Source organism: Protopterus annectens, chromosome 14.part0 (assembly GCF_019279795.1).
Source record: "Protopterus annectens isolate FY-2018-M chromosome 14.part0, PAN1.0, whole genome shotgun sequence".
NCBI lineage: Eukaryota > Metazoa > Chordata > Ceratodontiformes > Protopteridae > Protopterus > Protopterus annectens.
In genome coordinates, this window is record NC_056748.1 from 480,533,948 (window position 1) to 480,678,126 (window position 144,179).

The following is a 144,179-nucleotide window of genomic DNA, read 5'->3' on the forward strand; positions in this document are numbered from 1 at the left end:
TGAGGTAACAGGGAGAGGGGAATTCTGGATAAGAGTTTTAGCTTGAGGGTTTGTAGCTGATGCGAGCTTGGAAGATGGTGGGCTCAGTTCCGAGGTCGGAACTGATACCCATATGTAAGAAATGAATGAGGATTAACAATATCAGATAGACTGTTTGCCTTCTCACCAGAAACAGCAACCACAATGACTAGGCTCCAAATCAGCAGTAGTCAACTCCAAATTACTCACCTCTGTTTGGTCCAAATTCAGATGAAACAAGAGCAAATAACAACAAAATCCAATTAGCCCAGCAGATCCAAACATAAATAGAAATGAGGGTTAGAAAAGTGTGCAGGGGCAGGCAAATGTATACAAACAGCAAAGAGACAAAGAAGGGAGGATGTGCACACAGCAGGATAGAGAGACATGGGATGTGTGGAGACAAACCAAGGACAGAGAGCTGGTGATGGGGATGGTTGGACAACACACAGGCTATACATTTTGACACAGCAAGAATGGGGCATATATGGGTGGGTTATGATGAGGTACAAGCAGCAGCATGCCATCTGCCTCCTTGGCCCTAAGGGATATTACTAGGATCCATCACCACCTGACTGGACAAGCTGGCTGATGGTATGGGTCACTTCCTCCCCTGATGACCCAATGGTAAGGGCTGACCAAGTCAATGAATCCAGTCTAAGAGGCTTTCCATCCAGGCCATACATCTTATGTATTGCTCCCTCCACCATTTTCTCCAGCTATGGCTGGGCCATAACAGGCAGTGGTGCCAGGCTACCTGATGGTGAGGGGCCTGAACCGCTGTCTGGCAAGACATTTCCAGTTTCATCACTCACGTGCTCCACAGCAGCAAAATTGGCAGGGATAGACCATGGTCGGGGTGCCTGCTGAATAAATCTATCATCAGGACCTCCAGTAAGAAGAGACAGTGGGAAGTTTGTCATAAGCAAACCAATCCTGATGGTGGAATGAATGCACTTAAAACACAGATCAACATTTGTGAGTAGAACTAACCATGGCTAGCCTCTGGCTTCTCCAGCCTTTTGCAGTAGGTGATGCAATTACTCTGACTTTCCACTCACACTGAATAAGAATGGGCACATCAGAGAACTGTGACAAATGTAAGGTAAGATGCTAGAACAACAGATACAAAGCACAGTCCATATAGATGCCCCCTTAGCTGTGTCACAGGAAGCAGGCAAGTATGTGACCTCTGTATACATTAACATACTTATGAAATGACGCAGTCAATGTTGAGGAGTGATAGACCAGTGAGTTCCCATATGACAGAGCAATGGATGACACAGAATGAAACTGAAGAGAATGTGCCACAGGAAGATTCTATAGATCTTTCTACAGAATGCCCGCAGAAAATGGAGAACAAAAAGAAGAAAATGAGCTAAGAGAAGAGTTGCTTGATTTAATAGATATAGAGAGACATATTAAGATTAATGAAAGAAATAGACTGCAGAAGGTCAATAAAATCCAAAAAGTTAGAAGTTTGATAAAACAAATGAACACGGTAATTAGGACTGTCCATAGGGATCCACGTGATATAACAGAAGTAAACAGGATATATTACTGTGCAGCTAAATTAATAACAGATAAAATTCTACCCCAAGAACACAGAGTAGTAAGGGAAAGGAAGGAGTAAAACTGAATACCGTCATGAAAGTATCGAATAGAGAAAACTGTAAAGCAATTGAGAAGTGTCACCGTTAGAGGAGCATAGAAGAGGGAATAGCTCAACAAAAATACTCAGAAAGACAGATGTGATAAAAGTAATGAACAATATTATAATGGATCAGGATTTATCATACACTATTCCCAATAATAAGCAAAAATAATCAGCAAAGGCAGAAAAAATTAGAAGATACACAGATAATTATAAAGGAAAAGTACAAAATAAGCACTTTACTGATGAACCAAAAAGTTTTATAGAGAATTGGGAAACAAGGTAAAAGGAATTGAAAGACAACCAAAAATGAAGAAATAGATACATTTTGGAGAAGTATCTATGAAGAACCTGTGGAACATAACAAAGATACTAAATGGACAGAAGAAGTAAAAGAAAGAATAAGAAGTTCAAAGGCACAGGATATGATGAAGTAACGGCCAGATAGACTGAGATAAAGTTAAGAAAAGACTCCAGTTGGAAAACCCCAGGCCCAGATGCAGAACCTAACTTCTGACTAAAATTATTAACATCTTTCCATTAAGATTTAGCCATGAGTAAGAATTATTTATATGCGCACCCTGAGCAGACACTAACTTGGTTAACAACAGGAAAAACGATACTCCTACTTAAGAGTGAACCTGCAAGTTATCCTTAAAATTACAGACCAATAACTTGCCTTCTGACGATGTATAAACTATACACTGGAATCGATGTCGACAGAGTTTATAGTCATTTAGATGAAAATTCAATCATGGCAATAGAACAACAGAGTAATAAAAGAAAGTCATATGGAACAAAGGATAATTTGTTGATAAATAAAATCATAATGGAGAACTGTAAAAAGGGGAAGCATCTAAGTATGGCATGGATTGACTACACAACAGCATTTGATAATATCCCACATTCATTGATAAAAGAGTACAGAAAAATGTATAAGATACACCCTACACTGATCATCTACATTACAGAAACCATGAAACAGTGGTAGACTGCTTTGCAATTAAGCCATGATAAATGACAAATTATTATTCCAGGGATAACAGTTCAAAGGGGAATAATCCAGGGTGACTCCCTGTCACCACTGCTATTCTGTGTTGCCCTTAACCCATTAAGGTGTCTACTTAACAGATTAGGTCATGGCTATAATTTTCCTCCGAGAAAACAACAATGTGTAAAGACTTCTCATATTCTCTTTGTTGATGATTTAAAACTTTATAGCTCATCAGATGAGGAAATGAAAGCAAAACTGCAAGTAGTCAAAACTTTTTCAGATGATATAAGAATGCCATTTGGTCTTGATAAATGTGCAAAAACAACATTTAAAGCAGAAAAACTGCAGCACCAAGAAAACATCAGTTTGAGACAAGAATGTGATATAAAAAAACTTGAGCAAGAGGGAGTGTATAAATATTTGGGAAATGAGAAATGATCAACAATAAAACACAAACAAATGAAAATAAAACTTAGTAAGGAATATTTTAGAAGACTTAAGTTAATCCTGAAAACACCATTGACATCTAGGAACACAACTGAAGCTATAAACCGATTTGCTCTTCCGGTCCTAACTTACAGTTTTGGAGTGATTGACTGGCTCCAAATGTGTTGGATAAATTAGACAGGAACATAATAAGGATGCTTCATGCTCACCAAAAGTTTTATACAAATCAGTGCATACTAAGAGTATATATTTCCTGTTCCAAAGGCGGTATGGGCCTCCTTGAAATTAATTACATGTATAAATCTGCAATCAAGGGACTGTACACATATCTGCTGATCTCACAAGACCCAAAATTAATGAAAGTTTTGAAACATGAAGAGAATAAATCTAAGACGACTTTCCTGGTTAGTCTAGCAGAAGCATATCAGCGTCAAGCGGGAATGGAAATCACACCAAAGGTAAATAAAAATCAGACGGCAACTGAATGTGCCAAAAAACAAAAGAAAGAATATTAGGTGAAGTATCAGATGAGAAGGCAAGAACTGTGTAAAATGCATAAATATAGTTGCAAGTATAGAAAACTTCTGAAAGAACCTTATATTGATCAGGATCAAATGCAGGAATGGTTAAGGAAAGTCAAATTCAAACCAAAATATGAAAGGTGGGCTACGTACACATTGGTTTACAAAGTCCATTGAACATGTAGAAGAATTAGACAAATGTAGGTTTTGTAAAACAGAATTGGAAACAGTTGCACACCTTGTTGCTGGTTGTGACATACTAATCACAGAAGGATTGCATACTGAAAGGCATAATAATGTGGCAAGATTGTTGCATTAGGGATTGTGCAAACATGGTACTGAAGTTGTTGAAAAACATTGGAAACATGAGCCACAAAGCATAATAGAAAATGATGAAGTCCACATCGCATGGGATCACCCATTACCAACAATTCAAAAGAAAGATGCGAGAAAACCAGATATAGTGGTCCATGAAAAGAAGACAAAAGTAGCATTGATCACTGAAATCGCTACACCCAGTAACTACAGTGTCTTATGTACAGTGAGACACAAAGTCATAAAGTATGAGGATGAAACAATACTAATTTCATGAACATTAATCATATTTTGACTAGAAATGGGGTCCATTCCTATCATGGTATTAGAAACCCAAAAGACTTAGAGAAATTAAAAAAGGGAGAAATGGCATAAATCCACATGGGGGGGGGGGGGTTACAGAGACACAAAGTCATAAAGTACCAGGATTTGCAGGCAGAAATGAGGGCAATATGGAAGAAAGATACCGAGACAGTTCCAGTAGTAGTAGGAGCAACGGGTCTTATAAAAAAGAATTTACAATCGTACTTCTTTACAATCGTACTTATATATGTTACTGATACATGTAACTCCATACAAGTTGCAGAAGGAGTCATTACTGGATACATTGCAGGTGCTGTGAAGAGAACTTCTGGCTGACATCAAAGATTGAAACAATACTAATTTCATGAACTTTAATCAATCTTTAACTTAGGAATAGGGCCCATTCCCATCATGGTATTAGAAACCCAAAAGATTTGGAGAAATTAAAAAAAAAGGGAAATGGCATAAGTCCACAGGATGTGCAACAAGCATGTATGTAGGCACTGAGTGACTGTACAACATAATCCAACCCCCATAATAGATCCCTAGAGAAACTTAGAGTAATTCTAGTTGGCATATATCATTAAGTGCCACCACCATCTCCCCCTGGCATTGAAAAATCAACTTAGAAGCCTACACGTTTCTTGGCATGACCTTGACATGCTAGTGCCAGTAGCAAGAACAGTCCCAAATATAAAACTGAGGAAAAGTACAGTGCCATGCACTTGCTGTACTATTTTAGGCAATGCTGTCCAACCTTGACTTCTCATTCATGGAGATCATCAGGCTTCCTGTACCACAGGCCATAATATCAGTGCCTACACTGATTCCCTGTCTTGGTAATGCCCACCTCTGAAGTCAGTACTTAAGCCAGGTCATACCAGCCATTTGATAATTTTAAAAAAGTTATTACAGGGACCAAGTAGATTGTTCTTGAACAGGACATGAAGAAAATAGAGCATAATTTTCTCTCCTGCATGCACCATGCAGCATTCTTTGACAGACACTAGCAGAAACTGTTACATTCTCCTGAATTTGCTCTGAAAATTGTGTCATTTTCTGGAGTAAAAAAATGATGGTATGTGAATCATGCTGACAATGTGATTTCTGAATCAAGGGTAGCACAACATGTGGCTCTGAAGTAGCATGATGTGTGTACTTTTGCAGACCTTAAACATAAGCTCACAGCCATGAGATGTCAGTGGGATGCATAGGGAACAAGATGAGCCTTAAGTCACGGATGCCTGGCAGCAAAATAAAAGCAATTCATAGACATTTATCCAACTCAGCTTAATTTGTCTATGAATTGTGCAAAAAGGTATAAAAGTGAATCATTGTACAAGTGCATCCATGTTTTGTATGCTATCTATCACAGATTTGGGAAGCTATAGTAGATATCTGGGCATCAGTATTGAGAGGAATAGCAGTACTTTCTTGACACAGATCCATAGCTGGCATATCTAGTGCCCTGTTCCAGTCCTTGATGTAGCACCCCACCCTCCTTCAGCTTGCAGTCAGATTCACCCTCATCTCTTCCAATGAAGAGTAAAAAAAAAGTTAACTTTATTAAGCTGATCCCTACATTTGTAATGTTTGGCTTATTAGAGTCCATATACCCCAGCTCTTCTATTAAAGAGCAAAAACCGTAGCAAGTTGATATTGGCTTGTTACAGCTTAACACACATGAAGCTCTGAAGTGCCTTTCTGTACATTTATGCTAGTACAGAAAGAATGCAGGAACTGCTCTTCCCGATCACACCCCCGATCACACCCCCTAATACTTTGTGCCCTTTGCCTCACCCTTGCTGCACTGCCTTGTTGGTAGCTCTGAGGAGGTATGCAGTACTCTGAGAGTGTGTGGTAAGCTATATTTCTATGCGTTCCTAAGGATGTGCATCATAGGACAAGAATTCACATTACAAAAGGAGAGCCATGTGACTATATGCCTGTATGCGTATACTGGCAATAGGATAGCCCATGATATCTGGACAGCTTGTCCATATACATGTCTGCCACTACTTATAGTGAGGGTATGGCCAGTGTAATCTTTATGGCAGCCTATGGCTCTAAGTACTATGTCTAGACATGTGATTTCCCCTGTTGTACTAAGGCAGGGCCTGGTTACTGTCCTTCTCTAAAGTGTCACCCATAGTTGGATCAGAAGTAACAGCCTTACCTTAAAAATGCCTGATGATCCTAACAAAGTGGTTAAGTTTTATGGAGAGTGTGTACCAATTTCAATTTGCAGCATATATTTTCTGTATGTATTCCAACATCTGTACTTACAGGAACCGTATAGCAAACTCCTCTCATAGCTGTTCCTTCCAGTATACTGTGGTACCTAAGTCACTCCTTTGCCTGTAGCTGTCATCCTAATATCCCCAGTAGTGTACTGCCTATAGCTCTGTTGGTTGCATTCACAGGTGTGTCTGGAAAATGAGGTAGATGGCAACATATGGATAATTCTAGCCTTGCTGAAAATCATGCCCTGTTACAGGCACTCACAGCATATTTTCAGTGCCTGTTTGGGAGGGAGATAGTGCTGATCAGCCTCCATGGGATCAGATGTAGCAGACAGTGGTCTGTGACATAAATGCCATGAGGAGGCCACAATCACACACACTACAACAATGTCATAAGCATGTCACTGATATGCTATTCTGTTCCAAAGAAAAGGAAAGCTCCACAGCAGCTGAGAAGTGAACTATGGGAGGTTGAACTAGCAGCAGGATGACAGTCGCAGAGCAGCAGAGGAGTTTTTGATAACCCTGTAAGAGGGACAACAATTCCAGGATCATTACTGGAGAAGAGGACATGAGGAACAACCCATCCCCATGTCTCAATGGATGATGTTAGTACCATGTTTAACAGATTTGTGTTTAGTAGCACTGCATACAGACACTGTAGTTTGACAAAAGTATATTGTGGCTACATTTTGTTATAGGAATATCTATTACCCATCAATGTTAGGATGGCAACAGGGCTAGGTTGGGATTGTATGGTACATCTTATATAGACACTATTACTATGTGTGCTACAGAGATATGGGTATAAAAGAGTAGTCAGGTTCAATCTGATATTTATTTTGTTACATATTCTCAGAGCACAGTACTATTATGCTGACATCTGTAGATGCTGGAGCAGGACAACACTCTGCTGTTAGCACCTGCTCAGGGGCTGATGATGTTGACAAGATATAAATACCTAAGTCACAGTTTAATAACACAGTGGCACTGTCTGTTTCCATCCTGCATGGATATCCTTCCACAGTACGGAGTGAAGTTGTGGCCTTCCTCACAATGAACATGAGGATGTATAGTCTGATTGCTCTCTGTTCCAAGAAGGAGAAGGGATCCCCCATGGGTCTGAGTATTAGTGCTGGTCCCTATTGTAAGTAGATGAGCTCACTACATCTGATGTGGGTATGTCCACCACTGCACAGAGTATCAAGGGTTCATGATGCCATCAGTATCCCAGCTGACTACTGACTTCTGGGTGACCCTTAAGAGGATCAGTAAGCAAATCTGTCAGACGATCCTCCAGGCAAAATCATCTCCAACACACTTCTTCATGGAGCTGCTTGCTGTGGTGTGTGGTATCTGTGAGGATATGGAGACTAAGACACAGTACTGATTAGCTGTATGAGGTCTGTGGTAGTATATACTGATTCCATTCCGATGTATTGGATTGCCTGTGCCATCATCACTATCAACATTGGCATTGTTGCCTAAGGAAAGGGAGGTATACTATCAGATTTGACCACATGTGGGCATCACAGATTATTCAGTCCTCATTTGCATCTATATGTGACATTCTGTTACTCTTCATCATGACTGACAATGGCACCTAGTCTCCATTGACAGTATATGTCACCAGTAGACTCTGTCTGGGTCACAGCCCAACAGTCACACACCATCCCTGCAGGGGGGGGACCTCCAGTCCTAGTGCCACCTGTGCACAGGGTGATGATTGTGATACACTCTAAATGTGCACCCTATGGCATCCAGTACCCCATGGAGGTGGGAAAATATTGTGGAAGTTCAAAAAAAGACAGAGCCAGCACAAATTGTGGTATGACAATTTAATATGCCAAAAGATACAGTAACATGGGTGAGGGAAAAAAATCCCAAAACCCAAACCAAACCGGGTTCGGCTCAGTAGCCTTCTTCAGTGAGAAAGACAAACATAATATAAATAGTAGGACAAAAAAGACCTTTATATATATATATATATATATATATATATATATATATATATATATATATATGGGTGTACTTCATTTGCCCTAATTTCTAATTGACCGACACCCATTTGCCCGACACCAAATGACCAAAAATTCATTTGACCGAAAATTAATTTGACCGACAAGTATTATTGGCAAGTAAATGGGATATGTCGCCTTCCCCACTGTAGTGCGACCTTGGAGTTAGAATATATAGTTGGGGGTGTAAATGGGGGGTGTGGGTGGTGAAGCCCCCCACTTAATTTTATATTATATTGTTTAGTTTTGCTTTAATATTGCCTAGTAAAACACCCCCCTAACTATATATTCTAACTCCAGGGTCGCACTACAGTGGGGAAGGGGGTATATCCCATTTACTTGCCAATAATACTTGTCGGTCAAATGAAGTGTCGATCAAATGAAATGTCAGTCAAATGGGGTCGGGAAAATGGGTGTCTGTCAATCGGAAGTTAGGGCAAATGAAGTAGATCCATATGTATATATATGTATATATATATATATATATATATACAGACAGATGCAAAAAGACCTCCTATTGGTTAATTTAAAGATGCTCATTTAGACCAGGAGGAAAAAGCCCCCCAGAGTGATAATCCATTTACTTTCTTTAACATTTAGAATAGTATGCCAGCCAGATTTATCCCTACAATTCCCCAATATGCAATCAATTATGGTAAATCTAAATGAAGCAGCATTATGTTTACAAGTATGTTTAAAGAGAGCATTGGACTGTCTTTTATTCATTGTATCACTCATATGTTCCCCAATTCTAAGTTTGAGAGGTCTCGAAGTTTGGCCCATGTAAAATGCGGAGCATGGACAAGTAGCCAGATAGACTACCCATCTTCTGCTGCAATTTGCCAAAAAAGTGATAGTAAAGACTGTGGACATATTTTTGCTGGTAAATTCCTTAGTTTTATTCACCCTATAACAATGGGAACAATGTCCACAAGGGACATATCCCAACAATGTGTCCCCAGTGAGTGTCCTTTGGATGGAGGAAGTCTTCCTATGGTCATACCTTTTATAATGACTGAATAGAGAACCCAATGTGCAGCCCCTGTTTAAGGAGAAAGAACATCTATCCCCCAAATGGTTAGACAGTCTTTCTTCTGCCATCAAGATGTTCCAATGTCTATTGATGGTATGCATAATTGATTTGGTATTCCTGCCAAAAGTGGTAAGAAATCTTACCCTAGACTGAGTATCTGGTGGTTGTGCTTGATATTCCAGTAGTTTGGCCCTATCCTGTCTTGAAGCAAATTGACAAGCCCTGCTAATATCCCTTGGTTTATAACCCCTATCCTGAAACCGATGGATCATATCTTGTTTATAATGGTCATACGTTAAAGAACTGGAAAAAATCCTTCTGACCCTTAAAAACTGAGATTTTGAGATGTTCCGGATGATATGTTGAGGGTTGAAGCTGGTAGCATGCAAGAGAGAATTATATTGGGGAAATTTCCTATATACCTTAGTATCGAAGGTATTATCAGAATTTCTACTCACACAAACATCCAAAAAGGTCATTTCAGTCATACTGAAAGTAACCTTGAATTCGATGCCCCATTTATTCTCATTAAGATAGTTAAACTCTTGCAAGAAAATATCATCAGACTTCCACACCAACCAACAATCATTGAGGTATTGCCTCCAAATATCAATCTCATTGATATATAAATTGTGGCAAGCATCATAAATCAACTCCTCCTCCAGGTATACCATGAACAGATTGGCATATATGGGTGCAAAGGAGGCCCCTATGGCTGTTCCTTGTACTTGCCAAAAGCATTGATCTTGAAAATAGAACATGTTTTTTGTTAAAACGTGTTCAGCCAGGCAGACAAGAAAGATCTGTCCAGCCAATATTGTAAGGCTAAATGTGGGATGTTGGTATACAAAGAAGTGACATCCAAGGTACATAAAAGCCAATCCTGTTCTAGCTGCATTACCAAAATGATACCCAAAAATTGGGTAGTGTCCTGGATGTGAGCTCACACAGAAGCCAACAAGCATTTCAGATATAGTGTTAGAAATTCAGAGAGGGGTTCAGTAAGGGAGCCCCTGCCTGCCACTATAGGCCTCCCCAGTGGTTTTTTGGGATCCTTGTGGATCTTAGGTAAAAGATAAAGGTACTGTTGTTTAGGGTCAGGTACCTTAAGTTGGAAAATGTCTGCACTAGTGATAATGCCTTCCTCCTGTGCTTCATCTAGAAAGGTATCAATTTCCATTTTGAACCTCCTAGTAGGATCCAATGGCATCCCATATAGTATCTACCATCTTCTAAATGTTTTGATGCCTCCCCACAATAAGAAACCCAATCTTGTATCACAACCACTCCTCCTTTGACCACAGGTAGGATGACAATATCCCTGTTATTACTTAAACTATTTATGCATTGTTCCTCAACCTTAGATAAATTATTGGGAAAGCTCTTATACTCACGAGGATTAAAGTGTAGATCTTTGAGAACATTAGATTGAAAAATCGATACAATCTGTGACATGGGGGGGGCATAAAAGTGGTTCCACGAAATTTCAAACCTCTCTGTGTATTGGTTGGAGCATTTTCAAAATGTAGCCTTAGATTTAATAAGTGACAACAATCCATCATGTCCTGAGCCAGGGTATGTTCAGGAACAAAACAAAACAGGTACAAAGTTCAGGCCTTAGTTCAAGATCTTTATTTCAGTTTCAGGCAGGGTTACAGAAGAAATATTGTGCACATTCATACAGGTATCTTCCTTTGTGTCATCAATTTGAGGAGCCCCTCCAAATTGCTTGCTACCCTTATGTTTCCTTCCCCCTCTCCTGATCCTGACTCTAAAAGGTGTTGCAAGTTACTTTGCTTGGGGTCTGGTGACACATATGTGTGGTCATCATCAACCTCAGTATTGGATGATGATTCATTCCTGAAGTGAAACTAGAAGGATCTTCATTTCTTTTAAGAATGGATTTAGGTCTTTTCCGTTTAGGAGTAATTTTCTTTTGTCAGAAAACATAAATTTAACATTTGTAGAAATATCAAGAGGTTTACCTTTCTCATAGTCACCTACATCCCTATTAAATTTCTTCATAATTTTTTCTTTAAGTAATTTTTCCAAGTCAAGTAGTTCACTACTAATTTGGTTCAGACAGGATGTATAACAAGATAAGGTCTCAAAAACATTAAGATTCTGATATAGAGTTTCAACTTCCTGAATGCATTGTCAAACCATACGTTCATAGTAGGCTGCTAAGGCATCCACAAAACCCATGTATGCCTGCTGTTGTACCTGTGCCCATTGTTCAGAAAGTAGCTGGTCGACACTATGTATCAAGGGTTGTAACTTAACTCTAAGTCCCCTGGGTGTGATCTGTTTATGTTGGTGGGCTTTAAAAAGCCATAAATGCCAGACATTAGTTCTTAAATTCTTCATATTCTTAGTCAGTTTAAAAAAGGCCACCTTATATTGACTAGCTGCGTCATTCTCTATAAAGTTGTCCCTATTAGTTAAGTTAACCTAACCCATATACCCCCAAATCATCCATATCAGATGAGAAGCCAAATCCATGTCAATGGTATGTATTGACCAACTGACAATCAACAAAAAGATCAGAGTAGAGGGGCGCCAGACCAGCATCTAATGGAGGGAAAGACCAAAAAACCTTTGTTATTGTGAAAGCCATGCATGATGTTAACTCGCTCCTTACATACATGCATACATATATTTCAAGCATGGGTGTTAATGCCCTTCAAGCCTGCCAATATACCAAAACAGTTGTTTCCATAATAAGTGTCCAGGCTGTTCTTAAAAACATCGAAACTAGTATTTGCATTAATGTAATTTGGTTGTCTCTTCCATATATCAGCGTCTCTCTCGGATAACCAATTAGTACACTTCTCATTCCTATAGAATCTTCTACATAGGTTGTCTGATGATTCTCTACTACTTTTTGAAAACCCCAAACATTCCCAGAGGGAGTTGTCTCTAAATACCCTATATACCTGAATAAGATATTTTAGTCCTTCATAATAACTTAAATAACTTAAATTTTCACATCCACAAATTGGCTGATATGATTACAAAAACTCAAAGCTGGATGTAGCCATATACTCAGGTACTTAAGTGAAAAAGATGTCATGTCTTACCATAACGTTCCATCTGTGTTATTGATCTTCGTTCATTCATTACTGATAGGTTATCGGTTACATCCTCGGAACCGAGCTGGCCATATATCAAGCTTGCGTCAGGCAAAAACTCTCGAGCCAAGGTCCTACCCAAAATGTTCTGCTTCCTGTTACCTCAGATTGAGTTTGCAAGTTGACAGACAAAAGTAGAGGTTACCTCTGGTCATAACAGACCTACAATAAAGGAGTATATGAGATCAACTAGGAACCTCCGGAGGGGGACAGAGGGTGGGGAGTAATGAATGAATGAAGATCAACAACACAGATGGACCGTTATGGTAAGACATAACTTCTTTATCTGATGTTGTTAATCTTTGTTCATTCCTTACTGATGGGACAGAGTCCCCAGCTACCTGTATCCCTGGGTGGCCCTCATGGAAGGACATTCCTGAGCACCATAGAGCCAAATGAAGCTCTACCTCTGGAGGCCAAATCCAATTTTTAATGAAGAATAAAAGTATGAGGTTTGCCCCAAGTTGCAGGTGAGCAAATATCATTGCGGGAAGCCTTAGCATAGAAAGCTGCTGAAGTTGCCATAGACCTTGTAGAATGTGCTTTCACTCTGTGAGGCATGGTGACATTGTTCTTGTTGTAGATAAAGTTAATGCAATTTCTCAACCACGAAGCCAATGTAACTTTTGAGACAGGATGACCTAGTCTTGGTCCAGAAAAAAACAGAAATAGTTGGTCAGATTTATGGGTAGATTTTGTTCTGTCCAGATAAAATCGTATTTGCCTATGAACATCCAAGGAGTGCAGGCAATACTCTCCCCTGTTAGAGTGGTTAGGAAAAAAATACTGGAAGGTCAATAGATTTGTTGATAGACTGCTCTGACACCACTTTTGGTAAAAAAGGAAGAATTAGTTCTCAGTGATACCCTATCCTTATGGAAGATAAGATAGGGAGGTTTGATGCATAAGGCTTGAAGTTCTGACAAGCATCTGGCCGATGTGATTGCAATCAGAAACAAAGTTTTCCACAAGAGATATTTTAAATTACATGAAGATGCAGGTTCAAAGGGGGGAGTTGTTAAGGCTTGCAGGACCAAGGCCAAATCCCAAGGTTGTGCTGGTTCTCTAAAGGGAGGTTTTAGGGGAAGAACCCCCTTCAAGAAAGTTTTACAGAGTCTATGTGACATGAGCAAAGAATCCTGAAAACCAATGTGGAAATTCGAAATGGCAGCTAAATGCACACAAATAGTAGAGGTAGACACCCCAGAGTGGAAAAGGAGTGATAAGTAATCCAAAACCACCGAAACTGGGGCTGACAAGGGGTCTAACTGTTTATTTACTGCCCATAGAGAAAACATTTTCCATTTATTGAGATAGATTAGTCTGGTGGACAATTTTGAGATGCAATAAGAATATTGCGCACTGCCTGGCAATCATTGGAAATGGAGAAACCAAGCTGTCAGCTTCAGGGTTGTTAGATTGGGGTGAGTTAGACCCTGCGGATGGGGGATCAATGTTGGGGATGGATTGAGGATCCACAGTTGATCTAGCAGGTGAGGCCAGAGGAAAGGGAACCAGACTTGTCGAGACCAATATGGAGCAATGAGGATCACTTTGCTTTTCAACTGCCGTACTTTCTTCAGAAATTGGGAGATGAGAGGGAGAGGAGGATAAGCATAAAGTAGACCCAAGGGCCAAGCGTGGACTAGACCATCTCTCGGTGACTGTCCCTGACGGGGGATCAAGGCAAAATAGTTGCTGCATTTGAAGTTGGTTTGGGAGGTGAATAGATCACAGCAAGGCTGGCCCCAGCAGTTGAAGATTTTTGCCGCTATCACAGGGTTGTGGGACCACTCATGAGGTTGTAGAATGCACCTGCTCAATTTGTCTGCTATCACGTTGGAGCTCCCGGGAATGTGCATTGCAATTAGAAAGTGGTTGGAAGCTATCGCCCATTGCCATATTCTCAAGGCCTCTTGGCATAATGGATAAGATTTGGTGCCTCTTTGCTTGTTGATGTACCAGACCGCTGACATGTTGTCTAATTAGATCGCAGTAGTCCCTGATGGAAGGATGGAATAAAATGCTTGCAATGCTAGTATCACCACCCTCAGTTCCAGGGCATTGATATGCAAAAGGAACTCTGTCTCCGACCAGGTGTCTTGGACCGAGTTCCCCTGACATAGCCCCCCCACCCCATCAGGGAGTCGTCCATGGTCACTGTGGCTTTCGGCTGATGGGGGCTGAAGGGGTGAGACCATTGTTGGGGATTTCGAGACGTCCACCAGAATAAATCTTGCTTGCATCTCTGAGTTACACTTATCTGAAAGGACAAAGGATATTGTAGAGGGCACCACTGAGTGAGAAGTAACCACTGAAGGAGCCTCATGTGGAATCTGGCTAGAGCAGCAATGGTGATTGAGGCTGCCATTGACTCCAAGAGTTGGAGTATAGATCGAGCAGGAGATTTGTGGTGACAGAGCAGTGGTTGAACCTGTTGCCTTATTCTTTGAAGCCTGTGGTCCGGAAGAGATGCTGTGCAATTTCTTGTGTCCAAAAGTACCCCGATGAATTCCAAAGACTGGGCTGGGGTCATGTTGAACTTCTTCCAGTTTATAGTAATTCCCAGGTGTTGTGCTGTGAGGAGAGTGTAGTGCAGGGTTTCTTCCAGTAGACATTTGGTGGCGGAGGTGAGGAGCCAGTCATCTAGATATGGAAATGCCTGGAATCCTTGAAGTCACAAGTGGGCAATAACCACTGCCATGCATTTGGTGAACACTCTGGGGGCTGTAGGAAGACCAAAGGGCAGTGCTTGAAATTGGTAGTGACTGGCTCCTATACAAGCGGAGGTTTCTTCTTGAGCATTTGTCCATGTTTATGTGGTAATACGCATCTTGAAGATCTACAGAGCACATCCAATCATCTTCTTCCAGAAGAGGAAGGATAAACTGAAACATGACAATCCGGAATTTCTCTGTTTTAACAAATTTGTTCAGTGTGCTGAGATCCAGAATTGATCTCCAGTCCCCTGTCTTTTTTTGGCACTAAAAAAACCTTGAGTAAAAAACGGAGCCTATCTGGTCTGAGGTGACCATTTGGAGGACTCTTTTTGTAGCAAAAATATACCAAGGGGATCCATGGATGTGAAAATCTAAGTTATTATGAAAGACTAAAATATCTGAACTTGTACAGTGTCTCTTACAGATATTTAAGAGGCGATCTTATTCAGGTATATAGGGCATTTAGGGACAGCTACCTCTGGGAATGTTTGGGGTTATCAAAAGGTACTAGAGAATCATCAGATAACCTATGTAGAAGATTCTATAGGAATGATAAGTGTACTAATTGGTTCTCTGACAGAGTAGCTGATGCTTGGAACAGACTACCAAATTACATTAAAACAAGTACTAGTTTAGATATTTTTAAGAACAGCCTGGACATTTATTATGGGAAGAAGTGTTTTGGTATATTGGCAAGCTAGAAGGCCATTAATGCCAATGCTTGAAACATTTGTATGTATGTATGTATCTTATCAAGTGTACATTAATACCTAGTTCTAATTTAACGATCAGTGTTTTGTGTATGACTCTGTCAAATGCTGAAGTTAAATCTATATAAATTAAACCACAGCTCCATTTTTCATTTATAGCTGTTATTATATTGTTATAGAACATCATGTTAAAGGTAGTAATAGATCTATTTTCAACATATGCATGCTAATATATGGTTTCAAGTCCCATTCTATCCAATTCTGACAATAACTTATCCAATATTACCTTTTCCATTATTTTTCCACAACATTAAAGTAGACTTAAGGGCCTATATGACTTTAGGTTTGTCCTACTCCACTTTCCCTTAAAGATAGGTTTAATAAGCACATGTCTCCAATATAGAGGAATCTCTCTATATTTTCTGACTTAGTAAATAATGGATATAATGGTACTGTAAGTTCTTGCTGAAGTGTTCTCAGGTCATTATTACTAATTCTTTCTCCTCCCTGTGCTTTGTTTGGATCCAGTTTGTGCAGTTCTTTTTCAATATAATCTAATTTGATTCCAGTATCTGAGGTTACCAGGATGTCACTAGGACAATTTATCACCACCTTGTGGAGCCAAACTGTTTTGCATAACATTTTGTAAGTATATCTATAATCTGTTGTGTCTGAGAATAAATTTTGAATCTACACACAGTTTATCAGTTTGTATGATTTTACTCCTTCCACATCTTATGTATCTATAAAAAGGTTTCCTATTATGCTCAATGTCTTTATGTAAATGTTCTTCAAATTTTTCTTGATCTTGTCTCACACTATGCTTTTTTTCAGACACCTTTAATGAATTATCACTTGTGACATGGGCAAATTTACATTCATATAAAAGTAATCAAAGTATATTAACATGACAAACATTATACTTCACATATTTATTTATTTTATATTTGTTGACCGGGAGTGTCTGGCTAAGCTATTGCCCTTTTTCACTGGAGGCCCGGGGAGAAAAGCTCCAAAGATATACAATGCAATAAAAATAGCAATACAGATACATTTCAATAAAAATAGCAATAGAGAATTTTGGTAGTTAAAATACATAAGCTACATACATGTATATTGTTGACAGATAAAACAGTACTATAAACAAAAAGGAGAATGTTAAAAAAGTAGAATAAGTTGTATGTTTTGGTTTAAAAAGGGAGTTGGATAAATATAAGGTTCTGTATGCAGAGTAGCAGAATCTTAAAAGGTTACATAAGAATTTCAAGGAGAAGAGTATAGAAGAAGCTTTGGAGGTTGCATAGGAAGCTTAGGATGAAATAGTTAATGGTAAGTTTTAGTAAGTTAGTTTGACTGTACTATAAAAGATAGGTAAATAATCAGGGAGGGTTAGTACAATGGCAGGACCAGTGTTAATTAAAGTGGTCTTTAGTTGCTAGCTTAAATTGTTTGGGGTGAGTCAGGGACCTTATTTCTAGTGGGAGTTTGTTCCATGCAGTAGACGGATGGTAGCTATATAAGTTGCACCCTGTGTTGGATTTGGGTTTATGGATTTTTAATAGGTCTTGGGTTGAGATTTGGAGAAGTCTTGTAAGGGTGTAGGGAGAGATGAGAGAAGATAGACTTGGGCAGAAATCAGGCTGATATAGGATAGAGTGTATGATTTGGAGTTGAGATTGTAGGAACAGGTGAGGTAGTTCAGGCCAGTTCAGGTATTTTCGGAAGAGACAGTGGTGAGATTTATATGTTTGTTGAGATGCAAATCTAGCTGTTTTGTGGTAGGTTGATTCTAATTTGGTTAGTAGGGAGGAGTTCAGATGTGTGAGTATTTGGGAACGATAGGTTAAGCATGGTAGAAGGTAGGCATGGGTAAGAGAAATCCTAGCTTCAGTAGTTAGTAATTTGTTGTTCCTGTGCAGTAGTCCTAGCTTTTGGTGGTTTTTTTTGACGCAGTTGTAATGTGAAGATCGAATTTTAGTTGGTCGACAATGGTAATGCCAAGGAGATTTGTGCTAGTTTCGACTTCTATAGGAGTATTGTTTAGGGACCTTATGGAGAAGGAAAGTTTAATGTGGTTTGCAAATTTAGGTAGAAAGAGTAGTAATTTTGTTTTCTTAGTGTTGAGAATGAGCTGATTATTAGTGAGCCGTGTCTCTCATGAGTTGAAAGATGTCTGGGTATTTGTTAGGAGTTCTAAGGGGGAATTAGCAATAGTTATGACTGTAGAGTCATCTGCGTATTGGACAATGTTAGATTAAGGACAAGAGGAGTAGAGCGAGTTGGTGAAGATAGTAAAGAGTAGGTGTCCAAGAATGGAACCTTGGGGAACACCAGTTCTTACTGAGAGAGGTGTAGATAGTGCAGAGTCCCATCGTACTGACTGCAGCCTATCAAAGAGATAGCTAGTGAACTATGCAACTGTATTGGGGGGAAAAGTGATATATATTGCTATATATCATATAACCTAAGCAATATTACATAAATTATCCAATTCCTGCATTTTTTAAACAAGAAACATCTTTATTAATCCATCACTTACTACATGGGCAATCATACAATTATATAAATGAAAACAAACCATACCGACACAATCCTAGCTGCAAGCATTTTACATCACAAACCATATTGAGACACTACCAGTTGCAAACATTATACATCACTTATAATCTACCCAATCTTTCTCACTCAAACATTACATAGCCCATTTAAGTCCTGCTGCATTTTAGATCTCATTCCTCCCTTGTGTGTATTGTTCCCGCAATTCCCATTTTTCCTATGTAGTTTGCTTCTACCTTTTCTATAGATCTCAGTTCCAGTTGCTTTATCTCCGTTACTATATTCACTACTTCCAGTGTAGTTGGTTTAGATTTTGATTTCCATTTTCTAGTAATTGCTTTTTTTTGGCAGCCACCATTATTAGACACAGCAAGGCCTTACCATGTCTATTCTGATTCTGTATCAATCCTCAGAAAAATAATTTCTCTCATCAAATCAATCTGCCAACCCAACATCTCTGACAGTGCATCCTGCAAAGAATCCCTAAAGTCTGCCAACTCACCACACTCCCAGGAAATTTGTTCCCAGTTACCTTTTTCTTCCCCTTCATACCTCCGACATTTGCTGTCTCCCTGAGGAAAATTTTTCTGGAGTCTACTTGGGGTATAAAAATATCTATGTAAACATTTCCAGGCAAAAATCCTAAATCTCCTAGGATTTTGTTGCATATTTGGGAGACATACATATATCCTCCCATTGTTTCTTTGTGAATTGCTTATCCAGTCTCTCTTCTCAATCCTTTCTAACCTCCTCTGATTGATTCTTATAGTTATCATGCAATATTTTATATGCTCTGCTAATTATTCCTTTTTTAATGGCAGCTTCTATTCTAAATTCTATTAAAAACTCTACCAGTGCTGGTCTTTTATTTAGAATCCCCTACTTCTTTCTCTTTGTCTGTCTCACACTATGCTTAATTTGTTTGTACAGCTTATTTCAGTTTTCAAAGTTATAGTTTGACCTCTCTTCCATTTCTTATATTTTCTGTCTCTCACCTTAATCAGGTATCTTGTTCTTATGGAAATATATTCCCTGATGTTGTATGCCTAGATCCCAATGTTAAACATTTTTTCAATTTTTTGCACTCCTTTGGTCGGATAGTAAACCATATATGCTGCCCCATAGGTAGAAGTATTATGTCAAGGAACTTGAATATTCTTGAGATAGAGGCCCATGAAATACCTATTGTGTCTTCTGTTGGTCTCTGAAATATTCCTGTAGTTAGAGCAGAATGATCTGTACATACTCTGGTCTCTTCAGATATGGGAAGGCTATGAATTAAGATCATCTGTCTGAGTACACATGTCCAACAAATCCTGAATGATGTCATGATCCACTCTAAATACATTGATTATCTCCAAATTATGGTATGTCAGCAACTGATGCCAATGTTTCCTTTGGTGTCGGGCAACACTTTGAGCATACTGGTGAGAAGTGTTGGCACTAATCAGTAAAGTATACTGCTGCAAGACTCTGCTACTACTATTCTCACTGTCTACAGCTCCTACATTTTTGGCATGTTTTGCCCTGTTATCGCCAGGCACACACTGATGTGCATCTCCCCATATTACAACTATATTTGCATATCACTTAGGTCTCATTTCCCTATCCATTTTCATTTGCACATCATTAGACAGTTATTTGCTGACATCTGCTGCAGTGTATTTGTGCTCACATGGGACAATGAATAACTAATATGTTGTGCAATAACAATTCCTCTACATGTATATACTGCATACTATGAAGTTTGTCTGTGAATCCTAGCCAAGAGCTATGAGCAGGACCAGGATATGCTAGTGCATCACAATATTCTAACATTACATTGTTAGTAAATTACTATCACAGCTCCATAGGTTAAATATATCTGTTGCAATGGTTTGTGTCTGAAGCTGGTGTAAGAAAAACATCAAAGGTATCACAGGAAAACAGGGGTGTGTTAAAAGCCAGATGCTTTGCAACTAGAAAAGAGAATCAAAAGAAAACACTCTGCAAGTCATATAACCATAAAATATTCCCAGCAAGGGAATGCTCCAACAGTCCAGCTACCCTGACACTAGTTAAAGTAAAAAGGAAATATAAAAAAGGAAAAAGAAAACTAAGAGAGTTGTTAAAAATGTTAGATTTCGCAAGTGGACATTCAAAACCCTTTCAGTCCAAAATATTTAGTAGTGTATGAGTCTCTCTCAAGTGATTCAGGCTAGGAAAACATATCTATCTATCTATCTATCTATCTATCTATCTATCTATCTATCTATCTAGCTATTTATCTAGCTATCTGTCTATCTATCTATCTATATGTAACTATATTGGTACATATTGGTTCATAGGTACTTACTCTGTGAGGATTTTAGGAAGCCTATTTAGTCCTGCATTCCCATGGTAATTGTTGGGCCTTGTATTTTTCAATATGAACCTTCGAAGACAGGTGGAGCAGGTATATATTGGGTACTTACATGTTTCCTGTATCCGTAATGACCATTGCTGCTAAACCAGGGTTGAATTTACAGTTACACATCCATTCATCCAGGTTATATTTGAATAGAGTAAGAGAAGTACTCTGCTTCATGTGGAGGGGAACCCAGTTCCATAGAAGTGGTGTTTCCTGTGATGCATACCTATCCCAAGAGCATGCTCTGTTAATCTTGTAAAAGTGATTGAGGTCCTTTGAGCAGGTGTTTCTGATATAACTGGACTTTTGAGTGTATAATAGGTCAGACAGAACAGACTATGTTGAAGTTCTATGCACAAGGTAGAGGTTGTCTATCAGTTGTATGATACCCAGAAGATAGACAAGGCTTTGAGTCAGTCTGCAAAGTTTTTATGATTTAGGCCCATGACTGCTTTAGTGTGAAATCTTTGTGGTCAATCCAGCTGTGACTAGTGTTTGGAAAGGTGCATACTGAAAGGGGCATTAAGTGTGTGTGTGTGTGTGTGTGTGTGTGTGTGTGTGTGTGTGTGTGTGTAAATATATATATATATATATATATATATATATATATATATATTATATGGGAGTTCTGCATTTCAGTCAAAATGCTTGTTGGTTGTTAATCGACCGGATTTGGTTGACATATGCAGATGGCTGTCAGGTGTACAAGATCAACAATCCTCAGGGATTGTGTGATCTTAGAGTTAGTATATATAATAAGCAGGGGTGTGGCGCTATTTCCCCCTGTAAAAACAATATTATTTGTATTTTTTTTGTTGGAAAGATTGTATGCTCTGCTGTTCTTTCTCATCACATGCATGGTAGTGTGCCAACTTTTTTTGGTTGATATTTCTGAGGTCGACATATGGGCTACTCATCTAAAGTGAGTAGACCCATATAAATGATTGGATTTGTCTTAACAGAACTAATTATGTGTTCTTAACAAAATGTGAAGATTCACCTCTCAAGATTTGTGTCACTCAGTTCTCAGAGTGAATTCTGTGACATCTATGTCTCAAACACATGACAAGTTTATAAATCTGATCATAATCCTGTTCTACTCTCCTGCAGTGATATCTAGTATAGCTGAAAACAGATAATGCTAGTAGTAATATAATACTCACCATTGCTGTGCTGATGTATTTCAGGTCTTGGTGTTTGCCATACTCCAATGGAAAAAGGTAAGGCTTGAAAAGGAAAAGTTGAGTAAGACTTCATTAGATGGTTGGAAAAGTGCCATGTCATACAACAAACATACAAAAAAATATAATGCCGTGTAAGTTATGAGCTTGGTAGCACATAGCATAATCATACTTTTTTTTAATACCTCTAACTTAATAAGGACTTGTTGCACACATACTTGTGGAAGATTAACATGCCACAGTCTAAACCATTTTTTAGAATTCAGGAAAATATTTTATCAACACAGAGTTTTTTGTAAGCAGGCTCACTAGTACGGTACAGAGCAATGTGGAGGCAACACCTCTTATCTGCGGTGCAAGTTTTCTGGGTTCAGTAGGGTACATGGGTGATGTGAGGACCAGCCAGGAGGAGTAAGGATCATGAATCCCTTGAGTAGAGTGTGTGTGTGTGTGTGTGTGTGTGTGTGTGTGTGTGTGTGTGTGTGTGTGTGTGTGTGTGTGTGTGTGTGTGTTTGTATGTTTGTGTGCTCAGGGGTGCATACCTGAACTAAGTGAAGGCTAGGTGAAGACCAGGGCAGTTCTGTGCTCTCACCTGTAGACACAGCTATAAAAACCTTGATGTACTTCATCTGTTAGACAGATGGGAGCAGGCTTATTTTACATTTTCTAGCGAATTACTTCCTGACTTCATTCTACTCACTGAGCACTGCCATAAACACTGATGTCAATGGCAGCATTTGAGTCCCTATTTTACTATTCAAATTCCTTATCATCTACTTGAATCTGTTGCTCTGTGACACCCATTTTATTTGCAAGTCTGTTCTCTTTAGGGTACATCCTCCCATCTTCCAACTGTGCTTGTAACATATATTTACAATGGTTTAGCAAGTTCCACCTGGCAATTTTCATTATTTTTTCCTGGTAGATACACTTCTTGGAAAAGTTTAAATCTGACAGTCTATCAAAAGCCTTACATTAGGTTTTCTTAATTGTGTATATCACTTCTTTCACATTGATATTAATTGTACCATGCTAATCTTCAGTCTGCATTATTTTCAAATAATACAAATAGCGCCTATCATATATTTCTGTGCCTTATGTGTTTGTGAGTATGTTTGGGTGGTGGTTTGAATGGGCAGACTTCTTACTTTAGTATCAAGATCTCTGACCCACATTCAGTCTGTATCTCAAGTTTGCTTCTCACTTCAGTCATTCACCCATTGAGACATGCTCTTTCATTTTTCTTCTTTCATACATCACAGTTTTTTCCTTAAATGTTTTTCTGCTCCACTTTATCTGACAATAAACCACCATTTACTAGGTTTTAAGGGTAATAAATGCAGAGATAACTGGAGGTTTGAATTGTCATTCTACCTGTGCACATCCTGAGCAGTTCTAATATTTTTATTTGTGACCTTGTAAAGCATTTAAAAGTACTTCCCCTCTCTTTCATGGCTCATTAGCAGGAAAAAAGCTTTGGCTGGAAGATTTCTCTCAGACACCCCGTTTGTATCATATGTTCCTAGACATCTGCATAATTTGCATTCTTTTAATAGAAACATGTTACCCTTATGATCATAGGAAATATACGGCAATTGAGTCTTGTGATCATTTCTGCTTTGCTGGCACCTACCCTCAGAATGAACCTCCTCTCTCGAGGAAGTCCTGGCCAGTGAAGCCAGGGATGAATTTGTGAATATTCATTCAATTGACAACTTCCTGTTTGAAGGAAGGTAATGTATCACTCTGCTTAATTTGCAATGGGACTTTATTACTGAGGTGGGGAAAGTGCTGTGTAATAAACTTATCTCTCCACCTTGATTTATTTATCTGCTAGTGAAGATTTAGACCCCCTATTATGTTATTTGTGGGACTATGTGATTTGTGGAGATACAAATAATCCTGGAATACTGGGTTCCTAATGGCTAGGAAGGTAAGGCATAGATCTCCCTTCCACAGTCTCTAATATGTTAATAGCACTTCCAATCTTTTCTGGTAGCTTACAGTTTTTAACTTAGTAGTTTGGAACCTCAAGGTCTTTTTAGTTGTTTGATATGTCTGATGAGGAACATTCCAAAGGGGACATTGTATTCAATAATTTGCCCAGTCAGTGTTGAATAAAATGGGACAATGACTTCTTTGGATTTTCTGTGTTTATTATGGGAAGGAAGTGCGGGGAGTGCCTTCTGTGTGGAGTCTGCATGTCCTCCCCATGGTTGGGTGGGCATTCGAAAGACATGCGTAAATGGGCGTGCCTTCGTTGAAGGTTGAACGTCGAGCTGGCACCTCGGTGTTCGTCAAAATCTACTGCCAATCATTAGCGGACCAGAGTTCCGCTGTGGCGACCCCTAACCGGGAAAAGCCGAAAGACAACAACAACATTATGGGAAGATGTTGAAAGTAGGAAAGGGAGAAGATGGAATGTGGTATAGACATTTATAATTAGACTGCAAACATAAGTTTCTGTTTTATGAAGTGCATAGTACCTCAAATAAAATATTTCTGTATTATCAAAAATGTCATTAAACTCTTAGCTTTCTTTAAGAAAACATATAGTATATAGTACATATCAGATTATCTTGTAAATGGTACATGACCATAAACTTGTGACATTCAGTTCATCTCCCACATTCTTAAAGTGTACTGCAGCAGTATTATTACTATAGACACAGTCACTCAGCTGTCCTTAAACACCTCACTTGTAATTCACTCCACAAAATGGGGCCTACAATTCCAGCAGAATGGAATTTGATCTTATAGTTTTTGTCAATATTTAAATGACACAACTGCAACACTAAATTATTGGTATTTTGATAGTCTTTTCCTGTACTTTCACTTTGTTTTTCTTTCTTGTCCAATGGCTGGATTTATCCAAGGCACTTAGTTTTTCACAGATAAAGAGACTTATGTGTTTTACTTTGCAGTGCTTTTATGAGGTGAAGAGCCTTTATACATTGTTATTTTGTTTGACTTATATTTATACTTTCCTTATATATCAGCTTTCCAACAGATCATTAAAAGATAAATTCTCATTTTCATTTATTTTCTTCACAAATATTTATATTTTATGAGTCAGTATATTGTGACATTTACATTTTATTTAATACTCAGCCTACCAGAAACATCAGCTTAGTCTGCTGTTCTAGAAAGGAGTTGTACAGTAAAGCTTTCACACTTTCCAAGACTGCAGCATAGTTCCTTAATTTTTGGGTCTAGAGATTTAGATCACATATCCATCTGGTGCCCTATCTTTTCTGAGACTTCCGATTGGAAGCATAAGGCATGATACTGTGAATCCCGATACTTCAAATATTTAAGGGCAATGCTAAGAAAACAAAACAGCATATTCTGAAACTGTTGGTATACTTTTGCATGCCCTGATATGGAACAGCTCTGCCCCCACATCTCTGGTAGTTACATATGCGAACTTCAAGATCAATGTACATTGCAGTAGGGGGAAGCATACTTCTCAAATGTCCAGATTTGGAGGAATACCTGTAATTTGTTCTCAAACTTTTGCTCCATCCATTCTAAAATTGAAAATTATTTTGAGAAAATCTAAGATAATAGTACCAGCATTTATAAAACATCCCATTCCTGGGGTATTTTCCCTAATTATGTTTTTATTTTGGCTATAAATCTGAAGGTATAAATGTAAAGAAGTATAGCCCAAGGGAAGCACTCTGCAAAACTGACATTTTGGAATAAGTGTATATTCCCCATTTGTAGTTAAATTTGCATTGTTCTTAATATCATGAATATGATCCATAGACTTTCAGTGAACTTTCAGTGAACAACCATGCTTTGCATCTGATACCTCTGTCATCTCTACATCAGAAATCCCATTTTCTATCATTTTAGATCTGTTAAACTAAATTATTCCAAAATTCTTTGTAATAATCACTTTTATGGGCATGGATGCTTTGCCATGAAATCTCTGGTCGAACATTCTGCTCATAAATAGACATGTATAGGTCGGCCTTCTCATCCATTTACACAACAGGTGATCTTGGTTTTGGAATCAACCATCTAGAATGGCTTGCTAAGGGGTAGAGATCGAGAGAATGCAGTCCATTATGTCCATTCTTTCAGCTTAATGAAAACAAGAGTACCTGAAGGAGGAATGTCACATTGTCAATTTTATATACACAGAAGTCACACAATAGTGAACTATCAGATTAATGAACTGAAACCCTTCAAAAGTTATTCTGTGCTACATACGGGATGCCAAACAGGAATGAGAGGCTGTTTTAACTGACACTCAAAATTGCAACTATCATACTGAAATTTATGCTTTACGTATATTAAGATTGATACTGTGGTATCCTGACAAACTGCCCTCACTCCAAGGTGTAGCAATCTCACAGTCAACATATATAGGAAGCAGGGTACAAAATGATTTAAAAGTGTTACAGACAGTCTCAGTTTTCACTTTTAGAGTTATGAGTCACCTTTGAGTGATTTAGAGTAATGCCTCACATTTCCATAATGAGGCCCTCCTTTGTAAAGTTTATATCAGAAAGATGAATGCTTATTTACTTTGAATTATTTGTGACATGATATGTACAGTTATTGGACTTGTTAATAATTTTGTTATTGCAATTTAGCAGAAGGGCATACATAATATATGTGACAATTTTACATTCATTTTAATATTAGAAATATTTGGATTATAATTTATTGTTTACAAGATACTGCTACCTAAAGCTAAAGAAATATATATTTCATGACATACTTCAAACAACTTTTATGATACTGAATTTGAAAAAGCACAAGTAAATGATAAGGGCCAACAGCATAATTTAAAAACACAGTTGCATAGCAGACTAGTGTCTGTGCATGTCAAAATGAAGTTTTGACTAAAACCTACCAGTAATCCTTAGCAAGAAAGTTGCATTAATAGAAACCTGAACTGTTAATTAAGAAGAAATCTGTTATAAAGAACCACAATTCCTGATTTAAAATTATAAAGCTTAAATGATATATACAGGCAAATTGTACTGCCTCAAGAGAATAAGTCCATCAAATACATAAAGGGAGTGAAATATCCACTGCAATGGGATGATTCCATTGTGACAAAATAATCTACATAATGGTCAAAGAAGACAAATAAAATTTCCTATTAAAATCGGAACTCAAATGCAGCACTCCAAATCCAGTAGTCAAATGTGATTGGAAAATTTACATTTGTAAGTTAAATACATACTGTAGAAATCACAAAAAAAAATGGCCAGAGTGCAAGCAAAACTCTTATTTAATGAAATACAGTGAATCACTTTTTGTTTGTAAAATAACAAACTTCATCAGACTAAAACCTAAAAAGTGCTTCATTGTATTTCATTAAATAAGAGTTTTGCTTGCACTCTGGCCATTTTTTTTTTACAGTTTGTTTTTTTTTTTGTTTTTGTAAGTAAAAATACATGCTTCTGCCAACTTTGCATGAGTAGATATTTTTCCCCATACATGGAGCCGGGTGCCCATCAATCCATAGTCTTGCTGGCTTTCTTTTTGTAATGCAGGACCATATTCAAAATTTTCAGGAAAAAAGACAGGCCCTGTAACATTTTTTTCTCTGACTAATTCTGTTCCTGCAAAATAGCATCGTCATCATCTTCTTTCAGCTGTTTCCGTTAGGGGTCGCCACAGCAGATCAACTGTTTCCATTTCTTCCTGTACTCTGCATCTTGCTCTGTCACACCAACCACCTGCATGTCCTCTCTCACCACATCCATAAACCTTATCTTAGGCCTTCCTTTTTTCCTGTTACCTGGTACCTTCATCTTTAGCATCTTTTTCCCAATGTACTCTGTATCCCTCCTCAGCACATGTCCAAACCAATGTAATCTTGCCTCTCTGGCTTTGTCTCCAAACCTTCCAACCTCGGCTGACCCTCTAATATACTTATTCCTAATCCTGTCCACCCTCGTCACACCCAGTGTAAATCTTAACATCTTTAACTCTGCCAAATCCAGCTCAAACTCCTGCCTTTTTGTCAATTCCACTGTCTCCAACCCATTTAACATAGCTGGTCTCACTACCCTCTTGTAGACCTTCCCTTTCACTCTTACAGGTACTCGTCTGTCACAAATCACTCCTGACACTCTTCTCCACCCACTCCATCCTGCCTGTACTCTCTTCTTCACCTCTCTTCCACACTCACTGTTACTCTAAACTATTGACCCCAAGTATTTAAACTAATCCACCTTCGCCACCTCTACTCCTTACATCCTCACCATTCCTCTATTCTCCCTCTCATTCACATTCATATATTCTGTCTTAGTCCTGCTGACCTTCATTCCTCTTCTCTCTAGAGCATATCTCCATCTCTCCAGGGTCTCCTCCACCTGTTCCCTACTCTCACTACAGATCACAATGTCATCTTCAAGCATCATAGTCCACGGGGACTCCTGTCTGATCTCGTCTGTCAACCTGTCCATCACCATTGCAAATAAGAAAGGGCTCAGAGCTGATCCTTGATGTAACCCCACCTCCAACTTGAACGCATCCATCACTCCCACTGCAGACCCCACCGCTGTCACACTACCCTCATACATATCCTGTACCACTCTTACATACTTCTCTGACACTCCTGACTTCCTCATACAATACGACAACTCCTCTCTAGGCACCCTGTCATATGCTTTCTCTAAGTCTACAAAAACACAGTGCAACTCCTTTTGACATTCTCTGTAATTCTCCAACAACACTCTCAGAGCAAACATCACATCTGTAGTGCTCTTTCCCGGCATGAAACCCTACTGCTGATCACTAATCATCACGTCCCTTCTTAACCTAGTTTCCACTACTCTTTCCCATAACTTCATGCTGTGACTGATCAATTTAATCCCTCTGTAGTTACTACAGCTCTGCACATCACCCTTATTCTTAAAAATCAGTGCCAAAACACTTTTTCTCCATTCCTCAGGCAACCTCTCACTTTCCAAGATGTCATTAAACAATCTGGTTAAAAACTCCACTGCCATTTCACCTAAACACCTCCATGCTTCCACAGGTATTTCATCTGGGCCAACAGCCTTTCCATTCTTCATTCTCTTCATAGCTATCCTTACTTCCTTCTTGCTAATCCATTTCACTTCATGATTCACTATCCAGACATCATCCAACCTTCTCTCCCTCTCATTCTCTTCATTCATCAACCCCTCAGAGTACTCTTTCCATCTCCTCAACACACTCTTCTCGCTTGTGAGTATGTTTCCCTCATTATCCTTTATCACCTTTACCTGCTGCACATCTTTTCTAGCTCGGTCCCTCTGTCTAGTCAATTGGTACAGGTCCTTTTCTCCCTCCTTAGTGTCCAACCTTTCATACAACTCAATAGCATATGTTTTGAATAAGAGTTTCAAATTGTCATAAAAGAGGAAAGATCCAATAGGGTAAATATTTTGACTGGTCCATTACCAAATCCCTTAACTTGGTTTTCATTTAATCTAAGAAGGACTTTATACTAGCAGTAAAAAATGATCACATGTAAAAGGAAGAGTTTTAAAAGTTCCAAAATTTGTATAAATTACTGATTGTAAGTTTTCTGTCAGAAATAAATATGAGGAAGGAACCACAGCTAAATGAGAGAAGTTGGAAGGGTATAAAAGGCAAATCTGTGAGAAAATGGTAAAATTTATTGACATTAGATCCAGAAACCATTCATAAAAATTTAATAACATCTGTGCTAAGCAATATAATTCATGGTCTGGTACATTAAATCTCCCATTTAGCTGATGGAAAAATGAGTGCTTGCCATGGGATTCTTGGGGAACTTCCCATCTAGATAACCTTATGTTATACTCTTCCAGACTTGAAGTACCAGCTATAGTGAGGTGGAATCAGAAGATTTTTTTAAACAGGAATAGTCAGTAAGCAGTAATCTTAAGTTTCTTGAAATTTGTGTGGCTTATGAAGGAATGTTAAACCATTCCTACTTAGTTTTTGCCATTTCCAGTTTTTATATAATTCTGTAGTCTTCTGCTCCGGAAACTATTTAAGATTTGAAATATGAATCCAAACCAGGAGTTTAACAGTAGAGACACAACTTATATCCATATTTAAGGACCCGGTAAAATGGAAGAGTATTATCTTCGGTTTTGTAAGGTTAATAATGTAATCTGTAAGCTTTTTTAAATTTGTCTGCTAACTGAAAAAAAAACGGTGTTAATGAAGCCAGTACCCATGATATTGCTAACAGCAAATCATTGGTGTAAACAAAAATTTGTAAGAACTATATGTAATGTAACTGGGTATATTAAAAGTGTCAACTAAATGGCTGTCAATACTTGGCTTGATACAAACAAGACTGGGCAAATGACAAAGGTTAACCTTAATGAAGACCTCTTGCTTGGACCTTTATAGGTGAACTTGCACAGTTTACCTATAGATAATGTGGAGTATGTAAAAAAGGGTTAATTGATGTTACACATCTAATCAGGAAAAGTATATCAAAGGCTTTATACATGTTGCTTGAATAAAAAAAAAAACAATGTTAGTGTTAAGTTGTTCATTTGAGTAAATATACAATAGAATTGCCTGAAGTAATCAGTTTATGATGGACTGTTCTTTTGTAGGCAAAAAGCAAATTAGTTTTTTGGTGAATGTGAGATGACCAGTGTTTCAAAAAAATATTAGCTACCTTTGAACAATTATTCTGGTCAAGACTAAGTAGCACTAGAATTTCTATATTTCAAAGTTTTTGTCTTGTTTTGGTGTAAGTGCCACTTTTGCTATCTAATTATTAACTGTGATATAATAAACCAGCAATTTATGAATTGAAGACATCCCATTTTTTGAAAAGGAAATTTGTTGAACATTATTATCTGACCAAAATAATTGTATCTTCATTCTGTAGAGTAGTTATTGTGTCTAATACCTTATGTCTTATATACAATCTTCTTTTCAGTATATGTCAGCATTCTTTGAGTAATAGTGCATGATCTGATAAACAACAGGAAATGTTGTCATTTGTTTGTAAATGTGTAGTATTTTGGTACAGACAAAGAAATAGTTTAACCTTGCTGATTCCTTCAATTTAAGATCCAAATGCATATAGTAAGTCTGGTTTTGGATTTTTTGTACTTGCAATAATCTTTTAGATAAAAAAAAACTGTAAAAGGCCTATGAGTACTTAAACGTTACCCTATCCATAACCAGACGAAGTTTTATCTGCATAAACATTTAAGTCATTATAAAATAAAAGAGGGTCTACTCCCAGTTCTTCTATACAATTGCTAAGATACAGCAAAAACGTTCAGCATTTTGTAAATTGAGCAAATAAAACCCCAGTCTAATTACAAACTGCCTTAACAGAAGAAACCTTCCTTCATTATCTGCAAACTTACATACTACTTTAAATTTGGAGTGATGCACAACCATGGTTACTGACAGTGCTTTATTATATGAATTAATGGGTCTACTTTAGTACACCAAAGTTTCACTTACCCGACACTGAAATTTCCCAGATGAAAGGACCGACAACTTCACAAGACCGAGATCCAAAACACCAAATTTTCATGCGAGGTAAATAACCACTTGGCCATCCTGTTGAACTTTACCCCTTACCCTCAAGGTAGTGCAATCTCAAAGTTGGTATATTTAGTTTGGGGGGATGTGGGGCGAAGCCCCCCACATCAGTGGGTTTAGTTTTGTTCTGTTTTGTTGTTTTATTTGGGATGGCCAAGCGGTTATTTACCTCACGTAAAAAGTTGGTGTTTCAGATGTTGGTGTTGTGCAGTTGTTGGTCCTTTCATCTCAGGGAAGTGGGAGTTGGGTAAGTGAAACGTCCATGTTCTGAAGTGGATACAAATTAATATATATGCATTCCTTCCTCTATGCTTTTGTATATGCATTGTTTCTCCTGTGCTAAACGGATTTCTTACAGACGTTATATCAACATGAGTTTTTGTTAAATATTTTTTGTCTTTTATTTTAAGCAAAATCAGAGCACTGTAGTTCTCCATGTGTTGTCTAAACTGTAACAACTGCTAGCTACATTTGTAGCAAGCAGTTTTCTACAGTTTAAAAGAAGAAGAAGCATTTGTTTCTTTTTTTGTCAACTAAAACCTGAGGGCTGTAGCACTCTGTTTGAGGTATAAAGTGTAGCAATGCTTGCTAGTGTTTAAAAGAATTTTTTTTTTCTTTTTCTTAAATAAAATCTGTGGAAGGAGGGTCAGTAGCAGGGTGCAGAAATGGGACCAGATTAGCGCCTGTATTTTAGGAGCCATAGGTACCTGATTGTGCACTTTTTTTGCCCTGTACTGAAGCACTGGGTCACAGGAGGGAGGGGTGTGTATATGGCTACCTAGTTGATCTGCTATTAGAAGGACTGGATGTCAGACTTTTTTTTCTGATCTTTTATTGAAGATACTTTTTTTTTGTTTTCCAGAGGTCAGAACAGTCAGCGAATCAGATTTCCATGATAAGAACCACAAGTCAGCCACATAAACTGCTTCAGATGGAGTAACTGTTAGCTTCTCTAGCATAAAATTAAGATCTCAAGGAGACGCCATTTTTTTTAGATCTAGAATGCAAAACCACTTTCAAAAACATTCTAACATGAGAATGCATTGAAAGAGGGGATCCATGGGTAGGCATGCTGAAAAGGGCAACAAATGAAGCTTGATAGAGGAATAAGTGTGTCTGTAGGATAGTTACTCAAACACATATTGTAAAACCAGAGAAATACTAGCTCTGAATAGGTGCTGGTTATGTTGCTGGCATAAACTAGAAAACCTTTTCCATTTGCTTATATAAAATTTTAGTAGGCTTTCATGCCTCCATATGTATCTGCTGCATGTCCTCAGTAAACAGGTTTCTAAAAGGAATTAAGACCCTATCATCCAGGCAGTCAATTGAAGTTTGTTGGAGTCATGATGTATCAAACACCCCTGTTCTTGTATGAGTAGATCCATCCTGAGATGGAGCTTGTGGTAATTGCTCATGGCCATTTTCAAAAGAAGGGAGAATCATTGTTACCTGGGCCAGAAGTGAATCAGCACAACAATCTTGGGGTATTCATTCTGAATTTACATAAGTACCATAGATATCAGTGGAAAGGGTAGAAAAACATACATGAACATTCCTGTCCAAGGAAAAGAAAAGGCATCTGTCTTGCAGGCTTGCTTGCATGGAATCCTGGAACAGGATCTTGCCAGCTGATTGTTCAGAGAGAAGGTAAATAGGTCTATTTGAGGAACTCCACACAGATGAATCAAATCTTTGAGAACCCCCTGATCTACTTTCAATTCGTGAGAGTCGGCTTTTGTCCTGCTCAGCTTGTCTGCCATTTAGTTTTGCTCTGATGGAATGTAAGATGCCTGTAGAATGAGATTGTGTTGTGAAGTTATATCCCAAACTGACACGGCTAGTCTACTGTATAGGAAATAAGACCTAGCTCCCTCTTGCTTGTTAATGTACTGTGCCATTATGGTATTGTCTGTAACCACTTAATGAGGTCCAGGGGACCAGGGATGATTCAGAGAGTTGAGTGCCTTGATAAGACCATCTTCCTGATATATATCTGCTTGCATCTGTCTTTTTTGTCCCAGATACATTGCACATTTATCCCTTTTTATACTGTTCCCCAAGTGAAGTCCAAAGCATCTGTGATGACTGACTGCTTTGGAGTGGATGGGGGGAGAAGGAGAGAGATGGATTTAGCGATATTTGATGTCTCCATCAAGTGATTTCTCTTCTAGCAAATCCCAGAGCTGTAATTTGAAAAGATAATGGGCCGAATTCACGAAACCTCCATGTAAGACTTAATATGTCTTACTCGGAGGCTGCAGTTGAACAGTATGATGTCAGCGTGCCATGAATATTCATGACAGCACGCTGACTCATCCGTAACTCTTACACGGACTGAGTAGGCAAGCAGGGGGCATGTCCAACTGCCGAGCAGTCTAAAAGTCCATGCCCCTGCAAGGTTTTAAAAAGCATAATGTCAACAGACAAGAGCGAGTCCGCTCAAATGTACTTGCACCCAACACCACACTCCCTGACACTGTAAACCCCGATCAGTTATAAAACGGAAAAAAAATTTTTTTAAATCCACGATATAGCTGCCCGTTTTTGCGCTTGTTTGCGCGGGTGTGCCCATTGCTTAACCACAGTTAGCAATTGTGACATTGAAGAGCATATAAGAACTACTTTTGCAAATTAATCCAAATAGCAATAGCATAATGGTAGAGCGTATGCACAAAGAGAAGGCATTCACGGTTCGAGTCAGACCACTCCCCTTCTTATTTATGTTTTAAATCAGTATTTGAAATAATACCAGACAAATATGATTAAAATTTTATTAAAAGCAGTTACATGGCCAATGTATCAGCGAACAAAATATATATTTTTAAAAGACCCAGATATATAATAGCCTGCCGTTAAGCAACGTTTTACACAGCTAAACACAGGTGCCCATAGTTTAATAGAGCTATACCCATCTAAACAGAGTTGCCCATAGTTTAATAGCGCTTCATCCAGCTAAACAGAGTTGCTCATAGTTTAATAGCGCTTCACCCAGCTAAACAGAGTTGCCCATAGTATAATAGCGATTTACCAGTGCAATAGAGTTGCCCAACATTTAAAAACGCTTTACCCAGCACAATGTGTTTGCGCAGACGTGCGCGCCGTGCCAACCAGGGCACCATAGGGTGCAACATAGAGTTAAGTTGCTTAAATGCAGCCACACCCCCTAGCCTTAGACAGTATTAAAATAAAAGAATGACAAGGTTTGAATCCAGGACCCTTTGCATCATAATCAAAGTACAGAACCACTAAGCCATGACAACATATGGTAAACAGCCACTATTAACATACATAAACTTAGGAATGGTAGTTTAACCATTACTAAGCAGGTCTGCAGTCAGCCGAGAATTTTACAAAACGGCCAATCACAAAAAAGTGCGGGGAAATGCGGCATATTTAAGCCCCACAGGTGGGAATACACACCATAACTGATTGTAGCTCACATCTGTGGTCAAAATGTCTGGTGTTGGAGAGGGAGTGCGCTTCCGAGCGCAGAGATGGGGCACCGAGGAGTCCAAATACATGGCTTGGCTCCTAGTCCACCATCACGAGGCAAGACTCCTGCAAGGCCAGTTCCAAAGGATGGAGTACAAGGCAGAGGCTTGGAACCGGTTAGCTCGTGACCTCACCAGTGCCACAGGCATTCCCCGGACTAGTGAGCAGGTCCGTCACCACCATGCGGACCAGAAGAGACAAAAGGAGGACCGCCTGAACCAGTGGATACAGGAGGCCCGTGGGATGTGGGATGCCTCACAACTGAGTATGTAGCCATGGAATGCAGTATGTAAGGATTTAAAATGGAGTATGTATAATGGCTAGGAATGTCTCAATATCCCTGTAATAACACAGCCAAAGTCTGCTTGCTATACAATGAAGGGTACCCTCCTATAAACTCTTCAAAAATTGCAATATACAGTCCAAACTGCTTCAAGTAATCCAAGAAAGTCACGGACATCAAAAACTCCACAAAACAACAAAAACATACATATGTTTTTGTTGTTTTGTGGAGTTTTTGATGTCCGTATTAAATGAAATTTTCCAGTTTTGGTGATACGTGACTTTCTTGGATTATTTGGAGCAGTTTGGACTGTATATTGCAATTTTTGAAGAGTTTATAGGAGGGTACCCTTCATTGTATAGCAAGCGGACTTTGGCTGTGTTATTACAGAGTTATTTGGTGGAGTGGAGGTGTTATTTGAATGTCTCAATATCCCTTCATTTACTTTACAGCTGCAGGTGACCGTGTTACGAATCAGCAAGCCTATGAAGATAGGCTGCTAAGGCTGCGCCGCCAGGCAGGTTAGTGATTATTATGCATGTATTGTTATATAAAATATGGGAAAGAGCATGAAAGAAAGTGTTGTAGTCCAATAATACAGCCATAAAATGGAATGAATAAGTCCTCTGCATGTACTGTCAGATAAAAACGTTAGAGAGGCAGAAAAAGAGTGTAGTAACCCATTAAGAAAGGTAACAAATGTCTGGAATAATATCTCTGCAGGCACTGTCATATAAAAGAATATGTGAGTGAGCCTGAAAAAAAGAGTGTGCTAACCTATTAATAAAGGTACAATATGTCGTGAACATGTCTGCCATATATACCATTAAAACAAATAAAGGAGTGAGCCTGTGGAAAAGTGTGTAATGTCATTGATAAAGGTCTAAAACCCAGAGTGTGTCTGTTTCACTTAGTATGAAATGTTGTTGTACCATTGCATTATACAAATAGTAATGTGTTAGAAAGTGCTGGCAACCCAGAGTTCTGCAGTCCCATCTAAAGTGGGTGATGGAAGTGCTAGTAGCTGTGAAGTAAATATACAGTCCTCAACAGTCAGTTACTGGCTGGCATGCATAAGTAAATATGGCACACGAGTAGCATGCAAATATGTTCCCCATAAATGTAAGTGTGCTTCAATAAATGCAGGGTTCTGTACAATTAGAAGTGAAAATGTCATGTGAAAACATCCAGATATGTAGATAAAGAAATATAAATGCAACCATGAAATATGTAGCAGTAACATCTGCATCCTGGACAGTTAGTATGTGAGATATAGGTCAAGTATAGACTGAACTAGCCAAACCCATTACACAACCTAATGCATGGTGGCAAGTGTAATAATACATGTAGGGAATATACACCTGCAGTCACTAGGAATATAGTGTAGAGTAAAAGTGTTTATAAGATGTTAATGGAGGTTTTTTCTACACCCTACTGTTTGTGCATAAACCATGCAATTCCGCACCTCAATGAGTATGTGTAATCTTAAATATTTGTCGGGATATATGTCCTATTGTTCCATAAATATTTGCACTCATGTTGATACATATGCCCTGTTCAAACACCATGTTCATGGTGGCCTGTTGCTACCAATCATCCCTGCATGCGGTTGGGATAACCACTGTTGTTCAATATATGCATGTGTTATGTTTGCTGTTCAACTGTTGGAACTGTGGTGTGTTGGGTTAATGGGAATATTACTGCATGCTGTTACAACTAATCTGGAATGCTGTTGTTTATGTTGTAATGAAACACACCGAATCACAGAACGTATGGAAGGCCGGTCCCAACGGACCCACCTGTCCCTCCTCAGTTGGCGAGTGCACCTGGCACCAGTGACTCTGGTGCCCAGCCCGGACTCCCCTCCTCCGTTGGTCCTGTGCCACCTTCGGGTGGAAGCACTGCAGGGGATGGGGCTCATCCCCCCCATGCAAGCGTGGGCGGAGAAGGGCCACCCGTCACCCTTCGAAGGGTCCGGGCTGTGGTGTGTAGGGAGATCCAGCGTTCAGTCGCTGACCCCCTACACGCTGTGGTGTGTAGGGAGATCCAGCGTTCAGTCGCTGACCCCCTATGCTAGCTTGAGGCAAGAGTGGTGCATCTCATGGGTGAGCCTGCCCATCCTACTCAGCCCCCAGCACAGCCACCCCCGGGGCTGTGAAGGTGCAGTGGTGACTGCCCATGGGTGGGGATCTCAGTTCCACTGTTACCATCTGTGGGCTCATGGGCTTGTGATTTCCAAACAACCTTCCATGTCAATTGTGTTCGCCCACCCCACATGTCAAATTCAGCCCCTGTATGCATCTTGTTTGTCTTGTATGTTTACCTTCCCAACCTACCTCCCCAAATATACCTATTTCCCCTACCTCACATCACTCTCACCTGAAAAAAAAAAAAAAAGGGGCAATCTGTACCCGAAAAAAAATTACGCCCCATACATAGCTTTCCATTTTGCACACATGTCCATAGGACATGTACACCGATAATTCTAATTGGCAGTGCAACAAACTATGTTGTCCTCACCCCTCTCTCTGGGGTGGAAGGTCTCAAAACTCACTCCAAATTTGCAACATATGCACAGCTGTTGCTGTTAAAGAAATGGGCAGCTATGGGCCTTCCCTACACCCTTCCTGCACATCCAGAGCTTGTTTTCCTACTGTCTGTCCCTCTCTGTGCCCCCTTTTTTCACCACTTTCCTATCTCCCCATTTTCTTTTCTTTAAAAGAAATTAGCGCGGGGGTTAGCGGGAGTAAGCACTTTTAAGCAGTAGTTAGTGGGGGTGCGCGAGTGTGTGCGCTTAGCTAAGCATCGCTAAGCGTCATGCAAACCCGCGCCAACTCGCTTACAACTGCTTAAATGTGCCTTTGTCACTCTGTATGACAAGACCCTTGTATTGCTCAGCAGTAAAATAAAATACCCTTGTCAGTCTCAAACCCACACCTTGGACTCACCAGTCTGCATGATGTACCACTAAGCCACAGCAATTACACAATAACTTGGTGCTGAAAGAAATATAACATGCATTACAAGGAGTGCATGTAAAGGGAAAATAGGAAAGCCATAGGAATACATTGCAATAAAGAAATATGACATGCATTACAAGGATTGAATGTAAAGGGAAAATAGGAAAGCCATAGGAATACATTGCAATAAAGAAATATAACATGCATTATAAGGACTGAATGTAAAGGGAAAATAGGAACGCCATAGGAATACATTGCAATAACTACTGTTGTATGCCAGTTAATTCCCTAATTCCAAAAGAAAGTACATACTCCCATGTATCCAGTGTTAGCATTAGGAGGTGTGAGTAAACTTACACACTGAGAAGAGTGCACTGGAAGAAGCAACAGTCAGGTTTCAGTACAACATGCATTTCACTGGCTACAACCCAGCTTCAGATATGAGACATATACCAATCTTCTGACTGACACAACAGTGTCCACAGCAAACAAGCATGGTCCCCACCTTGCAAAACTGAAACGCCTACACCTACCTAACCTATCATTTTATAGCAGTGTCCTGAAATCACAATGAGAACTGCAATTACCACACAGCAGGCTGCATGCAATTACTAAATGGTGGGCACCAATTGGTGCAGAGGCCATCACATGCATATGTGCAGATACCTACAAAAGCAGCCTGTACTTTCTGTCCACACATGCAATAATATCATTGCAGCAACTGGAGAGAGAGAGAGCGAGCAAAAGAGACAGACAGACAAACAAACAAAAAAACAAACAAACAGAGGCAGTTGGAGACCAACCCAATAAATAGCAACAAACAGAGGCAGTTGGAGAGACCAACCCAAAAAAAAAAAAAAAACAGAGGCGGTTGGAGACACCAACCAACCAAAACAAAAAAATAAAACAAACAGAGGCAGTGGAAGACACCAAAAAAAAAAAAAAACATCAACAGGTACAACAGACTGAGGTGAGAAATACAAAGGTAAGGTATGTAACACAGATGTATTTGCTGGCATCCAAATGATGTGTCTGAAGGGTACTCTACATTCTGTGAACACTCCTTATGTGGTAGCAGTCCGTATCTATATGTATATGCAGATGTGCATAGGGCAAGGGACATACTGCAACTGTTAGTGAAGGCTGGACATATATATGTATTTGAAGGTTGCTATGTGCACATATTTATGTAGGTTGTAGTGTGTGGCATTGAAAACAGCAAGCAGTGCAGGTATATGTCATGTGGTGGTTAAATGCTGTAGGACTGAGTTACAGCCAGTGAGGTCTGCTACGGCTATACGGCCTGAGGACAGTGAAATGCATTCTGCACAACACTGTGCAATATTATTACATAATTGTATGTCCCACAACTGTTCCATAATTGATATTCCCACCATGAAAGGTGGGCAGTATATGTACATATATGTGCATGTATATGTACGGCAGTGGCTGTTTACGAGTATGTGTATGTATATATATATATATATATATATATATACACCTATATATATATATATATATATATATATATATATATATATATATATATATATATATATATATATATGTGTATATACACATATATATATATATATATATATATAAATATATATATATATATATATAAATATATATATATATATATATATATATATATGTATATATATAGATAGATAGATATATGTATATATATAGATATATACATATATAGATATATATATATGGATATATAGATATGTAGATATATAGATATATACATATATAGATATATATAGATATATAGATATATACATATATAGATATAGATATATAGAAATATATAGATATATACAGATATATATGGATATCTATGGATATATATAAATATGTATATATATATATATATATATATATATATATATATATATATATATATCTATATATATATATATATATATATATATATATATATATATATATATATATATATATATATATATATATATATATATATATATAGTGAGAGAGGGAGACACAGGGTCAGACATATTGCAACAGGTGCCTGGTGACCAAGGCATGGACTGAACACCAGTGTTGATACTGCAGTGCCATACCCCATTCCAAAACACTTTACCCACTAACTACCAGATAGGTGGTTGCCTGACTAACACTGAAGGTGTCAGAAGGGAACATGGGACACAGGTGGACAGTAGCCTCCCCTTTGATATTCACAGTGCCACACTAGTCTTGTAATCTGTCTACATGGTATGTGTAATCACAAACGATGTGTCATGTATGGAAATATAGGTCAGTGTTCCCCTGTACTTATCACAATGCCCCATGTGGTATGTACCTCACATGACAACTACAGCAAGTGGAAAGGCCACAGACATACCTCACAAAGGGTAATACTGCCCTCAAACACATACCCTATGCAGACTGACTCACATAACCACAGCTAAAGTGCGTTGTATAACGGACACCCAGAGGTTACCTCTGCCAAACATACAGAGGTATGCCACACCCATAGCAGGCAGACAACCACCATGTCAGCACCTCACAATCCCACCGGGCTACACGGCCTAGGTCCCTAGTTCCTGCAACCTCACTAAACAGCACATGCTGGAGGGATAGGCTCCTATTGGCAAATATGCCATACTCTGGAGTAAGCCACCCAGCATGAACAACCAAGGCTCCTCAGTAGCAGATGTCAGACATACCCCTGATGATTGTCTGGGGGATAGGTAACATACCCTGGGAATCACCTCTGTGTATCCGGTTGACAGGAGGAAGTGAAATCTAATTACATGTGTGTCGCAGGCCAGGGTAGCATATGGCTAGGCTGCTGTAGGTCCCAGGGACAATAGCATATTACCTACTTATGACACAATGCACACAGACATGTACACAGTGCAATACCTGCTATGTGAGGTGGAATGGGTGTGACAGTGAATATGTGCAAGGTCTGTGATGGTGTGATAGCTAAGTGTGAGGTTGTTTCTGTCATGGTCTTTTGTGTCTTAAGTGTGAGGCCAGAGAAAGATGTGCCAGTTATTGGGATGCAGACATAGTAGGATGGTATATGTTGTGACGTAGTTCCTTGTGTATGACTGTGGTGCCCCATCATAGGCTGAAGCAATACATGTATGCTCAGTAAGTGGTACTGCTGGTGAATCCAGCCGACATTTGAACTGTTGTACCACCTGAAGCTGCAAGTCTGAACAGCACAGTATGGTGTATGTTCACATTCCCTGGTAACACTGTCTTGTGTGTTTCCTGTAGTCTGCACAGATTACATTCCTCAGGCATAGGTATCTGTAAGTAGGGATACACAGTACTGTAAGGTACATAGCAAATGCTCATCTGTGTTAGCATACATTTGTGTGTTGTATGAATGTCTGATGTGTGTGTAATGATGCCTGTACCATGTCCGCAATCACATGTGTGATGCAGGGTTTGCGTGTGTACCTAGCAACATGTATACTCTGTTACAGCAGTATGCCAGCTATATTAACAACTGTGCACATATGTTAGGTAGGTATGGCATCAATGACTAGGGTGGGTTACTGGTTATACTGTAACTGTACTTCACATTCATTGCAATGGATGACATATTTCTGCATGCATTAGCTTGATATGTACCCCCCCTGGGAAGGCTGTACATTGGATCCCAAACAGTGAACCAAGTACTGGTGTATACTGGTGTGTCATATGGAGTGCGGCAGGCACTGTCAGCCAGTTGTGGGCTGAGCACTGATATGTGGTATTGAATGTGTGTATCCTCTGACAGACGAACAGATGCTATATATGGCAGTTAACTGATATCTGTACTGTATATTGTTAAGTGTGTCACATGACTTGCTCACACATATTGTTTACTTGTCTTCCAGGCTTATGGCTCATCACAGGAACCACTGCTACACAGCTGCAGAGGAACAGGAAATCCACCACAGCCTGGTTCAGCACTATACCCTGCTGTTTTCAAGGGCCAGCCAGCAACAGCAGGAGTGTACTGCACTTTGGCAAGAACTTGTTCATCGGGTAAATGACATAGGCATGCATAACCGGACATATGAGCAGGTACACCATCACTGCAGTGATTTAATTAGACATGTCCAGTGGCGTGCGTCTGATATCCACAGACAACAGCTTGCCACAGGTGGTGGGGTGGCCATACATCCCCCCCTCACCAGAGTGGAGGAACTGCTGCTAAGTGTGGTGGCTCCTGGCCTACAGCAACAACAACATCACACATGTGTCATCATGGAGGCCGGAGCCACCCAGCATCGTGACATGGAGCGTGCAGGTAACATGCCCTAGCTGTAGACTACTGTTACCTGTATTGTTAGATTATGCATGTGTGAGATGTGTACTGTGTTTAGCAGTTGTGCTGCCTATTGTGTGCAATACTGATAATTTGAATAGTATCTGTACACCTATGCCTGTTGTTCTACTGTAGTTTAGCACACTCAAAGTAGCAATGCCACAGTTGTGGCCACTGACAAACGGTGTCATATTCTTGCAGGTCCCTCTGGTGTGACAGCAGGGCAGACGTTACATGCTGGTGAGTGTGTTAACACTTTAAACTTGGTATTGAACTGTGCATGTCATAGGTGAGGTGTAGGTCATGTACACATAACACACCTACGCATAATGCATGCTGTGTATGTTTGCTGTGAGACGTGAAACATCTCAGTAATGTCAGTAGCTGCCTCAATCACATGCAATGCACAGAGCATCAGACACAAATGTGGCAACACTGTACTGCACATTGGATAGGCATAGTTGACACACATGTACACAACATAACACATTTGTCATACGCAGTACACCTCAACATGCTACACATAGTGTAACTGGACACCCGCTGCCAGGTCACACCTCAGTATCCCACATGTCATCCACACACCACACATATTATACCTGAGGGGTAGAGGCCTAGCATGGGGCTGTGCAACACTCCTCAACACATAACACAGTCATGTTAGGCAATGCTCCCTATTGGACACCTCACACACCCTTGTGCAACGTGGCTGTGTAACTTAGCCACGGCACTGCGGTTCAGGTACAGCATGCTAGGCGGTGGTCTAGCACACTTTAGTGGCCTTGAGTGACCACATGATGCATGATGATGATGATGGCTAATGGTACTACACCCCATACTGTTACAATGGCCATGTCCAGCACTGGTATCCCATCAAGTATACATGCACCACTCATCCCGTGTGTGTACATAGCATGCATATGCTACATCTGTGTCCACAATTATCTGCTACAGACACAGACACTGCAATCAGACATGCAAATCCATGTGACACACAGATAACACACGCAGCCATGGTATGTATGGAATGGTACACCAGGCAGGGACTTAGGGCGCAGAGGGCACATAACACCGCTATCAATGACAGCATCCATGACCTTGCCGGTGCCATCCGGACATACACCAAGGTCACTGATAGACGTTGGGGGGAGACAATAGATGCCCCCCACAACATGTCTTCCTTGAGCCAGGACCATGTGGGACAGTTGCGACATCAACACTGACACATGCACGCAACAGCAACAGCTGGCAGTGGTCACGGACAGCCCACAGCTCACAGCCACTCCCATAGTGGCAGTACCAGCCCCAGCAATGCTGGGGCTAGCCTGTCCATTGTCCGTCCCAGTAGACCACTTGCACGTGGCTCTGGCCAGTTCCATCAGGGACATGGGTCCAGTCGTCATACCTCTGATGACAGTACCCAGACAGGCTTGGTACCCGATACCGTCCGTAGCAATCTGCCAGGCACAGGTACTGTGTCCGTGGCCGGAGACAGTGATCTGTACAGCCAAGCAGGTACAGTCTGTGGCTGTCCCACAAACCACCGTCTATGGCAGCCACATGGTGGAGTTGTGTGCATGAAGACACACAAACATTAAGCAAACAACTAGGGCTCACACATACACACACACACATTACATCAACATTGGCCCATGCTGTACTGTTGTCCCTCACACACACACACACACACACACACACACACACACACACACACACACACACACACACACACACACACACACAAATATGTCGATTGGATGGGTCAATGTCAGGCTTTGGCAAACAACAAAACGCCCTGTGCATATGATGATACCTGTGCCGCCTCCTGTCATCTGCATTATCGATGGAGGGACAGGCTAACATGGTGCTGATGCACAGGGTGACACTATAGCAGTGCAGCAATAATAGTGAGTTGTCAACAAGGAAGTCTAGCTACATCCTTGTAGGCATATCTGAGCAGACATTATGCATCAAAGCTCTGATTGTCAATGTAGCATTGTTTACACCACTGTTAGGTCTGAGTATGTATTATCCACCCATGTGCCACTTGGCTGATGTGATGTGTTGCCAGCATGTGTTAGCGAGTGGACAGTACATGTGTGATGTGTGCAGTACAGATTAGCAAGTGTACATCTGTGAACATGGTGGGTGCGCACTGTCTGGATGTACGTGCATAGTGGACACATGGGACGTGTGGCATACCCTGTCGTACACATTATTAACATCCCATTGCATCTTTCAATGGCCAGTATGCATTCTACTACAGTTATGTACTAACATGGGTAGACGTGTGTATGACATGGGTTGACACTATGCTGCGGGTGATACCGTTAATATCAGTCAATGTTTTGCAGTCTGGTAGTATACACAACCTCAACAGCATGACTATAAGCAATCATTGGATGATGTCCTGACACATGACACACAGTAGTAGGGAACCCAGTATCAATTGGATCCTTCCGGTGCTACACTATAACACTAACCAGTGGTGATGACCGCTACCCATTATTGTGACCACAACTGTGTGTCATATAGCCCCCTTAGGTACATGCAGACACAGTAGGGATGTGTCCATCCAAATCTGGGAATGCATGGAATGGCCTACAATGCATTCCCTGGATGGGACACATATCCTACACAAGGGTATCATACAGACAGATACCTGTTGTGTGATACATGCTGTATAGCAGTAAGCCGACTATGGCATAGTCATTGTAGGCCATTCCATGCATTTCCAGATTAGGATGGACACATCCCTAGTGTGTCTGCATGTACCTCAATATTCCTCATGTACTATACATACTATCCCATCAGTACCACACCGGTGGTAGCCCTCAACATGTATGTCGGGTACCATTGTGTACATACAGACCCATGTTATGTCATGTGTCCCTTGGTACCCACATATCCATAGGTATTGTGGAGTCCCAAGGTGTATCACAGACATTAGAGGCCTGAATGCATATCCACAAGGCAGTCGTACACCTATAAAGACTGTCCATTCTTGGCAGACTTTGTTGTGTATGACCATGTCTGGCATATACCCCAGGCATATACCCTCACTCACACTACTCTTAAGTAACTGTCATGGGTGTGTGTGCCACAGATGACCTTGGCCACAGAACACGACAGTGGACGGCCATGTTACATACATACATATGTGACCTACGATCTGAGTAGCAGCGGCACAACCTGTCAATGGAAACAAATGTATTCATGTAGTATGCAGGCTTCACACCTATGTACTGATTGAGGGGACATGTACACATATATATTTGCCACACAGATACCTGATGTCTGCAATGCACTTACTGTTGTCATCATACTATGTCATACCATAGTAAAAGCAAAACCCACACCGTGTTGACCAACAGTGACACACACACAGTCAACATTTGCAGGATTTAAATCCCTACCTAACTATGTTATGATACTAGAGAAAGATGCACTAACACAGCGCGCTATTTGCTTTACTAGCTGGTTTCCCTTCTCCTGCAGTATTTGTAGGATGGTGACATCATCAGACTTTCCAACGAGTAATGTACCTCTTTTAGTGTGTTTTCACAGTCTCCAAAAAGGACACTCCTTTCAAAGACAATTGCACACATACACACACACACTCACTGTTTGCAGGATTCAAACCCCTACCTAACTATGTTATGATACTAGAGAGTGACGCATTAACATGGCGCGCTATTTGCTTTACTGGCTGGTTTCTCTTCTCCTGCTGTATTTGTAGGATGGTGACATCATCAGACTTTCCAAAGAGGAATGTACCTCTTTTAGTGTGTTTTCACAGCCTCCAAAAAGGGCACTCCTTTCAAAGACAATTGCACACATACACACACTCACTGTTTGCAGGATTCAAAACCCTACCTAACTATGTTATGATACTAGAGTGAGACGCACTAACATGGCACTCTATTTGCTTTACTGGCTGGTTTCACTTCTCCTGCAGTATTTGTAGGATAGTGACATCATCAGACTTTCCAAAATGGAATATACCTCCTTTACTGAGTTTTCCCAGTCTCCAAAAAGGCAACACCTCTCAAAGGAAAATGCACACATATCCCCCCCCCCCACACACACACACACTTTTCAGGATTCAAACCCCTACCTAACGATGTTATGATACTGGAAAGAGACGCATTAACATGGCACGCTATTTGCTTTACTGGCTGGTTTCCCTTCTCCTGCTATATTTATAGGATGGTGACATCATCAGACTGGACATGGTGATGTGTGTACACTTTGTTTTATGCCATTCCAGGAATGGTCCATGTGGGTCAGCAGGTGTCAACAGCTTGAACATGACCTCAGTATCCTTACCTTGTGTGATCTATCTGTGGACACATTGACATTCTGTCATATGTCAACACATATTTATGCACAGCTTCTTGGTTTTGTGGATACTACATGTATCTGGGATGTTGATAAAGGGCTATTCAAAGTCTATGTGACACATGTGTAGATGTGTTCATTGATGTATGTCCTGGTGGTTGCCTTGCAAACAGTCTAGCATGTTTGGGAACCATGATCCGCACATGAACATACCACAGTTGGTAGGGTTGTTTGTGTGTCAGCTTCCAATAGCTCTGTTTATGACTGCAACCATGATGGACTCCATGACCTTGCAGATCAGACCTCATAGGCATACTGGACTTGACTTCCCATGGTGTGTTGTGCACCAACACTTGTGGGGAGTGCCATATGTAGCTATGACACATTCAACGGTTCCACATCCTGTGTAGGGGGTGCAGCTCAGCTGACTGTTCAGGTACATGATCTGTTTGTTCTGTAGTTTGTGCATGACACATATTGGGAATCAATGTATTCCACCTGCTGCCATGCTTTTGGCAGTGGGGGTAGCTGCTCATCCATTCTACATGTGATATCTCCTGGTATGATGATGTGGACTATTGTCAGTGGGTAATGGGTATGTACATATGGGCCTGTCTGTCATGATGTCGGCAATGACATTCAGGTACAGTTGGCCCTGACTCAGGATATATATGGGTGTACATTGATATTTATGACATAGCTGAAGGAGGTGTCATGATTTAGTCTGGATTCCTTCTCAGCTCCTCTTTACAAAACACTAACGAACATGAGCACTAATCCCTGTTATACTCTATTACACGCTTAACACCCTACTGATCCTTTGTGATCAGGCTACAGAGTATGTCATGATAATATCCTGGCATGTCCAGGGGTCGGTTTTGTGTATACTCTTCAGTCCAGCTGGTGGATATTGTGATATTGACACAATGTCACATCTGCCTCATGTACACAGACAACCCTCTCCTCCTCCCGACAAACTCAGATATATGTGTGAGATGCACCTATATAGACATACAGGGAGCTGAACTCTCTCGACCCATGACTGGCACAGTCTATCAGGTGGTGAAGGTAACCACACACACCACATATCAGTCTCACATATCCTCTAGCAACAACACTCAAACCACATTAGCACACATTGACATACTCGGATGCTATAAATGTACTCTACCTAAGCAGCAGAGACCTCCAAAGCAGACACACACACACTTGCTACCCCACTACAATACCCACATATCACAAAGTTCCCAATGTCAGTGTGCCACACAGTCACTGTCCTTTGGGCTAAACAACACACCTAATACACTTGTAATAGGTGACACTTATGTTCAGACACACTGACGTACCACTCACCAGCCCTGACAAGGGAATAGTCACTTTGGGCTGTCTGTTGGGTGCCAGGATCTGCCGCATAACACAGGCAGTCAGGTCACTCCAAAGCAAGTACAAGACTGGCACCATCATTGTCCATGCTGGTGTGTGTAACCTCAGACGTTACTCCCTGGGCCACATGACATGATACATGGAGGTACACTCTGATCATGCAGCCCAGGCCAGTATGACCCTGACCTTGTCTAGCATCTTACACCCACCAATTTTGATGTCACAGTATACGGACACACATATCACATTTAACAGTTGGCTAACAAATTTGTTTCATTCATAGGGGATACAGTGTCTGTCAGTGTATGGTGACATGCTCAACATGCCACGTAGCTTCACTATGGACAGCTTGCACCTGTCACCCTTGGGCTTTGGTATGCTGGCTAAGGCTCTTGCTACCACCAGAGTGCCTTTTTTAAGCAGGGCTCATAAGACAAACCCAACTCCATAGACATTACAGGTTAAATGAAACTAAGAGTAATGCTGCTCAACAACAGTTGTGTTAACCTCATATTGTGGCCACTCAGGACTCTCCTCAGTATGGAGGAGAGCAATATCTGTGAACTGACAGACACCTGGTTCAGGCTCGCTTATGCAGACCAGCACTACCAGGTTATGTTTCATACCATGCTGTCTGACAACAAGACTTGGAACAGACAACACAACTAGGGGGAGTATCCATATACATCACAGATACACACACCTCCAGGTTAGTAGCACTGCACAAAGCATCACAGACCATACATATACAACTACAATTGTGCAATACTGCCTTTCAGTTTGTTGCCTGCTACAGAACACACTCCCAAACTCAGGAACCACACTCGGCGTTTGTGGGAACTATGGAGAATATGAAGGTCTCCACAGGCACCATTATATTGTGCGACTTCATATACACACATATTGACTGGGGATACTACTCAAGCCCCGACAACCTCACCCAACAGTCACTACAATTTGTGGACTCATATGCTTTGGCACAACCAGTCAGCACAGCCACAAGGGGGAATACATATTGGACCTGTTCATCACCAACATGGGGACTCTATGTTCCACACCAGTGATATACCCCTCATTGGTAAGGTCAGAACATACATGTATCTCACAGGACATACATATACCCTCCACACACCCATCCTGGGTAATCTTGGTGAACTTCTCATGAGCCAACATCTCACTTCACCGAAGCAAGGTGGTATCCTTCAAAGATCCCGAGACAGTGGCATATACGGCTCACACTGCTGCATCCTTTACATACACATTCTATGGACACCTAGTGGACTGCATGGATTGTGCTATCCCAAATAACAACAAGACCCACTACTACAATGGCAGGGGACCTGTCTGGTAGACCCCAGCCATTAATAAGCTGTACAACGTCAGGAGGATGCTACTACATGACAGAGCACAATCCCAGACTGGGAAGGCATCTGTGATCTGTACTAGCAGACAGCTACAATCACTCATGGACTTTTCTAAGGGCCACTTCTACCAGACAATTGCACCTGACACGTAAGACTATCACACGGCCTTCTTCAGTTATGTCAGGAACCTGGGTGCACACTCGCTGATATGCTGTGAGTTACTGCATACTGACTAAACCTACCCTGAACCCACTGGCATTGCCTACATCCTGGCAAACAGGTTCAGTGCAGATGTCTCCCACCCATCCCCCCTAAGGAGCAACTATCCATCCCAACAGAGTATAACCTCCCTGACATCACACAGTAACAGGTGAGTGCTGCCCTCCCCACAGCGTACATCACAGTATCAATGTGACCAGATGGTGTCCCAGCCTGCATCATACATGAGCATCATGACAAACGCAACCCTCACATTACATCACTGTTCAATATCGGAGTTACCACAGGATATGTACCCAAGGAATGGAATACTGCGACAGTGGTCCCGCTCCACAGAGTTGGTGCCACAACGGACCACAGACAATATTGCCCTATAAGCCTATGTAGCCTGTTCTGCAAAGCTATGGAGCATATTGTCATAGGACTCCTCCACATAGACATCGGGAACCTACAGACACTGTCCTACTCATTTAAGCATTGTTGTGGGCAGATCTTGCATCTTGAACCTGTAGGTATTCTTTAAATGGTGAACAGGTCCATCGACATAGGGACGGCTATCCACACAGCCTACCTGAACCTTGCACAACCATTCAACACAATAACCCACTGGGCCATTATGCATAGGCTCACCAGCATCAATTTGGACACATATCTCACACAATGGATTGATACCTAGATCAGGGATAGCATCCACATGGTCAGAATTGCAGCTGCCATGTCTGACTATACACCAGTTACACATGGCATCCCACACAGCTTGGTCCTGGGATCTCTCTTGTTCAGTATATATTTGTTTTATGTACAGGCTATCACAGGGGGAATATGGCTGAACATGTTTGCACTTCACTGCAAACTGGGTGCCATGATCAACTCTCCAGCTGCCACATGCATACTCAATCAGGGTCTCACAGAGATGGATGACTGGTGCCTGAGCCATGGCCTACAGCTAAATGCCATTAGTTGCATAGTCATCCCCTTTGGGAGTAACAACATGCCCACACATTACCACATAGGTAGTACTCCATTACATACGGTAGGAGTTGTTAGGGGTTTGGGGACATCACTTGTTCGTACTGTCGCCTTTAACATTCACGTTGCCAAAGTGGTTGGACACACCTTCTATGTGTGCCACCTTATCCCATATGGTTTCACATCTAGATCGAGTGAGGTCATTGTGCCCCTATACTCATCACATCCATGCTTGGTTACAATGCCACATTTGGGGTGTACCTTACCTGACACCTGCAGCAACTGTACTGGCCACGGACGGTCCTCACCAAGTAGATCTAGGGACTCACACAGATGCCCTGCATAGTTCAGATGCAGTAACTCCAGCTCTACTCAGTCGCTTACCACCTACTCAGATATGATGTGTGCCTGTTGTTTACAGCTATACCTAAACCAGAATTACTGGACATGCTCCACCTCAGGATATCCAACTCCCTTGGAGCTACACACTGCAGGGACGTATACCTCAGCACACATGTTAATAGGACATTGTGGAGGGACAGATTCTTATCCCAGAGGCTCCACTCACTACAGAATGTAATCCCAGTTTCACATAGGCAGAGCCACCCACTGACCACCTACTGGAGACATCTTGACGACTGTGTGGGTAATTGTAAATTTACCCCTGGGATATCTTCTGTGTCCCTGCTAGACAGAGGTACACTAGGATAAACATACATGGGCTATCTTGTGTGACCTACTATTCACACACATAGTGTAGTAATCTGACAGGGTTGCGAATGCCAAACACACTCTGGCTAGGCTTGTACATGCCCTAGGGCAGATAGCCTAGTATCGACCTCTGAACCTCTGCTAATGTTCAAGATGCACAATGTTTATTGCTGATACTGTTTGCATGTCTTTATCATCTTTGCTTTACCAGTTTCCATGAAGAACTTCAATATCTGCAGAACATATTTGATTATGACAGGGTTCCACTATATTATAGATGTGTCTGTTGTCATATAACTATGTGCACAGGGCAGATTGCTGTATAGTGACAGGTTCCTGGGTTAACACATGCAACTGCCAGATATGCGTGGCCCACTGCTGTACTCAGACATGGCCTAAATGCGTGAGCATGCCCAGTTCTGACATTCCATGTTTTGTTGCCTGACATTTGTCTCATTTATTCAAGTGTGTGAGCATGCCCAGTGTGACCCTTCAGTATGTTGCTATCTGAGGTCCACTACATTTGCTGATGTGTGCGAACATGACCAATATTAACATTTATACCGTGTGTGTTGGAAGTCAGGTTCTGTTCTCAATGCAGGACTCACCTTTGTGTCATAACTCAACAAGGATTATGCTGTGCCTGCAGGGTTTCCATGGAATACTTTGCATAGACTTATCAACATTCCGTCATACAGGTGGACCACTGCAATACTGTCATGGTTTAGTGGTTCAATACTTTGGCTATAGTGCACAGTATCCTGGGTTCGAGGCCCATCACTGCTTTATATTTTCATACTGAGCAGACCAGACTGCTTAAGGGTCTGTTAAGCAAATATGAGCATGTTGGCTTTGTTCAGCTATGCCCTACTTAGACCAGGCTTGTCCGACATTGCTCAATATTCACCAACATTGCTGGACGTTGCCCAATATTACTGAACATTGACCACAGTTGTGCTAGTTGGTGTGTGTGATTTTGTTTGCATATACTACATGGTGGTAATTGCTGTTTAGCACTGCTTTATATTGCTTAACACATGGCATTCATGCCTTAGGTGGTGCTGCAGAGCTGCCTATGTCGGATGCACAATACTACACTCCCTGCACATGTTTGGAAGCAGGTATTGTCAACTTAGGCATCCCTTTTACTTTATGTGCGAGTCGGAGAGAGGTATCATTTCCAGATTTCCTACTGAGCCAGTGTATGTGCTATGCGTTGCCTCTTTGTCAAGGCCAAAGCATACTGGGCATGCCTCCTTCTGCCTACTGGGGCAGGCTTAGGTTGTTCCTCCTCCAAGTCACACTCTGCCTGTGATGGCCTTGGCAATGGTGGGGGGCTGTTTGGGCCAGGCCTATGCTGGTCCTGCTGCAGCTGTTTTCACAGGATCATATTATGTAGCATAGCACATACCATGACAATTTGGGTACATGTAGTTGGTTAGTACTGCAAGGCTCCACCAGATGTGTCCAGGCACCGGAACCGTGACTTGAGCAGCCCAAACACACGCTCTATTACATTACGTGTTTGTGCGTGTGCCTCATTATGGCGTTCCTGTTCAGGTATGTGTGCATTTCTGATGGGTGTCATCAGCCACGGCTCCAGTGCATAGCCAGCATTCCCCACTAGGTGACCATGTGAGATGTCCCCATTGGCAAATGTCTGGTACAGCTGTGCCAGATGCCAGATATGGAAATCATGGTAGCTTCCAGGGCAGCCTGCACACACATTCAATATTATGCCCTTGGCATCACACATGACCTGGCAGTTGATGGAGGGGAAGCCCTTGCGGTTGTAGTAGACCCTACTCCGCTCACCGGCTGGTGCTTTGATGCATATGTGCGTGCAGTCTATTGCACCCACTACCTCAGGGTATTCTGCTATTTGCTGGAAGAGACGCATATTGCTGGCCAATACCTCACAGGAATTGGGGAAATATACATGATCACCGACATGTGCTGACATGTCATCCAGGAACTGGTGTAGTACCCTGGATGCTGATGCCTGTGATATCCCCATCATATCACCAGTTGGTCTCTGGAAGGTACCTGTTGCTAATATTCTTAGGCCAACACATACCTTGGTTTCCACTGGGATGGGTTCCCCTCTGTTGGTTCTGCGTGTGAGGCGTGGCCTGCACAGCTCAACAATTTATTGCAGGAGGTCTCTGTTCACTCTATAGCGCTCCACTATCTCCAGCTCATTTAGCCCCTGGTAGGTTACCCTGGGCCTGTACACTCTTCTTCGTCTCCTCACTGTGGGTTGTCCAGCAGCATTTTCATTGTCACCACCCTCAGCATGTTGCATATGTCACCTTATAACAGCAATGGCAGCCCCTAACATTTCTTTGTCTCAGTAAAGCTTTTTCAGCTTTCACTTCTATTAGCTTACTGCAGTGTCTGTTGTGAGAAACATAATGGACTGCTGTTTGCAGAGTTTTAAGTGCTAGGCTGGGCTGGGCTAGTGTACTGCCTGTGTAATTGCCTGATTCTGATTGTTTTCACCTGCTAGCTCTGCTAGTACTCCCTGGTAGCTTCCTACTATTTGTTGTGCTTCCTTTTCCTTTCTGTTTCCTCAGGAGGGAGCGCCATGCACACAAGCGCAAACACGTGCACAGCAGCTAACATGCGCGCACACATGCTTACATGGACTAAAACTTGATTATTCGGGTTAACACGCGTGCACACCAGAGCAAACGCGCTTACAACTCTTTAAACGGAGTACATGTTTACTCCGGCTTAAACGCGTGCACTCACGCTTACACGCACGCACTCTGTCTTACTCGGGTTTACAGGAGCGCACACGTGCGCATGCATGCTCAGCAAGAAACTTTGGTGTTATCCACGGTATACACCTTCCATTTCTTGGCTTTCCCTAGCCTACCTGTTGACACACCTCTTTCCATGATGTCTAAATGAAAGCGGGCACATGCCACTCTGCTCCAATGAGCTTCACTGCTTTCATACATACCCCCCTCGCGATGTCACCTATCTTCTACTCTGTTACTCCCCATATCCTACTCCTACACTCTACTGACTGTGCTCATTTGCTATGTAAACTAGCGATTCACTATCCTAACACTCATTTACATAGGGTTGCCTACTAATGCTCGGTTACATGTCTTAGACTGAGCTTCCCCCCTTAGCAACCTCTACTTGGTGGCCATCTTGTCTTCAGCCTGCCATTCCCTTGCATTGTACATTACCACTTTCAATAAAGTCCACATTTGTGGGTTTTAATTTGTAGTATTCTGTGTTTTAGAGTACAGCCCATTTGCGCGGTGCTGCACTACACTTAAACATCGGAAATCAGCGAAAAAAAACCAACTTATTTTTATTTTAATTTTGCATCAGGGAACATTTCCAATGGCTGTATATTTGGCCATTGGCATGCTTCCTGCACTGGATGCAACCTTTATTTGGAGCTGTCACGGCTCCGTTTTGCTATTTGCAGAATGGTACTCAGTTGTCAACTGAGTACATTTCTGCAAATAACACTGCTCTTACTTGGACAGGTTCGGGTTTCCTAAATCGCAAATCTACCTCATTTGCATGCCTTTCGCCTGCAGTTGAGGTGATTTGCATGTCCCAGCCCTGTCCGTGTAAGAGCTGTTTTAGGAGCTCTCTTACATGCTCCTACAGGCTGTTCCTGGATCGCTCGTCGGACATGATGGCTGCATGGAGTCTTACTCTACTCTTAGACTCCGTGCAAGCCATCGTGAATCTGGCCCAATGTGTGTTGGTGCTGGGACCAAAGAGACTTCAGATACCATTGTATCTTTCACAAGTGGAGTCTTGCCAGCTGTGTCACAAAAATCATAGATACCATGCAACCTATAATTCTGAGTTATTCCCTTGCAGTGACTGAAGTATGAGTAGAAAAACCCTTGAAATAGATCTTTTTATAATTCTATGTTTTTCTGTGGAAAAAAAGCTGTTTGAACTGAGGTGTCTAGCAGACACCCCAAGAACACAATCCCATATGATGGAGTCAAAAAATACTTTTGAATGATCTCTTTGAATCCCAGCTTGTGTAAAAGAGCTCTTACCCAAGAGAGAGAGAGAGAGAGACTACTGACACTTTGAAAAAGATCCTGAAAAGATAAACAATATATATGGAAACGTGTGGATATCCTGTAGCCTGCAATGAGCTATAATTGGAACTAGACACCTTGTGAAGACTCTTGGTATAGTGGCTAGTCCAAAGGGTAAGGCAGAGAACTGATAATGTGATCCAGACACACAAAACCTTAACATCAATTGCTAACAATGCAGTGCAGCATAAGGTGGGTGTTGTACTCCTGACTGTGTCATCCTTCAGATGAGACATTAAACTTAGGACCCATCTGCTTGAGTTGCTGGTAGCTCAGGCAGATGTATAAGATCCCATGGCACTTATCAAAAAGGGAAGGTAAAGTTTCCTGATGCCCTAGCCAAAATTTCCCCTAGTAGTATAAATACATCCTCTGGTCTCCCCTGAAAAGAGACTAATAACCTAGTGGGACTTACCCAGTCAACAAAGGGTAAAGATAAATTTTTAGTTTTCTGTTTCTTTTTGACAGGAAAACTGTGCAAACAGGTTTATTAAGGGCAGCAACAGCTTCCACAGGGATAGGCACAATATTCTAGCTAAACGGAGGCATTTTCCCTGCCCCTTCTCCCAAGACCAACAAGAGTGGCTTTCTCTTGCCCAATGAGGGGACTCCAGCAGTCACATAGGATGTGGCTAACACCCAGGCCATAGTGGCTGTAGGTGTTACACCAGAGGGATCTGGGGATAAAGATTAGTGGTCTGAGAAATCAGCTTTGGCCACAGCAGAGTCACCTACCTGTGGCTGAGGCAAATTGCTAGCCTTTTGTGGTGGCAAAGACTTTTTGCTTAACTTTTTCTTTTCACGGCTGGAAGGGGTACTGTCCATGGGACTGATAGATTGTTCCATGGTCAAGCTGAAAATGGTGTCCCTTTCTCAGGAAAACTAAGCAGCACAAGTTGGTAAAACTTCAAAGTTATAAAAAGTCATTTTCACCTGGTAAAATACAGTAAAAGCACTGTAATACACTTTGCCAGTTCCCAAAGGCAAAATAAACGTAGTTTCTCCACAGATAAAGCAGTTTAAGAATGTTTTTAACATTCAATAACATTCAGTTTTAAACTGACTGAAAAAAGTGCACATCTGTTTAAAAGTACAGTTAAGTTTCATGACACTCAGTTAAAATACAAACTCCTAGTTAAAAAATAGCTTTCCTAACCAGGAAAGTAAATATTAACAATAAAATTTAAATGTGAAAGTTTTTTTCCCCAAAGACAATCGAACAGCACATACTGACCCCCCAAGAAAGCCCACACAGGAGCCCTCTGCCTTCAGTGACAGGAAAGCTCTGAATGGCTTGGTGCCCAAACTAGTCTTTTACACAGTACAGGTGCCCTGATGTTTTGAAATTTGGAAGCTGGATGGCTGTATTGCTGTCAAGATATAACCCACAGAGCTTAGGCTACTGCAGCAGTGATCAGTATGATGTACATCAAACCATAGTAACATTTTTGCCATGCAGTATACAAATTTAATTTTTAACAATTATTTTCATTCCCTTATATAGATTTTTCACTTATATAAGGGAGAAGATTGTTCACTTATATTCCGCGGTGGTGCAGCGGTAGCGTTGTTGCCTCACAGCAAGAGGTTCTCCTGTTCGATTCTCGGCTGGAGTGCGGGGAGTGCCTTCTGTGTGGAGTCTGCATGTCCTCCCCGCGGTTGGGTGGGCGTTCAAAAGACATGCGTAAATGGGTGTGCCTTCGTTGAAGGTTGAATATCGAGCTGGCACCTCCACATTTATGAAAGTCTACTGCCAATCATTAGCAGACCTGAGTTCCGCTGTGGTGACCCCTAACCTGGAAAAGCCGAAAAACAAGCAAAATATAGATTGTTCACTTCCTTCCTCCCCTTAAACTTCACTCTTCACCCTGAACATTATTCTGAATGTATTGTTCCTGCATATTCCATTTACTTCTATGTAATTTGCTCTTTCCTTTTTTCTAAATATCAAACTTCAACTTCCACTTATTTTATTTCCTTTACAATACCCAGTACTTCTATTACAGTTGTTTTAGATTCTGATTTCCATTTTCTAACAATTGTGTTTTGGCTACTGGTACCATTAAACGTAATAAGCCCTTACATAAGTCAGTCTTTTAAAGTATAGTGCATTTAATACATTAAATTCTGGGAAAATTTTCTATTTGCATAGCGTCTGCTGTTTTGCAATTTCTACTACATGAATTAAATCAAACAATATTTCTACATTTCAGTTTCTGTGTTTTATGGCTTGTAGCTTGTATGCTGTCTGACAGCTATAATATTGCCATCCATATTATCAATCTTGGCAATTCAAATTGAAGAGCAGTTGAAAGTTGCTGCTACTGTGGCTGGACTTTTTTTGTCTTGACTGCTATTTTTTAAATAAGCTGTAGTGGATTAGTTCTGGTGTCTGATGTTTAAATGGATTGAATGCCAAAATATGAGTGTTTCCCTGTAGTGCTGTACATTGTTGCTACAAAATTCAGAGTGTTTGCTGTTCCTCTATGGAGAAAACATATTAATTAGGAGGAATTCAACAAATAAGGGAGCATAGGGATCTTACCCTCTATAAAATGTGGTTCCCTATTATATGATCGTAGACGCATTCTTTCAAATGAGTCTTGATCGAACTTGAAAGCACGAAACAGCAAAATACAGAAACGGCATATAAGCAAATTCTTTCTCTGGGAAAGAAATCACTTGGCCGCCTTCGTTATTTTGCTGTTTTCGGCACTGTAGTACGATCTCGGAGTTGGTATATTTAAGTAGGGGGGGTGTGAGGGGCTTCACCCCCCCCCCACTTTATGCAATGTTTTAAAGTTTTTTTTTCTTTTTTGGAACAGCGATTTTTTTTTCCCTGGGGAAAAATCGCTGTTCTAAATGTTTGGGATTGTAAGCTTTTGCTTATATGAGGTTGATAAATCAGCATTCACTTTTTTAAGCATTCACTGATTTAATATAGACCCATAAAATGTATATATATATATATATATATATATATATATATATATATATATATATATTTATGTTCTCTTATTATTTTAGTATTTGTAGATATGAATTGTTTCTATGTTGATTTTAATGCAGTTCTATGTTTTGGGCTCAGTGTTATTAGCACTATCATTTAGGGTTTCTTTGTTTTGACAGGAATCATAATGATTCACTTAATTGGTATTCTCCCTTTCATTAGGTAACCATCTGGTTCCAATTCTGTAGAAGGAGGAGAGACATAGCACTTCCCCTGCAATCCACAGTGGAAGCTTAGAGCCCAGCAGTAACTATCACAATCAGAAAAAATAGAAGGAAATATAAGATACCAGGAGAATGAAGTGTAGAAATGGATATTCTATACGTCATTCATTATTACATGCTATGCATGCCAGTGGTTTTTATAGTAGAATAGCCACCTGCATCTTATGTCCCCTACACATTGAATGCTTACTCAATGGTTGTTAGAATATTTAACATGGTCTGTTTCCTAAGAAGCTGGCTGGAATGCCTTGGGGACACATCTTGAATCTACTGGGAAGAACTAATGGGAGCTACCTATATATGACAGGTGTGGCAGGGGTATGAGGATGCCTGAAGGACCAGGTTAACTAGTAAAGTTATCAAGGATGCATTAAAACAGGCATATGCTCATTTTCAGTAGTGCTTTTTCCACTACTCAATGTTTATTGTTGTAGCTCTGTGTCTGATAGGTATCGAAAGGGGTTCAGGATATTAGATTGTATGTTTGTTAAACTGAATGTTTAGTTAGAACAATTGTTTTTTCAAAATGGTTCATTGCAGGATGATGGCATTTGTTACCTACTGCTTTGCAATTTCACAGTTGGTATATATAATTAGCAGAGGGTGTGGATGTACATCCCGTCACACTTTCATAAATTTTTTTTTTTTTGATTGAGTTTTGGCAATTTGTGGCCAATGTCAATTTAATGAGTCACTGATGTAGTGAAATATAATCATAGGAAGGATAGGATTAAGTTCCATGTACACTCCTTATTTTCTAAATGATTGTACATCCTTGATTCCTAACACATCAGCAAACTTATGTCTGACAAATGTTTTTAGCATGGGTTCTGCGCATATTCAGACAATCCTTAAAGACTCATGCTGTAATACCGTGTTCTGTTGTATAAATCATCTGTTTTCCCTGTCATTGCCAATTGTCAGCATACGGTCTAAGTACAGTATTTTCCAAGTCACCTAGTCTGTCATTTGTTTATGAAATATATTTTTCTGTGCCACCATTTGTTGTTCTTCTACAGACCATTTGGCATAATGGTTCAGGTCTTTGCCTCCCCGTACACAAGGTACAAGGTTCAAACCTGACCTCTGGCCAGTGTCTTTTTGGAGTTTGCATGCTCTCTGTGTTTCTCTGTGGGGTTCCTCTCACCTCCAAAAAACATGCTGAGTGTTTCCACATCAGACTCAGCAATTTATTTTTATTTTATTTATTTATTTATTTAACATTTATTTTACCGGGAAAGTCCGACTGAGACAAAGACCTTTTTCAGTGGAGGCCCGGGGAGAAATACTCCAGAATGGAGTTGTGGGTAGCAGCAGAAACTCGACATGGTGCCCTATAGTGGGAAGAGTTGTATAGACCAACTGATTTGTGGAGCTAGTGTGGTGTGCAGTATCCTCAAGATAAGAGAACATGGATCACACACTGCATGCCATGGCACAGCTAGCCATTCAATGGTGTAAAATATGGCACTAGATGATTTAGTCATGTTGACTAATGTTGACAAAATGGGCATGGGTATTTACCAGTGATAAGTGGGTTAAGAGTTAGCCTATGCCAATCTATGCCAGGAATCCATGTTAATGGTGGGAGGTGTGGATGTGCCCCTAGTGGCCACTGTGTCCTCACCATAAAAGTCCAGCAGCTCTGGGTCAATAAGCTACTAGATAACTGGTGTCCAGATGCTCAGCCTGGATTACCTGGGATAGCTATGTTGAGTAAAAGCTGAACATAAAACCAATCAACCTGCCACACATAAACTAAGAATTGTTGCAGTCAATGTAGGTTCATTGAGAGGATGGAGATTGGAACTGGATGACATGGTGGTACGGAGGAGGTGGACTTCCAATGGCTCCAAGAGACAAAATGGAAGGGCAATGCAGAAAAGCTACTTGGACTGGGATCTGGAATCTACTACTCAGGAGGAGGAAAGGCTAGAAATGGTGGGGGAATTATGGTGAGAGAGAGGCATCAGAAGGCATTAAATGATGTCATCAGAATTAGACTTCTGTCTAGCAAATAGCTTGATAATAGCCAACACATGGGTCAGAAAGAGACAGTCACAAGATCACATATAAGAGTGGCCAACATGCAACTCAGGTAGACGTCCTCCTAATAAGGAAAGGCACTGAAGTAGAATGAGTGATTACAAAGTCATCCACAGTGTAAGAGTTGCCCCACATCATTAACCATTGGTTGCCAAAATCAGCTGCAAGCAGTGGTCAGAGAATGCTCTAAGGTCAACAGAGACCAGGCTGAAGACCTGAAAGTTGACTGGAGAGAAAGTACAACAGTTCAAGGAATTACTCAGGGCCCTAGCACCCCAGGAAGAGGAGGATATAGGTGGAGATGAGGAAGAACAGCAGGGCCTCAAAATAGCATTTAATTATTTGTTTATGTGTGAGCATGTGTGAGGACTACAGAACAGATATGTGGCCAAGCCAGGTATGAAAACAAGGTACATGAGGAAAGATGGTGGTGGAATGCAGAAATCCAGGAAGTCACCAAAAAAAAGAAGGAGTGGAGGAAAACATGGAAGATATTAAAGATGGTCCACACTAGGAAGGAATACTGGGTTGCTAACAAAGAGGCTAAGAAAGTAATTGCAATAGCAAAGAACAGGGTATTTGAGGCACTCTACCAGCTTCTGGAAAGTGACTCAGTAAGTGGCACAAAGAAATTATATTAGGTTGCAAGGAAAAGAAAGAAAGATAAAGAAGCTAGTCAGACACCCTTCATAAGAGATGCCAGCAACAACCTGCACACCAGTCCACAGGACATCAAAAGCAGATGGACTGAATACTTTCAGCAGTTTCTGAATAAAGAATACCTCACAGAAGCTGTACTGCCCTATTCACAGCCTAAGATAAGAGAAGAAGAGGAGCCCACCATAGAAGAAGTAAGAACAGCACTAAGAAAAATGAAGTCAGGGAAAGCAGCAGGCTCAGATGAGATCACAGAGATATGATAAAGATGCTGGGTGAGATAGGGAAAAAATGGCTCCTGAGTGTACTCATAGTTGTGTGGAGAGAAAGGCATATTCAAGATGACTGGAGAATAAGCATACTTGTGTCAGTGTACAAGAACAAAGGGGACATTCACAACTGTGGGCAGTACAGAGGTATCAAACTCCTGTGACATTTCATGAAAATTCTGGAGTGGGTGATTGGTAAATAGATATGCGGAGTAGTAGAAATTAAGATGGGAAATAAGCAGTTTGGATTCAAATCATGATGCAATACAACTGGCCAAATGTTTGTAGTGAGGCAGATAATTGAGAAGAAGCTAGAGATGAGGAAGGAGTCAATCTGGGCATCCCTAGACCTGGAGAAAGCATATGACAAGCTCCCAGAAAGCTGATTTGGGCAGTCCTGTGGTGGGTCAAAGTCCCAGAAACAATGGTAGAATTAGTGCAGGCTATGTACAAAGACCCAATTACTCAAGTATGAACTGTGTTCGGTCTCACAGAGGGGTTCCCAGTGGGAGTTGGTGTGCACCAGGGTTCACCTCTGAGCCCACTGATGTTCATACTAGAGACAGATTACATTAGCAAACAGGTTGGATGGGACAGATCAACAAAGCTGCTGTATGCAGATGATGTGGCTTTACAGGCAGACTCTGAGAAAGAACTTCAGTAAAGGTTAGGGGAACGGAATGCAAAACTTGAAGGCACTTGGGATGAAACTGAGTACAGACAAGGCAGTGGTAATGGCAGCAAACTGGGTAAATCAGAAGAAGCTGAAAATTGAAATAGAAGGGAAGATAGTGCAAGAGGGTAACAGCTTCAAGTATCTGTGAGAGGTGGTTGAGGAGAAGGGAAGTCTGAATAGAGAGGTCAAAACTAGAATCAGAAGGACTGCAGCCAACTGGCATAGAGCGCCCAGTGTAGTGTATGAAATTTCTAAAAGTACCTTGAGTGGAAGGGATCTCTAGTTTCAGTTTTATTTCAAAGGAAACTGCTTATGATCAGACCTAACAAGTGCTGAAGATACACAAGGGGATGGTAGAAGATGCTCCCATATTAGTAAGGACAAGATTCAAGATGTTATTTTTTTTTTCTTTTTGTTTATCTTTTAACATGTACCTTGCCAGGCATAAAATGGAGATAGAAAGGTCCCAAAGGTTCTTAGTGATAAAGATTCTTGGCCTAAAAATCTTTAGCTACCAAAGCAGACTTAGAAGCCCTATCCCTATAGTCTGACATCAATGACTCCACACTAATACATCTCTTAATACCTTTACAGAGTGAACTGCTATATGACCATCAAAATCAAGAACTTGAACGTCCACAGACATATAAACAAAACAAGATGGAAGGATAGATTCCTAACCAAACAGTTGCCCAATCTTTTGCCCCTGCATGTGAAGCAGACTGAAACCCTCATCTCCTTTAAGACTAATCTTGAGGACTAGATGAGTACCACAAGTTCATTCCTAGACTGGCATGTTTTCCTCTACTGGAAGTAGGGTACATCTTGTGGGGAGTATTTGGCAAGGTCTGCATGGTCTTCAGATTTACATATTTTGTAGTTGTTATGATCCTATGATCCTACGAACCAGTTCATACATCAACTGTTTTTTTCTAATCTAAAGGGACAGTGATACTACACCAACTCTCGCAAATAATCATGTTCCCCAGCTTCTCCTGGAAAGTATGCTTAAAAATCATGCAGAAAAAACCCTATTTTATATTTACCTACTATCTCTTCCTTTTGGTAAATATCCAGTATCTCTGACCATGGGGGGCTATGGGTGCTTAGAGCTATTAGTAAAGTATAATGTTGGATTGGCACCTCCTAGTTTGCTACTCAAGATCAGTACAGTATGCATATAGCTGTAGATGTGTTCTAATAAACTACACACTCTTGAGATCTTGCATAACTTCATTATGCTATTTAAACATATCAAGTAAAGGCACCAGGAGGAAACACTCCACTCTTTTCATAGATAAAACTATGGTCACATATTTGGAATTGTTGATTTTCTTCCTTGCTGCTTTAGACTCTTCAGTGAACCACAGAAATGTGCATTGAAGATCATGGCAGAAGAACACAGAAGAGTAAACTCATCAGTAAAAAAATAAAACCAGGATGGTACTTCCAATCCCTAAACCAGATTTATTTTACTCCTTCGCTATGGTTTGATAAACTAACAATGAAAATCATGAGACAAGCTTGAGAGAGCAGTCAACTTTTGCTTCACTTTGTAAAGCACAGCACAGAATATGTTGTGATCAGCCAAAAAATATTAAAACCTGCCAAATAAAGGAGCATGTGTTGAATTTGATGAACATAGATTTGTAATTTAAGGCATTTTTAGTAGTTTGATTTGATACATGGCGCACAGCTATTTCTTTAGACCATGACATGGAAATGAAAGTTGACCTTTCTCTGGTCCAGAATCACTCTTCCCAAGCCAATGAAGATTTTACTTTTGTTGCAGTGGAATCATATTCTCAGTAAGTCAACATTTACTATGCTTCTCCATTAGAATGGTTTACAAAAAAAACTGTTTAAGTTTTGCAGCAAAATATTGATAACTGTCCATTTTATAAGCTTATTGTTATCCTGAGATAACCCCACAATTATTGCATTTTCAGTATTTTTAATGGAAACTTAAAATTCACTCATTATTTCCAGCCACATCATGGATGTTATAACTATGATGATTAAGGTCAGTGTAACTTTTTTCAGTACTTACTTATTATCGCAACCAGATGCCAAGCCTGGGATAATTTGCAAAGTTTTCGCAAAACAGTTTATGTTAACCTAAGAAGGGGTGTGTAAACTCGTAAGTACTTTTCTGTCACATTGCTTGTGAGACAGGAAAAGGGATAATGGTAAAATTCCTCTTCCTGGGTAGCGTCCTTTACTGACATAAGTTAAAGTGTCAGGCAACTTCCAGGTGCAGTTTCCAAATACAAGGAACTTTCAGGCAAAGAACTGTTTATATTTTAATTAATGAGGAATGCAGATAGTTGGATTTACATTTTGGTTTAGGATATCTTCGACTAAACTGACTGTTACTAAATAATTACTGGCAACTGTATAGATATTGCTGGGTTTGTTAGACAACTGAAATACAGATTAATTTAAAAAGTGATTAATGTGTAAGGATGCTTCTAGAGATTACAGTTTTGTTTTTCATCATTTCAGCTTGGTCATTTAAGTTTAACTTACCTTTGGTCTTACTATTATAATGTATATGAGTATAACCCACCTAACTAGAAAACATACTGTTGAAACACCTATATGAAAGTCAATGAGGAAGCACTGTAATGTCAGGTTGCCAGTAATTCCTGAGGGGTGGGGGTGCCTCTCCCAGGGCTACTACCTTTTGCGTGACTCAAAATTACTGAACAATGGTTAATTTTCCTTGTGAAAATGCTGGCACTGGTTTAAAGTAGTATTCCAAGAAATATTGCATTTTAGCTCAACAAGATTTTTGACAGTTACTAAGTGCAAGATTGACTGACATTTTAATTTGCTTTTGGAAATATTGGCTGTTTTTGCTTTACTTTCTTAAATTTGCTGTAGCCTGAATATACTATAACTAGAAGCAGCGAAGTGGCAACATTTTAACCTTAATTTTGTTATGTTATGCTGGTGGATGGCAAAATGTTTGGTCTTTCATTTTGCCATGCGGCTAAATATGTTTTTATAAGCCTAAACTATAAGAGTGGAGTGTTTCCTCCGGGTGCCTTCACTTGATAAGTTTAACTAAAACTGACTGTAATGAAAGACACCAGTGACACACACTTCCAAAGTAACTTTGACAACATATTTCGGCAGGAGAAAGGCATGGAAATGAGCCACTTCTGCTCCATATCTGGTTGAGATAATACGTAAGTACTCTTTCTTCTGACAACAAAACATGCAATCTCACATTTGTTAATGGGATCATTATCACTGTCATTAGCTCAGACATACCACGTTGTGCTACAGTTTTCATGGTGTGAGGTTGTAAAAAAGTAGGTTGAAGCTCTAGGGCAACAATACCCAGTACTGGCAAAGTTGTAGACCTGTGTCTAGTATAACTATATGTTCATACCAGACCTCTCACCTGTCTCTATTTTGGAGGAACATTCTTATTTTCAGGCCTGATTTACCCCTGCACAGGATGTCCCTATTTTTGGACATATGTCCTTATTTTCAGGCTTGATTTAATTCTTCACACAATTTTCTGGATACCCATTATCACATATGATTTTTGAAGCTGCCTGTTACACAGAAAACTAAACTACATGAGTTAAATACTAGTTGCAACAATAATTTGAAGAAAGAGGACATGCATCTTATATCTCCCTTTTTGAAGCAGAAATGAATGGCCTTTTGTGTAGAACTTTGCAGTATAGTTTATTAAAGTCTATAACTTTTACACTCTCTCTTTTATATTTTTCCAACATTTTTGTCACATTCTGCTTTTTCAACATGTTTCTGAGGGGTCCCTATCAAAACTCTTACGGTGGAACCTATTTCACTGAAAACTCATAACAGTGAAAACTCATTTCACTGAAAGTGTAGCACTATATAGAATTGTGTAGAATATATGCAATGGTCTCATTTCTTATCACAGGCGTTATTAGGGAAGTGAGCCTAGCACAGTAGGTTTGAATTACAATGGTCAGCATCACGTTGTACTCCCAGATCTGTAGATGCTCATGTTTGCTCTTGAGCACTGATTCACTGTGTCTGGTGTTTCTTTTTTCTTTTCTCCATGGTTGTGTGATCATGGAGTTACTATACATAAGTAAGGAGATGGGGGGGGGGGCATGGGTGCTGCAGGAGCATTTGCCCACAGCAAAACCATAAGTTTTAGGATATATTTCTTGTGGTAAATGTTTTCATTGAAATGAGATTGACCTTATGAGTCTCAATGTTATGACATAGACCTATTTCTGAGTAGTATCCCACATTCCTACTGGAACTGGGAAGCGTTATGTACTATTTGGTATTCAGATTTTATGCTAACTAGATGTTCAGATTTTTAGCTGGATGTCCTCATTTCAAGAGATTTGTTCCTATTTTCAATGTCTTCATTTGAGAGATATGGTTCATACCTTTGATGGTTTTCAGTATTTTTTTCTCTTCCATCCCTGCAGTTGACCAACATCTGCTACCAGCTCCTCTCCTTATTGACCATGTCCATCAGACCTTCCTTAGGCTTCTCCAGACTCAAACCAACCTATGACAAGGGCTAGTGAGGAGACCAAGGATGCTGATCCAGTGTCATACTCCCTACCCTCACCCATGGCAGCCTTGCCGGTTCTGTTAGTACTGCCCTCAGGAGGTGCATGCAAGCTTCCATGCATGTGCAGCCTCCTGACTAAGCATAGAACTCACCAGGTTTGTATACTAATTGCAGTGAGTCTAGGCTAGCAGACATCGGCCACTCACTCCCATCCTCCCAATGAGGCCCCTTCAGTACCCCTGCCACTACTTAACCACTGGTTGCTTGTGGTGTAGTAAGGGCTTTATCTACCTGCACCACAGGGCCACTATGGTTTTCAAATAAAAAAAAGCAGTAGATACTGAAATACCAGATTGTGTAACAAAGTATAATCTTGTGGCTAACATGGCTTCTGTTATGGTGACAGAGCTATCACAGCACTTTTGCATACTCACAGGTATCAGCATAGCTGTACTCTTCACTGATTAAAAGAATAATACACTCATTGAGTATTTATTGTATTTATTTTACCTATTTGTTGACCGGGTAAATTTACTGAACAAATTGCCCCTTTTCAGGGGTGACCTGGGAGAACTGTCTGCTTAAGTGACTTGCTCAGAGCCACACAAGCATATCAGATGGATTACTGAGAAAGTTTTGGATCAGTTTAAAAATGCCTATAAAGCTATCAAAACTACTAGGCTCCTCACTTCAGAATGTCTCTAACTTGTGCAGCATACAAACCATAACAGATTTAAATTCTTTCTTGAAAGGCTTTACATAAATCTAAAAAACATTATGTCTGTCAGGCAGAGTGAGTTTTGTTTTGTTTACGGTACTTTATTTAATATTGATATTGGCAGTTTATATGTTGCCTTGATTTAGCTACAGGCTATTTGAAGGTTTTATGACCCAGAAGTCTAAGTGTATTTATCATATTATTCTAATTATAGTTGTATTGTATATAATTCATGCCAGTATGTGCATATTTGTGGCCGTAGTCATAAAAAGGTTCACATCTAGAAGTTCCTATTGCATGATTCTCAGTCTTTGGGCCATGATTTAGCATTTCAAATATGTGTTGAACCTGCACAGATGCTATACAAACAATTGGTGGTCCTTCCTGTTCTGTCATAGGTTTGAGATACAATGTTACTGTATGCAGTAGCTTGCCAACAGTTCTGACTACACAAATGCATTTTGTAATTATTTATAATTATGATATAGCATTTCTTGTAAATGGCGATAGAACCTGAACCTGGGTAAGCACATTCCACTACAACATTTAGGTTCATAGCGATTTACTAAGCATGCAATCCTGGAGACCATTGAGAAGCTTAGCCCAGTTTCCCAATTGACTGAAAGTATTGGCTGGTTAAAGGAATTGCTCAGAGTCACACAGTGAGGCTAAATAAATCAATCACTTGAATACAGGAAGTTGCATATAGTTTCTAAAAATATTATACCGTATGGTAGCTAGCACTGTTATTCCTGTAAAGTCTCTGCATTTTTGTAACCTTCAAAGTTTCAGACTGAATTCTTCATCACAACTGTAGTCATGTTATTTTTTCTAAAAGTACTATGTATGTCTCCAAAAGATCACCAGACCTTCATTAATAAGAAAAAAGAATGAACATGCCACCTCTTGTTCTCAAATATTTAAATAACTGAAATACTCTTAATACAAACCGCTGTTTGTAACAGCTCAACAGTTCTTGTAAGAGCTACCAAGCTTCCACCTAAACTGTGGTTGAAACATTTACAATGGCAGCACTTCCATATGGAGGCCTACCTTCATCATCAAGTAATTCCTAGGGGACTGTGAGTTAAATGCATGCTGAGCTATGACAATGCATATCCTGACCTGCTAGCAAAATGGCAGGAGTTGAATATTGAAACAAGTTTTAGTTATATGAAACTTCTCATAGAGTTTTTAAGCCCCATGAGGAAGAACTTAGCAATCTGCTTGAAGTGAAACAAAGAGCACTAGAAGAAATGGATCTGACAGGAAGAAATCTATCACAACTAATTACATTACAAGAAAAATTGGATGCATATGATACTAAACTTAAAGTAGTCAAATGTGGCAAACTTGCTAGAGACTATAAAGATTTTAAAAATGGCCATTTATTTGAATGGCCGAAAGAACAACGAGAAGGCACGAACTTGTCAACGAAGCGAGATGTAGCCCCAGAACAGTTGGTCTCAGAACCATTGAAAGAAGGGTTCAGACCCTTTAGGAAGCTCAGTAACAGAACCAACAATAATAATAATAATAAAAAAACAGGGGGAAATTTTCGAGGACTAGCAGTGCAGGTTGATGTGCATGTTAATAAGGCATATGATACAGTGGCAAAGAAAAAGAAGAATAGTTATATAGTCCATCAAGAAGAAGGTGAAATATTGGTACAAACACAGAAAGAAGATCTTATGACTGAAGTAGGAGAAACAACAATGCCTTCGATTCCTGATAATATGACTGGAACAATCCCTAAAAAAGGATCAACACATACCCCTCATGCAACAACTTCCTATTTTATTACAGACAAAAACATTCTGAAGCCGAGATTGGCAAGCAGAGAGAGGAAAAAAAGAAAGGTGAATTAGATAACCTCAGTCTCACTCATAGTAAATATTTCTGGGTTACTGCTAAGTGAGGAGCAATTAAGTGTACTTGAGAAAGGTCTAAGTTTCATACCCTCCATACAATCATCACTGCATGAAATAGTAATGGACTTGAAGTGTTTTGGTCGAAATGTTACTTTGAAGCATATATTTGGTAGTAAAGATGGTGATGAAGATGTCAAGACAAGTATATATAAAAAAATGAGTAGCTTTGTTCCTGCTATTCATCCTTCAGTGGAAATGTTCATTCGACTTTGTGAACAAGAGATATATGAAACAGGCAAGGGAATAACTCTAAGCAATATCATAACTTGACCCAAAAGGAGTTCCAAGGGTTAAATGAACTGAGGCAGTGAACAGATATTGTGGTAAGACCAGCAGATAAAGGTGGAGCTATTGTGGTGATGAGCTCCAATAACTACACAACTAAAATGGAAGATCTGCTCAGTAAAAAAGAAACATACTTAGTGCTAAGCAAAAAAGATCTAAATGTATTGATAAATAATGTAAAAAGCCTATATGAGATGCTAATGAACAGGATGATAACTAAGGAGCCATATGACTTTTTTGAAGTCTCTCACCCAGCTGTACCAGTAATTAGTGGACTGCCTAAAATACACAAAGACTGCCTCAAACAACCAATGCGCCTGATAGTAGCAGGAAGAGGCTGGGTCATAAAGCCACTATCTATCTATCTGGAGAATTAATTAAACAAGCTATTGAGCAGAGCAAACACTGTTATGAAAGACTCAGCAGACTTCTTGCAAAATCTACATGAAAGTATGGAAAATAGGGGTCTATATCAGCATTTCAAAAATTTAATAGTTCAAATAACTGAATATCGAACTGAAATGATTGAACTATTAAATTTTCGAAAGCTGATATAAAACAAACAAACAAAAAAAAAAACCTAAAGGGTGTAGGCAAGGGGGCAAGCCCCCCTGTACCCCCCACACCCCCTGCTACTTAAATATACCAACTCTGAGACCGCATTACATTGTAGTAAACAGAAATCTCCCCTTACGGAGATTTGCGTTTACCCATTCAATGTTCTGCAGTTTTGGCATTCTCGCGTCAGCAATATCATATTCATTATTGTGGATGTTTGAGATGCTGATAGGAACCCGGAAAATAGATGGTCATTTGAAGACTTGCTTTTGGTAACTTTGGATGTAAATAATTTATTTATGTGCATACCAAATGAGTTTAGCATAGAATCCATTTGGAAATTTGCTAGTCCATTTCTATCTAATACCCCATTAATTTGCAGTTTACTAGAACAGTACTGGAAAACAATGTGTTTACTTATGGCAATACTTACTACTGGCAGAGATGGGGTGTAGCAATGGGGACCCCTGCGCTAGTAGCTATGCCAATCTGGTACTTGCCCAGTGGGAAAAGGAATGGTTGGATGACACCAGAAATACTTGGATCAACAAACTACTAATGTATAGTGGATTTGTGGATGATATCTTTATTGCATGGGAAGGAAGTGAAACTTCACTTAACAATTTCATTGATTTTTTGAGCATGACAACTACCTTCCTGAAATTCCAGGTTAAAAGCTCACATCATGAAATAGAATTTTTGGTTGTGAAATTGAGTTTAGATCCTGTAAAAGGTATTGAAACAATGATATACAGAAAACCTATGTGGCGTAATCATATGCTACTCCTCTCAAGTATGCATCCCAGACATATTTTTCACAATATAGTGGACAATTAAGCAGTGCGAGTAACTAAACTTTGTATAAACGAAGACATCTGTTTGATGGAACATGAGAAACTGTTGAATAACTTTATGGAAAGAGGGTATAAAGAAAAAAAGATTATTAAAGGCAAAGAGCAAATATTAAGAATACGTGAACATAAAGGTAGACCTCATTATTCTAAGAGGAGTGACCAAGAGATGAAGCAGAATAAAGAACGCTGCTCTAAAGAACATAAAGTAAGGTGTACGATCACATATAGCACAGACAATGCAGCTATATATGTCACACCATTAGGAAATATTAGCTGATTTTAACTTCAGATACTAGAATTAAAGAACTGGTAGGAGAAAAACCCAGCTTTGCACTTAAGAACAAAAAGAATCTAAAGAGGCTTTTATGCCAAAAAGTTGGAATAGAGATGAGAAATGATATCACTGAATCCATTATTAATGTTGAACTTGGAAAGCAATGAAACAGAGGTGAGCTCTGTTGAGAAAACTAAGAATAATTTTGTTGTATTCAAGCAAGTAGAAAATGCTGCATGTAAATGGATTCAGTGCACCTAATTGAAGGTTCGTAGCCGTCCTTTTGTTTACAGCTTCTAAAGCATTGTTTCCATTTAATAAATTCTCCATATTCTCCATGCAAGCAAAGCAGTGTGGAGTGACAGGCAAATAAAAATACTAAGCACAAAGAGCAAATCACACCACTAAAGGCCGTTCAAACAAATATAAAATGGAAAGTATATATCTTATTTGTTACAGGATGTCTAAATGTATCTTGTGTGTTAATCCAAGCACATGCTTTACAGAAACCACATTTGCGTGTGCCTGTGTTAGGCCTTGTAGGAGCAGCCTGGGTGATATCATGATTATGTATACAGTAAACTCTGTTAACCAGCATCCATGGGCTGACAAATACTGCACCCTATACTATACTATAAACACTATTGATTTGATTTTAATATTGAAATACAGTAATTAAAAGCCTGGCTGGAATAATAATATTTTAAACTTATATTTCTGCTGGAAAGCATGGCACACAGAAAAGTTGGAGAGAGAGTGAGTGAATGGATGTATGAAAACTGAAGAGATTTTGTGTGTGTGCGTGTGCGAGAAATCGGAGAGAGAGTGTGCAATCTGATGCAAACTGACTGAGTATGGAGTGAGTGTTGACATTTTAGCAATTTGACTTGTTTGGTTTTACTTGTTAGGCTGGGAAGAGAGGAAATGTATTTGTATCTTCCTTTTTAAAACTCTAAAAATGTAAGGTATGTTTCTGTGGGGGGGGGGGGACAAAGTGCAACACATGAAAAACTGCATTGTTCATATTGTACTGTGTTTCTTTGATTTTTTTTTTTCTGATTGCTTGAGAGGTCTGGTTAACTGAGAGTTTACTGTATACTCATTTCCACAGAACTCACAAACACTTGGCTTGTATCCGATGCAATCCTAGCACACAAATGTTCTTTAAATTGAGTTTTTGCACTTTATAAGATAGTACTACTGCAGTATTTTTTGAATTATTTATTTATTGTATTTTTCTTCCTTTATCACTAAAAACTGCCATGCTTTTCAGTGATCTTGATGCTGGTTTCTCTGCATTGCAGTCATTTTAAAAGTGTGTGTTTCTAACTAGCTTGTTTGTCCTGTTTGAATTCACTTTGGGCCAATTGCACTATAGTTTTTTGATAAGAAGGCATGGGACTGCTTTTCTAGTAGAAGTAGAAGATGCCCTGGTCCGTCTGAGCTGCAGATCATACAGGAAGGCTTTAAGTGGAACTTCTTGACCGGTCAGAGGGCTATTTGCTTTGCTTATTATGTTTTCTCTACCTTTAAATTTGGCATGTTTGCATGATTCAGTTCATCATGCAGTGGCAGTTAATAGTGCCCTGTATTTATGCAGGCACACAGAATTAAAATTTTCTTTATAAAACTACCCCTGAAATTTCCACAGTACTTAGCTGTGCAAAGAGCATCTAGTTAGAGCACTGAGGAGCACCCCTTAAATAGTCCTGATTGTTGTGTATACTTTTACAGCAACCAAGCTAGGCAGCTCTAAACCTCTGTTGTACCATCTCCATATAAGGATCTGTAGTCATGGACATGCACTTCCCTGCTATCTCTGCAGCCAGCCTGTGCCTATGGGCATCCTAAGGCAATGTAGCAATTGTCTCATGTTTACTGACAACCACTTAATTCTTAAACTAATACAGTGTGTGAGATGTAGTTATATAATGTCACTGGAATTAAAGCTGTCACATACAAGGACTTGTAATAACAAACAAGTTGTCAGTAAAATACTCTCTACACTCGCCTCACATAGCACAAACCAGGCACATAGACACAAATATGCTGAGGCTCTTAAATGTAATCTCCATAAACCACAAGGTCCTCCCAGACATTGCACAAACAAACAAAAAGTATCCTTAGTAACCAAGAGCATTCCACAAAGTCACAACTCGACATATATGACCACATCCCAATATGTCTCAGCTTCTAAATCGATAAGGCACACCACCTCACAACCCAATATTTTTGGCATAGGAGACTCCATTGTGAGAGACAAAAATGTCCCACTCATGAGGCTAAGCAAGGAGAGAGTCATGGTCAGCTGTCTGACGGGGACCAGGATCTATCATATTATGCACAAGTATACCTGCTGGACTGCATTGAGTCACGCAATGGAGCTTTCAAACTATGTGTCCCAGACCAGTATAAGCCTAGCATTGAGCAGCATTCTAATCTCTCCAAGGATGCCACAATATGAAAAGAAAATAACTGACTTTAAAAAAAATAGCTTGGTGTATGGTGTCATTTGAAGGGAATACAATATTTGTCAGCCTGGGAGGATATGGTTGACAGACCATATTTCTTTGTCAGGGATGGATGATAGCTATCCTTGCTGGGATTTAAAATGTCTAAAACCTGTCCTACCCCACACTGCCTTTTTAGGTATTACCAGAATGATACACTTTCTGCCATAGTTAAAGCAGCCCAGGCAAATCTGAATGTGTTATTGCTCATTGCCAGGAGTCTAAACCAGAAACTCATCTCCCTGCAAGCTGACCTCACCCTGGAGATTGTAAATGTATGTGCAGTTACTGAGACGTGGTTTAAAGCCATGGAAAGCACACCAGCAGTGTAGAGCTACAATGCCTTCCACACATTTAGACCAACTACTGCACAGGAAGGGACAAAAAGGTGGAGGTGTCTCAATTAACTTTAAAAACCAATACATCTCAAGATTGGTCTGTAAGTATGACATGCTTGAGCCTCTCCATGTCCAAATTAGACAAAGTCCCATGCCATAACTTTGAAAGCTATAGGTCCCCCTCTCTGACAAGGGAAAACCATAATGCATACTTATATACTGGAGATGCTCCCCATTCAATCTAACACCATATTCATGTGTGACTTTAACTACTCTAGTATAAACTGGGAATCATACACTACCCATAACATGCAGGCCGAAAGATTCCTGGATTTTGTAAATGCAAACACCTTGAGCCAGTGAGTCTGTACACCCTCTAGGGGTGCAAACATCCTTGTCCTGGAACTCACAAACATGGTAGAATGTTGCACCCTCCATAGTTTAATGTCCACACTGATCAGGTCATGCTATAAACCTGTCTCCTTTGAAGTAAAGGTAAAATCAAAGACACTGGCTTACCCTGGAACTTCTAAGAATTATGCTAGACAAACTTCCTATTACAAAATGAGACCCTGGCAAAATTTCAAGCCCCAAACCCTCAGAATTCTGCTGCATATGTGGAGTTGTTCACAGAAACCCCGTATAATCATATTAACAGCTGGACTAAGACAGCTGTACCTACGTGGATTAAGCACAGGATCAACTCAAAAAGAAACTCGCAAACCCTGGTAAAATCCCAACATCAACTGGTTGTATAATAAAAGAAATGCATTCATGGCAAAAATTAGGAAGTGCAATGCAAGGTAGAAAAATCCCCCATTAACCTAAACAAGCAACTCAGAGGGCTAATTAAGTCCACTAAAGCCAAATTTGAGGTAATATTAGTCTACCATGCCAAGGACACTCAGAAAGCTTCCTTCAACTTTGTCCATATCCTCAAAGGCAATGCACAGCAGTGTGCTTAATTGTAAATAGTGCCACCTATAAAGAGCTGGAAGTTATAGCAAACTTTCTGACTAACAAATTTACCCCAAGCTCCCTGCCAGATGTCCCTCATGAAATATCCACATCCATAACTCGCCAAACTATCACTAGAGAGCAGGTGGTCAAGGTGCTCTCCAAGGCCAAAAACACTGTATTGATGGGTTCTGACAATATCCCACGATGCCTCCTTAATGGCATGAAACAACTATCGAGACCACTAAAAACACTTTTTATCCACAGCCTCCACACAGGCTTTGTGGGAAATGAATGGAGGACTGTAACAGTTATCCTGCTGCACAAGAGCAGGCCATCCACTGACCTAAGGGATTATTGACCCATAATTCTGACTAGCTTGATATGCAATGTTATGGAGAGAATAATCATGGATAGATAACCAACAAACACTGGACCCAAATCATTTCAGGTTTGTCATTGGCAGGTCTTGCCTACTCTAGCAGGTAGAGTTCTTCAAGAAGCACAAGAAAGCAATGAACACTGTGAAAATGGTGCATACAGTCTACCTCAACCTGGCCTAGGCATTTGGTACAATACCCCATGCCAGCATTGTGGAAAAGCTCACTAAACTGTGTATAAACCCCTATACCTGCTGAACAGACAGTACCCAAGAAGCTAGAATAGGTGAGTCTTCCTCCACAAAATGTCTGATCACTACTGGGGCATCTCAGGTCTCAGTGCTGAGGCTACTCCTGTTTGGCATCTTCTTCTCTGAGGTCAAGAGTAACATCAAGGGCCTCTGTCTGACCAAGTCTGGAGATAATTGCAAATTGGGTACAATCACTGAATCCCCTCCAAGGAGGTCTGACACAGACTAATAACTGGTGCCAGAGTCATGGTCTAAAACTCGATACCAAAAAGTTTACTATGGTATCTTTCAGAAAGACAGCCACCTCAGCAAACTACTAGATTGACAATACAACCCTAAGAGCAGACTCTGTAGTCAGGGATTTGAGAACACACAAATACAGTGATTTGGCATTTGACCATCATGTGTATACTATAGTGAGCAAATCAGTCTATGTTGCGCAAAGTATAAGAAGGGGTATGGCATCTATATCCAAACATGTCATCATTGTGTTGTACTCTGCTCTCATAACACCAGTCACTGAGTACACTGACCTCATCAGTTTGTACCTGGCCAGGCATATGCAACTACAATATCCTCAGAGATTCCTCACAAAAAGAAAAATATACATGGTGTGGAAAACAAATCCTATTTAAACCACATAAAAACCTTATCCTTATATTCAGTCTTCTACAGGCTTCTGAGAGGTATCCTATGACTGGCCTACAAAGCATCATCTGATCCAGTCTTAATCGTTTGTTGAGCATCCATAAAACAAGCATCAAGGAGCACAGGACCTAAACCTTTCCTGCAACCTAAATAGGGCATGCTGGGGGGGACAGGTATGTGTCTCAGAGGCTCCCCCTTCTCTGGAACAGGCTTCCCATCCATGTGAAGCAGTGTTCATCCATGGACTTATTCAAGTGAAACTTAGATCAGTGGATGGGGAATTGTTAATATACCCCTGTTCTGGCACCTATGTCTCAGAGAGAGAGAGAGAGCCACCCATACCCAGGTATATATAACCCCAACAAAGTTCTTGGGGACCAATTCCTATCAAATTTTACCGGGAAACATGGCTAGACTTAAAAAGGCTCCTTAGCCTAGATAGACTATTATTCTTCTATAATACTCTGTTACTTGTTTTAGACACACATTCATTGTTTAAAAGTTGCAAGGAGAAATGTATCATTTTATATTGTTTTGTACTAAACATGTTCCTCTAGACTGTATTGGGTCTCTATCAGTTTAGTGAAAAATCAGTTCAGTGAGTGGCATTTTCAGTGCACTTATATTTAATATGCTGTTCATTGAACTGTTCATAGTGAGACTGCTGTACAGTGAGGATTGGGAAATTTGTCCTTTCCCCACTGTAGTGCAATTTCAGAGTTGGTATATATAATTAGTGGGGCGTGTGTGGAATTTGAACAGTATTTCTAATGAAATGATGTTCGCTGAACTGACGGTTCAATGTAGTGATACAGACCCGACTGTATCATACATTAATATGGTTTGCTATTCATATAAGATAGATGAGGGATGGTAGGTGCAGTTGGAATAAAAATCAGAAATTTGTAAAATACAAAGTACATTGACATACAAAATATCAGTTGTTGATAAGATACTGTACTATAATGTATGTCTATAGTATATGTAGTGGAAGTACACAATATATTTTCAGACCAAGAATACTGAAAATACTAAAAAAATCACTGCGGTATACTGGCATGGCACCAAGCACAGTGAGTACACTTGAATAAGCAGTGATAATCCAAACAGTGATGGTCATGATCTCTGTAACTGGATCAGTAATGGCAGAGAGTGATTACCTGCATAAGCTAGCACCTGGTGCAGCTAACACTACACTATGACTGTAATGGCCCCATTTCCAGACTGCTGACTGCATAATAGATATAACAGACCAGGCTTGAGCAATACATACCATTTAAGAACACTGTAAGGAGTAGAGCTTTACATTTTGTTGGAGGAGGCCCTCATTTGGAGAGAGTGTAAAAAATTACATCTTCACATGTGTTTTGTGGAAGTCCTGTAACATAAGAGGGATGCAGGAAAGTTAACATAGCTGTAGGCAGTACCTCCTACATGGTGACTGGAGAGTTAATCTATCTTGTGGGAACTGTACAAGGAAAAACAACTTCATCTTCAGAAAGCCAAGCTTTTTGGCAAGAGTTTAGTTATAATAAACTTGGATATATAGAGCTCAGTCCATAACTTTTTGAGGTTGTAATAGTTGTTGGCCTGGGCTGGACAGAAAGAGAGAGCTGTGTTATAAACACCAAGCTCAAATGAATGGATAGAACATCACCTGTGAGCCGGACAAGAAGCACTATAAACCAGAAAAAGACTGCATCCATGCTTCCACCTTCTCAAGGTCAGTCATTTTGTTTTTCCTGTCTAGAAAGTCATATAACTACATTTGTTCCATTGGTAGTTCAGTGGTTACACTTTCTGCCTTGAACCTCCAGTTTTGCAGCTCAGGTCTAATCTCTGTTTACTGTCTGTCTAGAGTCTGCATGTTATCCCAGTACCCATGTTGGTTCCCCACAGCTACATTCATCATCCTCCTTAAATCATGCTGTTAAACTGGCTACTACCTGTCTATACACAATGAATTTGTTTCTGCCATTCTGGCTCAGGTTATCTCTGAAATGGGCTAGTTCACTTATCTGGTATACAAACTAAGACATAAATATGGGGAAGGATGAAGTTGCCATAATAAGCTCTCTCATTTGTCAGACAGCATGTGCTCAATAAAGTGGAGAGCACATAAATAGAAAAGATGAAGCAGAGACCAGCAAACTTTATGTAGTTATACATATACAGAAATGACAGACCCATGAACTCCAAAGACATGGAATATGTAGCCACAGGCAGTCAAATTAAAAGTAATGAATGTCAAATACAGGACATCTGAAAAGTAGCAACTTGGACATCAGTGGTATGACAGAGTGCTGGGACCCCTACTGTTCAGCATCTACTTCTCTGGCACAGACCCCGAAGGTACTTGGCTGGGGAGGATGGTAGCGAGTGGTTGGCCCTGACTTTCCCATCCTGGGAGAGATGAAGACTACCGAGGCTCATTGCAATAACAGCAACAAGAGCCTGGTGAGCTTATACTTGGAAGAGTGCATGCATTGCCTAAACGCAGCCGTTGTAAAGCTTGCAAGGTTCTGGCAGCATAATGGGGATGAGGGCACGCTCCCCAGCAGTAGTAGTGGTGTTTGGCTTTGTTGGCCTAAATTTGTCCATAACAGACTTAAAAAGAAAAGTATGACACTACCCAGCATCCTCATTTTCCTCACAAGCCCAGGATGGGGGTTAGGTGAGCTTAGGAGAGTTTACCGAGGGTCTGGTAGACTTGGTGAATGAGGAGAGGAGCAGGAAACAGCTGATGGTTAGCTGCAGGGAGGTAGAAGAGCAAAAAAAATGATAGAAGCATCACATATGCAAGTTGGAAGCAGTAGCTGGGAAGAAGCAGCATTTAGCCTGGTGAGAAACTTGTCATCATATACTTTATCATGAAGAATAGAAAGACAGTAGATTCTGGTCAGGAATGCTAGCAGGACTAACCCTAGAAGGGCTAGTTAGGTAGTTAAAGATGCCTGGAAGCTGAATCTTACTGCTGCTGTTCTGTTGGCTTACAAGTTATTTCACCATCATACTGTTCCTCAGTCAGTGCTGGTTAGCTAAAGTTGTGGTGTAACTGAAATCAGCTTTTGGAGTGCTCCAGCCATTGCATTATGCAACTATGCTTATCAGCAGGTTACAGGGATACTACAATATTACATAATCAGTATTAGTTAACTAAATTCTGCATTTACAGTCACCACTCATCAGTGGTCAGAGCCAAGATGCCAGGCTATGCAAGGATCTAAGGTAGGATACTTTATGTTCTATTTTATATGCGCTTATAAATCAGTACAGAACTCCACTGCATTTCTTTTCATTGCTAGTACAACATTGCAGGACTGCAGATAGTTGCCAAGGCATGCATCAGAACATGCAGTTGATCCTCTTTGAAATCTGCTGGCCTATATCTGATTCACTGAAAGAAAAATCTGAGCCTTCCATTGTAGTTGTCTAAATTAATAAGCATTCCCTGACATGATCTAGAATAAACACCAAACAGCCAACATTATCAAAATGAAAAACAGCAACCAGTCAACACCATCCAAATGCCAAAAAAAAAAAATTACAGCTCTCTGATTCACATCCCAAATACAGTTCTCCAACATACAGTCAATTATCAACAACAAAATAATATATACTAAAGGGTATTGGGGGGAATAGTTCTACAAGTTATATCCCTTTATGCTGTATAATAAGTGCCAGCTCTTATACAAATTTACATTTACAATGTTAGGAAGACATAGTTAATATCTTACATTTTTGTACCTGACCTGTTCACTCTGATAGTTTCAGTCAGGTGCCATTGAAACCAGAAATACTGAGTAGTTAGGCACCCATTCTGCACCATGAGGTTGTTGGAACCAAACAAGTCCCTTTGAACAGTCAGAACTTTCCTGAGATACCTACTGGCCCAGTAACAACAACTTGAAGCAGGAATCTGAGCTATATGCTGTAACTGCCTCTCAAAGTATAATGCTGTTGTGTCTTGATAATTCTTGTCCTGAAATACAGAGTTAATATTCTCCTGTGTTTCGTACATACTTTATAAACCTTCAGTTTACTGTAAATGTTTCTGGCTTTGCTTCCTGAATAAACAGCTTGGATGAATGTAACTATAGTCTTATACTAAACGTACATTCTCCATATAACATTTAATGCATTAACAGTTTACTTTCTGAATGCTTCCAATATAAAACATTTTTTTAGAAAATGGTCACACCAGTTTACTGCACTTTCTTAGCTCATAGATTTAATGATCCTCAGTCAGAAACAGAAAATAGTTACAAATGACATACTAGATTCTCTCATAACTTTCCTTGCTCAACCAATATATTCCTTTACATTTTTACTGAGAGGATAAGATTGGGAAGTCTACCATAAACTGTGAAAGATGTGTTTCTAAGTTTTAAAGTACATCATCTCCAGAGGCAGCTGGTGTAAGTGGGTTGCTGGACTGCAGCCCTTCCATCTTTTTGGCACAGTAATTTTTAATAAGTTTAATTTTATTTCTGACAGTCAACATTATTTATTTTTGATCGCCAACACAAGTCTTAGTTCAGACTAGCTGATGATCGTGTGCATGATTCCACGACTAGCTTAAACAAAACACACACAAAAAAAAAAATATATATATATATATATATATATATATATATATATATATATATATATATATATATATATATATATATATATATATATATATAAAATCTGTGTGTGTCTCTGTCTGTCTGTCTGTCTGTGCTGAATTATGTCTGGGAGTCAGCCCAGAAAATATAAACTATGTAGATCCCACCATTACCACTTAGGCAATTATGCCTCACTGAACTCCTCCCACTGCAATTATACCTGCAGTAATACCACTGTTATGGGGTATCTCAGACCAACATTTGATAGAAATCTATAAGCCCAAAAAATCTATAGGTCAAAACCTCTACAGTTACGCACCAGCGCTAGGCTGGAACAAATTACCCCTGTTCATCAGAAACTTAGCTCAAATACACTATTTCAAACAAGCCCTAAAACAACATCTGTATAATTCCTGGATTTGTCACTATGCTGAGAATAGCTCAAACTGCCCTCCATAAACTACCTACATCTCCACCTATCTGTTCTCTGCTTTCTCCTTCATCCTTCCTTCACTATCACTATACACTTTTACTAACTTCTGCATACTTTTTAATTATAAAATGAATAAGCTGAACTATATGCAACCTGCCACAGCAAAGTGTAGCTAACTTCACATTTCCAGAACCTACTTACCTCATATCCTGTATAGACTTACTTTATTTTGTGTATTTCTCTCTAACTGCATTTATTTTCACTACTTGTGTGTAAAATATCTCTCTGTTTGATTCATATTTCATAAACCTTGAATTCGTATCTCATAGCATATCAACATTTTTTTTGTAGTCTGAATTTTAATCTGAATGTTAAGTTTTATTACAACTACTTTGAATTGTAAACCCAAAAAATGCTACCAAACACACCACGAAAGGTCCTTCCACGTATAAACGAAATGTAAAGAACAAAAAAACTGAGAAGGGCCACTTATGCAGACAGCACAAATAGTACCTAGATACAAACGATGCAAATGTCAGTTTGCATACACACAGTACCTGTAGTCTATTGTTAGTATCAAAGTTCGATGTTTCACGCTGTTCAGCTTAAACGACCGACAATAAGCACACCTTGCTTATCAAGCGAGGTTATAAAAGAGATATTTTCAAAATACAGTTCCAACTATTCAGCTCCAAGCTCAAATGGGCAACCGAAGCTGCTCACAAATAATCCTGATAACGTTTAAAACGTAAACCTCCATCTAACAATGCTTGTACAACATCAACTCCAAAGACAAGCGTTAGGCGGATTCTAAAATAAATTGTTTTTATTATAAAGAACGGCAAGCGCTTTCGACATAAGTCTTTTTCAAGCCAACAAACAGTTTTACAACAGGAAGACACGTGCTTTATATTCACATCAATTGTGATGTCATTTCCTATTAAGAATCTTAAAGTCATACTTTCAGCAGAAGTTCATCTAAATCAACTATGTATGTGCTTTGAATGCAATTACCATATTTAACAGTCGTGCACATGATATTAGATTTCTCTGCAAATCAATCTATATACGACTTTAATACATATACTAAAAATTATTTAAAACTTTAAAAAACATTTGGAATATTTAAGAATAAAGTTGTAATAACTAGCATGCTACCTTCAAAGGTGCATGCTGTACATTATGTTCCAAAAAATTAAAGTGGAATGTCTACTGAACTATTTACAGGACTTTTCACTCAAACAATATGTCCAAATATTCCTTTGCATAGAAATGCAAATTCCCTACGGCAATCCTATGCTATTTAGTATGGTATAAAATTTAAAACAATTATATAATTGCACATGTAAAACATGTAAAAAATTTTTATAAAAAATGTTTCTATGCAAAGGAATATTTGGACATTTGAATTGTAACACTGTATATAGGTTCATAGGTAGGTACTAGGCTATCGGCCCTAGGGCCCATACAAGCCTAGCCAAAAAATGTACCCTGGCTTTCGCTACCCAATAAAATTATTTTCCTGTGCCCCTGTCGAGCAGAGCCACAGAAGTGATCTCCGGGGTGAATTTCCCATTTCCCATCCAATCATCAGTTTTATTCTATGGAGCTTTTCTCCCCGGGCCTCCGCTGAAAAACGGCAGTAGCTCAATCAGACTTTCCTGGTCAACACATGTCAAATAAATAAATACATATCTTTGGCCTGCAAAGAATGTACGTTAAGAAATCCTTATTGAATAGCTAGTTCATCAGTCATCATTAATGCCTTTCCCACTTTCTAGTGTCTGTACCCATTCTGCCTCATATCCATTAAGTACTTAGATGGGCTTCTGATCCTACCTACTTTGAAGAGATAAAGCAGTTGTGAGAAAGTGATTGAATAACACTGGAACATACTTTGGAATGGATATTAGATTACTTGCTACAAGCTGAGCAATATTCCTGAAGCAAGAACTTGGCAATCAGTAAATGCAAGCTACAATGGATGCTTGACATGGAAAAGAATCCTAGGTACTTCATTTTAAAGAGTCACTGTCAAATGGTGAATTCTTCCTTTAAACTACAACAGCTTTTCAAGTGCCAGAGTAAATATTGAGGAGGTGAACATCTTTTGCATAATGTATTGCTTCTAACTGGGGAGATGAATCACAAGTACTGAAACACATGGAGAGAAATGGGGGAGAGAGGAGTGATTAGCAAAAAGACTGAATGTAATGCAGATTAAGGGCATGTGGAGACCTTTTGTTTCATTCATTTGAAAGGAGTGTGCTAAGAGTGAGGGAGTGTTTGTGTGTGTGTGTGTGTAACAGACAGATATGGGTAATGGAGAGGCTTCTAAAATTCTTATTTGCTGTATTGTAAAACAGAAAAAAATAAAGTTGATGGGTAATGTAAGCATGGCGAGTCCTAAATAAGTATGGTTGAAGTGACTTTGGTGGGGGGCTGAATCCTAAATTCTACAGTCTTGAGCTTGACCTGCAGAACTATTGGTGAAGTTTACTATTCAGGACAGTTAAGTTGTGAGAGAAATGTTCAACACTACTTGGAAAATAAGCAAGTACAGCTATAGTAGGGATGCATCAGTTTCCTAAAATGTACAGTTTTACTGTGACCGTCCACATTATGGGAATCCTAATCCAAACATCAATTACCTTGATATAAGATAACATATTTACTGCATTTCCATTTTAAGCTTTCTGAATAAACCCTTTAACTCAAAATAAATATCTTAGTCATAGGCGACTCACTTGTGAGGCACACAGATGTCCCTCTGACAGGTTGGATAAGGAAAAGGTCTCAGTCAGCTGTCTGTCAGGTGCCAAGATCTGCCACATCACACTCACTCAAGTCTCTCAACAACAGGCGCTGTTATGACCCCATCATAGTCCATATTGGTGTGAATGACTTGAGACATACCTCACTGGACTATATGAAGAGGGACATGACTGAACTCTCTGATTATATGTCTTGGGCAGGTATATCCCTAGCCTTTAGCCGCATTTTACCTTCACCTAAGATGATACCTCAATGCAAACAAAAAATGATTGACCAACAATTGGCTTAGTTTCGGGTGTCATTCAAAGGGGATCCAATATCTGTCAGTCTGGGATGACATGCTCAACAGACCTCAGTGCTTTGCCAGAGATGGTCTTCATCTGTCACCCCTTCGGTTACTGGCTAAGGCTCTTGCCATCCATATAGTGCCTTTTTAGGCAATGTCACAAGAACAGAATTCCCGACATAAAACTACCCTCTAAAATCAACCTTAGGGTTATGCAGCTAAATGCTAGGAGTCTAAACCAGAAACTACTCTTACTGGAAGCAGTCCTCACTTTGGAAGATGCTGAGATTTGTGCAGTCACTGAGACCTGATTTAAGGCTGCGGAGAGCACCCTAGCTATACCAAGTCACATTTTATTTTACATGTTCAGACCACAAACTAAAGGTGTGAGAACTAAAGGAGGTGGTATAGCAACATTCATTAAAGATAAAGGCCCCTCTTCAGGTCATTGCCAGCTATAGGACCCTCTTCATGAATCAGGACCTCCGCTCAGCCTACTGGGAGCTACTTGAGTTAATCAAGATATAACCATACACCCTGGTTTTGGGTGACTTTAATTACCCATCCATAGACTGGGTAGATTATACATGTTCTAACTCAAAGGTCCCTGGACTTTGTTAACTCTAATGCCCTGGATCAGCTGGTTGACACCCCCCAAAGGGCTCAAGCATCCTGGACCTGGTGCTCACTGACATGGGGGGACTGCTCCACAAACCCCAGTGTGTGGTTATCCCTGGTGATATCTGACCACAAATCAGTCTCACTAGAAGTAATTGTAACACAAGACCCCCCCCCCCCCCCCGTAGCAACAACTAGGCTAAAAAACTTCTCCAAGGCCAATTACAACCTCTTACGTGGCAGCATAAATAGCTTCATAGCCCTTCCCTACCTGATGGAACAGACACCTATGTCGAGTTATACATCAATGCTTTATACAAGCAGGTGTACAATTGTATTGACTCTGCCATGCCTGATAGAACCAAATCAAGATCTGCAGGGAAAAACAAACCTGCCTGGTAGACAGCTGCCATTAATAGGCTATACAATAGGAGAAAGAAATTGCTAAGAGTAGGAAGGAATGGTCTCAAAACTGGAAACACTCCCTCCTTAAATTAAACAAGCAAATAAGACTCTTAGTGAAGTCTTCCAAAGCTAACTATAAATCCATATTAGCTTCCCTAAATAAGGATAACCACAGGGCATAATTTAGTTACATCTGTAACCTCAAAGGTAAGGCCAGATTTGCTCTGAACATGTAGTTAATGGTACCGCATATACAGAACATGTGGATATAGCAAACCTGCTGGTTGACAGGTTCAGTGAAAACTTTACTCCCCTGTCCCCACCACATATACTCCAAAGCATCCCTAGCCCTTGTCCCCCACCTAGTATCTCCAAGGAGCAGGTCTTAAATGCCCTCTCCAAGGCCAAAAACACTATGGGACCAGACAACATCTGGGACTGTGTTCTACATGGGTTAAAACAGGAAATAGCATCATCATTGGCATGCTTTTCAATCACAGCCTAAGCACTGGCTTCATCCCAGTGGAATGGAAAACAGCTACCATCATCCTCTGGGAGTACATCCACAAATCCCAGGAACTATAGACCCATTAGTCTGACCAGTCTTAACTGCAACGCCATGGAATGAATCATCATGGACCTTATTAACAAAGATATACGAAATCTCTAAATGCTCGATCCCACCCTGTTTGGCTTTGTCAAGAGGAGATCATGCCTGTTAAACTTGGTGGGCTTCATCCAGACAGTCACCAAAGCCCTAGACAGGAGCAAATCTGTGCATACGGCCTATTGAGACCTAGCCAAGGCCTATGATACAGTTCTATATTACATGATCGAAGCTTTACTTAATCGAATAAGTAAAGCTTGGACTTGTAATATCAAAACCATAAATTGTCGAATGGCCGATTTAACCCAGGGAAACACTGGCTGTTCCGTGGAGTATGCCCATTTCTCCAATTTGGAGCAATCTCGGAGTTGGTATATTTAGGTAGGGGGGTGTGGGGGTACAGCCTCCCACATCGGGGGTGTGGGGGGCAAATCCCCCTACTTGATTTTGGATGTAAAGTTTTTTTTTCATTCGGCCAAGGGAAGTATTTTCCTTGGTTGAATCGGCCATTCGACAAGTTTAGCTGTCAATATTACAAGATCGAGCTTTAGTTATTCAATTAACTAAAGCTTTGATGTTGTAATATAGATGCTATGACACAATCCCCCACTCAAGCATCATTGATAAACTCACCCAGCTGTGTATCAACCCATATATTGTCAGGTGGGTTGCAAACTGGCTCAGTGATAGAACTCATACGGTTGAAGTAGGGGACTCCACCTCCTCCAGCAGACCTGTAACCAGTGGTGTTCCTCAGGGATCGGTTCTGAGACCCCCACTATTCAGAATCTCCATTTCGAAGGATAGACTAAAACTAAAGGACTATGGCTGACAAAGTTTGCTGATGACTGCAAACTAGGAGCAATCACTGAAATCCCTAGCAATGTCAACATCCTGCAAGAAGGTCTTACACAGACTAATGACTGGTGCCAAAGTCATGGTCTTAAACTTAATACAAAAAATGCATTATCATCCCCTTCAGCAAGGGTGATGTCCCTACAAACTACCACATCAATAGCAATACCATAAGCACACAGTCAGTGGTGAGAGATCTGGACACACAGGTTGACAGCAACCTTAACTTTGATCACCATGTCTCACAGTGGTAAGAGGGGCATTTTATATTGCTCATCTCATAAGTAAGGGCATTGCCTCCAGAAAAAAAGAGGTTATAATCCACCTGTACTCTTCCCTCATCAGGCCAATAATAGAGTACAGTGCTCCCCTTTGGTATGTTCCTTTCCAAACACCTGCAGCAATTGGAGAGACCACAAAGGTTCCTTGCAAAGAAAATTCAGAGTCTTCAAAGATCTGTCTTATGTGGACAGATTTAAATCATTGTCACTTTACTCTGTGTCATACAGACTGCTCAGAAATGACTTATGCCTTGCATACAGAGCAATCTCTGACCCAGCTTTAATGGAAATGCTGAGCATTTGCAAGTCAAATGGTAAACTGGTCACTTGCTCAAAGGACCCTAACCTGGTATGTGATATTAACAGAACTTGCTGGAGAGATAGATTTGTCTCACAGAGGTTGACCCACTTTTGGAACAAGATTTCTATTCATGTTAAGCAACCCCCTTGTTGGCCCTATTTAAGCGTAATTTGGATGGTTGGATGGGGAACTGGAAATTTACCCCAGGGGTTCCACCTGTGTCCCTCTTGGACAGGGACAACAGGTACTGATTTTAGTGTCTGCATGAACCAGACAACCTTGTTAACATGGGTTGAACTTGGCTAGAATTTAAGAATCCTGGGGCCATTAGCACAGTAACCTCCTATGATCCAATGAACCCATTTTTGATGTCAATTGTAGTGTTAAATATACGTTCTGTCTTAATTAACATATTTGTTTAAACTTTCTGGCAAGTGTCCACCATTTGAAGTGTGATTTGAAGTGTTGATAAGCATAGGCTGTTTTAAGTGATGGTGTGTGTCAGCATTATTCACTGAGATTTCAAGAAGTTTCATCATTGCAACAAATGTTTTAGTGCATACAGAAGTACAGTGGACCCCTCAGAGTACATTTACTTCTTACAGACACAAGTTGCTTTCCTAGTTTGTTTTATTATAATTATTATTATAACTCTTGTGTGCATTAATGTAGATGGAGTTTAACATGAATGAGTGGTGCTCATGTTCTTATTAGCATATTCCTACTATGGCTGCAGCCATCAGTTCTGGCTTCTATTTTTTGACTTGGGAGTGCAGTTTGGATTGCATTTCCACTATGGGTCTTCAAACACAGTAGGTAGTCTTTATATACCTTCTCTACAAGGAAAGAGGTAATGGCAGTCTTAATGCTAGGTGCCCGAGAGTCCCCAGGTTAATCCATGGCAAAACTGACTGTTGCTTATTCTCATTAGATTTCATGGTAAGTCAGCACACACATTTGTTACTATTTGTGACCATGCTGATATTACACTAAAGAAGAAGATATACAGTTTTAGCAATGGGCTGACTGAGCTTAATTCAGTGATATAACATTATGAATTGAATCAGGCTGAAGGATTTTAAGTGAGCATTGTACTTTTCAGAGACTTTTCAGTGCTGGATAAGTAGTTATTATTTTGGCTTTCAGGCTGCTACTTTATTATTATAATATCACATCCTGTGTAATACGAGTCTTTACATTAAGTTCATGACAAACACACATTTTTACTTTTTCTCACAGGCTGCAAATATGTTATCTACAAAATCAAAAATATGTTTTGCTTTTATTACACAAGTAACATAACTTCATTTATTTGTCTCTTTCCTTACTTGTTAAGTGCTGGCATTGGGCTAAACCCATGTGTGCTTAAGTGAGTAAAGTCATGCAATCAGGTCCAGCAATTTCTGTCTTTAGAGGTGTTCAGTTTCATGGTATTATAGTGGAACCTATATAATTGCCTCATATATTTAGATAACTCTCCTTAGACTACATCTAGCATATATTGTGAAAAGGCAGATTACTACTGGAAGACTATTTACTATGTGCAGTAGTGTATGACCAATTAGTCATATAAAACTCTAAACCTTCTCATAGCTGGTACTGCCCTTATATAAGTGCCACCCCATTCCAGTTAGTCCCCTCCTTTCAGTGGCTCTCTGCATCCCCATCTTTCTTTGGAGTTGCCATTTGCCTCTGATAACCTTCTTTTACTAACACATTTATAATTATTAGTAGAGCATGGTATTCACTGATATCTTCTCAACTACTGTGAAGTTATTCTGTATGCCTTGGCTGTTCTCTCAATCTGTGTACTCTGGAATATAAATCTTAGAAATGCTTTTCTTTCTAAAGAAAAAAAAAAAGCAAGAAAATCTTTGTGTTCCTCAGGAGGGAGTTCTTGCATTTTTATATTAAGTGCAAGTGCAAGTTTTTTTTTTTTCCACTGGCTTGAGGCTAACCCCTATCCCAAGATGCATCAGGTAAAAATCCCCAGATCTTGTTTGCAGGTGAAACACCAACTTAGTATGCCCACATAATAGAACATACCAATTATCTAGAAATGAAAATCGAACACTCCAAACCATCATAACTATATACATAGCAATAAGATTATCCACCCGTTCCTCCAGGAATGAAGGAGGGGGAAGGTGGGTGGAACAAAAGAATATAGGCGAAATGGACAACAAACATGTAATATTATGGTGAGTACATAACTTAATGATATGTTGTCCTATCTCGCCGTAATTCTTGCTGGTTGGGACCCTAGCACCTTTACCCTAGGGTGGCTCAAGAGAAAAGACTTCTCAATACAGTTGAACCAAAGGAAGACCTGTTCCAGGAGGCCACATCTACTTTGTAATGAGTAATAAAGTTATGAGGTCTCACCCATGTGGCAGCTGCACAAATAGCGCCCATGGAGAGCCTAGCCTGAAATGCAGCAGACGCTGAAAAAGCTCTTGTGGAATGACCTTTTACTTTACCTGATAATTGTCTATTATTCTTAGTGTATGAAAAGGAAATGCAATCCATAAGTCATTTGGACAAAATCAATTTCGAGACTGGCAATCTTTTTCTCTTGTCTGAAAAGGACACAAAATATGATTTGACTTTCCGAAGTCTTTGGTCCTATGCAAATAGAAGCAAAGCTGTCTGTATACATCTAGTTGATGTAATGTATACTCTGCCTTGTCAGTATAATTCAGAAAGAACACAGGCAAATCTATAGATTGATTTAGATTGCTTTCTGAAAAAAACTTTGGGTAGAAATGAGGGATTAGTTCTTAATGATATTCTGTCTTTGTGAAAAACTATATAGGGTGCACGTATAGAGAGAGCTTAAAGTTCTGACACCCGTCTGGCAGAAGTAATAACTATCAAAAAAAGAGTTTTCCCGGATAAAAATTTCATATCACAGGATGCTGCGGGTTCAAAGGGTGGCAAAATCAATACACAGAGCACAAAATTAAGGTCCCAAGGAGTTGGAGGTTCTCTGATCGGGGGTCTGGGCAAGAACATACCTCTCAGAAAGGCCTTACATAATCTGTGGGACATTATAGGCATTCTCATCTCACCAGTATGAAAATTCAAGATAGCTGCCAGCTGAAATAAAGTAGTCCCAGGGGCCAATCGTGGGCAAGTGCATCCCTCAGTGATTTCCCCAGAAGGAGAATGAGGGCAAAGTAGCTGCTGCATTTGGCATTCACGGAGGTGGCGAAAAGATCACAGCAAGGCTGGCCCCATTTCCAGAAGAATCTCTCCCACAACTTCTGGTTTGAGGGACCACCCATGAGGCAACAGAATAGCTCTGCTGAGTTTGTCCACTATCATGTTGGAGTTCCCCAGGATGTACGTTGTTATCAGAAAACATTGAGAAGCGATAGCCCATTGCCATAGTCATTGTGCCTCTTGACATAAGGAGATACGACTTGGTTCCTCCGTGCTTGTTTATGTACCATACCACTGACATGTTGTCTGTTTGAATTGCAACTGTTCCTTTCGGAAGAGAGTCTTGAAAAGCCTGCAGTGCATACAGCATGGCTCTCATCTCTAGGTCATTGATGTGCAAGTGGCTGTCTTGTTCCTGCCATAAACCTTGGACCATCATTCCCAGATAATGCCCCCCCACCTGGTTTGGGAAGTGTCCATGGTCAGTACTGCCACTGGTTGTGGAAAAACAAAGGGGCGGCCTAGGTACAACTGGTCTATCTATAACCACCAGAGATCTTTCTTCCATGACTCCATAATGATTATCTGGTGTGATAGAGGTAGATTCTGCATGGACCACTGGGCAAAGAGTAACCATTGTAGAACCTGCATGTGCAGTTGTGCTAGGGGAACTAAAAGAATCACAGCTGCCATGGTACCCAGAACTTGTAACACCATCCTGGCTTGAACCTCTCATTTTGATATTAATATCTTCACTTGACAATGAAGGGACTGAATTCTTTCGGAGGTAAGTTTTGCTAGCATCTGCTTTGAATCTAATTCTGCACCTAAGAAAGTAATATGCTGTGAAGGCGAAAAGACAGATTTTTTTAAGTTTACTGTAATGCCTAGCCTGGTGCAAAGGCACATAGTCTTGTCCCTTGCCTGCAGAAGTAGATGCTTGGTGGTGGTGGTCAGAAGCCAGTCATCTAGGTATGGAAACACCTGGAATCCTTGACATCTCAAGTGAGCTGTGACCACTACCATGCATTAGGTGAACACTCTGGAGGCTGTAGTGAGACCAAAGGGCAGGGCTTGAAACTGGTAATGACTGGCTCCCAGCCAAAAGTGTAAATATCTCCTGGACCGCTTGTCCATTTTTATGTGGTAATATACGTCCTGGAGATCTATCAAGCACATCCAGTCATCTTTCCCTATAAAGGGAAACATTGACTGTAGTGTCAACATCCGAAAATATGTCACAGATTTGTTTTAATTTGCTGAGATCCAGAATAGGTCTCCAGTGCCCTGTCTTTTTTGGTACTAAAAGAACCTTGAGTAAGTTCCGGATCCAATCTGGTCTGCGGGGACATCTTGGACGACTCTTTTTTTCTAGCAACTTGAGTATCTCTTGTGTTGCGTAGTCCTTTTGGCTGGGTGGAATGTCTGGTATGGACTTGTTTGTGGGAGGGAGAGTAGAAAAGGGGATATAATATCCTCTGGATATGATTGTCTGTACCCATTTGTTTTGGGAGATCTCTAGCCAGACATTTGGTACAGTGACAAATGTCCCCCGACTGCCTCCAGAGAAAAGCAGACGGGCCTCCTTTCAGGAGAGCTGGAAGGGCCTGTCTCCCTGATTTTGCTGACCTCCTCTGCTGCAAGGTCAGTGTTTTCCATTAGCACCTCCTTCTCTGCCCTGGGGGGAAGTGTCACCACATGCATCAGAAAAAACTTTTTGGGACTTGTGGAACCACATTTTACCGCCTTTCTGACTTTTGGGGTAAGGTCAAGTTGGAGCAGAAAAACAGACTCCAATGGCAGACAAGGTTTTTCCATCCTGTTCACACCTGGTCAAAGTTTCTTTCACCATTGGTCCAAAAAGGGAAGAGCCATCAAAGGGGGCATTGGTGAAGGAAGACCTGAAGGGTTCAGCAAAGTAGCAAAGACGTCTCCTTAGGGAAATTCCTGTAGTTGCTGCTCTGCTCGCTCCATCAGCTGTGTTTGAAATCAGTCTCATTGAGGAATTGACAATAGAAATGAGGGTGGAAAGCTGCAAAGAAACCTTGTCTGCAGTCCCCAAAGCTACAATACCCTGAAGGGTATCTCCTAGCTCTTTAAGGAGATCCCTCTGAAGTCTCATAAAATGGGTCAGATAATTCAGCGACCACAGAGTAAAGGCCACTGAAGAAAAAGTACGCTTTCCATATCTGTCTATAGTCTGGGACTCTTTGTTGGGAGGATTAACAGATGAGGTCCCCGATAACTCCCCTTTAGTGGCTGCAGCCACCACCATCAAATCTACAGGGGCACCTTTAGTTAGGAACTGCTTCTCTGTAGGGGCAGTGATAAATTTATTAGGCCTCCATGGAACAGGTTCCACTGTATCAGAGGAAGTCCAGGCCTTTCTAGAAATAACATTAAGGAGCTGATCATCGAGGGGAGTCACCCAGGAGGTGGAAGGGCGAGATCCAAAAGCCTCCAGGTACACCAATTTATCCTCTGAAGGGTTAGTGGGCTTCCAGCCACCCCTCTGTTTCAGGATCTCAATGATGTCAGCAAAGAGACATCCTCAGAGGGGTTCCATGGGGACCCTTCAAAGTCATCCAGATCAATGTCCAATGTAATTGACTCAGGGGAGTCCTATGTGCTCCCTCTTGCACAGCCTCTACCGAGGGACTTCCTCAGTGGGATACTCTGGAGAAGTTTTGGAGGTGACATTGCTGCCACAGGGGCTTCCTGGGGCTCTGGACCTCTAAGCTTGGGGGTAATGGGTGAAGAAGAGATCAACACCAGTGCCTGTGAAGGAAGAGAAGATGGTTCTGAGAGTGGAGCTGTTTGGGATGACAGCACTCTCTCCCTCAGCTCAAAATCCCCCTCACTCCACACTGAAGAGACCCTCCACTCCAAAGATCCTGAGGATCAACTCCGAGGCGGGGAAGGTGGCTCCGAAGCTGATGTAGGAACCGAGCTCAACCTTGCAGAGTTATTGAAGGTAGAGTCAGCTCAGACAACTGTTCGGGCTGACTCCCCTCCCCAGACCCGATGGGTGAGCAGTGGCTCCTAGACTCCTTGAGATCAGAAGGACCCAAAGATGAAGCAGAAGCCAGGACTGATGATCCTAAAGGAGGTCCCAGTACTGACAGTTCCACTGCTATTGGATCCTTACTCTCTGGCTCCAAAACCACCACCAGTGTCAGAGAAGGAATCAAAATTGGTGTCTTGGATTGTTCCAAGTTCTTTGGGGTCGGGGATGATAAAATTTTGGCTAGCGCCAGAGTCTTAAGCAATCTCTTCACCACCCACTCCACATTGTCATCAGATAAACTCCTGGAGGAACAGAAGAATAATGAAGGAGATCTGGCCCTCTCCAAAATGGGCGATCTCAAGGTTGGAGATATCGGCTCCAAAACAGGAGACCGTCCCCTAACTGGTAACTCTACCAGCTCTGTGGATACTGATGGGGCCAAAGAGGTTTATTTTGTTTTGTTGGGACCAAGAGCCTTTTGTTCTGAAGCAGTAACCTTTTTAGGAGGCTCTGAATCTGGAGCCAAAGTAGCATGCTTTTTGGACCCTGTATGGGAAGAAGAAGAAGAAGAAGAAGGTTTGTTGCTTTGAGATCCCTCCAAAGATTCATGGAAAGGACCTTCAACAACCCTCTGATCATCAGTTTATTTCTACGCTCTTGAAGGACCCTGCTGCTGAACCCACGGCAAATTATGCAAGCATCTTGTAAGTGGATGGCACCCAAAGAATATACACAACTAGTGTGCCCATCCGTAATCGACATCTTTTGAGTGCATAGATCGCACTTCTTAAAACCAGATTGCCTATGTTGTTTAGGCTCTTTCTCCTTTTCTTTCGACATATTCAAAAAGAAAAACAAGGTACAAAATATTAGCAGGAAGAAGCTATATGAATTTCTAAATATATACTTTAACTATAAACTGCTCCAAAGAGAAAGGGAGCCTACAAACTACTAACACACATGAAGTTGAAAGGGACACAGATTAATAACAAACTTTTTTTTTAAACTGTAAGCAAGGAAACCGCTAAAGACATTTTAACACTAAATGCATAGCTCCAGAAAAACCTTACTGCTATAAACACCATGCCAAAAAAGGTTTCAGCAGATGCTGTAGGAGAAAAAAACATCAGAGAATGGATCTAACTACTAAATGACACACTAAAACCAGTACTAGAAGCCACACAAGAAATTATGGAGAATCCTCTAACTAAAACGGAATCTCCAAGGGAAGAGGAGATACAGGAAGGGAAGTGGCCCTCTAAGTTAAACGGGCTGCTGAGAGCCCTCTAACTCAAACGGGTCTCTCATAGACACAAAGGAAAAAAAAAAGATGCACCGAAGTAAAGAGGGGTTTTAACTACCTCTATCTCACAAAATAAGACAGAAAACTGCCAAAAACTGCATAAATAAGTGAAATAAAATCTACTCAGCCAACGAGCCAGTTGGAAGACATCCTGGTCGCTTGAGCAGCAAACAAGATCTGGAGAGTTTACCAGATGCATCATGAGATAGGGGTTAGCCTCTAGCCAGTGGAAGCTCTCGAGCTTTTGTATTTGGCCGAGTCGGAACCGATGCTCGGTTCCGAACCCAACCAGCAAGAATTACGGTGAGATAGGACAACATAACATTCACTGTTTACCGTATATTAGAACATGTGGGTTCCAGCTATTAATTATAACTGTAACATCAAGAAATAGTTACTTATGCATAAAAAATATTTATGGAAGTAAGGCAAATTTAAAATAGAAATTGTCTCACATAAATCTGTGATCAGTTCTCCAGTTTAGCTTTCAGCTGGGGTGCCTTTCAAGTGGTGCCTGTACATCTCCCCTTATCCTACATGGGTTTTCACTGAGAAGTCTAATTTATTCCACCACCCCAAAGATGTGTCATATAGGAGAGGGTTCTCCTCCAAACTGCCCATAGGTTTACGTGCTGTGTAGACTCTGTGTGTGTGTGTGTGTGTGTGTGTGTGTGTGTGTGTGTGTGTGTGTGTGTGTGTGTGTGTGTGTGTGTGTGTGTGTGCGCCCGCGCGTGTATGTGTGGGTATATTCAGCAGTGTGGTGGCACTCTGTTCAGGATTAGTGTCAATGCTGTAGCTCCTAATATGGAATGAATTATATGGATTATTAGAGAATGAAAGAGTGAACAAGTAAATTAATTAATTATGAATGAGGTTCTTAGAATACTTTGCATTATAAGACTGCAGCTTTTAGTGAAAATAAAATGCCCTGTTATCTAAAGCTGCTATTGTCATCTGTTGTGGTAGCACCTTTAAAGTTGGTGTAGATATGTATTGTCTGTTGTGCAGTGTACATGAGAAGGGTTAACTGAAGGGCTGAATGGTCTGTGAAAATGGAAACAGAAATAAGTCTCATCCAAATCAAGACATGCAGGGAAATGTTCTTAATCAATCCAGTAATTAAAAGTTGTCTGTTGTTACATGCAAAGCAAATATTTACCATGTAAGAGCACTGAAAAAAAAATCTTGTAAAAAAATAACAGTCATTTTCTTCAGGTCATTTGCTGAAATATCATGTTTAATAAAACAAAATTTCAAACTGATTACAATATTCCATTGGCATCACATGCATTACAAGGCCTCTAGAACTGTAATTAAAGATGTTATAACACTGTTTTAGTCATTTCAGTCAAATTACAAGCATTATGAAGTCTAAATTTAATTAAATCACAGGTCTACAAAAGTCTAAATTTAATTAAATCACAGGTCTACAACATCCAACTTTTAATTACTGGATTTTGTATTTGACGAGTCGGAACCGATGCTCGATTCTGAACCCAACCAGCAAGAATTATGGTGAGATAGGACAACATAACATTCACTGTTTACCTTATATTAGAACATGTAGGTTCCAGCTATTAATTATAAATGTAACATCAAGAAATAGTTACTTATGCATAAAAATATGTATGGAAGTAAGGCAAATTTAAAATAGAAATTGTCTCACATAAATCTGTGATCAGTTCTCCAGTTTAGCTTTCAGCTGGGGTGCCTTTCAAGTGGTGCCTGTACATCTCCCCTTATCCTACACGGGTTTTCACTGAGAAGTCTAATTTCTTCCACCACCCCAAAGATGTGTCATATAGGAGAGGGTTCTCCTCCAAACTGCCCATAGGTTTACGTGCTGTGTAGACTCTGTGTGTGTGTGTGTGTGTGTGTGTGTGTGTGTGTGTGTGTGTGTGTGTGTGTGTGTGTGTGTGTGTGTGTGTGTGTGTGTGCGCGCTCGCGCGCGTGTGTATGTGTGGGTATATTCGGCAGTGTGGTGGCCCTCTGTTCAGGATTAGTGTCAGTGCTGTAGCTCCTAATATGGAATGAATTATATGGGTTATTAGAGAATGAAAGAGTGAACAAGTAAATTAATTAATTATGAATGAGGTTCTTAGAATACTTTGCATTATAAGACTGCAGCTTTTAGTGAAAATAAAATGTCCTGTTATCAAAAGCTGCTATTGTCATCTGTTGTGGTAGCACCTTTAAAGTTGGTGTAGATATTTATTGTCTGTGGTGCAGTGTACATGAGAAGGGTTAACTGAAGGGCTGAATGGTCTGTGAAAATGGAAACAGAAATTGGTCTCATCCAAATCAAGACATGCAGGGAAATGTTCTTAATCAATCCAGTAATTAAAAGTTGTTTATTTCAGGAATGTGTTACATCACTGCTGTATTAAATGAGCTTCAACTAATACCTCATTTTTTATATTTGTTGTCCCCATGACTATATAATAAACTAACAATAGCTGCTGGTCAAATACTCACTTCTACAATAATCGATTGTTGTATAATTTTTAGCTTTACATTATCAGGATGCTAATTTCATATGGTAATGCTACAGCTCAGTTTATGACAGATCACATTTACAATAAAAGGAATGATCCATAAACTATAACCCTATACAAGAATGTGTGTGTCTGGATTATAGCCAAAGTGTGTGTATGCAGCGTGTGCAGAAAATGGTACTTTATCTAGCACTCCCCTATGAACAAAGAGCAGAATGTGTGCATAAACAAATGAATGGTTTCCCCAGTTACTAAATAAATTACTTCCAAACATCATATAAAAATTCTAGTTCCTTATGCAGCTTTGGTCAGTTTGCTTACTGTATTATCCAATTTGCCTTTAATATCAGATCAAAAATAGGAGACTATTTGATCAGAAAAATTGTACACCACGCTAAGACCAGTTTTTACACATCACTTGTAGAAGAGGATGTTTTATATAATTAAACATTTACGGTATTGATTAATATGTGCTGACCAAAATACAACCGTTGCATTCTAAGAAGGCTGTACACCCTAAAAAGATGAAATTACATTTTCTGTCCTGTATGAGGCATTTAGACTACAAATTACCTTAGAGAAGTCTCCAATCAAGCTTTTGTCCTCAGCTCTTGAGTCTAGAATCTGCTTAGCTTCAGATTCAGGAGAGCTCTGTGTATCATGGAATGGTAATTTCTATGAGTTATACAAGAGGAAATAAATGTTAGTACCAGAATCCAGAATATGTGCCTTGTCTGTAATGTTTAGGTGTTGTTACATGCAAAGCAAATATTTACCATGTAAGAGTACTGAAAAAAAAATCTTGTAAAAAAATAACAGTCATTTTCTTCAGGTCATTTGCTGAAGTATCATGTTTAATAAAACAAAATTTCAAACTGATTACAATATTCCATTGGCATCACATGCATTACAAGGCCTCTAGAACTGTAATTAAAGATGTTATAACACTGTTTTAGTCATTTCAGTCAAATTATAAGCATCATAAAGTCTAAATTTAATTAAATCACAGGTCTACAAAAGTCTAAATTTAATTAAATCACAGGTCTACAACATCCATTTCAAATTATTCATAGGAGGTGCTCTTTATAAATAATGATATGATTATAAAGCTTAATTTCAACACAAACATAAATGTCTCAAAGACTTATTTAACCATATTCTGTAAGTATAAAAATCACACTGTAGCAGAAAGTATGACATTATAAAGTCCTATTTCTAGAACAGCACATTATAGTCAATCGGCAGTACTTTTAGAATAAAAAAAAAAACTTTTATATTAGAATCACAAAGCTTGAATAAACAGGATGTTATTAGAACTACATAAACTGCAGTATTTTATTTTAATTAGAATCACATCAACTACAAAGACCCAGTTAAAAAAATTCTGTGGGAGAATGAAAATCTGCTTCAGAACCATAGAAATTTCAAAGAAAACACTTTAGCAGGTTGAAAGGTTCTTGTTCCAAAAGAATCCAAAAAAATGTAAAACTGCAGAATGGTAAGAAATGCAGAATCTAATTTAAAAGGCAAAGAAGTTAAAAAAGCCCCAATTGTACCTAGCTCATCAAATCACATGGGTTATAAACTTTTATGAAAAAGAGCATAATGGGAAACACTTCATTATTGTTCTTCTTTCGGCTTTTCCCGGTTAGGGGTCACCATGCCGAGGTGCCAGCTCGACGTCCAACCTTCAACGAAGGCACACCCATTCTACGCATGTCTTTCAAATGCCACTCGACCGTGGGGAGGACATGCAGACTCCACACAGAAGGTGCTCCCGCCGAGAATCGAACGGGAGAACCTCTTGCTGTGATGCAACAACGCTACCACTGCGGCATGAAACACTTCATTATTAACCTGAATTATAATAATAAATCCCACAACAAAGATTAAAGACCACTTTCAATAAATTTAGAAATTATAATGACTATAAACCCAGTTTCATTACAACTATAAGCCATAAAATCCAGTTTCACTGGAAAATGTCAGTTTAGCCCAGAGTTAAAGCTAAGAGCTGCTTACAAGCTTTTTATTGTAGTCCTGGGTTTGAGACCATTTTTCTCCATTTGCAAACTGTGTGGTTGAGAGAGTCAATTAACCACAAAGTGGTTAAGGGTTGATCCTGAAAAGTTATATTCTATAGGGCTTACCTGGTTAACAGACAAATAAAGCAGAATAACAAGATTATAACTATCAGTCTTTTAGAAGATGTAGAATGAAGAGGTTAAGAATCAAAGCACTACAAAGATCCATTTTAAAAGACTCTGCTGCAACTGAATCACATATATGCTAAAATTAGCTTTATTCAGTACTACACTGAATGCAAGTTATTTATTCAATAATAAAAAAAATCACAATGGCAGACTAACAGGGATTATAAACTGTGGTTAAACTACAGAATATAGCTGCAACAACAGAATTCAGATGTCATAAACTAATAGTGGAAACTCTTTAGAAAAGCTCAGCTTGTAAAGAATTGCAGGGATTATAAGATACATTTTAACAAAATGGGGGATGGCTGCACGTTAATTCCAGGAGCTTCCAAAGGATACAAAGTCTGTTTATGTGTGATGAGGTAGTAATCTAAGTGTAGGTAATGTAATGGTTATTTTCAAAACCGTGTGATTTACTGAGCAATCATCTGAACTGCCAAGAATGAAAGATTCACAATTTTAGTGAAATCTCATCTAATGCAAAGTTCTACAGTTTTACTACTACTTGGCTTTTTTTTAAATGTTACAATGTCTTGTCTTTCTATGGTTTGCTGCTCTGAAGATATACATGGTATGCTGATGTTAATAAGGTTGATGCAACTGAAACAATCCTTGATCTCATTACTTACCCTGACATAGCTTAACTGAATGATTTTATGTCTCTTGTCTTCCTTCTCTCAATCCTCATTGCCCAAATTCTTATTATCTGCACTTGTTTAATGCTCAGACAACACCTTTCTCCTCCTAAATGCAACATTTTGCATTAACTTGAGATCATTAGAACTTTTTTCCTAAACATATGTAAGACTAGTTCTGCATGATTTTAATTGAATTTATTTTCTGGAGTGATGGTTGAAATATTACTTTAGTTTTGCAAATCTCTATTGCCATTGCAGTTAGTTATGCCGTCCTTACTTCTGTTATAGCTTCTTCATTTGAAATTGTGTAATATTTTCATTTATAACTTGTTTGTCTTATCTGACATTGATTTCAGTCATATTTAAAAAAGATCCTTGTTGAATTCACCCACATGGTTAGTAAGCATATTAAATAAATAAATATAAACAGACAGCTTTTACTTACTATTCCAGGGTGCTCTGCTTTTGAATCCCACTTGGTATCATGTTGTCCTTTCTGTTGATACCAGGTTCTGTTTCCATATGGGCTACAGTCTTCTTTCTGTGTCTGGATGGGGTTTGAAAAATGGCAAGCAAGTCTCATTCTGAACCGTTTCTATAAAAGTTATAAGATATTATTGTAGATATTGAGTTATTTGTTGTCTGTACTCATTTCTTATCTTGTCTGCTCTTTACATTTCTAATTTTCAGAGTTGTCAAACACTGTGCTTTAAATTGACTATCTTTTTGTACTATGGTCTATGCCCTGGATATGCCAGCTTGCATATTTCTCATCACAACTGAGATCTGAGATGCTTTATGATTATTTTAGAATTTAGGTTGATAACAATATAGGCTTCATTGCTATTGATGGGTAATCATCACACCTCTCAACATCTTAGTGCAAGAAATCTGGACAAAGCCTGACAAAATGGGGGACAGAGGACCAAAAATAGGGACAGATTTTAAATATTGCTCTTAGAGACTTGGGAAGTTGCTAGAGTAACAGGGTTTGTGTTAACATATTTTTCTGAAGGATTTGAAGTCTGAAACTCAAATGTATGTCATTATTTAGTGATTTCAGTCCTCAGATCACCCCAGTGATTTGTTGGAAAACCACAAATTTTATGAGGAATAGACTAAAAATATGAAGAAAATATCTGGACATGCTGCAAAAATCTGGACAGTTGACAGGTATGGTAATCATGCATTGCAAGTAAATACCACTTTTTACTTTAAATTAATTGCTTTATTTCTTAATAAATCCAAAACTGAACAGCATCATGTAGGAAACCAGGACTTCACAGTCCACAGTAACACAGATTAAATTATTTTATAGGACCACTAGTTTTATGACTGTAGACCTGGTTTGATAATGTAATTTTATCTCTATTACTTAAAATACGCTGAGTCCTATTTTTCTCCATTGTGTGTCTATTATGGTAAAATGCTGAGTCCTGGTTTCCTACAGGGAGCTACATATCATGTGGTAACCCTTCTTCTTTGAGTATCAGTTTGAGTACATTCCTCATTGACCTCATTGGGGCTTGTGACAGTCCCTGCTCCTGGCCAGTAATCAAGGATCCTCAATCCTCATCACTGACTCTAGTGACGGACAGCAGCTAAGAACAAAAATAGATACACACAGTATTTCCAGATGCAACTCTCTACACCAAGCACAATCTCCCATAAGAGCACACAGGGATCACACTCCAGACCTAGAGCTGGACTCTCCCACCTTTCCAGACCCCAAACAAGACACCACACTGACCACTTTGGAGCTCTGTGTTCCTGTTCCAAGTAGCTGATACACACACTTGGATATTTGATTTCCACATACACACACACCTGGGAAAGGCTGGTGCAAATTTACCAACTGTGCCCCTCTGCCCAGACTATAAGGTAATTACACTGCTACCAGTCAGCTACTCTAAGGCTCTTAAAAGGGTATCAAATTATGCTGAGTAAAATTAATACTAATACAAATTGTAGAGTTTGACCACAAGTACTCTCAAGATGTTATTAGTATTCTGTAAAAGACCAGCCGCAATGAAAGGTATAGAAATATTTAATAATAAATAATAAAATAGAAAATATGAGAATACTGAATATCTAGATACAATAAACACCAGAGTTTCAATCACAGGAGATATAAAAAAAAAACAAACACAGTTGGAGAGATTCACACAGATGCAGAAAAACAATGCTTAGCTAATCTCACTATATTTCCTGATTGACTAAACAATTACTATTCCCTAGTTAAGTTACTCACTACAGCGAGGCAAGATGATGAGTGCTGAGTTGCTTACTACAATAAGGCAAGATAAGGTGCGAGGTGTGTGAGATATCTGTGAGAGATTTTTCCTGTCAGGTTCCAAAAAACAAAGTGCTACTTCCAGAGTTCCAGAATATCTCTCGCTAATATCTAGAAAATCATTGATTATAGAATGACATCATCTCTGGTTACCTGACTCTTGTACAATACATACCCAGAGCTTTGCTAAGATCTGTTGCAGCATCTGAAAGCCACAAAACAATCTCAGAAACTTCCACCCCTCCAGGGTAGCAATTAGTTCACCCTAAGGACAATACAGTAAGATTCCTAGTCCTAGTTTTCCTAGATATTTTTGCCTCTGGCTGCAATCAGAAAAGTAAGATAACATTTTTATGGCCTTAACAAACACATTTCATTTTCAACCTATTTTTCAAAATTAGCTGGACTGAGATTAATCTCTTCACTTCCAGAATTCTCTGTTAAAACATATACATTTAATCAGTTATAATAATACTGTCTGACATACATGTATATCTCTTTTCTTGCCAGCATGGCCCACTGTTGATGCATTTTTAACACAAGCAAATTTACAAATACATTTTAAACACAAGCAGTGTACAAATCAGTGTGATAGTCAAATGACATAAAATTCTTTACATAACTCCAGCTAGCTATGCTGGCATATGTTATACATGCACTGCCCTACTCTCACTGGCACAGATGGCACTACCTCATATCATCACAAGGCTACACCATATTCTTTTTGTCTCTGTGTTATTTAACAGGCCTGCTGTTGTGGCATGATGTAAGAAGGAAAACATTTCTGCCAAAACTGGAGAAATACTATCAGAAGAAGTGAAGAAATGTAGTTGCTTTGAAGACTTTATGTGTTTGGAAGTACATTTCTCAGTGAATAAAATTGCCTCAGCTTTAAAACCCTGGACTTCTTTTGATGTAAGGAAATTTGGCAGAAAACTGGAAGCTTTTGATCCAGATATGTAATTTATTCTTTACTGTGAATGGCTAAGCTAAGAAGCAGAAATGTTACAGCGTGCAGTATCTGCATAGAACTAGAAAACTATTAAAGGTATTTAATTCTTGTGCTTCAAGATGAAGAGAAAGAATAGCCACATATTGGGACATTTAAGAATATTTCAATCTTGATAGTATTTTCTATTTACTCACTATTTATTCTTTGTAAGGGCAGAAATCCCTACAAAGATTATATGTGCTTATGTTACTGAGGATAAAGTCTTTACTTTTACATTGTGAATTAGGTGAGCTGCATGATTCAACAATAAAAGACAGAACAATGTGCAGTATAAGAAGTGGCGAAATGATGGGTAGGCTATTAAAATGAACAGACCAAACCTTATCAAAAGTTGGGGCATGTGCAAATAATTAACTTAAGAAAACTCTGTATGTCATACAAAAAGCAAGTTAAATAAACATGCATAAAGTGAGGATATGTCGCAACAGTTGTTGCTGTTGTTTGTCTTTCAGCTTTTCCCGGTAAAGGGTTGCCACAGCGGAACTCCGGTCTGCTAATGATTGGCAGTAGATTTTTACAAAATGTCGAGGTGCCAGCTCGACGCCCAACCTTCAACGAAGGCATGCCCATTTACGCATGCATGTCTTTTGAATGCTACCCAACCACGGGGAGGACATGCAGACTCCACACAGAAGGCACTCCCAAGCCCAGCAAAAAGAGAAATACATGAGAATCCAGAATGGGGACCAGATAAATGTTTGTGCTGTTTTAATTCAAACTTTTAATAGATATAGCGATAAGCACTTGAAGAATCATTGTTCTGCATGTAATCATTCCTGTAGAATCTGTGTAGAAAAGGACATTTTGCTTATATGTATAAATGCTAAAGGAAACCTGTTTTAAAAAGTGTATGTATTGTCAAGCTAAAGCAAGTCATTTATCATACTACTAGAATGAAAAACTTGACACTTTGAAATCTGAAAATGCTTCTGTGGCATTTGAGGCAATGAGACATGAGTGCAAGCTAGACTATTGGAAAGAAAGGTTGAGACTTATTAAACAGAATATTGAATTTAAACTATCTATAGCTGCAGCTTTTAATATCTTGTTGTACAATAGTTTTAAAGCTTTTTTGCTAGATGGCTCTGTTGATCATGGGGTGACACTATTAGGTGAAATCCTGCTGACACTCATTTAAAAACAAAAGATACAATTATTTCTAAGTGTACAATTTAAACAAGTAAATCCTCTCAATACTTTGGGTCATTTGGCTTATGAGAAGCTGGGGGTGGTAAATGAATTTATAATATAAAAGTAAATACTGTACATGTACAGTACTAGACAACAGTAACAGAGACAAATCTAATGCTGTGTGGAGCCAATTCAATTATATCTTCCATGACAATGTTAATCTGTTTACATGGTTAGGAAGTTTGCCAGAAGAATAGCACATAACAAAGTCTGATGTAATGCTCCAAAGAAAGCAACAGCAAAGGCGATAGTGAATGGAATGTTAGAGTGTCATTAAGACGTAGTTAGAAAGAACATATCTGTTAAGTAATGTAATCACTGTTGCAAAGTAAGACAAAATTTGCATTGTACTGATCTGCAAGATCTGAATAAAGTTATTAAAAGTGAGTGATACCATTACTTAGAGCTGAGAATGTAACTTTAATGCCAGATACTCCAGAGCTTATCTAAACAATCCTAGTTTGGTTTGTGGTTTACTGTGGAGTTGACTGGTAAGAGAAGTTTTATTAGACTTTTATTTTTTACCACTGTTTTTTCACTGTTTGTAGAAAAAAATGTGATAGTTTGTAGACCAGAAGATTTACTTTGATTTATATTTTGTTGTTATGTATTTAATGTTTCACTGTTGGTTGTTAGAACAATCATTAGCGGGACGAGAGTTCGCTTGTGGCGACTAACTAAAAAAAAAGCGACACACACACACACTGTTGGTTGTTAGAAAGGGATAGTTTTTAGACAGGCAAACTCAAGCCATCCCAAGGGGCTTAGTCAGCTATAAATTCTCACAGACTGCAGAGAGGACAATCCAGAGCTTATCTAAACAATCATATTTTGGTTTGTGATTTATTGACCTTTACTGTTAAAAAGAAGTGACTGCATGCGATAGTGTAAGCAATAGTGTAAATGAATTACAGCTTTTCTGACTTTCAGAACTTGTAATGTCAGATCAACAACTTTACTGTACTTACTTTAGTATTTAGTTGTATATTGTTTGTGTGATTCTTTTCATAGAAGTTGATTTAAGTTCTCTTTGAATACTGTGTAACTAATTTTGATTATTCTTTTCTCTTAGATGTGTATTGTCTGTAAAGATTATTTAGCCCATATGAAACAAGACAATGTCCCTCATAACTTTAAAATTCTGGATACAAGTTTTCAGCAATCTGAGGATTAAGAATGTTTAGAAGGAAACAAAAAAAGAAAGAAGTTCACAACAAATAACAAGGAAGAAAAAGAAACTGATAAATGTGTGTAAAGAGAATACATACTAAAAAGCATACTGCTTTGTTATGTAACACAGAGATTATAGGGAATGATAACATTTTTCTATCACAAAACCTTCAGTCTACAGAAAAAGGCATACTTTTTTCAAACTGAGAAGGTAGAAAAAAAGAGGCAAAGGGCAGGTGAAAAGGAAGAAATCATAACTGAATGTGGAAGGATTGAAGAACATTACTGTAAGAAAAAAGATGAGAAAGACAGATGTTGACAATATGGCTCAAGATGTGAATGTACAAAGCAGATGGATGAAAATACAAATTGAATATGCAATGAAAACAGTGGGATTAATAAGACTAATGGTAATGAAGATCATTCCTTTGTAACAACTGACAGAGCAGATATTACTGGATTAGAAGCTGAAGATTCTTTAGATCTGCTCATAAAAGATATTCTTGTAATTGAAAATTCAAATATTACAGGAACTGATACTTACATTTGCAGAGAAGATAATGAACATGATAATGATCATTACTATGTAACCTATTCTGTCTATTGTGATGTTGGTCAAGTACTTTTTTTATTTAGTGTTTTCTTTTTTGTAACTTTGCAACTTGTAATATTATATGACATCCAGTGTGTGGTTTACATAATATTGTTTTACTATGTACTGGAGCTTTTCTCCTCGGGTCTCCACTGAAAAGGGGCCACAAGCCCAGCTGGACAAACCCGGTTAACAAACAATAAATAAATAAATAAATAAATAACATCGAATAGTATTATGCTCGCCAGGAGCAAAATTAGAAGATGAGACAAGCCTTGGAATGCCTTAAAGTAAGGAAGTGTGGATCTGTTTTTATTCATGTCGGCACAAATGATCTCATCCACAAGGACTTTCTGACTGTTAGTAGAGAACTTACACCCCTCTTAGATAGTATAGCATGTACAGGTATGAGGACATATTTTCACAAATCACATATACAAAGGAGAGTCGGGTGATCGTGAATGAAAAGATTTTCTGGATAAATACCTACATAAAAAAATGTCCTGTTTTAAAAAAAGGGAAATATGTAGAACATCCAAGCCTAGTACTGGGCACACGTATTCAGACAGGATGGCATTCATTTGTCAAGATCAGGGAAGAGAATTTTTACAGCAGATATTCTGCAATATTTGACAAAACAAGGCAGGATTTTTGCCATGTTGAAAATTTAACATTTCACAGATAGCAACATTTGATGCATCTCTGGTGGATGTTAATGCTAGAAGCATTTATAATAAAGTTTCTTTATTGGAAATTTTGCTACATTCCCAAAAGATTGATGTTATTGTTTGTGAAACATGGTTAAAGAACAATGACTAGAAACCAGTTCTGTCAGCGTATACACGCTTTTACTGTAACAGACATTCTAATAAAAAAATAGGTGGAGGTGTTATGATAGGAATTAAAGATAGTTATGAGACCTGTGATTATTACATGTTCAATGATAACACCAGTACTACAGATTGTGTAACTGTGAAAATAAAGACAACTCTGGAACATTTAACAATTGTTGGAGTGTATAGACCACCAAAGTCAAGTACCAAAGACCTAGAGGAATTCATAAATTTCTTGCATAAAACACAGGAGGAAAGAATAATAGTGGATGATGACTTAAATTTATGAGAAACAGACTGGAATAATATTGACTCAACAACATTAGCAAGGAAATTATTTGCAGTGTATGTTCAGGAAAAAAAATGTTTCAGATTCTAAAAACACCTATCGGGGAACAGAACACACTAGTCATTGTTTGTGTTCCTAAAGAAATTAATGTCACTTCAAGTCAAGTTTTGCCACCATTGATGTGCAGTAATCATGGGGTTATAAAGGTTAACTTGTTATTACATAATTCTGCCAAACTGAAATCTAAACCAATGTACATTACAGATTATATGGAAGCAAAACAGTCACTATGTAAAACTAACTGGAGTGATGCGTTCAGTGGAAAAAACTGCAGATGGAATGTAGAAAGTTTTGAAAGAGAAATTGTTTGAGTGGAAAAAATAAAAAAAAATGTTTAACATCAGGATCTAGGCATACAACGTCAGGGGGATATATTTCCATAAGAACAAGATACCTGATTAAGATGAGAAACAAAAAAATATAAGAAATGAAAGAGAGGTCATACTACAACTTTGAAAACTGTTGAAATAAACAAGCTGGACAAACAAATTAAGCATAGTGTAAGACAAGATCAAAACAAATTTGAAGAAAATTTATATAAAGATATTGAGCATAATAGAAAACCGGGTGTACAAGGAATAAAGAAATACAAACTGATAAACTGTGTGTAGATTCTGAAATATTTTCTCCTACAAAACAGATTATAGATATATTTACAAAATCTTATACAAAACACTTTGGCTCCACAAAGGTGGTGATAGGCTGTCCCAGTGACATCCAGGTTACCTCAGATTCTAGAATCAAATTAGATTGTATTATAAAAGTGCTAAGCAAACTGGATCGAAATAAAACACAGGGAGGAGATGGAATTAGTAATAATCACTTCAGCAAGAACTTACAGTGCCATTATATCTGGTATTTATTAGCTGATATAAATATGGGAAGATTCCTAAAGAATTGGCTTATAAAAGCCTATCTTTAAGGGAAAGGAGAGTAGGGCAAACCCAGAGTCATATAGACCCTTAAGTCTACATTCATGTTGTGGAAAAATAATGGAGAAGGTAATACTGCATAAGTTATTGTCAGAATTGGATAGGCTGGGACTTGAAACCATATATTAGCATGCATATGTTGAAAATAGATCTATTACCACCTGTAACATGATGTTCTATAACAATATAATAACAGCTATGAATGAAAAATTGTGCTGTGATGTAACTATTTAAAAAAAAATATATATATATATATATATATATATATATATATATATATATATATATATATATATTATATAGATTTAACTTCAGCATTTGACAGGGTCATACACAAAACACTGATCAATGAATTAGAACAACTAGGTATTGATGAACTCTTGATAAGACAGATAGCTGCATGGCTTACAAATAGGACATGGCAAGTATCACACACCAACTGAACAGGTGAAATTCTTGGTTACAGTCAGTGTGTCCCACGGGGCTCTGTCCTAGGGCCTTACTTGTTTAGATTGTATCTTTCAGACCTAACTTTTTCATCTGAGGTATTTTACAGTTTATATGCAGATGACCTGAAATTGAGTAAACTGATTACATGTGTTATAGATAAGGCATGTCTGCAAAATAACTTGACCAAATTGACCACATGAGAACAATATGCTGATATATAAAAAACTAAGCATATGACATATGGAAGACATAAATTGAAAGGTGAATAGCACACAGTGATAGAAACTGTAGATTCATTTAAGGACCTGAGATATGGGTAGATCCAGCTTTGATTTTTTTCTAATCATATCAACCAATTGGTTAATGACAGTTACATAGCTATAGGTTGTATAAAAAGATTTATAAAGTCTAGAAAATCAGATATAATGAATTCATTATTTGATAGTTACATTAGACCCAAACTTGAGTATGGAATAACAATATGGAAACCTTATAAGAAAACAAGCACGAGTAAACTGAAAATAGTACAGAGGAAATATACCAAGGGCATCCATGGATGTGAAAATTTAAGTTATTATGAAAGACTAAAATATCTGAACTTATACAGTGTCTCTTATAGATATTTAAGAGGAGATCTTATTCAGGTATATAGAGCATTTAGAGACATCTACCCCTGGGAATGTTTAGGGTCAAAATGTAGTAGAGAAATATCAGACAACCTACACAGAATATTCTATAGGAATAAGAAGTACACTAATTAGAAGTTCTATTAGGTATAAGAAGTGTACTGAGAGAGCAGCTGATGCATGGAACAAACAACCAAATTACATTAAAACAAATACTAGTTTAAATATTTTTGAGAACAGCCTGGTCACTTATTATGGGAACAAGTGTTGTGGTATAAAGCTTGAGGATGCAATCTCAAAATTGTGTTCATGTAATAATATGTCTTCAGGAAGGCACAGTTTCCTTAAACTTTTGTTTGGGATTTCATCAACACAAGTGATGTTTCAAAGAACTCACAAATAACTGAATGCTTATGATGATCTGTTTATGAAGGGGTTAGAAGCAAGAAAGGCATAACAAAAAGTGATTAAGCTGCTCAGTGGAATGACAACATAATGTTAGGCTAAATAAGAATAAAAATGAGAGGTCTGAAATATGTGTCATATTCTACCATTAGAAGGACTGAAATCTGATCTAAAAAGTAACAGCAGTTGTGCAAGTGCTAATACTAGAAGACAAACAGGCAGTACTCTTATGTTTTGAAATCATGGAATATTTGAAATATCTTTGTCTCTGAGAAAATGTTAGAGCAAAATATAGTCCAGAAATGGAGCTATGTAGAGAAAAATAGCTTTAGAATGTTCAGGAACAAGTTAAAGATTCTCCAACTTACAGCACGTTGATTTGAATACTTTATTGGTGTTTCAGGTGGTCGAACAGTGCAATGATCGCACCCAAAAAAATAGTGGCTCATCTGACCAAAAATCTGCTGATTGAACGTTGCCAGCTTTTTTTGGTGTGAGATTACAAACAATGGATACTAGGGAGTTTCCCCTTTCCCCACTGTAGAGCGTTCTCAGAGCTGGTATATATAATTAGCCAGTGGTGTGGGGGCACTGGAGGGCCTGCCCCTGTAAAAAAGACTGCTTTTGCTTTTTTCCTTTTTTTTTGTTGCTATCAATTATACGAATATATGTTTGTTTATATATATATATATATATATATATATATATATATATATATATACACAAATAAAATAAAATTTCTGAAAGCACAGCTATTGCTGGGGAAATTGGCATCCTGACTAATTCTACCATCTTGTCCTCTCCACCCCCCCAAAAAAAGAAAAAAACTGAGTTGAGGTTCAAAAACAGTCTTCAGCTGTCTAGGCAAAGAGCTAATATGTTTCTGCATAGTAGCTCCTATTTTTCAAACACAAACAGTATCACAGAGCTATACTGGCTCCTTGTTACACAAAGATAGTCTTTCAGTCTTTTAAAATTAATTAGCCATGGTTTATACTGTGTTTTCTTTAATGATTATTAACCCTCAAGCTTAGCACCACTTACCTGCATGGAACAGTTGGTACCTCTTCCGTGGTGCCACTCATTTCCACTAATAACTTGAGCCTCGAGTGAACACCACCACCTCACTCTACTCTAGCTCTGGCTTTGACTGAAACACATTGCATTGAAAGAATGGCTCAAAAATGGGGTTTGCTGGGATCACAAAATTGATTTTTACTAAGAAGAAGATGGCTTCATAGTCTGAAATTACCAGAGAGAAGACTACATGGGGGACAGCTTTGTGGTTTGACGTTACCAGAGAAGAGACTATATGGGGGTATACAGCATTCTCCCAAGTTTTTGAGTGCCACTTTAAGTATATTTGCATCCCTGTTGGGCATATGGACTATTTGGTCCAACTTGTGTGTGTTTACAAAGTCCAGGAATCTCTGGGCCTGTAAGTATGGGGTCATGCAAATATCCCAGTTTAAAATGGAGTAGTTGAAGTCAGCCATGAATATGCTATTGAGTTGAATGGTGAAAGCCTCCAGTAAGTCTAAGTATGAGCTAGGTGTTTCTTGGGTCATAGACAGTGACTTATAACTTATAAAGATATGATATGGGAATTTGCCTATGGATATCTGGACATGGAGACGTTCAAGCAAGTTGTCCAGTTTGATTAGTCTTGTGGTGAGTTTGTTGTTAATGTAGATTGAAGGCATTGTAGTCTTGCACTGCTGGGGTGCTCTCTGTTACATCTCCACTTTCTTCTTATGGAAATACATCCTCCTGACCTTGTGTGTCTAGAGTTTGATGATAAACATTTTTGTTTTATTTTTTGCTTTCAATTTCCCTTTCAAAACTTACCACATTCCTTCTGCAGTATTTCTACTTAATGCATCACTACAATTAGTTTTATCTAGTGACTGTCAATGCTTCCATATAGTTTATCAATCATCTGTCCTATAGTTTAGATTTCATTTTGGCAGAATTATTTAGCAGTAATTTAAGCCATGGGGGTACAGCGGTAGCGTTGTTGCCTCACAGCAAGAGGTTCTCCTGTTCGATTCTCGGCTGGAGTGCCTTTTGTGTTGAGTCTGCATGTCCTCCCCACGGTCAAGTGGCCTCTGAAAGACATGTGTGAATGGGCGTGCCTTCGCTGAAGGCTGGGAGTCGGGCTGGCAACTCGGCACCATAAAAATCTACTGCTAATCATTAACGGACCGGAGTTCCGCTGTGGTGTCCCCTAAGCGGGAAAAGCCGAAAAGACAAACAAACATTTAGCAGTAATTTGAGGGATAACTGATTCTCCCACTAGGGATATACCCTCTTGTCAAAATTCAGAACTGGAATTTGAATGGAGTGGAGGTGCTGGTTTTGAGTTCAGACTGTTTTGAGAAACCATTAACGTTATTCATATGTAACTAGCTAGAGGAAACATAAGAACTGTAGCTTATCAAAAACCCTAATATCCTGAGTTTTTCCTTGGTTGTTAAGTGATCCTTGCAGGAAAATATCAGGAATTGTTCCTTATAAAGATCCACTTTGCCCTGAGGAAGAATAGCCATCATGAGAGTTTATTCCAGGGGACAGCCTAGAAATACTATCCTGTTAGATGGAATGAGGGATGCGTTTTCTAGATTTAATTGAAAACCTAGGTCATAAAAAAATTCTTAACAAAGAGAAGTGATTCTTGTCACCCTCGCAAAGAGTCTGCAAAAATAAAGTGGACATCTAAATAAGGAAAAATTTGTATGCCTTGTAATCAGCAATAAAGTATTGCTGGAGCCAGACACTTTGTAAATACTCTTGGAGTTGTTCATAGCCCAAAAGCTAACTTAAGAGGGTACAAGGGTAGGAATGTGAGTAAGATTGCAGGGACAAATAGTCAATTTGCTCTTTCTGGACTGCCATTGAGCTTGGAGAGGTCTTCCTTTCCTTCTGAAACTGCTCTACCACTGCTTTTGAAAGGTTTATTTCCCTGACATTTGCTGAATTTTTTGAAGGGCTTTCTATAAAAGGACCTTGTACTAGAAGCAAAAATGCTGTTGTATTTGAGAATAGGAGATTGAAAAAGTCTGCACAATCCTTTATATTAATTTTGATCTCTCACTGAATTTCTTTAAGACCTCAGCACAGGATACTCCAATCAAAATGTCTTTATCCAAAAGTGCATTCAAAATGTGTGCCTTAGGAACCTCTAGTAAATTTTGTGTATGAAGACAAGCAAATATCTGCATAACTGCACACATAGTAGCAGCTCTGGGCACAGCATCAGCAGTATCATAAGAGCATGTATAAAAAGAAGTTATGTCCTTACCATAATGTTCCATGTAGAGTGTTCATCTTGCCTTTGTTCTTACACACGGGTTCGGAGCCGATCCTCGGCTCCGAGTCGGCTGAATTGCAAAGCTCTGAATCTCAGAGAAGCTCGAGACCAGCCCATATCCCACAATCCTCCCTGCCATTACTCAGATCTAGTTTGCAAACAAACCAGAGAAAAGGATCCAACACCTGCGGTGTTAGAAGCATACATTCTCTTCAGCCATTCAGAGACACTCTCTCACCATAGCAATAACTAATGGTCTAAGCATATATCCCATGACACACGGGAGCATATACCCTGCAAAGGGTCAAGACACGTCGATCAGACTCTAATCCTACCAGTTCTTCCAAATACATGGGGGGGGATGTAAGAACAAAGGCGAGATGAACACTCTACATGGAACGTTATGGTAAGGACATAACTTCTTTATGTAAGAGTGTTCAATCTCACCGTTTGTTCTTACACACGGGTAGCATCCCTAGCTCCGTGACCCCGAGTGACTCATGGAAGAACGTTCCTAAGCACAGTGGAACCAAATGATGTCCTATCCTTGGAGACCTTGTCCACTCTATAATGAGTGATGAAAGTATGTGGTTTAGACCACGTGGCTTCTGCGCAAATAGTGTCCAAAGGCAAGCGAGCCGCATGAGCTAAAGAAGTGTAAACGGATCTGGTAGAATGGGCCTTAGGTTTGGTTGGTAAGGATTGGTTTGATTTAGAGTATACAAATGTTATACAGTCAGCAAGCCATTTAGATAGTGTACGTTTAGTAATTGCCATGCCCTTTTTATTGTCTGCAAAAGCGACGAAGAGTTGATCCATTTTCCTGAAAGCTTTGGGCCTGTCTAAATAAAATCTTAACTGCCTGTGAACATCCAACTTGTGCAACATATACTCCAGTTTGTTAATATGGTTTTTGAAAAAGGTAGGGAGTTCTATAGACTGGTTAATATTCATAACTGAACATACTTTTGGAAGGAAAGATGGATTTGTATGCAAAGAAACCCTGTCTGGATGGAATATTAAGTAAGGTGGTCTGACCGATAATGCCTGCAGCTCTGAGACTCTATGAGCTGAGGTCACGGCGATGAGAAACAGCGTCTTCCATGATAAGAACTTTAGGAGGCATGATGAAGTAGGTTCAAAAGGTGGCAACATGAGTTGTGACAGCAGCAAATTCAGGCTCCATGGAAAGAAAGGTTTTCAAACAGGCGGTCTAAGATGGAAGGTTCCTTTCATAAAGGCTTTACAAAGTCTGTGAGACATAATGGGAGAACCTCCCTCACCAATATGGAAGTTTGATATGGCCGCCAACTGTACTCTTAGAGTGGAAGTAGAAGCTCCTTCGTGAAAAAGGATGGATAAGAATTCTAAAATTTTATGTAGAGGAGCTACCAAGGGATCTAAGTTTTGACTAGATGCCCAATATACAAAGCGTTTCCACTTACTCGTATAGAGCTTAGTAGTAGAAGCTTTATTAGTAGTAGAAGCTTTATGAGAAGCAACTAGGATGTGTTGAACTGACGGAAGGAGTAGATGAGACCTGGCTAGGCAGGGAAGCGGAGCAGCCAAGCTGCTAGTTTGAGGGACTGTAGAGACGGGTGAGGAACTCCCGACGAATGTGTCAGCAGATCTGGTACTGGGTCCAGAATCCATGGTTCCTCTATTTGATGAGCTCGAAGAAAGGGAAACCATATTTGATGAGGCCAGAATGGGGCTATGAGTATTATAGTCCTTTCCAGGCTCCTGGCTTTCTGTAGAAATCTGGGAATCAATGGGGTCGGTGGGAATGCATATAGGAGACCCGGGGACCAATCGTGTATCAGTGCGTCCCTGGGAACATCCCCCAGAGGGGGTAGAAGTGCAAAGTAGCTTCTGCATTTTGCATTCAATGGGGAAGCAAACAGATCTCAGCAAGGCTGGTCCCATTTGCGGAAGATCTTTTCCGCCGTCTGTGAATTGAGGGACCACTCGTGAGGTAACAGGATGGCTCTGCTCAACCTGTCCACAATGACATTGGATGACCCCGGGATGTGCATTGCTATCAGAAAGCGACCCATGGACTCTGTCCATTGCCAAATTCTCATGGCTTCTCTGCATAATGGGTAAGACCTGGTTCCCCCTTGTTTGTTTATGTACCAGACTACAGACATATTGTCTGTCTGAACTGCTACTGTTCCTAGAAGTAAGAGAGCTTGGAAGTGTTGCAACGCCAGGAACACTGCCCTCAACTCCAGAACATTTATATGTAGAGTGTACTCCGTGCTGGACCATTCTCCTTGGACTGTTCTTCCCTGAAAAAGGCCCCCCCCCACACTATCAGGGAAGCGCCCGTGGTTATTGTGGCTGTTGGACTGGGTAGAACGAACGGATGACCCACAGTGAGGTTCTGATCGCGCACCCACCATGAGAGGTCCCGTCTGCAAGATTCTGTTATCCTGATCTCGTACGCTAGGGGTAGGTGTTGGAACGACCACTGCGCAAAGAACAGCCATTGAAGAATCCTCATGTGTAACCTTCCCATATGGACTGCAATTAGTGCGGCTGCCATCAGTCCCAACACTTTTAACACCAGTTTGGCTGGGGCTTTCTTGCTGACTAGAAGAAGAAGGACCTGCTGTTTGAGTGTTGAAGCTCTTACTGGGGGAGTTTCAGTAGTGTCGATCGTGTATTTAAATCTGCTCTGATGAAGGAAATACACTGTGAGGGCGATAAGCAAGACTTTTCGAAGTTTATGGATATTCCTAAGTGGGAACAAAGGCCGATTGTATAGTCTCTGGCTTGCAATAGGCGATGCTCGGTGGTGGCAGTGAGGAGCCAGTCATCCAGATATGGAAACACCCGGAATTATTGTCGTCTCAAGTGAGCCGCAACCACTGCCGTGCATTTGGTGAATACCCTGGGGGCTGAGGTGAGTCCAAAGGGGAAGCTCAAAACTGAAAGTGACTGGCCCCCAGCCGGAAGTGCAGGTGATCTCTGGATGGTCTGGCCATTTTGATGTGGTAGTACGCGTCTTTGAGATCTATAGAGCACATCCAATCAGCCTTCTGTAAGAATGGAAGGATCGACTGAAGCGTGACCATCCGGAACTTTTCCTTCTTCACAAAGTTGTTGAGATGGCTGAGATCTAAGATCGGTCTCCAGTCCCTTGTCTTTTCTGGAACTAAAAAGAACCTTGAGTAAGTTCCGAATTCTCTTTGGTCCACCGGGACTGGTTGGATGACTCTGTTTTTGAGCAGCTTTGAAATTTCTACAGCTGCTAGCTTTCGCAGATGGGGTGGCACGTCTGGAAATTTTCTTTGTAGAGGTGGTGTTGAAATGAAGGGGATTTTGTACCCTCTGGTTATAATGCTTTTTACCCAAGAATCTGAAGTAATGTTTAGCCTGGCCAGTGGGTATAAAGCTAAGTGACCCCCGACTGCCTCCAGAGTAGGACAGCCGGGCCTCCCTTCAGGAGTGCTGGAAAGGCTTCTCAGGGACGGAATCCCTGTCACCTTGGTTATGCGGACCCCCTCTGCCGCCGGGGTGGCGTCTTCCATTTCTACCCCCTCCTCTGCCTCTGGAGGGAGTATCACTCTGTGTGGTCTGGAAAGATCCTTGATTCTTACGGAACCACATTTTTCTGCCTCATTGCCCTTTGGGGTACGGTCTAGTAGGAGCAGAAAAATGGACCCCGACAGCAGACAGGGTCTTTCCCTCTTGCTCACACCGAGTGAGAGTCTCCTTAACCTTGGGCCCAAAAAGTGTGGCACCATCAAAAGGGGCATTGGCAAAGGAAGACTTGAAGGCTTCTGCAAAGGAGCACAGCCGCATCCATGATTGTCTTCGAAGAGCAATCGATGAAGCTGCAGCTCTACTCGATCCCTCGGCTGCATACGAGATGAGCCTCATTGATGAGATTACTATGGAGGTGAGGGTGTTAAGTTGTGCTGTTACCTTTTCTGAAACAGCAGCATCTGTGTTACCCTGGAGGGTATCTGTCAGCTCCTTGATGAGATCCCTCTGCAAACGTGTGAAATGGTCAAGTAGTTTAGCGAACGTATGGAAAAAGTCACTGAACTAAAAATGCGCTTCCCATATCTGTCCATAGTCCTAGAATCCTTATTAGGAGGATGAACAGATGAGGAATACTCAGACATCTCCTTTTTCGTGGCTGCCGCCACCACCATAGCATCGACAGGGACTCCCTTGGTGAGATAAGATTTATCTTGGGGGGCAGTGATGAACTTGTTTGGTTTCCTAGGGACTGGTTCCACTGTGTCAGGTGTCTCCCATGCCCTTCAAGCAATCAAATCCATTAATTCATCGAAGGGCGGGGTCACCCAGGAGGTAGAAGGTTGAGCCCCAAAAGCCTTCAGCAGCACCGACTTGTCCTCAGAGGGGGCTAGGGACTGCCAATCACCCCTCTGTTTCAAGATCTCCAGGATGTCTGCAAATGACACATCCTCCGAGGGTGATTTGGGGGACCCCTCTGCCTCATCCAAGTCGGTGTCAGACGTTAGAGATTCCTGTGGGGAATCTATGTGCCTCCTCATGCACAACCATTTCCTTGGGACCTCATCAGAGGGGGCTTCTGGTGAGGCCTCCAAGGAACAGGGGAAACCCTCTGGGGGTGGCTGAGGCAATTGGGCTCGACGCTTGGGATGGATCGTGGGAGCAGAAACAGAAAGTGGCCCTTTTGGGGAAGGAGAAGATTCCCCTGATGATGTGGTTGTCTGTGCAGATAATACCTTCCTCATAAGGTCAAAGGCCCCCGAACCCCTGGCCGAGGGCTCCCCGGTTCTGAAGAATACGGAAGCATCCCAAAACCAGGTGCCGTGGGCTCCGACCCCGAGGACGGAGCCGAACCAGTCTGTGCCGAGGCCCTGAGAGGGAGAGTCGGCACCGACAGGTCGGTACGACTCTCGGTCCCAGAACCGAGCAAAGACCGTCGGCTCCGTGACTCCCCTAATGGTTCCGAAGGAGTCGAAGTCAAAGGTGTCGATCGTGCAATGGACGGTTTCAGCACTGAGGGCTCCACTATCTTCAGGTCATCTTCTCCCGGATCCGAGATCTGGATGGGTCTCGAAGGAGGACCCGTTGGAGATATGGGGAGGCCTTCTAGTTTCGACACCAACTGGGAGGAAACTGCAATTAACTTGGAAAGGGCCGTGTTTTCCATGAGTTTCTGCATGACACGATCCACATCTGTGTCAGACAAGGGTCTGGAAGAACGGGTCGAAGGAGCCGAAGATGGCACCAACCGAAGAATGGACGGTGGTGGCAGTTCTGAGGGCTCAGGAAAAGATAAATGTTCAATGCTCGGCCCCGAGATCTGTGGAAGCAGCGAACGAACCCGAGAAGATGAACTTGGAGCCGATGACATGGGCTCCGACATCTTCGACCCCTTCGAGGATTTAGAAGCCTGATCCGACTTGTCCAAAGCCTCCTGAAAGGCAGGCTTCAGCAATCCTCTGTCTATAAGCTTACTGCGTCTATCTGTCATGACCCTCCCGCTAAAGGAATGGCAAATAGAGCAATCCTCTTGGAGATGGAGAGGGCCAAGACAGTAGACACAGGAAGCATGATTGTCAGTAATGGACATTTTCTGCCCACACTGACATCTTTTAAAGCCAGATTTAGCTTTTTCTGACATAGTACAATAATAATAACAATAACTATGATAATAGAAAAAAAAACTACTAATCCTATAACAATATATGTATATGAAAAAGGTTATATACAGAAAAAACTCACAAAAAACCACACCCAAGAAAAAGGGTTAGGCCACAAAGGGTGCCTGAAGAAGAAAAATGTGTGTGTATATATATATATATATATATATATATATATATATATATATATACACACACACAGCACTTCCACAATAAACTACTAACTATAAGGAAATATCAGAAAAAAAAATTAGTATTCTTATCTGAAAATAGTAACAACAACACAATTCTCTATCTGGTCCGAGCTCTCCTCGATCCGATCTGTTGCAGCGGCAAACTAGATCTGGGTAATGGCAGGAAGGATTGTGGGATATGGGCTGGTCTCGAGCTTCTCTGAGATTCAGAGCTTTGCAATTCGGCTGACTCAGAGCCGAGGATCGGCTCCGAACCCATGTGTAAGAACAAACGGCGAGATTGAACACTCTTACATGAATGGTTTGTAATACTGAGGAAAGTAAGGATGATAGAGAAACATTAGTTTCAGAAGAAGGAAGATTGACAATTAGCTCTTTCACATTATCAAAGGAAGGTAGAAGAAACTTTGACAATGAGTTTGTCAGTTAACCCTTTAAAAGGACAAGGTAAAAGAAGTGTATAACTTCTTTCCAAACCTATTGACTCCTTTTCCATCTTATCTGAAGGTATGGGGTTAGAAGCCATTGGAAGAAGTAGATTTTGAAAATTAAACAGGTGGATCTGTCCAAGGATAACAAACAGAAATTTATGAGACTATGGGATTTTATACAGTTTGTCAGATTTACTAGGGTCTGGAGGCTGGCTATCTGGAGAAGTAATAGCAGCATTAAAAGCATCATCCAAGGCCATTAGAACTGGAGAAATTGCTACTGACTGCAGAGAGTCTACTCATATTAAGGCATAATATCTCTGCTGAGTCTCTGAAATTTGATTTTGTTCCCATTTAACTAAATCCTTCATTCTGCCAGTTGTTTCAGAAAAGACTACCTCCTCCACACGAAAGTTAGAGGAAATGCTTTATTCTGATTCTAACTGGCAGTTTTCTAGGGTAGAAACCTGGGAAGCAAAATGTAAGCCTAGTTCTTGCACATCAGAATCTAAAGCTGAATAGGGTGGGAATCTTTTTCTTTTTTGAGTATGGAGATGAAGCTACTTGAAGAGACTGGAATGCTTTAAATAAACCTTTTGCAAAAGATAGCCACACTTCCTTTGCTTCTCTTAAAGAAGGTGTTAATGCAGTATATATATGCTTCAGTTTCTGAATCTTTTTCTTAGGAATCTCAGTAGATGTCCAGTCTCTGTCTGGCCTTGAATGTATTGGACACATGCTTCCTTCTATGGACCACAGAAAAGTGGCTCTCTCCTGCCTGATGTGGAGATATGTGACCTTAGTGGATGTGCCTGTCTCTTGGCTCTTAGCGGTTTCATGAGGAGCAATGCCAGAGGAGTTTAGAGTAGCTGATGGACAGTCCAAAGGCTCAGACATGGTCACATCTGTTGAAGGCCAAGGTTGAGAGGATATCAGAAAGGGTACAGAAACCTGTCTAACAACTTTTCTCTTTTGTGGAGCTGCAGAGGGATGTCTGAGTGACTGGGACCCAGTTCCATGTCCCTTTTGGATAATGCTTTAAGCTTTTGTTTTTTTAAGTGAAGTAATAAAGAATTTTGCCTGCCTTTAAGAGCTTGGGGAACGAAGCACTGACCTAGAGAATGACAGAATGTTGTGTTGCTCCTGTAGCAAAAAAGATATGCTGTGTGGTGATCTTTAGAGAAAATTTGTCACCCACACAAACATTCCCCCTTTCTCTTAGACATAAATCAGAAAAAACAGATACACTTTTCTCATAAACAAGGTAGGAAGTCCCCAACAGGGTACTTACCTGCCCATTTAACAAAGTAAGCCAGCCACCAAACCTGTTAAATTTCAGCAAAGAGTGAGTCTTTCTGATAGCTTCAACAGCAAGAAAGATCTAATATTTGGTGCTCATACATCTACTTTTATGCAGCTCACTCTCAAGGTCCTGTGGGTGTATAGGCTCGTGTAAAGTCTCTAAAGCTTTAGAAACTATCAGGACATGCAATCTTTGGCAAGATATGTCCCATACAGCTTAAGCAACAGTGATCTCAAGATGAACCTCTATCCAAGCAGTAACAAAAATTTTAAAAAAGGATATTATCAGAAGGTTTGATTATTCTCACAGTATATCAAAGTAAATACTCCACTACAAAAACTCAGTCTCTCACTGGGCCAGCTGAAATTTCTCAGAAGGCTGAAAAGCAGATTATCTACTTCAGTTACATGACTAATGCCTGAAAACCTGTCTGATAGAGCAGAGGATTAAGGTTCTGATTTGTTAATAAGATTTTTCCTGTAGTCCAGCCCAGGGTACGTGGGTTGAGGCTTCCACCTCCATTTGACCACTGAGTGACTCTAAACAAGTCAATTAACCACATAGTGCTCCCAGTTTACCCCTGAAAAGGGAAACTTTTGACCACTGGGCTTATGAAATTAAGACATGGTTAAAAATATCACAAACTAAAGACAATGTTAAGAAGAAATCAGAAGAAACAGAAATACTACTTGACAGAAACTGCAGAAGACCACCACATTCATAGGTTCAAAACAATGTAAAATGTAAAAGCCATGTGAAGGTCCACAACCTGAAGCTGAAGTCATTAGTAAAGAAGCACAGCCAAGATACTATGTTGTTCATGGGTAAGATGGAAAGCTGTATAGAAGACATCCCAAGCATCTTTGCAAGACAAATTCACTGAAGATGAAGTTCCAGTAGGAGGAGCAGTCATCAGAAGAGCTACAACTAGTCCTTTCACAAGAAAATAGAGATTGTGTGAACTATGATACCTAAGTGTTACAGACAGCTACTTCTGAAACCATGCCTCCAAGTGAACCTGCAGTGTAGCAAAAACTGTCTCAAAGGGAACATCAGATGCCCGGTGTAAATAGTTTTTAAATATTCCAGATAGGGAAGACGACTGAAGAAGCCAGACAGATATATGGACTGTTTGAGATTACCACTTTGAATGTATTCTTTTATTTCAATATACTTTTATGTAATATGAACCAGTTCAATATGCTACTGTTTATAATTGTCTAATACTTCACTATCACAGCTAACACTGCTGTTTAATTTACTTGTGTTTGTTTACATTGTATCTTGCATTATATTGTACCAATGGAGTTTTTCTGCCTGGGCCTCTGTTGAAAAGGGGTTCTACACTCAGTCGGGCTTCTCTTGATAACCAATGAAAATGTATTACCAAGCACTGAATTTTTTAATTTAAATTTCTTTAAATTTGTTCAAAAGTTCTAGTTTGACGTAAAAGCCCATGACATCTTAAAATGTAGCTAAATGTTGCATGATCAATGTAATGTAATGCATGCCACTTTGATATATAGATATATATTTGAAAACAGGATATTAGATATGGGCTATGTATTTTATGCTAATGAGATAGTTATAGTGATTTGTATATCATGTGTCATACCCTGTTGAAGAAGTCTCAGTTGGAACACACACCTTACTGTGTTTATACCACATTCTCTGTCTCTATACAATTTATTAAGCCTCATGAGATGAAACTGACAAGAAAGTAGAGTAAGCAGCACTGTTAAAACTGCACTGACAGACACCTGAGCAGCAGTTCTACCTTTTTGCAGAGTATTAGATATGGGATGTATAGCTTTAATACTAATGGCACATCTAATATCTTTGGGACATGGGAGGAAACTGGAGCACCCAATCATTACCCACATGGACAAAGAGAGGAAATGCACATTCCACAAAAAAGGCACCCCAGCTGACAACTGAATAGGAGAACCAAGCTATTGAGGGCAGCAACACTAACCACTGTACTGCTCATAAAGGACCTTGTTCTATAAAAGAAAAACTAAACATAAGAGAACTACATTTTTGAAAGACTGTCTCACATTTGTTATGTAATAAGTATGCATGACCATCAACCCTGCTTTTATTACACTGATGAATAGAAAGAGAAGCCTTCCAGCTCTTCAGCAAATCAGTGTTTTGCACTGCTGTACTACATATTCCATAAGGTATGTATGATCCAACCTCCAAAAATACTCTTTTAGAGAATCATATATGCAATGCCATCAGAAACATGCATGGAACATTTTTAACTGAATTCACTCACCCATACAGGTTACAGTGGAATAGGCTATATTGAGTTAGCTGGCAAGATAGTCAAAGAAATGCAGTACAGGAATGCAAGCTAGAGGAATATTTCTAGCCTTTAGTAACATTTGTATGTAGTGTTAGCACTTAGCAATGACCCTTACAAGTAATACCATCAATGACCCATGATCAGAATAATTCTGCTGTCATCAATGGCACATATACAGAATACCATGACCACCAGGACCTGCTTACTTATTTATGTGTTACTGTTTTCTCCTAGTGAGAGAAGAAGCATTATCCATCTTGCCTGGGTATTTCCTCTGTGAGGCATGCTTGAGTGAGTATACTGGCCATTTGATTCCTGTTTCATTGAAAACACTTATGATATGGAAATATATTAGTAGTATGTTTTGGTGCTCTGTTTTGCTGGGCTGCTGGACACTGTTATCTACTTCAATAATGGATAAGACAAAGAAAAGGCAAAAAACCTACAAGCAGCAGCTTATAACATCTGGGCCCTGACCTGTGTTGTGTGCACCAAAACTGGAGACGTGCAAGCATTAATAAACAGCATATCCACCTTGAATATAAATCTCTCTACCTGTGCCACATTTCTACTTAGAGTTATTTCTGCCGAACTGCATTGTTATTAATGTTGCTGAATTTGTTGCTTATGTTGCCAAGTTTGCAGTGCTAGTCATAGAACTCTCACTGTGCTTGAACTGTTTCTTTGTTTATCTTGCTAGATGACTCTTGCCTATTTCAACGTAGCCTCAGTTAGACTGGCTATCTCCTTCAAGTTCTTCTGTTTTTGTGGTATCACCTACTAGCTGAGTTACTGATTGTTTAACTTAACAATCTACATGAAGTTTCTACAGTTGTACTGTCTTATTGCTAGCTGTTTTTTATGTTATCATTGCCAGACATATTCCAATTGTTTAACTAGCTGTAGCTTCTGATTGCCTAGCATTACTCAATTAGTGGCTGGCCCCCAACATATTTTAACAACTGTATTTACTAAACTAGTAATATAGAAACCCTCGCTTAGCTCTGCATTATGGTTTCTCAGTCTGTTCTAGGCCATTTGTGCTCAGCCTGCTTACACTTGGCTCAATGAAACAGTGCAGCAACTGCCTCTCGCTTACTGACAGCCTTGTAGTTCTTGGAAAAAATGACATTATTTTTTCGATATATAAATGTTTACGCAAACTGGAATCCAGCCTCACATCTTTCTCAAGTATTAATAAACATCCTACTTGCACTACACAGCACTGCAACAGTAAACCCTTATATACTGAGGTTGTAAATGGCTTTATGCCTAAACCTCTGAGTCACATTACAAAGCTCATCCCTATAGACACACTACAACATTCACACCTGCATTCTTATCCATAAAGTACACAAATCCTGCAGCCTTCCAAGGCAAAATCATAGTCATCGGTGATTCCAGAGTTAGACATATATATTCTAGCCTCACTAGGTTAGACAAGGAGCAAGTAACATTAAGCTGTTTCTCAGGTGCCAGAATTCACAATGTGGCCATAGCTATTAGATCCGTCCACCCTAACTATGAATATAACTTTGTGATTGCCCATGTTGGGTAGAATAATCTTAAAGCTCCTTATTGAGGAAGATGCAAAGAATTATGCTGAATCTCTCTATGCATAGGTCTGAGGCAGGAAAAAAAATTAATCTTAAGCAGTATTTCTCCATCACCACAAATAATGCCACAATGTAGCTGATGTCTTTGTATGTGTCAGCATAACAAGAGATAGCTGACAGGTTTGCCAGAGATCAAAAGTACTTCTCTCTACAAGGTTTCCATATATGGGCTAAAACATTTACACACACACACACACACACACACACACACACACACACACACACACACACACACACACACACAGTCTCCAGCTTACATCAATATGGTATTACCTAATTCAGGGAGATTAAACAAGAAAATACACAAGTCGGAGGCCTTGTGATCCTCCAGTGCTTCAATGCAAATGGTTGTGTATGGCCGGTTAAAGACAGACAGCCATCTCAGGTTCTTAAACATGCATCATTTCTACAACACCCAGCTTATAATTAAGTTATACTGTAAATATGCAAATGTACACTATAGTCTACTGTCAAAAACATTTTTCTTTCTACATTTCCATTTGATCACTTTTTTATTGATTACCCTGAGATAATTTACACAGTGAGATTGGTATGGATTATAGCTTCAAAATGATAGTATTATAACTGACTCTACGGTACTTTTGTTTGAATGGTGATACCACTACACTTTGGTTAAGCTTATTATTGTACCTAATGTAATGACTGTAAAATGTACAACTCTTCTGCCATTAAGGCTCAGATCATGCCAGAAAAGTATTTTTGGGCTGGTGTAACCAAGTTACCAAATGTAAAATAAAATACAAATCAATGCTCCATCTTCTCCTTTTTGAATCATACAGGAGGCAAATCCTGTCACAGTGGAATGATCATTAACTTTCCACTATAGCTGGCTGCATTTATGAAACCATAATAACTATCTTTAAACTACCTAACTCACGTTCATCTTCCACCCTGTAGCTGCTTTAGCTCCCCTACCCCACCGTTCATTGTGCATGCACGGCAATTCACACAGATTTCTTAATTACATGGCACCCCTCCCCACCTCAGATTAAACTGCAAAAAAACAGTCTTTTTTGTCCACTGAAGATGCCAATTTTTTAACTAAATAAAACCTCCAGGAAACAAGAACCTGATGCCCTACAGCTTTTCTGTTGCAATAGTTTACACGGGTTTCTTAATTACATGGCTTAGTCCCCCACACCTGAGATTAAACTGCAAAAAAACAAAGTCTGTTTTTGTCCACTGAAGCTGGCTCTTTTAACTAAATAAAACTCCGGGAAGCAAATACCTGACACCCTACAGCTTTTCTGTTGCAATAGTTTGCACAGGTTTCTTAATTATGTGGCAACCCCCTCCCACTTGGGATTAAAATGCAAAAACACAAAGTCTGTTTTTGTCCACTGAAGCTGTCAATTTTTTAACTAAATAAAACCTCTGGGAAGCAAGAACCTGACACCCTACAGCTTTTCTGTTGCAATAGTTTGCACGGGTTTCTTAATTGCATAGCCCCCCCCCCCCAACCTGGGATTAAACTGCAAAAAAAAGTCTGTTTTTGTTCACTAAAGCTGGCTATCTTTTAACTAAATAAAACCTCAGGGAAGCAAGAACCTGAAACCCTACAGCTTTTCTGTTTCAATAGGTGAATTACAACTTAGTTTTTGTGAAGTTCTAAGGCTTAGTGTTAAAAGGTGTGTGCACAACAACAAAGGGTTTTCTCATCCCTGTTATTCTAGCCATTTGGCACTAGACGGTGCCATAATACCTTAAATTAGCCTTAAACACACACACACACACACACACACACACACACACACACACACACACACACACACACACACACACACACACACTCTTCCAGTCCCTAGTATTCACTGTTTAAATTAGTACATTTCTGCTTTTTACTTTCAGCATTCTCTCTATACTTATCACAACCCTCTCTATAACTGCCCAAAAACCCTGTATGTGTCAGTGATATGTATTTAAAGCATTCCAGAGCTACTTAGATTAATCTTTTGTTAGATACTGATGTTTTAAGCTTATTACTCACCTTAAAGTGAGAGTGTTTCAGTTTTTGTCCTTGTGGGGGCCAGCCCACTCCATTTGCTATGCTCACTCTGCTCCTCACCCTTACCCCATCCCCACCCACCCCACATAACATTAACCTTATACCTAACCTGACCCCTTCAACACCACTCTTCTACCTATCCCATAACCCTCTTAATTATCTCCCCAGTCATACCATACCTTCTAACTACTCTTCCTCCCCACTCATTCTAAATAGGGCCATATACTGCTCCATCTCCTAAACTCTAGCTATCCTGCTCATATTCATTTGGTTATCACACTGCACTCAACCACCATCACTACTATTACTATAATCTCACTTCTCTCACTTACATTCTCTCTCCTAACAATAATCACAACTCTCCAGGGACCTAACATAACTCCTACACCCACCTGTACAACCACCACATATAAACCACATTTATCAAGTTACTCAGAAATCCACCCCAGCTTATTCACAGCTAATACCTCTGTATTGTCCAAAGTCAAAATTCTGCTTCTCCAAAGACACCCCCATTATCACACCACCAGCAGCAACTATACCATTCTTAGAAATAAATGGTAAGTATAACCCACATAAATTGCCAAAGCATTATTTCTCATTGCGGTGATATACAACCTAACCCAGGCCTAACACCACCCCAGCCCCAGCAAACCTAGAAAATCTCTCATGCTATCAACCATAAATCTCCAAAGCCTTAGAAACAAGATACCTCAACTCCAGGCATGGATTTCACAAAACATCCCCGGTATTATAGCAGCTACTGAACTCTGATTGAAATCATATGTAAAAGACACAGAATTTCTCCCCCAGGCTACTTCTGCCTAAGAGCCAATCAGCCCCACAAAAGAGGAGGGGGAGTAGCAATACTCTTCCCTAGCAAATACACTTTACTTACCTACTCAAAACCAACACCTAGCTTTTCCCAGCTGAAGTACTAATCTCTATATTAAAACTTAATCATAAAAACATGCTCATAATTGCTCTGTATATTCCTCCAAGAAACAACATAGCAATATTACAGAACATACTTGACTGGACATCCTAAATCACAGATAATGAAACCATCATCCTAGGTGATGTAAACATTGATTGGCTAGACATTGCCCAAATGAACTCCTCAAAAAACATAAACTTTTACAACTTCTCCCAACTAATTCAAGACATCACCAAACCCCACAAAAAATAACTGGGGCTCCATAATAGACTGGATATTAGTGTCCAACCATAACAATATCACAACTGCAGGCATACTACCTAATACCATTAGTGACCACCACCCAGCATATCTCCTACACAAATCTTCCCCAACCCCAGGCCAACAACAATACAAATCAACCAGAAATTTGTCTAAGTTCCAACCATCCATATTTAATGAAACCTTAGCTAAAGTAAATTGGGTACCCCTCAGATCCCTACCACTTAATGAGGCTGTTGAATTCTTTAATTCAACATTCCTAGACATCCTAAATAGGCAAGCACCCACCTGCCAAACATGGATAAAACATAACCATGCAAGATGGCTCTCAAAATCCACCAAAAAAAGTCATGTCCACAAAGGATAAAATCTTGAAATTATGGCAGAAAAACAAAGACCCCTCAACTCTACTACAATGTAAGCAACTCCATAACCAGGCAAAACAACTAATAACCAGAGATAAAAAAGCCCATTACCTTCATCTACAAAGACAACATAAAGATAATCCCAAAAAATTCTGGTCCTCCATTAACCAACTATTACAACCAGGCTCTCAAAGTAACCCATCCCCTGACCCTGACAAAACCCCAGCCAAACTTGCTACCCTCTTCAATTCTTATTTCATTGACACCATAGCTAACTTAACCACCGCCTTTCCTACAATTAGCACCACCACCACCAAGACAGCTGATGACCAAATCATGCCAGAAAACAATCCTACCCTTGACTCCAACCTAAAACTTTCCCCCATACCCACCGCCACAATAAAAAAAACTTTTACTTAAGCTAAAATCCTGTACTCTGACCCCTGACAATCTATCCTCACACTTCCTGCAGCTAGCTGCAAACTCTATAGCTTATCCCATCAGCATACTCGTTAACAGATCGAGTAAAGAATCCCTAGTCCCAGACATCTGGAAAAAAGCATACATTCTCCCCTTACACAAAGACAGCACCAACACAGACACCACAAACTTTCAGCCCATAGCAATTCTCTCAGCCCTCTCTAAAATATTGGAAAAATGCATCCATGTCCAACTCCTCAACTACCTGCTTGAAAACCAAATTATATCACCCACTCAGCATGGTTTAAGACCAGGACACAGCACCACTACTTCCCTCCTCTCCTTCCAAGATACAGTCAACCGGGCACAGAATTCTGGCAAATAATTGCTTCTCTTTTCCTAGACCTCTCCAAACCTTTTGATACCATTTCCCACACCATCCACCTCTCCGAACTATCTCCAAACTATCTACCCTCCACATTTCCCCACCTACTCTACAATGGTTCAATAGCTATCTCTCCAATAGGCAGCAATCTACCAAACAGCAACAATGTTACTCTCCCTTCCGCAATACTTCCACAGGGGTACCCCAGTGCTCCATACTTGGTCCTCTCGTATTTAGCATCTTTACTAACAACTTTCACTCCACTATCCCACAATGCTCAATAATTCAGTATGTTGATGACTCTACAATAATATGCACTGAAATTCCAGCTCTGAACTACTCCAGCAAATCACCCAGAATGCCCTTGCCTCTACTGAATCGTGGATGCTTCCCAGTCATCTTGTCCTAAATCCAAAAAACTAAACTAGTACCTTTTACCCCTAAGAAAATCACTCCCCTAGATAAAAAATATTCACTATACAAGCCCAAGACAATACCACTACAGAAGTTGTTCCACACACAAAACTACTAGGCATTATTATAGATGAAAACCTTAACTTTGACCTATACATAAACAAATCATAAAAACACACGAAAAGCTCGGTATGCTCTAGAGGCAACTAAGACCTGAAAATCATCTACTTCTAAAAGTAGAAAAGCCCACCTTACCTGCTGATCAACTCCTCTCTTCCTTCACCATCACCAAACTATGGAACTCACTTCCACCTTCTATAAGAAACACTGGTATCACCATCATCTTCAAACAAATACTGAAAAATTATCTCAACTCTTCCTGACTCTGTACCTGCTCTATAACCTAACATCCTCCTTCTCCTTATATGATAACTAAACTCCAATGATTTTTGCTACTGCTGACCGATGATATTTTCTCCATAATTTATTATTTTTTATCACCTGTCGATACTGGTACAATAATCTTCTTCTTCTTTCAGCTTTTCCCAGTTAGGGGTCGCCACAGTGGATCACCTGTCCGCTCATGATTGGCAGTGGAGTTTTACATTGTCGAGTTGCCAGCCTGGCACCCAACCTTCCACAGAAGGCACACACACACACACACACACACACACACACACACACACACACACACACACATACACCTAGGGCCAATTTAGAGTGTTCAATCCACCTAAAGCATGTCTTTGGGATGTGGGAGGAAACCGGAGCACCCAGAGGAAACCCACGTGACCACAGGGAGGACATGCAGACTCCACACAGAAGGCACACCAGCCAAGGATCAAACCGCTGCACCACCGTGGCCATCCATTGATACTGGTACAATAATGCTGATTAATATATCTCTGTTTATACCTCTCTGGTTGAATTCCTCTGGCAACCAACAAAATTCCTGCTTTTATGTATATATTCTGTATATATTACTGTAATCACTGTCTGTAACACTCACTCTAGCTACTTTTGTACCAATTAATGTTTAATATTTTCTGTATCTCTGTTATTGTTGGAGCTTTTCTCCCCGGGCCTCCACTGAAAATGGGCTCTTTTAGGCCTAGTGGACTTATCTGGAAACCAAATGCAATAAATAAATAAATAAATAAAGCTGTAGTTTGTTTCCACCTCATTCTACCATGGTAAAACAGCAGGATGGAAGTTCTGTAAATTAGACATTCCCATGCATTTGGTGTCAGTAGGATGTAGCGATGTTTCAAGAGCTTATACCTTGTTGATGATATGTGGAGTATGAATATCCTCCCTCTTTAAATGTGATTTATTACAAACTGTTTTTCTTTTGCATACTTCTTCTACAGAGGTTTTAAAATTCTGTCATGTATTTAAATTAAGTGTATTAATCTTTTGGATTTAGATGTTTACAGAATTCATGATCAATTTATATTTGGCACATATATTTTTAAACCAATTCAGAGTAATAGTTATGTACTTGTCAGTACTCATTTTCTCATTAAAATAATGTTGAATCTCAACAATAATTTCTAGGTTAACAAAAATTTATGGTGATTTAAGTTCGCTGAATAACATATTTTGAGACCGTGCTTACAATAAGCAACTTATGAAAGCGAAGAATTTTATTAGAACAGGCAAAACAAGACCAGCTAGTGATGAGTATCTTTTCTTTACATTGCCTTATTCTTTATTATGTAATGAAATATGTGAAACCATTGCATGTAACTGTTGCGTTCTATAAGATTTTAGCAGAATTTTTAAAACTGTAGGTACTTACCCTAGATTAATGTATAGAAATGATAAACCATTAAGAATATTATATAAATACAAGTTGTGAAGTAAAGCTTTCTAATGTGGTTGGTACTGTTTTCATATGGGAAATGCAGCATGTATTTATTCATCCATTTGCCCACACATTTTTTTTCATTATTGACTAATTATACTGATGTTGGTTAGGTAGTCTCCTTAATAACCAAAGAGACCATGATCTTGTAATTTTAGCTAATGTATATAGAAACATCATTTTTACGCATATAATTTCTTTTTAGTGTTTGTGTTAAGATTGTTAAAAAGTAAGGTATTTTACTAAGATCATCTGTTATATTATTGTACTGTACCAGCATGTTTTTTTGTAATTGGGTGTTTTTGGAGCTTATCTCCCTGGTTCTCTACTGAAAATGGACATGTATACAGTTAGACTAGCCCGGTCAACAAATGTTAAATAAAATAAATACTTATCTATTTTTTATGCCCAGATTTTATGAAGAAAAAAACTACAAGAAGCATTAACAGTAGGATTTATAATCACATGCATGCTGTCAAGAAAAGGCATCCAATCAATACAATTTTGAACATAACTGTTGACTGAAATACAAAAATATTTTTCTTTTCAGGATTTAGATGTTATATAAGTTGAGAAATGTAAATAAAAATATTGTTCTTTTTTGTGATTACATCATTTTATATATGTCCAACCCAGAAATAGAAATAAATATTATATATGACAAGTTGAAATATTTTCCAACTGTAGCAAGATACAAATTAAACAAAGTAAAGACAAAAGATATTGCAAGTCACCACAATGAATCCAACACTGAAACACGGCTGTATACTCGTCCTAGCACTGTAAAAATACTATAAAATACTGATGCCGATATAAAACATGATTGATTTTATTATAATGTGAGAGTTTTCACGAATACAATTGCTTCTTCAGACACCAACAAATAATTTGTATATAAATAGTAAATTAAAATTCAAAACAGCCAGTCAGAGCAATAATGTAATTAGTGGTTGTTGGGTATCAAAGGAAAACAATGTATATCCCATCAATCACACTACAATCACTTATGCTTAAATCTATGTCGCTTAAGCACAGGTTTCAATGAAAAATAATCATTTAACCCTTTACCTGCATGTGACCTAAGTCTTAAAATCCATTTAAATTCACAGTTCTCCATAACATTCACAATATCTCCCAACCACATGCATTCATATATCACATCTATCACCATACATTTAAAACTATATCTTGTCCCCTCTTTCAACGTATGCTTAGCAACTGCCCTAAACATTTGTCCTCTATGTATGGAATACATATGGTCACGGATTCTCTCTGAGTTTTCTATTAGATTTTCCGAAATAAAATGAGGCACATTGTGTGCAATAAGCTAAGTAAACTATATTCCTTGTATTGCAATCTGCATTGATTAAAAACATATACTCTTTGCTGGTACCTGGATGTACAAATCTGCCAGATGTATCAATATAGTCACAGAAGGCACAATTATAACATTTTTTAGTACCTCTATTCATCGTGTCCCTTTGTTCTTTTGAAACTTTCTGGCCTTTTAGATAACATAACATCCTCTTTAATGACATGTTCTTATAATGAAACCTTGGTTTCATTCCAACAAGGCCCAGCAATGCAGGATCACTATTAGGTATATTCCAGTGCTTATGTCTGATCTGTTTTAAGGCCATTGTATCTGAAATACCAAATGTCTGGACACTACACATAAGGCACCACACAGTGAATTGCTGTAAATAAATTGCAGATTCCTTTATTTATAGCCACAAAAAGAGATAAAAAAACAACTGTTTTCGTCCAAGTGTCCCTCATACTTCTTCAGATGAAATAAAATGGCAGTTTTCCATCACTTTATATACACTCATTAATTACTTTATTGATACATGAAGTATTTAAAGCAACAACTGTTTAAACAAATAAATACATTTAAAACTTGATAATAAATGTTGATTCTTTGAAAAAGCTAAATAAATAAAATTGATGAAAAATGTACTGAATAAAAAATGTACTGTTAGTAAAATGTGCTTGTTGAAATGTGTGAATTGTGAATTTATCCACATATTTAAAAAATATATATGTATCCGAACAACTAGTAAAAAGTCAAATATAAATAATAAATATATTTTTGTGTCATCAACAAAATGTGGGGAAGAAACAGCAATTGATTTGGAAGATATCGGCTAGAGTTTTGACTTCATTTGAGACGCGAGTTCTGGAGAAAGGGCTCTCGTTTATTCCTTCTTGACAAGGTGACTTAGTACAAAGTATCACTGATTTACATATGTTTGCATGTAACCTTACCTTAAAGACCATCTTTCAGAATGATTTGTCTAGTAGTGAATTTTATGTATTTAAGAAACCAAGTTTATACACACCATAGAATCATCCATTTGTAGATGCTTTTGTGAGTGTGTGTGAGAAAGATATATATATATAATTTGTTTGACAACAATAATAGAAATAGGAAGTTTTTTTAATATGACTCTGGAGGGGATGAAAGCCTTATATGAACTTAAATTGATACAAATATTGTTATTCAGCCTGCAGATAAGGGAGGTTCTGTAGTTATAATGGATGCTTTGTTTTGTTATACTTCCATGAGTGATATGCTTAAGGATGATCACACGTATAGACCTATTATCCTTGGGGAGATTGTTAAACTTTGCGAATGGTATAGGGAAAACTTATATGAGTGTGTTATTAATGGCGACATAACCAAGGATATTTATGAGTATTTGAATGTGAAAGAACCTACTATTCCTTGCCTACATGGAATACCAAAAACTACATAGGCATCCTATTGTTCCTCCATTCCACCCTATTGTGGTGGGGGCAGGCTGGATTACTGAGCCAGCATCAATTTATTTAGAATGTTTCTTACATCCTGTTTTGAGAAATTGTGAATATGTTTATGTGATACTAGACAGTTTAGCAATGAGTTATAAGAACATAAAAGTAATCTGCCTAGAAGTAACAATTATTATATGGTTACGATTGATATTAAATCACTCTTTACAGTAATACCAAATATGGAAGGTGTAGAAATGATGAAGTCATTTTTGTTAACATTTAGTACTTATGATTTACATTTTATTGAATTATTATGTTTTTTTGTTAGAATATGTTTTGGAACATAATGTATTTGTTTTTAATAACTATTATTTACAAGGTGTTGTCATAGCTATGGGCACATCTTGTGCCAATACCTACTCCAACATGGTTATGGGTCAATGGGAAATGTGTGTGGTGATCCCTTCTGAATATTATGAAGAGTTACATGTGTATTGTCGTTTTGTGGACAATATATTTATTTTATAGGGGGTACTTACGAGCAACTAGGTATGTTTCTAAGATATATAGAACACAGTTCATCCTTTTTATCTTTTTCTATGAACAGTTCAGATATAGAGATAGAGTTGTTTTTAGATGTGAAAATATGCAGAAGTAGTGATGGTGAGTTTTATATGAAGTTATTAGGAAGGAATGCCATAGGTTATCATTACTTCATCGATCCAGCATGCATGCACCTCGTGTTTTTAAAAATGCTATTATTGGACAGTTGATGCGTACTTCTAGAGTAGATGTGAAGGATGATGATTGATCTTCATCATGATTTAAATGAGCTGGATTCTAATTTTAGGGTAAGAGGTTATAAGATTAGTGTGTTATTATTAGCTAGATCAAATGTAATTAATATGCAAACAACTAGAGCTAAACCTTATTTTTCATCATGTAATAGTAGGGTTGAGCCAATTAGGACTCATGATAAGGTATTGTCTGTCCCTATGGTTTTCAGTTTGGATACTATGGCCTTAAAACAAATCATACCTAAGCATTGGAATGTAATTAATAGTGATCCTGTATTGTTGGGCCTTGTTGGAATGAAACTGAGGTTTCATTATAAGAATAACATGTCGTTAATGAGGATGTTATGTTATCCAAAAGGCCAGAAAGTTTCAAAAGAACAAAGGGACATGATGAATAGAGGTACTAAAAATGTTATAATTGTGCTTTCTGTGACTATATTGATATATCAGGCAGATTTGTACATCCAGATACCGGCAAAGGGTAAATGTTTTTAATTAATGCAGATTGCAATACAAGGAATAAAGTTTACTTAGTTTATTGCACACAATGTGCCTCATTTTATGTCGGAAAATCTAATAGAAGACTCAGAGAGAGAATCCGTGATCATATGTATTCCATACGTAAAGGACAAATGTTTAGTGCAGTTGCTAAGCATACACTGAAAGAGGGGACAATATATAGTTTTAAATTTATGGTTATAGATGTGATATATGAAGGCGTGCGGTTGGGAGATATTGTGAATTTTACGGACAACTGTGAATTTAAATGGATTTTAAGACTTAGGTCACATGCAGGTAAAGGGATAACTGATTATTTTTCAATGAAACCTGTGCTTAAGCAACGTAGACTTAAGCTAAGTGATTGTAGTGTGATTGATGGGATATACATTGTTTTCCTTTGATACCCAACAACCATTAATTACATTATTGCTCTGATTGGTTGTTTTGAATTTTAATTTACTATTTATATACAAATTGATTATTTGTTGGTGTCTGATGAAGCAACTGTATTCGCAAAAGCAGTCACATTATAATAAAATCAAGTGTTTTATATTGGCATCAGTTTTTTAAAGTGTTTTTACAGTACTAGGATGTGTATACAGCCATGTTTCAGTGTTGGATTCATTGTGGTGAATTGTTTGAGATTTAGTTGTTTTCCACACTGTTAGTTGCGACGGAAAGTGTTGTTTGTGTTTGGACAAAATATATTGCAGTGAACTATGTCCTGTCTTATGACATAGTTCAGAAGTTTCCCCTTTTTTTCTGGAGGCATGGCACATGACATATTTGAAGGTTTTATTAAAGGAAAATGTAAGATGAAATGTCGGAGGGAATCAGTCAAATGATTCTAAAGAAGATTAGGTAATAGAAATTATACAATAATGGATTGTTACTGTTCAAAAATGAAGATAAACCAATAGAAAAAAAGTGTGATCACTGAAGTACCATTGAACAGCCCGACTTTCTGTTGGCATATGCTTAATAACAGCTGGGGAAAGAGCAAAATATGAGAAAAATCAGGTATGTTCTGCAAAACTAAATGAACAGAAACATAACTGATTTTCTTCATATTTTTGTGTTGTCTGTCAAAATTTAAACATTTTTTTTTAAACAGTAAAAAAAAAAAAAACAGCAATAGAGATGCCCTATTCTTCATTGCTTCTCTTACACTGCACTGATGTACTGTGTAAGTATGGGAAGGTAATCCCTATACGTATCTGCAGTACATCAGCAAAGAGAAGACAATACGGAAAAAGACTAAAGTGCCTTCATACAAAGAAATTATTTAAGAAAGGTATTCAATTTCTTTCTTAAGTAATGTCAATGTATAATAGCAATAACTCATTCCTGGATGCGGGTATCACAGGATTTAAATACTGCTGGCTTTGTTTAATCATGATCAAATCACACCAACCATGGATAAATCCTGTGATACCCACAACAAGTCATGCATTACTGCTAAATTATTATTTGTAGATCTCAACTATAAAATACAAGCAATTAAAATGTTTTGGCCCCTTAGCTCTATTCATGTATCAACCAACAGAACATACATGAAAAAGGAGATTAAGGATTTATTTGGGAAAATAAAAAGGAAAGAGTGTGATGTAAAAGACTGACAATGGCAAATGAGTAAGGAGGCTTAGAGTTACCAGATTTGCAAATGTACTAAAAGGCTACATGGCTTAGATTACTGTTTCTGATCCAAGATGCAAAATATATGCATAAATGGAAAGATATGTAGGGATAGCACCTGCTCTGGCAAAACCACAAATAGTAGAGTTTATGACTGAGACAAGAATAGATACTGGAGTGAGTAAGAGAGTTATAAGTAGAGTGTATAAGGATACTCTAGATCTGAAACACATCACAGTATCTTAGAGTGGGAGATTACAAAAAGATACACTTGATGGGGAAAGGAAAGAGAATTGTCTTGCCCCACAGATATGCAACTAAATCAAGAAAATTTTGAATTTTTACATGGAAATGTTAGAGAAATATTTTTATACTTTAGCAAGACTTGAAAAAAATGTTCCCAGGTATAAAGGGTGTCTGTTGGCATTGTGATGACTTAGAGAGGAACAGGTTGTTCTTTTTTGAGAATGTTCTTGGTTGACTCAATTTAAGCAAGCACTGAATAATATGCTTAATCATATATTTGGAAAGCAATCTGATCTCAACTTAGACACATTTTAATTTAGTTGGGTTAACGTAATGTGCTAAAGAGATGAAAACCTTGTTGTTTTTGACTTTATAGTAACCAAGAAAGATATAAATACTCATGGAGGATAAATATATAGAACTGAGACCCATAAGGGATCAGAGAGAAAAATAAATGTTTAAGTATTGATGTTATATTGGAAGTTTATTTGTGTAACAGAACAAAATACAAGTAAGGTAAACAGATACCTGATCTGTTTATGTAAATAGTTGTTGTGACTACATGCTTTTTTATCCTTTTAAGAGGAAATATGGATTTAATACATAGGTTTAGAGACATGTTAAAACATTTTGAGCTTCTTAACAATATAAAGAAAATTGGAAAGCCAAGTTTGAAATATAACATTTGAGCACTGACTGTCTGATAAATGTTTAGTTATTAGCAACATATAAGATAAGAAGACTTTTTTGGTTGTACCCACATTCATTATAAATGAATTGAGTGAAACATGCATGAGGATTCCATTACTTGGCATTGATATTTGTGTCTGTCTTGCAAAGATGTTATGTTTGTGACACATGCAGTGTCTGGTACTACAGAAAGGGACATGTGGATGTCACATATACTGACCAAAAATGCCCCTTTCATAATGGGATGTTAATGCATGCTGGTAGCATGCATATAAAATGATCCAGCAAACTTGCTGGCTCATAAATATAAAGTATTTGTATCAGTAATAGAATGACTAGAAGAAACCATACTGGAAGCATGCCATTGCATCAAGGCCAATGTTCACTACCTTTACTGCTTCACATATGTCATGTTGCTCTCAAGTTGTCACAGACAGTAATGTGGCAGTGACCTGAGAGTTATGTCCCTGCAATTCTTTCTGCCAGCATCAAACCCTGGTCTCAACAGAAACAACGCCTGCCTGCTCTCCCTTGACTACTACATATATTGTTTATCCTACACATGGTGTCCATAAGATGGCTAAGGCCAGAAAGGCTCTCTGGCATAAGCCCTGTGACTGATACTAATGCAGAGTTAGTTAGCTCTATAAGACTGGAGGATAGATCTCTGACTGTGACATAGACAACCTGGAATCAGTTAGCAGCTCAGGCACTGGACAAGCTGGACAGGGATGATAGGAGTAAGTCTCTGTTTCCAAGTCATCCATACTGGGGAAGATAAGCAGCCGAACTCAGCGCATTACTTACAACACACAGAAGCTGGTGAGCAGCACGTAGCACTATGGATAAAAAGAGCATTTAGACTAAGCTGTTGTACACAACAGAGGCAATTAGTACCGTACATGAGGCCATGCATTAGACACACAGCATGCCATTGTGGAATCCTATTCATGTCAAGAATGCCATGTAGGGTAACAGGGTAAAGCCAAAAATGTTACTCTAATGTCTGCCTGGATAAGAGCCTCCATTGACTAGCCTATGGTCAGCAGGCAATATGGATATAATAAGCACCAAAATGACTCTGATAAGCAGATTACATATTACATCTGTCTTTGTGCTTGTCTTTATTGGCCACCCCGCTACATATGGTAAGTGCCAGGGTATGGGAGTACAAATATCAGAAAATATCTGCAATGCAGATAATGCTGTGTAACCCAGTATTACATAGCATACCAAATTGTGCCATCTACAATTTGCATTGCGTACATGAAAATTTATTTTTTTCCACTGGTTAAGTTTATACTATGAACCCATACAGGACACTGTGCTCTACTTGGTCCTCCATGTCTGTTATTCTGGGAATCACTAAGGGAATAAGGTCAGTTGCAATGTTCACTACATGAATCAATCAGGTTCTGAGAAATTTACTGAATGTACTTGCCAAAAACCTTGGTGTCCCATTTAGAACACCTTCATGAATCCAGCTGTATAGAAGTGTGTGTGTGTGTGTGTGTGTGTGTGTGTGTGTGTGTGTGTGTGTGTGTGTGTGTGTGTGTGTGTGTGTGTGTTATATACAATTGCTTATATTGTTGACACAATAAACTTTATTAAATGTATCTATTTCATTTGTAATTCATTTTTGTTTTTTATTTCACCACAGTTATTATTGTGAGTGCAGTGGTATATTGCAACTGAGCTGCTCTTTTGTTATTGTTTCTATTGATGGAATTTATCTAAAACAGTTTGGAAAATTGTTCCAAAGGATTGGAATAGACTGGGTCACAAATGTGGGTTGTTTTGCTATAAAGGAAATTTATATAGTCTGTATTATGAAAACTGTGCTCAGGTTTTAATACTTCTGAATTTTGTGTAATCAGAGGATTAACATCATGGGATACCTTATGAGCAAGAAACAGTTGGCATCATAATATTCTGTAGGCTATATTAAACAACTTGACTGTATATAGTCTATTGTTATATTCCATGACACTCAGTCTTGAAAGATGACAAACCATATGTCCTTGGAAAGGACCTAGATCAAATCATGCCCATATTGGTGTAAGCACAAAAATATTAATTATCCTCAGTAAAAAGGCAAACTAACCCTAAGCAGTTAGTATAAGATAATAGTATAAACCTCTGAGATTGTTGCTTGAGACAAGGCTACATACTGTGAACTTTTCTGCTTGTCATCATAACTCATCATGTGGATGGCAATGGGCAGATAATTTTCTGGCACTGAACAGGAGTTCAAAATAGTTTAAAGACCATCACTTTTATGACAGAACTGTACTGTTCAGCTAAGATTCAAATTAAGGATAGTTGTTACCAATATGAAAACAAAAACAGTTGTGGTACACAACAGCTCCTTCATGTTGATACTGACCTAAATAGCAGAAGATGGAGTAGCTATTGTCAAAAAGTCCTACTCCTCAAAGTAGAATATGGTCTCCCACTAGTAATCTTGCACTCCACCTATAACACAAATAATATACAAATAGCAGAAAATAAAATGTGTGGATTTGCTATACTAGCAGATGTTTATTCTCGCCACTGCAACTTGCTAAACGGACTCATTTGGCTACCAGTAATTGAAAAACCAACATTCCTTCTAGACATACCAGTATATAACATTCTAAAAGAGGGTTACTACCATTATCTAAAAACAAAACGTATTTTCAGCGAACAAAACTACTCCTTAAGAAACACCCCAGATGACACAATCTCCCTCAGCCTATCCTTGTTTAAAACAATCATTGGAGAATGTACTTTCTCTGACTTGGCCCAGCCTTATGGTACAATCTTCCCACTGAAATAAGGTACATAAATTTTATCCAAGAGTTCAAGACAACACTTTCTGAGCACTTCTGTCAAGAAACATCCTGAAAATGTTTTGAAGAAAATAACTAGGATAGATCACCAAAACTTTTCCTACACCAAGTAAACTAATTTCTAACACTGGAAACTCAGAAATATGTTTACTTTTACTGATATTAACTTTGTATAAATATTACAAATTCATGTTTTTTAACCCACTACTGTTATTTGTAACAGCCAGTTATAACCACTGTCTCAATGAAACATATTTTAAATGTACTGCACTCTTTAAGCATCATATGAAATTGTGAAAACTCATGTTTTTTAACCTTATTGGTTCCTAACTCCATTTTCACAATCTCATCCACTAACCACTTCAAGCCATCACTTAAAGCTCATCTAAAAAATACGTAGCTATGTTCCTGTACTAACCTCTCATGAATGCTCTGATACATCACAGTATACCCCAACCACATCCAACTTCTTACCCTGTGTTTAATCTTTTATTCCTACCGGCCTGTTTTAACCTTATATATTGACATAAGTCATACTTTACAGATAGTACTAGTTAAGTTCAAAGCCTAGGTTTTGTTGTCACGATGTAACAAATTTGTATTTTCTTATGTATACTACATTTTGTTTACTTTATTGATTATTGTAATTTGTGCATTAAAATTTACTGTTAGTCATGGATCTTATTCCCCAGGCCTCTGCTGAAAAAGGGTCTGTATCCAGTCAGACTTTCCCAGTAAACAAATGTTAAATAAATAAAGAAAGAAAATAAATTGTGTTGTGATTAATGGGATCTAGTTGTAACTCTGTCTCATTTTACTCCTGGGCTCAAACAGTTTATGTAATATACTGCATTCTTTACATATCGTATAAAATTGTACTTATGTTTTCATGTATTTAATGACTGTACAGCATGCCAATTATTTGTGCATGTTGAATTCTTGTCTTTGCTCCCAGGACATGGCTGAAAAGGATCTTTCAACCAACCCACCAACCCAGTTGCCAAACAGTGAATAAACAAAATAAATAAACCATCCTCATTTGAAGGTTGCATGCCAAGAAATGGAAAAAGAAACACTGATGTTAAAGTTAGAACTGGCAAAGCCACCTCAGTTTTCCAGAGTATCTGCCCAATATGCAAGCAATAATTCTCAAAAGGGTGTGTGTTAATTAAGCAATAACCCACGCCTGAGTGTGGGTAATGCTGGATTTACCCACGGTTGGTGTGGTTTGGTCACGAGGGAGAAGCCTGAGTGGCCAAACAAAGACAACTGTGGGTAAATCCAGCATTACCCGCACTCAGAAGTGGCTTATTGCTATTATACAATGACATTATTTATGAAAAAAATACTTAATTGCTGCCCTTCTGCAGCTGTCTGGTATTCTGTGGAAGTTCTGATGTACTGCACATGCGTATGCTTACGCAGTACAGCCGATCTGTGTGTGGAAGCAACGGAGAAAGCAAGATCTCTGTTGCTTTTTAAAAGGTGTCTCGCTATGTTAAAGGAGTTTAACATAGCGAGATAGCTTTAAAAAAAGTAACGGATATCTTCCTTTCTCCGTTGCTTTTTTTAAAGCTGTCTCGCTATGTTGAACCCATTTAACATAGCGAGACAGCTTTAAAAAAAGCAACAGAGAAAGAAAGATCTCCACTGCTTTTTTTTAAGCTATCACGCTATGTTAAACTCCTTTAACATAGAGAGATTACAGCAACGGAGCTCTTCCGTTCTCCATTGCTGTAACAAAAAAAAAAAAAAAGAATTGTACTAATGGAAAAAGTCCAGGCGACCAGACCTTTTTCCACTAGTATAAGTCTGATTTACAACGGGCATGCTGACCAATCAGCATGCACGTTTTGGAATATTAATGGGGGGTCATTGTATAATGTGGAAATAATGCATGTTCAAGGGTGTTCTGAGGCCTGACACTACAGGTGGAGGATCTCTACACCCCTAGAAGGACAGCACACACTCTGAAGGGCATTATTGTGCTTAGAGAATGAGCTATCTGTTATTTTTTTTGTATTTGCTTTTTAATTGCTATTTTTTTATATATATATAGTTTCAAGCTTGCTGTAGTATACGTAATTGCTGTTGAAGGAAGTATTTTACCTCAAATATATAAGTTATGTAAATACTTAATGTCCATACACACACCCATGCCTGCACACATTAGCCTTCCCACACACACACACACACACACACACACACACACACACACACACACACACACACACACACACAATGGCAAGCACAGATAGACAGACACACATATACATCAAAACATATACAAATTCATAGCACAGACTCACACACACACACACACACACACACACACACACACACACACACACACACACACACACACACACACACACAGCTT